This window comes from Diceros bicornis, chromosome 4, assembly GCF_020826845.1.
Source record: "Diceros bicornis minor isolate mBicDic1 chromosome 4, mDicBic1.mat.cur, whole genome shotgun sequence".
NCBI classification, from domain to species: Eukaryota; Metazoa; Chordata; class Mammalia; order Perissodactyla; family Rhinocerotidae; genus Diceros; species Diceros bicornis.
The window spans coordinates 25,699,211-25,805,619 of NC_080743.1; the positions used below are offsets into that span (position 1 = coordinate 25,699,211).

The 106,409-nt window shown below is 38.6% G+C and overlaps 2 protein-coding genes and 1 long non-coding RNA gene across 3 annotated transcripts; 1 reads left to right on the forward strand and 2 right to left on the reverse strand.

The window, feature by feature from the left end:
- Nucleotides 1–6,768: 6,768 nt before the first annotated feature.
- On the reverse strand, nucleotides 6,769–21,403 carry LOC131400966 (guanylate-binding protein 4-like; the record flags this gene model as incomplete). The annotated part of the gene is given in 8 exon segments (XM_058535838.1): nucleotides 6,769–7,017; nucleotides 7,898–8,085; nucleotides 8,422–8,524; nucleotides 9,624–9,781; nucleotides 9,784–9,835; nucleotides 12,160–12,440; nucleotides 20,472–20,732; nucleotides 21,229–21,403. Coding segments are annotated over 8 exon segments (1,380 nt in total), but the record flags the coding sequence as incomplete, so codon positions are not given.
- Nucleotides 21,404–21,504: 101 nt separating this feature from the next.
- LOC131404139 (uncharacterized) lies at nucleotides 21,505–27,117 on the forward strand. The gene is made up of 3 exons (XR_009219734.1): nucleotides 21,505–21,568; nucleotides 22,753–22,812; nucleotides 26,102–27,117. It is a non-coding gene; the product is annotated as an uncharacterized LOC131404139 (long non-coding RNA).
- Nucleotides 27,118–45,860: 18,743 nt separating this feature from the next.
- On the reverse strand, nucleotides 45,861–63,082 carry LOC131404136 (guanylate-binding protein 2-like). Its single transcript, XM_058538461.1, has 11 exons — nucleotides 63,004–63,082; nucleotides 58,848–59,056; nucleotides 58,198–58,325; nucleotides 57,131–57,240; nucleotides 54,483–54,679; nucleotides 53,900–54,142; nucleotides 51,458–51,738; nucleotides 49,919–50,131; nucleotides 47,730–47,832; nucleotides 47,235–47,428; nucleotides 45,861–46,113 (listed from the first exon to the last, which is right to left on the reverse strand). Exons 2-11 carry the CDS (start codon nucleotides 59,035–59,037, stop codon nucleotides 45,997–45,999), a joined length of 1,776 nt encoding a protein of 591 aa, XP_058394444.1. The 5' UTR covers nucleotides 59,038–59,056; nucleotides 63,004–63,082; the 3' UTR covers nucleotides 45,861–45,996.
- Nucleotides 63,083–106,409: the final 43,327 nt, after the last annotated feature.

A 106,409-nucleotide genomic window follows, 5' to 3' on the forward strand; every position in this document is an offset into this window, starting at 1 on the left:
AAGACTCAGAGCTTTTCTAAAAGGTGTACTCAGAGAAATATCCCTTCTCCTTCATCTCGCGACTCCATTCTTGCTCTACCTTTCATTCTTTTCTCTCTGTATCATTCCCACTCATGATCTGTAGGTCCTCAATCTTCACAGTTTCTAGTTTATCCCTCTTGTATTTCCTTTTCACAAATGAGCAGCTCCATGTATATTTTCTTATATACATATTATAACATGAAATTTCACATAGCATAGATACATGGAAATCACTGCATATTATGGCATAGAAAGCTTTCATGTTCTTTTTCAGCTGCGTACACCATTGTGTGGCTACACCATGGTTTATTCACACTCTCCCGTGTGTAGGTGTTTAGATTGTTTCCAATATTTTGCAATTTCAAACAATGCTGCAATGAATAACCTTGCCAATTTTGACCGTATTTATTTTCCTATTGTTACAGGTGTTTCTTTAGGGTAGATTCCTAGAAATGGGACTGCTATGTCGAGACAAGAACACATACTTTTGTTATGTATTTTCAATTCCTTTCCAGAAGTCTGTGCCAGACTGTAATCCCGGCAGTTTATTTTGTGTGTCATTTCCCAGAAAATGAAAGTTTTTTTCTAGATGCCTCACATCTTCTGACTTCAATACAAAAGTTCCCATGTAATCCTTTCACCTTCACATTTAGATCTTTGGAAAGGACAAGCACAGACACTATCTTAACTCAGGCTTGGACCTCACTTCTCCCAAGTTGCTTCTGGGCGGGATCTGGATCAGATGGAGGGATTCAGATTCACCAGTGGCTTCCTCCTCTCACACTAGAGGAAGTATGGGAGCTGCCACAGCCCATCCCGCATACCCACTCACTGATTCTTAATCTTTGCTTTGCATCTGCATTCACATATTTTTCACCCAAGATTGATATCTCAAATCTGACTCTTACTCTGTTGATTTGACATATTTGTTACTAAATTTTGACCTTCCTGTGTTTCTAGATTGCTTCTTTATTATCTCCATTATATCAGCCTGTGTATTGCTTTAAATTCTTTCAGATAATGGATCTACTGTCATGAATATTCTCTGAGGAATCATGATTGTTTTTTCTGTGTATTCTGCTTTACATAGTGTATTTATTTACACAATTGTAGGCATGGCCTCCTCAACCAGAGCTTGATGATTTGATAATTTTGGAGATTTAAAAGGAGTGAGAAGACCTCCTTTAATAATGTCTTCACTTTGTGCTTTTAACTTCAAAGTCTCAATCCCTATAACTTGAGGTCATCGCGAGGTAACATTTGTTAGCTCTTTGAGATACAAACAACACAGACCATAGGCACCCTAGTTTTCAGTCTTATCCTATAATAAAGCACAATTTGATAGCTTTAGAGCTAATTGCTTCTGACTTATTCTTGCTGAGAACTTACATCTAATAGGATGCCAGTGCTGCCCCCTACTTGGCTTCCCAATTCGCCAGAGGAAGATGGCAAAAAAACCATTTTTTTTTTCTATAGTCAGGACCCATTTCCACTTACAAGACTTTCACAGAATCTGCTGGCCAAACTGAAAGTCTGTTGGATTTTACAGCATGAGAGATACCACAATAAGATTGGAATCAATGAATGATAGACTCAGAAATTGTGGGTTAGACTACTGAATGATGAAAGTCCAGGTGAAGACAAATGTCAGAGTCTTCCAGCCATTCCCAGATAGTGGTGGAGGTTGTGCAATGTCCACCATCTCCTGTGAATTCACCAGTAGAATACAGCCACGTGAGTGAGGCCAGGCGAGACTAGGAAAAAAGCCACCTACCCGACTCTCACAACATTGAGAGTGAGAAATAAAGTAATTGTTGCTTTAAGCCAGTGGATATTGAATGTTCGTTAGGCAGCAACAGATAATGGAGTCAACCGCTTTGGAAAACTGTTGGGCAGTATGTACTAAAGTTTAATATAAGTACTCCATGACTTGGTCATTTCATTCCGAAATATATTATTACCAGAAATGTATGCACATGCACAACAAAGAGAACGGAGAATGATCGCATCAGCAATACTTATTATACTTCAACACTGAAAATAACCCAGATGTCCATCAACAGTAAATGGATAAATATATTGTGACGTATTTGTATAAAGGAAAGACTTATAACAGTGAAAATGACCAAATTACGCTTATATCCCACAACATCGATGAAATTCCCAGTCACAATGTAGAGTGAAAGGAAACAGACTCAATAGAATACGTATTGTTTAATTCCATTTATCTAAGGTTTTGATGTAAAGCAAATCTAATCTATGAGGTTAAAAGTCAGATAGTAATTATTTTTGAATTGGAGGGACGGGTTATTAATGAGAAGGGGATACAACAAAGTTTCTGGGGTATTGGGAGTGTTTTTTTTTTAGTCTTAACCTGGGTAGTAATTACAGGCCTATGTTTGGTTTGTGATATTTCATCTACTGTACACTTTTGAGCTGAGCATTTTCCTGTTCCTATGTCATATATTAATTACAAATTCATAAAACACCTTTGAGAGAAGCCCTTACACTCACAGAAGGGTCAGATGAGGCCTATAAATATCAGCGCTTTGTCTCAAAAACACAGAAAACTAAAACATCCCCTGAACTGCTGCTGCTTCTGTGTCACAGTCATTTAACAGAATTTGGACTCTTTTGCACAATCACTGAACAATTTAAGCCTGATGAAATTAAGATTCTTACCAAAGCTTTCAAGAAAATACAGTCAGAGACTAAAATGACAGGTCAGTGTGTCTGTAGAGTTCAAGGCTATATTTAACTTTAATCTGAGAGAAATTGGGCAAGAATGCGCCCATTCTGCCTATCTCCCCCCTGGATTCCCCTAACTTTCTCTGTCTGTCTGATTAATATTTTGTAAACGATAATGTCTAAATGTCACCCCCACCTTTCTTCATGAATGTAAAGTACTGATGTCAATTCAGGACTAAATCTGAAACCTATTTATGCTAAATATAAGTGAGATTGAAAGTGAAAATACAGCAGGAAGAGGATTAATGCTAAGAAATCAGCTGCTTATTATTCTGATCAATAAGGTTAATTGTTTATATCAGGGAACCAAAAAATGATTACAAGGGTCGTTGAATCTTTCCGTGATTTGTGTAAAATGTAAGGGTAAATAAAGCTGAATTCTTTATGTTGAAGTAAGCCCATTTCCCCGTCTCCTTTTTAGAGTATTTCTTTGGAGACAAGTGGGCCAGAGTCCTTTCTCTAAATTTTGAATGTCGATAAAACTCTCCAGGGGCCACAGAAAGGCAGTGGCACCTTTATACCCCAGAGATGTCTCCAAGTGTCTGGGCTCCATCCATTTTGGAATGTGAACACCCAGAAAGCCAGAGCTCCAGGCTCCCTGACACCTTGGGAGCTTAAACTGGGATCTATCTTGGCTGTAACCATTTCCTCTCAGGGAGATGAGAGAAGTTTGATTATTATTTCAGATGAGGGCAATTAACCAAACCATGGCTACCTCACTTCCCAAGTCTACCTATATGCATGTACTAGTTTCTGCTTATTCAATAATATAACAAAATTCTTGTGTTTTTTTCTATTTTTTACATTTTTACGGAGAGGACTTTCTCTGTTGACAACACTTAATTCACCACTAAGTTTAAGGAATGAATTTCCTGCCTATACTTGAAACCTCATTCCAGATGAACAAAGTCATCGTCTGCTGATAAATTTGGGCATGTTGGTTGAGGATAATTCAGTTAATTATGGTACAAATTTACTCTATTTATGAAAACACGGAGAAATCCATAATAAATAGATAGGAAGCTTGAACATTACATACTCCAATATTAACCGCATTTCTACCTCATTAATAGGATTGTAGTTTACTTTTTATTTTTATACTTTTCTGTGAATAGTGAACTATTTTAATGAATGTGGATTATTTTAAAATCATTGAAAAACAGATACACAATAAAATACTTTCTCTTTTCATAATCAAAAATCATTTATTTCAAGGTACATTTTCTGTTGGGCATTGGGTATTGCAGTTCATGGTCATTCATTTGTTGGACAGGTATTTAGTAATTAATGATGATATACAAAGTCTGTCATATGTTGGTGTTCATTTGTGTACAGATGAGTTATTATATTACGGTACATCAGATAGGAAAGGTGGCCGCAAAGGGATTTTACTAGTCCTCTTTGTATGGACAGAAACCAGGGGCAACTAATAAGTTGCAGGGTGCAATAAAATGGTATTTATCCTGATAAGCAAATAAGCAGACAAAACTTAGGACAATAGAGGTTGGAACTGGAGAAAATTAATTTATGGATGTTGTAATTATCTTTAAAATATTTCAGAATAAACAGTGTGCTGTGTTTGTTTAGATGCTGAGTCCAATATTCATCCATGGGGTGTTTAAAGAGTGTGTGAATTGCCCTAAACTAGAATAATCACCTGAAGATTTGGTAATTTAATACAGGAAGCATTCTTTTCTGAATTTACAACAAAGAGTTTGTTAATTGGCATGAGAGTCAGTAGGAATAATGGAGTGAGTGGGGTTTGAAATATGGGATGGGAGGCCGGCCCCAAGCCGTAGTGGTTAAGTGCGTGCGCTCCACTGTTGGTGGCCTGGGTTCGGATCCCGGGCGCACACTGATGCACCGCTTGTCAAGCCACGCTGTGGCGGCGTCCCATATAAAGTGGAGGAAGATGGGCACGGATGTTAGCCCAGGGCCAGTCTTCCTCGGCACAAAAACAAAAAAGAAAAAGAAAAAGAGGGAGTTTGGCATGGATGTTAGCTTAGGTCTGATCTTCCTCACAAAAACAAACAAACAAAAATATGGGATGGGTTACGAGAATCGAACAGGTCCCAGTATCCTGGTATGAACAAGACATACTGTATGGCAGGCCAGGTCACCTGCCCCTGCCAGCTGTGCGTGTTCCAGGGCTTGCACCTGTTGCCCTGCTTCTCCCCACTTCAGAGAGGACCCAGTCCTTGATATAACTTCAGGGTCAGAGAACCTGCCACAGAAGCTCCTGCAGCCACCATGGAGCGAGCCTTGCCTCACAGAGAAGGACATCTGCAGGCTGCAGACTGGTTGTTTCAACGTTCTTGCTCTTTGTTATAGTCAATGTACACATAACTGGCAGAATTTAACCTGAGTCTGAAGAGGCCAGAGGAGACCACCTGACACTGTCTTGTCAGTCTTCTTGCTTCCTTAACCTATGTCCTGTGTTCTTGGAGAGAACTCTTCTATATTTTTCTTTGCATTTCTAACAAGTTCCTGCATCCCATCCTCTCTGTACACTGAAGAGTTTCCTACATAAATAAATTCTGTGAGGACTATACAATACTAAGCTAACAGGTGAGAGAGTAACACTCATGAGAGACGCTATAGACAAATCTAAGGGAGTGGAGAAAGGGGTGCAGAGATGACCAAAGCAGCTCACTTCTTACTGTGCCAAATACTACATGAAAGAATGGTTGTGAAACTGCCTTCCTACAGTATTATTGAAAAAAGACTTGTATAAATCTTTGATTCTTATAATTTAATAATTATTTATCAATTTTCAAGGATTGGAGGAGACTTTTTCCTGGAGCCTTATCGTGAGATGTCTACAAACTTTATTCCACCAGATGACAACTTATAAGGGAACTTCAAAGTGAGATTTACTCTGCTTTTATTGTCCTTTACTCACCCTGGTCCCTTTCTTTGGTCTAAACTATGATTATTTCATGTCAACAGTCTCGTGTTCACTGTTTCTTTTCTGCATGGCTGGTCACGTGTGTTGGGGAGATTTGATGGAGTACCAGTACTCATCATTGCCCCCTCATCCCCTTTAGTAGACTATCCAGACATACAGTATTCAGAGCTCTCCTCTGGTGACACCACGGGGTCTTTGGGAACCGGGTCAGCGGCAGGACCTCTCATCCCCGTTCCCGTGGCTTTGGCTGGGAAAAATGTAAGACAACTGAGAATGAATTCACAGTCCCCAAGGAGGCAGAGCTGTGCCTATAGATTTCATCACTCTGTCAGCCTGTGGGTGTGATGTTCAATGAGAAATTGGCCCTCATATCAAAAGCATAGTTTTATTTACAGAAGCTCCTTGAATGAATAGACGAATTATGGTGGAAATGAAAGGTCTGCAAGATAATGGCTCTTTTTTCACTATTTTAAATATCACAATTTTGCTGTAAGCCAAAGATGTTCACTTCCTTGCTGGGTAACTGTCATGGGAGAGAAGCTTGAGGAACCAGAGCACATGGAGTGTCTAGCCCCCAGAGAGAACAGGGCAGCAGGTTTAGGTAAGCGTGCATGTCCTTTCTGCCTCAATGAGCCCCTTCTGCACTGGTTCCTATGACTGACTCCTGTATTATGAGAACCTAGAGAACAGTTAATATCATGAGGACATGGTAATTTATGGTCCTCTAGGATGGTAGCTCATGTATAATCAACCACATTTTTTGAACATCTGTTGTTTAAGTGGTGGACTTGGTGGTAGATGCTAAAGATAAGACGACGAAGATCAAGTAGTTGAGATCGTGAGGCTGTAGGGGAGACAGCTGTAACTGGTCATTTCAATTTTACAATTATATAAAAAGTGCTATGGTAGGAGGGACAACATGGCACACTGGCGGGACAGAGGAGGGACACCTCATCCAATCTCAGAAAGTCAGGAAATAGGAGACCGTAAGGAGGAATGGAGGTGAGCGAATCAAGGGTCCAGGGTGAGGAGCTGGGATGGTTAAAGAAGTTTGTGTCCTGTGTGCAAATACCCAGAGTCAAGAGAATATGTCCAGCTTGTGGAATCATAAGAAGCCTTTTATACTGTACTTCACAGGGATTTTCAGCATATTTAGGGGAGAAATTTCATCATTACAGTCATAATGCAAGAAGTCTCAGGCATACCATACACATCACAGTTATAGGAAGGATCACTAAAAGCACTAAAGGGCAATAGTTTGTACCATTTCCATTCTCTTTTTTTCGTCGATTTCCGTTGCTATTGAACTGAGATTTCTTTTTAAATCCTTCACTTTGGTCCTGTAAAAAGAAGAGTCTCCTTTGGAAATCCACAATTATCAGGGCTTTGTATTTAACAACCTCAGCAGCTAAGCACGTGTGTCTATTTCTCTATCTCCTTAGATGCTCTTTGATGAGTCTGTCCAATATTTCCACATGTTTGGAGCTGAATAGTGGGAGTACCCACGGTTTACACCTTCCTATGATCCCTCAGCAACACCTCACTGGAGGAGGAAAGGAGTTGGGCCTACGTCACGCCTGGCAACTCTTCTAGTAATGTGTTCCAGCTCTAAGGATGAACTTTGAGGTGTAATATAGGTTTAATTCTAATGAATTCTCAGTTCCACCGAGGTAGCGTGACCACACATTTCTAACGATGGAAATTGCTGACTCTCTATAGAACACTGGTTATCAAGCTCAATGTTGGGACAAAGAATGCATTTTACTCTGGGTGTACACAATGAGTCCAGCAGACCTGGAAGCAAGTGCATCCAGTTTTAGAGCTTTCAGCATCCCATCTTTCCTATCAGGCACAATATGATACTCTCAAGACCATATGGATCTATTTCAGGTCTCTTTGATGATTGTATCAAGCATGCTAAGGACTAGAGGACTAAGGTCCTATTCACTTCGGGACACAATGAGACCCTATCAGACAAACAGCAGTCTGGGAGCCTGGGGCATGTTATTTGTACCTCCCAAACTCTAACGCTACAGAAGGTGTTGGAGTTTTTTCAATTTAGAGCTTCAGCATAATCCAAATTTATCTGAAATTTCAGTGAATCATATGCTTTTTGGATTTCCCCCCAGGATCATGACTTTGGTTAAAATCTTTGCTCTTCCCTTCCTGAGGAACTAGGGTTTCTCCATCAGGCACTGCCCAGGCTCTGTGAAGACTTACCTTCCACTTGTTCTGCGTCCCTTCCCACTGTCTCTGATGCTTTTCTCTTTCCTTCTCCTTCTCTTTCTGTCGGGCTATACATTCTTTGAAGATTCTCTTTTGATCGTCCATTTTTTGCTGCCGTTTCCTCAGTTCCTGTCTTAGCTGCTCTAGTTCCTTCCCAGCTGCCTGATTCTTGGCACGCTCAGCTGTTCCACAACGGTTTTACAAAGGGAAGCAAATAACAGTTATGCCGAGCTGTACCCACCTGAGCTCAGAAACTAAAATTACTTTAAAATGGCAGGGTGGAATCTCTGAATTCTCCTAGGAGCCACACCAGGAAACGCACATTTCAGAATGTGATGGAAAGGCACTGATTGGCTGTAGGAGCGACCCAAACTCCCTTGGTGATTTTCAGATATAGCAGAGGGTGCGTTGCAGAGGAGAGGAAGCTCCTTGTTTCAGGAGGGTTTTGCTCTCACACCTGTCCGAGGGCACTGCAGGAACCTACCCACCCCACTGTGAGCCAAGCCCTAAACCTGTACCTGCCATGACCTTCTCTGCCTCAGTGAGGGCTCTGTCTGCCTGCAGGATGGATTCCTCTATTGCTGCCAGTGACTGCAGGAAGCTCTGGAGGACCTTATTCGCCTGAGGAAACAACAGGGAGTGAAGACTTGTCAGGCAACAAAGATCTTGTCTCTTGCTGGGGAAATTATTGTTCAATAAAATCACAAATCAAACCCTGTAAATTCTTTACCCTTCTTAGGATCCCACAGTGGTTCCTTTTCTTTAGTGGCCTAAACTAAGTCCAAGCTTTTTAGTGAGTTATGAAAACTCTCTACAGCAGCCTCTTTCCTAGCTCTCTAGCTGCCTCTCCTAATGAGGCCACCTGCCACCACCCCAGGTTACAGACAACCACATTCAAGTGCAGTTCTACCGACACATATCCTCCATCGTTTGCAAGATGTGCACATTCTTTTTCTCCTGACTAGATGCCCATCTACCCTTTCTTGACTAGAATATCATTTATTGATACTTCAACTTGTAACTCCTACCTCCTCTTCCAGGAAGCTTTTCTAAACTTTCTTCTGAGTTTTGAATGGCTGCCAAGTTCACAGAGCTGCCCTACCAGCTCTACCATTTGATGGCTGTGTGTTCTCAGGCAACTTATTTACTTCTCAGAGCATGATATACCTGAATTTTATAATGGGTAAGACAGTAGTACCTAATTAATATTATTCTGAGAATTAAATTGATAATCCACACACAGGATCTAAGAATACACTTAATTTAGGAAGTGAATGCTCTGTATACGTCAGCCATCAGCATTACAATCACCATCATCACCATCATCTTCAATGTATACCTGTATGATAACCATTATCTCACCATATCCAATTGACTATTTGTGCTTCTCAGTTAAGATCAAAAGCTTCTGGAGAACAACATTGTTTCTTTAATTACGTATCCCCTATCCTGAGCACAAAAACTATTACATTATCTGCTAAATGACAGAAATGTTATATTTCATCTGGAGTTCTATAATAAATTCTATCTTTGGGAAGAAATATTTCTGGTTCATTTAAGAGATTCTAAGTAATTGTGGATATAAAAGCTAAAAATGTAGAGATATTGCCATGCTCTACTTTCTCTCCACAAATGGTGCTGTGGTCTGAGATTTTCAAAAGAACCACCAAAGACCCTCTGACTCCCTCTGCTGTTTGTCCCCACTCCCCTTATTTCTCACCTTGACTCCTTTCCTGGGCACCAGCTCATAGTCCCGTTCAACCTTCTTCCTTGCTTTCAAGTAGAGACTGTGTCCTCCAGGCACACAGAAAGTTCCTCTGGAAATATTTTCCAGCAGGGGCTTTGAAAACTGCCTAAGCTCAGCTTGGCAATATTTACAGATGCCTCTTCATTCTGCAGCAAGAAATCTTTCTTCTTTTTCTCTATGGTACCCTGCCAGGGAAATATGGAGAAATCCAATAGAAAGAGCTGTTAGAAGGGAAAGTCCAACTGTGATCCTCTTAGAAGAAACAGTCTGATATCATCAGGGAGTACTAGGACCCAGAATAATAGACTGGAAGTCAGGAGGCTTGTTTTAGTCCTAGTTCAGACCAACTCTCTATGTGACCTGTGGAAAGTCCCTTAATTCCACTGGGCTCAGGCTATTGGTTGCTGGACAGTAACTCCATGGTTCCTTTTCTCTTTTTTTTTTTGGTGAGGAAGCTAATATCTGTTGCCAATCCTCCTCTTTTTGCTGAGGAAGACTGGCCTTGGGCTAACATCCATGCCCATCTTCCTCTACTTTATATGTGGGATGCCTGCCACAGCATGGTTTGATAAGTGGTGCTTAGGTGCGCGTCCAGGATCAAAATCTGCGAATCCCGGGCCGCCAAAGCAGAGCACGCGATCTTAACCACTACACTACTGGGCTGGCCCCACTTTTCACTTTTTTAATTGAGGTATAATTGACTCATAACATTAGATCAGTTTCAGGTGTACAACATACTGATTTGATATTTGTATTTACTGCCAAAGGATCACCATAATAAGTCTGGTTAACATGTTTCCTTACATTGTTACAAAAAATGTTTTTTCTTTTGATGAGAACTTTTAAGAACTACTCTCTTAACACCTTTCAAATATGAAATACAATATTATCCATGGTTACTCTAATAGTAGTAGGATTAACAGTGATCCATCTATCGACAATGAGCAACGGAAAGTTCAATATGACTAGAAGTTGACTTTGCTCTGCAAACTTCGGTTGCTATGGATAAAGATATATACATAGCAAATCACCAAGCCAGCCCTGGTTGTCTGTGGTTAAGGTTCGGGGTTCTCACTGCTGTGGCCTGGGTTCGTTTCCCAGTCAGGGAAACACAGCACACATCTGTTGGTTGTCATGCTGCGGCGGTTGTGTGTTGCTATGATGCTGAAAGCTATGCCACTGGTATTTCAAATACCAGCAGGGTCACCCGTGGTGGACAGGATTCAGTGGAACATCCAGACTAGACAGACTAGGAAGAAGGACCTGGCCACCACTTCTGAAGAAATTAGCCATGAAAACCCTATGAATAGCAGCGGAGCATTGTCTGATATAGCGCTGGAAGGTGAGAGGATGGTGCAAAAAAACAGGCAGAGTTCTGCTCCGCTGTACATAAGGTTGCTGGGAGTCAGAATTGACTCCACCACACTAACAACAGAGCAAATCACCTGCCGCTAATGAATTAAGTGGTCTTTCAACAGAGTTTTGAATCTTTCATGAATTTTTTCTAGTGAGGTGAGTGTGCAAAAATATAAAAGCAGAATTTTTTTGCTGTACTTGTAAATTACAAGCCAGTTGGCTTTCTTTCACACAAATGGAGAGATTTTTGTAACTTGTATGATGGTCAAAAACAGACTCAAAGACAAACTTTTGGTGAAGGTGCCTATGGTGAGTAGAGTTATGATGTCCTTCAAGAGTTCTCTCCCCTGGTGTCCACACTCTACATAGTCCCTGGGTCTGTGAATACCATGAATATTAATCCCATGATTAGATTATGTTATATGGCACAGGGTGTCTTTAAGAAATGGAGATTACCCAGGTGGGCATGACCTAATCACATGAGCCCTTTAAAGCAGTATTCTCCAGTTGGTGGCAGAGAAGGTAGTCAGAGCGATTAGAAACAAGAGAAGGATACAACACACCATTGCTGGCTTGAAGGTGAAGAGAGTGCTCCCCAGAGCCTCCATATGATAATATAAGCTCATCTGAACCTTGTTTTCAGCTTGTGGTACACTGAGCAGAGCACCCATACACCTTGTGCTGGGATATGACCTGAAGAACTGTGAGCTAATGTGTGTGTTGTTGCTTGCACTGCTTGCACTAAGGTAGACTACAAAGAAGGACCTGGCCACCCACATCCAAAAAAAAATTGGTCATCAAAACCCAAGGAATAGCAGTGGAGCATTGTCTGATGGAGCCTGGAACATGGGAGCACGGCACAGGAAGACTGGGCAGGGTTCTGACCTGTGGTACACAGGGTCACTAGGAGTGGAAATGCACTTATGGCATAACAAACAAACAAAAAGCACATGGTAGTTTGATTTTCCATATTAGAAAATAACTAACCAATCTTTTAGAAAAAGGATGGACTGTAGCCTTAAGCGCCCTGTCACTCACAAGAATCTGAGCTTCTTGTATGGTGAGGAGCAATGAATCATGGAGTGAAAAGGGGGAGTCTAGGATCATCCTGGAAGAACAGGAATCAGGAAGGACATCTGCTAAGGCACATTACCAGGAGCTTCTTCTGGAACTCCTGCTTGTCATCCTTGAAGGAGTGCTTCACGAAGATTGCAATGGCTTCCCCCTCACAGGCTACATGCACATCTAGCAGCTCCTGGAGCGTGTCTGTGGGCAACCTCACTTGCTGGGTCATCCGCTCACTGTAGTGGTCGGCTGCCTTCTGTAAGGCTGCTGAGTTCTCACGCTGGACCAGAGTGATCACTGCATTTTCCAGACAAGGAACTGTTCCACTGTTGATGGCCTTTACGTAGGTCACCACCAGAGTCCCTAGCCCTGAATAACACACGATATTAGGGAATAGAGAGAAAGTTCTCACTTACTGTTTTACAAGCCTTAGACATCAGCATTCTAAAAATCACAAAAATTTTATTGAAATGGAAATGGAAGGCTATTTTGAGGATATGCAGACAACAGATTAATGGAAGAAAAGTAGAAAACCAATGGGCTACAAACTGTAATCTGAATGACTAAACTTTAAATGAAGACTAGACTAACAAACGGTGACATTGTTAGGTAGCAGGAGTTGGTGCTCCATGAGACCTCTCATCAACAATTACTCCTTCCTTCTTTCCTTGCTTCCTCCCTCCCTTCCTTCCTTCCATCTCTCTCTGTCTGGCTCTCTCTCATCTATCTATTAATTCATTCTCTGGCTTTCTGGCACCAGAGGATAATATAAATTTTATCTCCCAGTTTCTAAGCCTTTAAGATCTAGGTGCTAAAATAGGGGACAGGTAGTGATTCTCATCCTGGGTCCCTCTTGTTTCTTTTCTTGCTATATAGCAGTAATTTTTTTCCTTAACATTTAAAATATTATTTATTTAAAATTACAGAAGCAATAAAAATGTTTTTTGTAAACAAAGCAAATGCTTTTGTAAACAAAAGCAGATAAAGTGCAGCCCATCCCCCATTATATTTCCTTCCTCAGAGGTAACTTTTATGGTAAGTTTCAATATTAATGATGTTGTGGATGAGAATAACTTTCTAGTGAAAAAACAGGTTGACAGTAAGTAGTCTGGCTGGTTCTATTAAGTCTTTCTTGATTTAAACTTATCACCACTACTCTTGATACCACTGATCAGTCTGCTTTTATCATTTGCCTAACAGCAGGAAGAATACTTATTTATCTGTGTGACTATTTAACTGCAAAGCCTCTGATAAACAGCAAAGTAGGGACTTTTCTGATGTGGTTGTTAAAGATGGAAAGGGTTGAATACTATCCCAAATAATCTGCAGATTTGAATAATACACCACAGTAGTTTTTACCTGGGATGTACATCAGAATTACCCGGAAAGATTTTTCAAAATACACTCCAAACTTATCTAATCAGATTTCTCTTAGGATGGGTCCTGGGCATGTACATTCTAACAGAGGTCTGCAGATAATAAATCTGCACACAAGCAGCCTTAATTTAGTACCATGGCCTTATGTGATCACCCTAGGTGATTGCACCCACTTCCTTGGTTTCAACCAACTTCTCTGGAGGAGGGCCTGAACACAGGTAGTAGCCTGAAAGAGGAGATACAACTCAAGATATTTAAGGGGTAGAAATCATAGTATCTACGTATAAAGGAAGAAATTGATGATGGTTTTTATGAAAATTTCAAACCTACATAAAAGTTGAGAGACTAGAATTAGGTTGAACAATTTGAAACTGCCAATATTCACCCATTTATTTGATCTACAAAAAGGACAATTTCAGATGATTCAACATAATATAAAACACTCATGTACACGTTACCCAGATTCATAATTATCAAGATTTTGCCTCTTTTGCTTAATCTCTTCCCTTTTACTTTTTATCTTTTTATTGCTGAGTAGTTTTAAAGCAAATCCGAGACCTTAAGTCATTTTACCCCTATATACTTGGCAGATAGCTCTAAAAAGTATTATGTAACTTTCATGTCATTATCACATTAATTAACAATAATTCTTTGGTATCATCTAATACCCAATCCACATTCGTATTTCTCTGGTCGTCTTTAAAAATATCTTTTTACACGTTGATTGATTGGATCAAGTCCCTCAACAAGGTCCACACATCGTGCTGGTGGTTGTGGTTCTTAGGTTTCTTTTCATCCTGGAGCAGCCCTCTGAAACACCCCCTCCCACGTTTTCCCCATGACACTGATTTGTTGAAGAAACTGGGTCAGTTACCTATCCTGTGGTTATGACCCACATTCTGAATTTGTTTCTTTTTCCACATCACATAACCTGGCCCTCAATCTGCCGTCTTTCCCATAAACTGGAAGTTACGGGGCCTGCACTTATAGCCACTGCAATATCTTTTCTTGAGTAGACAGAGCCAGCCATGACCGAACTAGACAGGGGTGAGTGTACTATTTTGGTTATGCCACTTACAAGCTGTGTCACCTTGGGCAAGCTACTAAACCTATCTAAGCTTCCACTTTCTCCTTCGTAAAACAGGAAGATAACAATTCATAACTTGAAGAGATTTGTAAAGATAAAATGAGATAATGAATACACAATGCCCAGCAGTATGCCTGATAAAGAGACAGGCAAGCAGTTGCTCAGCGAATGTCAGATCTGGCCAATGAAAGAGATGACTTCAGCTTATAAAACAGAAATATTCCCTCCAATAAAATACTTATAAAGTATCTGATAAATTGCATCTTTTTTTTGACATATCGAAGAATATGTACAATATTTAATCTGTAAGAGATTAAGCAATACCTACAGCAGAAGTAGAGAGTCCGAGGATTTTTGAAGAATAAATTGTCTTCAGGAATTTAGTTCTACTGCCAAGGGAGCAGAGTCTCCTCTGGGCCAAAAACATGCTACAGGATAAAAGAAAAATTTTTAAAGGGAGTAAACCTGTGATACTTATATCACTATCAGACACTGTAGCTAGCCGATAGATCAGAAGCTATATACACAATATATATACACAATTTTTTGTGTATATAAAATATATACACAAATTTTTGATAGCTGAGTTTTCTATGATGTAATCTCATCACTAGAATCATTCTAATCATTCTAATAGAATACTCCTTATCTTATACAAATTTATGCATATGTCATTTTAAACTAGAGCTCTGTAAGGATATTGCAAATTTAAAAAATAAGGTTCTATTTAGTCAATAGCATTAAGCTACAGTAAGTAAAAGTTCCATTTCTTGCAGCTATAAAATTCAGAATATTTCAATCTAAGAACTACTCAAATTTTAGAATCGTCTGGATAACAGTCACTAGTAAAAGCACAATTTGTAACAGCAAATTGAAGTTGTTAGAAACAGATTATTTAGAAAATTATTTGAAAAGGATTAGAGTAAGCCCTTGTGGGGCATCAGAATTGGCCACCCCAAAATGTGTCTCTGGCGTGAAGATTATTTTGGGCTGGTTACTTTTAATACAAGCAGACATAGGAAAAGCTCTGAAAACCAAGTAAAAGTAGAAGTTATTCTCTGTAAGAGACATTTACGTTTGTAAGGGAAATCTCCGTTTATAAAAGTATCTCCTTCTTTGTACCAGGAAGAAGGGGGGATGACCTTATCTCTAAAAACTCTTATCAACGTGGAAGGCAGGACTTAAATCTGCGTAACAACCTTACTCTTCTTGACTGTGCTTTTCTGGTAATCTCCCATAGCTGACTCCCCCCAACCCAACATCCTCCTTTGTCTCTAGCTGAAGATGGTATTTAAGATAAAAGCCTCCACCATTTTGGCGAGCTACTCAGTTTTTCCTGGGTCTCTCCCATGTATACATGTTATATAAAGCTTTGTTTGATTTTCTCCTGTTATTCTTTCTCATGTCAATTTAATTCGTACCCTAGCCAGAAGGACCCACTGGGTAGAGGATTTGTCTTCCAGCCCTACACCCTTGATAAATATAAAGAATATATGAATGAATCTTAGGTTATTTTCTCAAATGCTACTTCCCTCAACAATTCCATAGATAGCTAGGAAGCCATTTCAATAGATTCCAGTTACATAACAGGCATGCATTCTGAATCACTTCTCTACCTGTAAGGAAATCATCAATCATGAGTAAATGGAGGGAGATCAAAGCAAGAGAACGTATTGCTTGTACATAGAATGTACCGCCACTTAGAAGTGGAAGAAAACTCAGCTTTCAAAAAAGATTCAGGCAAACAGAAACTTCTCATAAGGTTTTACTCTGAGAATATTCTATCCATGGATCGCATTTCCTCTATCTCTAATAATCAAACTCTAGAAAAAGAGACATACTCTATGGATTCAAAGGGACCACTGAAGCTAGCTATGAATCTATTTAAGTCACCAAAATATTAAGGTTTCAGAAAGTACTGGATATGAAAAGGAATATACTGGATGTTTCTGAAAAAGTGAAATATAAAATCCTGACCTTGTCAATAAAACCTCAGCTTAAATGACAGCCTCTTAGCCATTCTACATCTCATCAGCCTATTTTAATTCTCTCCAAAGCACTTTTTTGTTTGTTTGTTTGGCTGGCCACTCATTCGTTCATTCGATAATTTATAATGTAAGTTCCACGAGCAGGGGCCTGGTGTGTTTAGTTCACCACTGTGTTCTCTGGCGCATATTAGACACTTGATAAATAGAAGTGTTAAATGACTGAATGAATACATAAACTCATTATAAATGAATGATTTAAGTGGACTGTTTATAAGAGTGCTTTTATGAAATATTGATTTCTTTTGTAAAGTAAATAATTACCCCTTATGGTTTTATGTCTTTCAAGTCAAAGCCCAGGTTTTCTTAAATCAAGACATGCCTCTTGTTATATCATTAACTGTCCTGTTCAGGAATCAAATATTAAGCTGGTTAGGCAGTAAAAATAGTTTTAAGGAAAGGTATTACCAAACACCAGGAACTATATTGAACAATCTTCATTCAGTATCATGAAGTTATTTGATTTATATATTTATAAATATCAATATGTATTTTTGACAATATATATTTTTTGACAATATATATTTTTTAGGCAAATAAATGTCCATTTATTTAAGTTCAGCCTAATTTCTTAGCTATTTTAGCAAAGTATAAGCAAACTGCTTTCTTGCAAGTAGACAAATGAGAGAAACCTCTTCTAAGAGAAACCTCTTCTTCCTTCTTGAGATAAACTAGGGGAATAAACAGGACTAGGCATCAGGATACCTGGATTCTAATCCTTATCCTTAATACTAAAAACATGTTTCTCTCCTTGGACAAGTCACTGACTCTTGTTGAGCCTCAGTTTCCCCATTTTCCAAAACAGATGAATAAATGGATCGTTGGTTTGAAGGTCATCTCAGAGGGTACTGAGTCACTGGCTGGTCATGGGTGACCTTAGACTGCAGCTCTTGGGAAATTTCACCCCAGGTTGGGTGAGCCATGCCCTCTGGCCACCAGGCCATTCTCCTTGGGGAGTTGACACTAAATCCACCTGTTTTCATCTAGAAATTCCAAAGCCTAAAGTGCACATCTTCTCCCCTGTCTTCTACAGCACACTACCTCCATAATGCAATGTACTACCTGGCAACTGACCCAGCTCTTCATTTCTCTTCCACTGTCCAAACCTTCCAGTGTCTTTTGGAACAACTGCACCATAATCAGCAAATTCCATTATACCTTTATGTTCTCAGAGTGTTCTCCTTGCTTTAACTCAAACCTTATTGTTCCCTGAAGATACCACTGCTATATCCCTCAGTGTTGGCTTTTGTTCTTATATGCCCCACCTACCTCTTTCTTGCTGTCCATTTACCATGGCCAGACTATTACTCCTCTCATCTGCCTCACTGATGTTATCTCTTGACCTGTCGATAACCCCCTGTCATTCATTAAGGATTGTGTCATTAGGCATACAGCTTTCTTCTCAACTCAGAGTACTGTGATCATCCCAGGTGATTTTAATGTCTTCAGAGATAACCCTTCCAACAACTGACACATCCCCACGTCCACTGCTCTTCTCCTCCATTCCACCTTAGTCACTCTCTCCTACAGTCATACCCTGCACCTTGCCATTACCTCAATCTGGTCTAATTCCAAAGTAATTAACTGAAGCAGTCTGCTCATTGACCAGAAACTATCTATCCTTTCAATTTACTTAATTATTCCAACTATTGCTGTTCTTCAATATCATCAAGATCTCTAGGAGGCTGCCTCTCCTTTTCCCAATCAGCCCTCACCTTCCTCTATTTTCCAGTTTAGATACCAGTTTCACCACCTCCATAACGTTTTTGACAATGCCCTAACCCGCCTTGTCTGTCTTTTCATCTGTCTGTAAAACTCTAGCTCTGGATGAACTTAACTACAGTGTCTGTGCTTCCTATGGTCCATGAAGCTGTGGACTGTCAGAGAAAGTCATGCAGGATAGGACTGGTTTCACCACAAATTCATGGTCATTAATCTCAAACTGACCCCAACACTCTCTAGCATTTCTACTATATTTCATGGGTGAAGGATGGCAGAATATGCCGTCCCAAAATATGCCACTCTGGCCTAAGGACTATTTTGAACTAAAGGCACTTGAAAAACAGCAGAAGCAAGACGGGTGATGTGATCTCCCCCTTTCTTCCTGAAAACGAGAGATGAAATTCCCACGTGAAAGACGCCCTCCCTGTACCAGGAGGAAAGAAACATTCTTAGACACGGGTCAGGGGTCGAAGCTGAGAGAATTCTGTACAAACAGACCTTGTTAAAATAATCCCTATCTTCCTTTAGCCTCCTCATATATTTTAGTTACTTTTTCATAATTGTCTCTCTTGGTTCAACCTAGTATAAAAGCATTTGGTTTGGCCACTCCTTTGGGTCTTCATTTCCTTATGAGATCTTCTGTGTCGTGTAGAATTTATATTAAACTTGTGTGCTTTTCTCCTGTTAATCTGTCTTATGTCACTATAATTCTCAGGACCGGTTGAAAACCCTAAGAGGACAGGCAATATTCTCTCTCATAGTCCACAATGAGTATTGTAACCTAAACCCCTCTTTAGTTTAAGCAGATGAGCTTGCTTCCTATCACAGAGAAAACAGAAGCCATCAGATGGGAACTCTCCCATGGTAAACACCAAACCTGAAATATCCCTTTTTCTTCGTTCCCATTACAACAAAGGAAGCAGCCCTCCTACAAAAGCATCATCCCCTCTCCCACACTCAGATCTCATTCCTCCCACCTCTGCAGGGACCTTGCTCCACTCATTATTACCTTTTCTCCTGTGTAGTCAGCTTTGCTTGCTCAAGTTTCTTCCAGTTAAAAAAACAACAAAAACAAAACAAAAATACAAATACACAAAAAATAAAATTCTTGACTCTACCTTCTCCTCCCTGTTGCTCATCTCCTCTTCAAATCAAAACTTTCCTTGTCACTTACTTTCTCTCAAAAGCAAAACTTTGAAAAAGGCATCATTTTATTAGCTGTCTCCTTGTCCTCAATCTATACTCAACCTGGGGCAATCTGACTTTTATCCCCTTTAGTCCACAGAGGCAGCTCTTGCTCAAGTCAATTTTGACCTTCACATTGTTAAATCCAGTGGACATTTTGCAATTCTCATTTTCCTTGAGCAATCTGCAGCTTTAGATACTGCTGGACAAGCCCTGTCTCCACCAAGAAATACACGTTCCCTCGGCTCTTGAAGTACCATAATCCCACAGTTTCCTCCTCTCTCTCCCCTGCCCTGCCATGAAATGACGGAATTCCTCAACACCAGGACCTAGGCTCTCTTTCCTTCCCACTCATTACTCTCTCACTAGGTAAACTCATTGTGGAAGGAACTGTGGGGGCATCAGTGGAAAAATGGCACCAAGGAAATCTCAGCAGGCTGACAGATACAGATTTAGAACCTCTGAAGCTATTTTTCTTCTGTACTTCAAATAAACACTTTTTGAGTAGCACTTTTATAAAGCAATTAACATTCCAGATGTATATTCACCAATAAATTAACTAACTAAATTTGGACGCCATTGAAAAGCTGGAGATAATCCAAAGGTATATGGCTTTTAATTCTAAACAATATTTTCACTTTTTAATTTCTCTAGTTTCTCCTTAAAAACAATGTTGTCTGAAGAAAATTAGGCAATTGTGAATCAGGGTGACCTAGTAAACCTGATTACAGCAAATATACAGAAGAAAAACTCCATATTCAAATATGTATGATCAATAGAAAAATCTGCCTATTTATTATCATCGGAGTAGACTGTTTAAAATGAAGATACAGAAGGGATGCGTGGCACATCTGGGGGTGACCTGAAGCTGAGAAGTTTGGTGAATTGATGCAGGCAGAATTCAGAGCTCACAGGTAAGCAAAGCAGTCAAAATGAGTTGTAAGAAGTTTGAACTCTCGACTTACATCCAAATGAGCAACTTACAAGCGCTTTGCGTACGGGAGGACAGGCACAAGACACTTCTCCAGAGGGAAGGAGTAGGGCTCACTGGTTGAAGCGTGCAGGAATCAGCTCTCAGCACAACGTGAGCTGAAGCTTTCCAATGGCGGACCTGCAGCCTGCTGTGGGTGAGCAAGCCGCCCCGACTCTCCCTCGCGCAGCAGCGGAGCCGGCAGGACGCAGGAATGACTGCTGTGCTCGGCGGGGCTCGCACTCCAAAGGCTGACGGCACTGCGTTTCTTTTATCTAAAAACAACGGATTCCACTAAGCTTCACTTACGTGGCAAAGTTAACAGCCTTTGTTTCCCTTTTTTAAATTAAAAATCCAGGTTATGGATGAACTGGAGTCGGTGTTGCCTTCCCACACTGTTTTCAAAATGCCAATACTGCAAAGGGGCAGACGATGACCCGGGTCCTGGGGTCCCACACTAGAAGGCCAGTCACCTAGGTGACACACTCTCCAGAGGAAACTGTCATTCCAGCGCGGACCCTCTGCAGCCACCCCCGCGGCCCGCCAGGGCGGGGGGTCAGGGGCCCAGGCCCTGGCTCGAGCATCGGCTCGAGGGCGAGTCCGAGTCCTGAAGGAAATCCGGCCCGGGCTCTTCTCCCAGCCCGCCCGGCGCGCGGCTCCAGGTACTGCCCCCAGCCGACTTCCCTCCCTCCCGGCCGCGCTCCTCGGACTCTGCTCGCCGGACCGTACCCGTCTCTCCGCTGCGGAGCGCCCGCCTCGCGCCCCACTCACCTCCCTCCCGCGACAACCGCGCCTCCCGGGGCTCGAGTCCGCGTGGGTCGAGGGCCTGGTGGGGCGGGATTCGGACGAGGGGGCGGGGCCTGGGCGGGGCTTGCCGCGGGTCTGGATTCAGAGCGCGGATTGGCTGAGGGCTCGGCCGGGATCGCGGACTGGATGGCACTGGGCGAGGGGCGGGGCAGGAGGCGGGGAAAGGTGCCGGGCTGACTAGAGTAAGGGGGCGGGATGGAGGCGGGTGCTGGGAGGGGGCCCGGGATTAGCTATGAGATCTGGGCTCAAGGCCCTATTGACTGTGAGGACAGGCGGCATCCGGGACCTGACAGGGCCCGTGGAGGTAGGGGCCAGTTAGGGCGGCGGGATAGAGACTGGCCTGGGTAAGGCCTGGGATTGGGTATGCAATTTAGGGCCAGGGCTCTAACTGGATATGTGTGACTGGGTTGGAGTAGGTTATAGGGCAAAGATTGATTTGAAGCAAAGGCAAGCTATGGGGCCACAGAGGTTAGGCAAGGAGAGGATTGTAGTTAGAACAATGTTGGAAGGTGCCGGAGAGAGGGCAAAGCTAAAGAGGATGTGCAAAAGGGTTTGTAGGTGTGTTTATCACGTGTGCTGCGGGTGGAAAAGAAAGCTGAAGAACTTTATATTCCTGAACAGTAAAATAAGTTTGATCAGAGAGCTGAGAATGAAAAGGGGAGGTCAGACTGAAGGAGGAAAATAAGTGACACTGAAAGTGAGGGAAAAAAATCAGCTAAGAGAAAAAGGAACACCATGAATTACTCCTTTGGGGAGGGTGGTGTTGACAAAGGGAGAGCTTCTGTTAAGAATCAAGTTTCATAATTAGATTTTCTTCCTCTCCTGTTTTAAGAAGATGAGAGGAGAGATGGAATGGGAATGGCAGTAGCATTGCTCTTCAGGCCTAGAGCAAAGAACAAAGAGGATCTTTTGTTGAAGGAGGTTCAGAAGAGGTTAGGTGAATGGAGAAATTATTGTGTCCGATAGAGAATCTGCCCCTAGATTGTGAGCTCTGGTGAGGGGTATTCATTTGTCAATACTATCCAGCCAGAAGACCACCAGGAGCACACCTATAGTCAGAAAGTTGGGTTTATTACTCATTGTAAAGAGGGGGAACACACACCTTGGGGAACTGTGGGTCATTTCAATGACAGAGTGTTAGAAATGGCTTCTGCTAGGATCTGGGCTTGTATTAGGTGATTTAGGGAGAGGGTTCAAGGAAATGGAGATTTGTTCTGTTTTGGATGCTGTCAGAAAGTGGGGGTAATTATAAGATTGGGTATCATAATACATCTTATGTAGGACAAGGGAGGGAAATTGCAAGGCTAAATCTGTAACTGGTAAAAAAGCAACAGTTTTACTTGTTGGTAGAGGAGGAAGTTGGATATTTTTGTTGTTTGCACAGTGGCCTTGCTTTTATCTGTGTGTAGAGAAGATTATTAAGTGATCTTGTCTGTTGTCCCACTTCATCATGATCACAGAGCGACTTTGATGTCAGTGTTCCGACAGATTGTTATGTTTCACGAGGGAACACGACGGCTAGTTCCTAACAGCACTGAAGCCTTCAGGGTAAGTGTCAGTTCAGTTCCCGATGCCAGGTGCTGCTTTTCTTTTTCTTGCATTGAACGAATACAAATTGAGGACATAGGTGCTGAGGCTACTGGGGAACACGAGGCAGAACAAGTGTGAGTCTTAAGCCTTACAGAGGGAGAAACAGACAATAGACAAGTAAATGTAAACAATGACTTCAGTGGGTGGTGAGTGTTATGAGAGAAGCAGGGAGGAGTGGAGACAGCAGACAGTTTAAACAGGATGGTCACGAAAGGCTTATTTGATGAGGTGACGTTTGAACCCAGAATGAATGAAGAAGAGGCAACCTTGCAAAAATTGATTCTGGAAAGGAAAACAGCAGTTGAAAAGGCCCTGATATGGTAACAAACTTGGCATGTTCAAGGAGTAAGAGAGAGACCAGTGTGTTTAAAACATAGTGATTTGGGGCAAAAAGTGATTCCAGGTTAGGGCAGAGAGAAAGGCAGGGGCCAGTCATGCAGAGCCTTGAAGACCACAGAAAGGAGTTTAGATTTTATTCTGAAGCAGCCATTGGAAAATCTTAAGCAGAGGAATAATGTAATCTTAATTCCATTTTTTAAAGATCCTCTAGCTGCCTTGGAGAAGGGACTCGTGGGCAGGCAAGTGTAGAAGCAGGAAGCTCTATGGGAGGTTGTTCGAGTGAGAGATGATGTTGGCGAGGACTAGGGGGATGGCAGAGGAGAGAAAGAGGGCTAAGGAGCTCCACATTCGTTATGCTGACATTCACTAATTACCGGTATTTCAGCACTGTCCCTCCACCATCAACTAGGCCCGATTTCTCCTAATTCACACTCTCTGCTTACCCTCTTCAGAGTATAAACTGCTAATCTCTTGCTGAGGTGAAGGAGGACCAATTGGTGGGCCTCTGCAGACCAGGGGTAGGGGTCTAGAGAGGTAGTTGTTTCTTAGAAAGTCATTTAAGTGGTCCTCCTGTTTTTAGTCGTGAGCCTTTGGAGAGTTCTGTTGGGGGAAATCTGGTTCCTTTTTTTGGCTTTCTTCATGACTGTCTAGGATTCAGCATGTTTGAATCTGCTGTCAGTTACTCCCTGCCCATCTGCTTTCTTACTTCTATCATTTTGTTACAACTGTCCTTCCCTTTGTTGTTTTTGTTCTTGTGGGTTTATGACTTACTTGGATCTCCCTACTGCTGTTTTAGTGGGGCTTAAGTAGAGAGAAAAGGTAAGTGCATTTGGTTTCCCATCTCTTGTTGTTGTTGTCAACAAAAATCTCTAGAATACAAGAATTTAGTTAGGAAAGTTTTATTGCTCATACAGTTTGCAAACTGGAGAGACATGCCATGTGCAGCAAATCAAAAGTATGCTCTGGGAGAACAAAGAAAAGGGGGCTGCCTTTATAGAAAATGTTTCCGCCCAGGTTCCCCGTTCCCACTCAGTCCTGTTTATGCAATGAGAGATGCAAGCCAGGTCCACTAGTACAAATGAGGGATGCAAGCCTGCTTAATCCTGTTTTGTTGACGCAGGTCACAGTTTTATTGGTTAGGTCTGAGTGGCTGTTAGGGGCTTTGTAAAATCAGGAACGCTGGCAGACTCCAAGCTTAAGAGCGCGTTCTGTGGTTTTTCCAAGAACAGACTACATGACTGCGTTCGGTCCCATTATGGCTGCTTCACTCCATTTTGTTTTAAGGTCCCCGTTAGCCACAGAGAGTCCATCTTGTTCTCAGGGGTCTTTTGTTTTTGTTTTTGTTTTTTTTGCTGAGGAAGATTTGCCCTGAGCTAACATCTGTTGCCCATCTTCCTCTTTTTTTGCTTGAGGAAGATTAGCCCTGAGCTAACATCTGTGCCCATCTTCCTCTAATTTATATGTGGGACACCACCACAGCATGACCAGTGAGGGGAGTAGGTCTGCACCTGGGATCCGAACCCGAGAACCTGGACCTCCGAAGCAGAGTATGTGGAACTTTAACCACTTGGCCATGGGCCCAGGCCCTCTCAGGGGTCTGTTTGATTTTGAAACAGCACATAAAACGTTGACCAGCTTGAATTAGTTTTGCTTCCTTAAAACAGGTTTTTGATTAATCAAACCTTGCTCAATAACAGAGACAGCGCTGCACATGTGCCAGGTGGAAACCCATAGCCTCAGGATGACCCCAGAACCAAGAATTTTCAGAAATGTTGCTACCTGAGCCCTTTATGAAGCAAGAAGTCCTTCAGTAAGGAAAACCTGACTTCCAGCAGCCCAAGTAGCTTGATTATGGACTGATTTGAGACTAGCCAGTCAGCTTCCAGGGGCCTAGATACAGCTTAGGAGCCCCTAACTCCTTAAATTTCACCCTGAACCCTGGATTGGAGAGGTAGATATGAGAGCTTTGCCTCCTGTCGCTTTGCTGGTTGACCTCACAATAAAGCTCTTCTCTTTCTTTTCTCCAAAGCTGGTGCCATAGTATTGGCTCCTATATGTGTTGGGTAGTGAACCCCCTTGCTTGGTAAGAATTTTATTTTGTTCCATATTGTTATTGGTTTACATGCTTGTTCGTTAAATGACTGACTGTCCAAATGCTGGGCATTTGAATCCTGTGTTCGTATGTTAAGCATTGTGTCATTCTTTAAACTCATGTTGGTGTTTAAAAGAGAAATGTAAGTGACTCCCTGGAATTAATAGCCAATAGGTGTATTTTCCTTATACCTTCTGCTTTTGTTTTCTAAATAAAAAGACAGTATCTTCCTTATATAGATAAAGCCTTTTCCATTGCCTTATATAGAGGACTGAAAATCTTCTGAAATATAGCAGAGAGAAGGCAGTATAGCATAGTGGGTAAGCCAAACTGTCTGGTTCTAATCCCAGCTCTGCCATTTTCTAGATGTGTAACCTTGGGCAAGTTGCTTCATTTCTATGTGCTTCAATTTCCTTATCTGTAAAATCTGGATAATTATTACTTATAGCACTATTTTGAGGATTGAATGATTTATTAGACCTAATAAAACTGAGAACAGTACTTGGTTCTTAGTAAGTACCATAACATTTTTCCCTGAGATGAAGGGAAAGAGAATCTTTAGGACTGAGCTGCTAGTTATTTCTCAATATTTAGTTTTCTCTTCCTCTGTAGTAATAGGACCCCCAAATTTCAGCAGAGTATGTGAGTGCTTGGTATGAAGACTGCATTTCCAGCCTCTGTTGTAGCTGAGTTCGCCATAAGATTAAATCCTGGCCAGTGGGATATATGTGGAAACTGTATGTGCTTCTTCCAGGAAAAGTCTTAAAGGGGTAGTATGCCCTTCTCACTCTCTTGGCTTTTTGGTTTCCCTGACAGTTGAAGCGCTGACATGATGGCTGCAGCCCTCCTGGACCAGCAGGTGGAATTTGCAAGTTGAAGATGCTGGAGCAATAGGATGGGAGAGAGGGAGCCTGAGCCCTGACGTCATGGAGCCGCCACTCCAGCCCTGGACCTACTGTACTTACGTGAGAGAGAAATCAGCTTCAGTTTTGTTTAACTCTTTTTGTGTGTGTGTGTGAGGAGATCAGCCCTGTGCTAACATCTGCCAATCCTCCTCTTTTTGCTGAGGAAGACTGGCCCTGGGCTAACATCCATGCCCATCTTCCTCTACTTTATATGGGATGCCTCCACAGCATGGCTTGCCAAGCAGTGCATTGGTGGCGCCCGGGATCCGAACCTGCGAACCCTGGGCTGCTGCAGCGGAGTGCGCGCACTTAACCACTTGCGCCACTAGGCCGGCCCCTTTAACTCTTTCACGTGGACTTTCTGATATACAATCATAGTATGGCTGTGATGGTTTACTCACTCTTCAGGTTGCTCACCAAAGGCATCCCACTCTACTTTTACATGGTCCTTCCAGTGACAACACAGGAGTGTCAGGGAGGAGAAGCGATGCCTCATTATCTGGAAATGCTTCTCAAAAGGCATCTGTCCCTTCTAGGTGCTAAGAGTGAGGCCAGCAGAACTACCTTCTTCCTTTATCTCATAGCCCTAGAACAGTACTAAGAAGGACCAGCCATAGGGGGAAAAAACCCACTTAAGGTGGATTTGTAAGTTCCTAAAGCCTTTTTCACCTTACATTCCTGCTGTAACGAGTTACGTTCTTGAAAGTTGCTGAGAGTAGATCTTAAGCATTCTCACCACATACACACACACACATACACACACACACACACACACAGAGTTAACTGTGGTATGTGAGGTGATGGATGTGGTAATTACCTTGATCTTGTAATCATTCTACAATGTATATATATATCAAATCACTACGTTGTATATTTTAAATATATACAGTTATATTTGTCAAAAAAAGAATTACGTTCAGTTTTCAACCTCATGTATCTATTTTAAATGCAATCGTTTTTGTGTGTGTGTATTATTATAGTAAATTAATGCTTTCCAGCCAGGTTATAATAGCTGTACAAACATTATTAGTTTAAATATTTCAAAAACTGTAGTAGAAATTGTACTTTACCCACAGAAAAGGCTGCCCAGGCTAACTATGTATCTATTTATTTGTCTGTCTGTCTCCCTGTCTGTCTATCTACACACACATTTGGCTGGATTTAGAGCAATTTAACTCATAGCATTGGTTACTCAAGCCGATCAGAAAGTCTTCACAGTCTTTGAACAACTTTTAAAAAGAGAAAATGAATTTTGACTTTACAAATCAGTTTGGTAGGAAGAAAGTTATCCAAAACATTGGGTCCATGTGTAAGATATAATAATAATAATAAAAATTGTTCTTAGTGAAAACTTTGGCAAGTACTGTGCCCTTCAAGGCATGGACTAGGTATGTGGCTTCTGGCTAATAGTGTTAGAGAATGTTGCTACACATGCAAGCATCAGTGCATTAGAACCTGGAAGAAATTGCTCTTCTCAGGAACATGTCGTGTTTCCTTTCTCAATCTGACTTTGGTTCTGGAATTCCTGGTTCACATTCATGATGGAGCTCTTAAGCTTTCAGAGGCCTCTGTCTTGCAGGCTATCTGTAGGTTCTCAGCTCCTGGGGAATTTCTATGGGGCTACCTTTTGCTCCCCCAATTTGTCATAGTGTGCAATGTCCTTTTGGCGCTGCCGCTCCAAAGTCAGTACTACATGCTTTATGCCAGGTAGATCCCCAGAGCAATGGCAGGAATGTAAATCAACACCAGGTTCTCTAGGTCTGTAAAGAAGGGATTATGATGAAATCCTTTGTGGAGCGAGAGCAGGAGAAGAGTCTACTCGAAATAATACAATAATATGAATAACTATCAAATTCCTGTGACATTCAATAAGATGTTAAATGATCAAATGATAAACTTTTTTATTTTTTTGTGTGAGGAAGATCAGCCCTGAGCTAACATCCATGCCAATCCTCTTCCTTTTTTATTTTTTCCCTCTTTCTCTCCAATGCCCCAGTAGATAGTTGTATGTCATAGTTGCACATCCTTCTAGTTGCTGCATGTGGGACGCGGCCTCAGCATGGCCTGGCAAGCAGTGTGTTGGTGCGCGCCCAGATCCGAGCCCAGGCTGCCAGTAGCGGAGCGCGCGCACTTAACCTCTAAGCCACGGGGCCAGCCCCAGCAAATGATAAACTTTTAAGGAGAAACATCAGGAATGGAGTTGGGATGATAAACAGTGTATATAAGATGTTCGTTCATATGTCTAAAAGTACTTATTGTATGGAGTGTTTACTGTGTGCCTGGCACCCTTCTGGACTCTGCTGATTCATGATGAACGAAGTAGACAAAGTTCCTGCCCACACGGAGCTTACATTCTAGCAGAGGGGTCTGGAGATAGGCAGTAAATATGAACAAACCAACTCAGAAGATGTAAGGTGGTGATCAAATACCGTGAAGAAAAATTAAAATGTTGGCCACTAGATGGAGCACGTTGTCTTCTTCATTTCATGCACTTCCCCATTCACTCAAAAAGATGGAGATGCTGAGTGCGTGATACACTGTTCAAGTTATGTTTGGGGGCCAGGTGATAGGCCTCTTGCTCCCTCAATTTCTCTCTCTTCCTGTCCTGCCCTCTCAATTTGCATTTCTTTTTTTCTACTAATTGGCTGATAAGGGGAAACATGGTTAAGACATACGAAGGAGCCATCTGAGGTATCTTGGTGTAGAGGAATTATATCAACTCCTTCCTAAGTCATAGAAACCCTCTCCCCTCAATTTCCTGGGTATTTAATTTTCTGTGTTTATTTGTTTAATATCTGTATTCACCACTGGATTGTTAGCTCCTTAAGAGAGGGGCTACACCTATGTTTCCCAGTCTTTGGCAGAGTACCTGGTAGGTATTGAACAAGTGACTTTTGAATGAATAAATCCCTTTAGCGCAAACAATTGCTGTTTCCCTGTGGTCTCATCTAACTCCCTAGGGGGACTGTTTTGGAAATGAGCTGGAAAAAAATCTCCATAATAAAAACTGGTTGAGTGCCTGTCTTGTGTTCTATGACTTCCTCTTTGTCAAGGAACTCCCAATGGATGGGAAGGGTGGGATATGTGTTTGTATATGGTAGGCATATGATTTGGCATTCTGAGCTCTGGGCCATATTTTTTCCTTTTTCTATTTGGATAAAAGCCTAACACAACAATGGACATATTTTCAGTGCTCAGTGGAACTTAACCAGTGTTGAGCACATGCTTTTGTTAGGGCTAACTCTAGAAAAAGGGTCTTGAACTTTCTACGCTACAGTGACTAGAAGGAACATTGTAAAAACTACTAGGGAGATGGAATCTAAGGAGATTCATGGATCATGATCTATCCTGTAATCTCTTAGTCTTAGAATGGTTTTCAACATAGAGACCCTGTACATCTTTTGTTAGATTTATACCTAAGTATTTCATTTTTTTGGTAGCTGTTGTAAATGGCATTGTTTTTTAAATTCTGGTTTCCCGTTGTTCATTGCTTGTATATAAAAATACAATTGAAGATTGATTTTTGTGTGTTGATCTTGTGTCTTATGACCCCATTAAACTCACTTATTAGTTCTAAGAGGTTTTTTTTGTAGATTCTCTGGGATTTTCTATATAGATAATCATTTTGTCAGAGAATAAAGACAGTTTTATCCTTTCTGATCTATCTGCCTTTTATTTCCTTTTCTTGCCATATAGTGCTAAGACTTTCAGTATAATGTTGAACAGAAATGGTGAGAGTAGACATCCTTGCTTTATTCCAGAGTTAGGGGCAAAACATTCAGTTTTTCATCATTAACTATGATGTTAGCTGTAGGTTTTTGTAGATGCATTTTCTTAGCTTGAAGAAATTCACTTTTACTCCTAGGTTGCTGAGAGTTTTATCATAAATAGATATCGTATTTTGTCAAGGATTTTCTGCATTTGTTTACATAATTAAGTGGTTTTTCTTCACTAGGCTTTTAGGATGGTGAATTACATTCATTGATTTTGAACTAGCCTTGCATTCACAGGATAAACCCCGCTTGATTGAGGTGCATTATTTTTATACATTGCTGGATTCAACTTGCTAATATTTCACTGAAGATTTTTGCATATATGTTCATGAGAGATAATGAGCTGTAGTTTTCTTTTTTATACTGTTCTTTTTTTGCTTGTTTGATTGTGGTATCAGGACAATGCTGCCCCTGTAAAATGATTTGGGAAATGTTCCCTCTTCTATTTTCTGGAGGAAATTATGTACAATTGGTATTGTTTCTTCTTTAAATGCTTGTTAAATCCACCAGTCAGGAGGAACCACCTGGATCTCAAGAATTGTGTTCCAGAACTTTTTTAAATGGCTTAATGAGGTATAATTGACATACAAAGAATTGTATTCATTTAATGTGTACAATTTGATGAGTTTGGACTTGTGCATAAACTCATGATATCATCACCACAACCAAGGTAATGGACATATCTGTTTTCCTAACCCCATCCCCCTTTTTGGTGGTAAGAACGCTAAACATGATTTCTACTCTCTTAACAGTTTTTTTTTTTTTTTGGTGAGGAAGATTGGCCCTGAGCTGACATCCATTGCCAATCTTCCACTTTTTGCTTGAGGAAGATTTTCCCTGAGCTAACATCTACGCCAGTCTTCCTCTACTTTGTATGCAGGACACTGCCTCAACATGACTTGATGAGCTGTATGTAGGTCTGCGCCCAGAATCTGAACCCGCTAACCCGGGACGCTGAAGCAGAGTGTGCGAACTTAACCACTACGCCACTGGGCTGGCCCCACTTAACAAATTTTGAAGTGCACAATACCATATTTTTAACTATCAAGGATGTGCTGCATAATGACATTTCAGTCAATGACAGACGGCATATACAACGGGGGTCCCATAATTTGTAACAGACCTGAAAAATTCCTATCGCCTAGTGACATCATAGCCTTTGTAATGTCATGGAACAATGTATTCCTCACGAGTTTGTGGTGATGCTGGTGTAAACAAACCTACTGTGCTGCCAATTGTGTAAAAGTATAGCACATACAATCATGTACAGTATATAATGCTTGATAACGATAATAAATGACTATGTTACTGGTTTATATATTTATTATACTGTTTATTTTATTTTAGAGTGTACTGTTTCTACTTATAGGAAAAAAAGGTTTACTGTAGAACAGTATATTGTGTTATGGCAGCAGCAGCAGCCTCATACCTCTCGTGTTTACCATGTCTCCCAATTTTATCATTTTCTCTTTTGCTTGATTTAATCTCATGTTGTTTTGCTCATCATGGCCTCTAGGCATACAAAATCCACTACTAAGAGGCCATGTTGAGTGACTGACCTGGAAACGAAATTAAAAGTGATTAAGGACTATGAAGTGGAAAATCAGCAATGGTTATTGCTCGCCCGTCAGGCATGTCCCATTCCACCATAGCTATGATCTTGAACAAGAACAAAGTGACGGAAGCTGTTAAAGGATCTGCTTCACTGAAGGTAGCAAGACTAACAAAAATTCAGGAAGGGCCTATATCAGACATGGGGAAACTTCTAATGACCTGGATTGAAGATCAGACACAGAAGCGTATCCCTGTCAGCAGCGTGATGATCACAGCAGCGCAAAAAGTTTGTTTGCAATGTTGAAAGAAAAGACTGGACCTGACTGTGATGTTGAATTTACTGCTAGCTCTGGGTGGTTTAAGCAATTCCAGAGTCGTTATTCATTACGTAATGTCAAAGTGGGTGGTGAGTCTGTGAGTGCTGATGTGAAGGCAGCTGAAGAAGTTTTTGAGACTCTAGATAAGCTGATTGTGGAGGAAGATTACTTGCCAGAGCAAATATTCAATATGGAGGAAATCTCCTTATTCTAGAAATGGACTCCTGAGAGGACTTTCATCTGTAAAGAGGCCAAGTCAATACTCAATTTCAAGGCTTTTAAGGACCTAATAACAGTTTTGCTTGGGGGCAATGTTGCAGGTTACAAATTTAAACCTTTTGTGATCTGGCACAGTGAGAACCCCCGGACTTTCAAACATATTAGTAAGGACACACTGCCAGTGTAGTACAGGAGCAAGAAGTCATGGGTGACCCAGCTCCTCTTCGAAGATGCCCTCCTGAATTGCTATGCCAGTGAAATGGAGAAGTACTGCTTGGAGAATAACATACCTTTCAAGATTTTGCTTATTGTTGGTAATGCTCCCAGACATCCTCCTTTTGTTGGCGATCTTCATCCCAGCATCAAAGCAGAGTTTTTCCATCCAAACATCAGCTCTTGGATGTAAAAAGTAGATCAAGGAGTTATAGCAACTCTTAAGGCCTGCTGTCTGAGGAGGACCTTTGTCCAGGCTATTGCTGCAACTGAGGAAGACACTGATGCAATTCTGGCAGGATTACAACATCTATAACTGCATCAAGAATTTTGCTTGGGCTTGGGGTGATGTCACCAAGGAGTGTATGAATGGCATCTGGAAGAAGACACTCGAGATTTGTCCTTGACCTCAAAGGATTTTCCCAGGATAAGGAGGAGGTTGCAAAAATCGACAAGGCTATGGTTGTGATGGCAAGCAACTTTAACCTGGGAATGGATGAGGATGACAGTGAGGAGGTCCTGGAGGTGGTTCCTGAGGAATTGACTAATGAGGAGTTGTTGAAACTGGAACAGAAATGCATAGCTGAAGAAGAGTCAAAGGAAAAGGAAATTGTGGGATAAGAAAAAGAAGAAGAACCTCCAAGAAAATTCACAGTGAAGGGTTTATCAGAAGCTTTTGCAGGCCTCGACAAGATCCTTAAAAAGTTTGAAAACATGGACCCCAACACTGAATGGTTTTCATTGATAGAGATGAGTGTTCATAGTTCATTATCTGCTTACAAAAAAATCTGTGGTAAAAGAAGAAGTAAAACACCATGGACATATTTCTGAAAAGAATGACACTTCCTCAAGAAAGACCTCAGGCAGGTTCTTCAGGAGGTATTCCAGGACAAGGTATTGTTAGCATAGGAGATGACAGCTCCCTGCACGTTGTTACCCCAAAGACCTTCCAGTGGGACAAGATGTGGAGGTGGAAGACAGTGATATTGATGTTCCTGACACTGTGTAGGCCTAGGCTGATGTGTGTGTTTGTGTCTTAGTTTTTAATGAAAAAGTTTAAAAAGTAAAAAAAAAATTTTTGAAAAATAGTAAAAAGCTTATGGAATAAGGATATAAAGAAAGAAAATGTTTTTGTATAGTTGTACAATGTGTTTGTATTTTAAGGTAAGTGTTATAGGAAGAGTCAAAAAATTAAAAAAATTTATAAAGTAAAAAAGTTACAGTAAGCTAAGGTTAATTTATAGATTTAGTGTATCCTAGGTGTACAGTATTTATAAAGTCTACAGTAGTTACAGTAATGTCCTAGGCCTTCACATTCCCTGACCACTGACTCACTCAAAGCAACTTCTAGTTCTGTAAGCTCCATTCATGGTAAGTTCACTATACACATGTACCATTTTTTAAATCTTTTAAACTGTATTTTTGCTGTACAGTCTACGTTTAGATACGTTTAGATCCACAAATACTTACTATTGTGTTACAAATGCCCATAGTATTCAGTACAGTAACGTGCTGTACAGGTTTGTAGCCTAGGAGCAATAGACTATACCATATAGCCTAGGTGTGTAGTAGGCTATACCATCTAGGTGTGTGTAAATACAGTCTATGATGTTCACACAATGACGAAATTGCCTAATGATGCATTTCTCAGAACGTATCCCTGTCGTTGTGACGCATGACTGTGTAGGCATTATGTTGTACAGCAGATATCAAGAACTGTTTCATCTAGCATAACTGAAACTTTATACCCATTGGACAGTACCTCCCCATCCCCACCCCATCCCTAGACCCCTGGCAACCACTGTTGTATTCTCTGCTCCTGTGGTTTTGATGATTTTAGATACCTCATATGAGTGGAAATGCACAATATTTGTCCTTTTGTAACTGGCTTATTTCACGTAGCATAATGTCCTCCAAGTTCGTCCATGTTGTTGCAAATGGCAGGATTTCCTTCTTTTTAAGGCTGAATAATATTCCATAGAATATATATATATAGCACATTTCCTTTATCCATTAATCTATCGATGGACACTTGGGTTGTTTCCATATCTTGGCTATTGTGAGTAATGCGGCAATGAACACAAGAGTGCAGATATCTCTTCAAGATACTGATTTCAATTCTTATGTATATATAACCAGAAGTAGGATTGTTGGATCCTATTTTGGATTGTTAGGATTGTTGGTAGTCCTATGTTTAATTTTTTGAGGAACCTCCGTATTATTTTTCACAGTTGTTGCACCATTTTACATTCCCATTAACAGTGTATAAGGGTTCCAATTTCTTCACATCCTCGCCAACATTTGTAATCCTTTTTTTTTTGATAATACCTCTCTAATAAGTATGAAGTGATATCTCACTGTAGTTTTGATTTGCATTTCCTGATTATTAGTGATGTTGAGTAGATTTTCATATGTTGGCCATTTGAATGTCTTCTTTAGAGAAATGTCTATTCAAGTCCTTTGCCCATTGTTAATCAAGTTATTTGTGTTGAGTTGCAGGAATTGCTTATATATTTTGGAAATCAACCCCTTATCAGATACATGTTTTACAAATATTTTCTCTCATTCCATAGGTTACTTTTTCATTCTGTTGATTGTTTCCTTTGCTGTGCAGAAGCTTTTTGGTTTGATGTAGTCTCACTCGTCTATTTTGCTTTTATTGCCTGTATTTTTGGTGTCATATCCAAGAAATCATTGTCAAGACCAATGTCAAGAAGGCTTTTGCCCTATTTTCTTCTAGGAGTTTACAGTTTTAGGTCTTATATTGAAGTCTTTAATCCATTTTGAGTTGATTTTTATGTATGGTGTAAAGTTGGTGTTCAATTTCATTTTCTTTTGCATATGTCTATTCAATTTTCCTAACACCATTTATTGAAGAGACTGTGCTTTCTCCATTGTGTATTCTTGGCACCATTGTCAAATATTAGTTGATATATGCCAGGAATGCAAGGATAGTTCAACATATGCAAATCAATAAATGTGATACACCACATTAACAGAATGAAGGGTGAAAATCATATGATCATCTCAATATAGGCACATAAAGCATTTGACAAAATTCAACATTCTTTCCTGATAAAAACACTCAATAAATTAAGGATAGAAGGAATGTACTTCAACAAAATACATGCCATATAAGACAAGACCACAACTAACATCACACTCAATGATGAAAAGCTGACAGCTTTTCCTCTAAGATTAGGAACAAGACAAGTATACCCATTCTTACCACTTCTATTCAACATAGTACTGGAGTCCTAGCCAGAGCAATTAGACAAGAAAGAGAAATACAAGAAATCCAAATCAGAAAGGAAGAATAAAATTATCTCTGCATAAGCCATGATCCTAAATGTAGAAAACCTTAAACTCAGTAAAAACTGTTAGAACTAATAAATGAAGTCAACAAAGTTACAGGATACAAAATCAACATACAAAAATTGCATTTCTATACACTGACAATTAACAATCTGAAAATCAAATTAAGAAAACGATCCCACATACAATGCAGGCATACCTCATTTTATTGCACTTCACTTTATTGTGCTTCACAGATATTGTGTTTTACAAGACCCTTCACCAGCAAAAGTATTACAACTTGCTGAAGGCTCAGATGATGGTTAGAATTTTTTAGCAATAAAGTATTTTTAATTAAGGTGTGTATAGTGTTTTTTTAGACATAATGTTATTGCACACTTAATAGACTGCAGTGTAGTGTAAACATAACTTTTATATGCACTGGGAAACCAAAAAATTCATGTGACTCACTTTACTGTGATATTTGCATTATTGCAGTGATCTATATGTATGTGTGTGTGTTTGTGTGTGTAATATATAAATAAATATATATTTACATCTGAAACCAAACCTGAAATATCTCTGATGGATGCCTATATTATCAAAAAGAAATAAAATCCTTAGGAATAAACTTAACCACAGAAGTGAAAGACGTGGACCCTGAAAAATACAAGACATTGGTGTAGCAAATTGAAGATTCAAATAAATGGAAAGACATTTCCTGTCTCCCAATGGCATTGTTTATAGAAATAGGAAAAACTATCCTAAAATTCATATGGAACTATAAAAGACCCAGAATAGCCAAGGCAATCTTGCAAAAGAAAAGTAAATCTGGAGCTGGAGCATTACGCTTCCTGATTTCAAAATATATTACAAAGCTACAGTAATTAAAACAGTGTGGTATTGGCATAAAGACAGACATATAGACCAATGGAACAGAACAGAGAGGCCAGAAATAAACCCATGCATGTACCATTAATTGTACTACTGTGGTCAGAAAAAGATACTTCCTATGATTTCAATCTTCTTAAATTTGTTAAGACTTGTTATGTGGCCTAACATATGACCTGTTCTGGAGAATGTTCTGTGTGCACTTGAGAAGAGTGTGTTTCTGCTGCTATTGGATGGAATGTTCTGTATATATCTGTTAGGTCCATTTGGTCTATAGTGTTCTTCAAGTCTGTTGTTTTCCTGTCTGGATGATCTTTCCATTGTTAACCTTGCAGGACATTTGGTCCTATCCAAAATATTCATCAGATATTTGGTGCATGCCAAAAGGTCCTTGACCGAATGTCTGATGGATGTTTTGGACGAGACAATTGTCTGCTAATCATTGTTAAAAGTGGGGTATTGAAGTTCCCTACTATATTGTATTGCTGTCTATTTCTCCTCTCAGATCTGTTAATATTTGCTTTATATATTTAAGTGCTCCAATGTTGGGTACATATATACTTAGAAATTATTATATTCTCTTGAAGAATTAACCCCTTTATCATCATCAATGACCTTCATTGTGTCTTGTGATTGTTTTTGAATTAAAGTATATTTTGTCTGATATATGTATAGCCACCACTGCTCTCTTTTGGTTACCATTTGCATGGAATATCTTTTTCTACCTCTTCACTTTAAGACTATGTGTGTCCTTAAAGCTAAAATGAGTCTCTTTTAGGCAGCATATTGTTGGATCTTGTTTGTTATCCATTCAGCTACTCTATATCTTTTGATTGGAGAATTTAATCCACTTACTTTTAAAGTAATAATTGATAGGTAAGGACTTACTTTTGCCATTTTACTAATTGTTTTCTGACTGTCTTGTAGTTTCTTTGTTCCTTTCTTCCTCTCTTTCTTTGTGATTTGTTGATTTTTTGTAATGGTATGCTTTGGTTCCTTTATTTATATCATTTATGTATCTAATAGAGGGTTTTTCTTTGTGGCTACTATGAGATTTACATAAACCATCTTATATTTATAACAGTCTATTTTAAGCTGATAACAACTTAACTTGAATCACACATAAAAACTCTACACTTTTACATCACCCCTCTACACATTTTATGCTATTCGTGTCATACTGAATGTCCCTTTTAATTGTGTATCTATTAAAAATTAGTGCTACCATAGTTATTTTTAATAACTTTGCCTTTGAACTTTTATACTAGAGTTAAAAGTGAAGCAACTCTTTTTTTTTTTGTGAGGAAGATCAGCCCTGAGCTAACATCCGTGCCAATCCTCCTCTTTTTTTTTTTGCTGAGGAAGACTGGCCTTGGGCTAACATCCATGCCCATCTTCCTCCACTTTGTATGGGACACCGCCACAGCATGAGCTGACAGGCGGTGCATCGGTGCGCGCCTGGGATCTGAACGCAGGCCACCAGCAACGGAGTGTGCATACTTAACCACTATACCATGGGGCTAGCCCCTAGAGTTAAAGGTGCTTTACACACTACGATTACAGTATTAGAGTATTCTGAATTTGACTATATATTTATCAGTGATATTTTTACTTTCATATGTTTTTATTTTGTTACTTAGCATTCTTTTTGTTTCAACTTGTAGAAGCCTCTGTAGCATTTCTTGTAAGATAAGTCTTTACAAGGTGAAGAATTTCCCTCAGATTTTGTTTGTCTGCAACTGTCTTTGTCTCTCCTTCATTTCTGAAAGACGGCTTTGCTGGGCATAGTATTCTTGATTGGCATACTTTTCTTTCAGCACTTTGAATCCCACTGCAAGGTTTCTGTTGAGAAATCACCAACAGCCGTATGGCAATTTCCTTGTATGTAACAAGTCAGTTTTCCCTTGCTGCATTCAAAATTCTCTTTTTGTCTTTGAATTTTGAGCATTTGACTATAATGTTTCTTGGGGTAATCTTCTACGATTGATCTTGCTTGGGGTCCTTTGAGTTTTATGACTATGGATGTCCATATTTCTCCCAAGATTTGGGGAATTTTGAGCCATTATTTCTTTAAGTAAGCTTTCTGCCCTTATTTCTGTCTCTTCTCCTTCTGGGACTCTCATAATGCATATATTTCTTCGCTTGATAATGTCCAATAGGTACCATATGCTTTCCTCACTCTTTTTCTTTTTCTTTTTGTTCCTCTAACTGGCTAATTTCAAATGACCTGTCTTCAAGGCCATTGATTCTTTCTTCTGAATGATTGAGTCTGCTATTGAAGCTCTCTATTGAATTTTTCAGTTTAGTTATTGTATTCTTCAGCTCCAGAATTTCCGTTTAGTTCTTTTTTATGGTTTCTATTTCTATTTCTTTTTCTTTTCTTTTATTTTTTTTAAATTTTTCGTTTATTGCAGTAACATTGGTTTATAAGATTGTAAAAGTTTCAGGTGTACATCATTATACTTCTATTTCTGCATAGATTACATCATATTCACCACCCAAATACTAATTACAACTCATCACCACACACATGTACCAAATTATCCCTTTCACCCTCCTCCCTCCCCCCTTCCCCTCTGGTAACCACCAATCCAATCTCTGTCCCTATGTGTTTGTTTATTGTTGTTATTATCTACTACTTAAGGAAGGAAATCATACGGTATTTGACCTTCTCCCTCTGACTTATTTCACTTTGCATTATACCCTCAATGTCCATCCATGTTGTCACAAATGGCTGGATTTCATCGTTTCTTATGGCTGAGTAGTATTCCATTGTGTATATATACCACATCTTCTTTATCCATTCGTCCCTTGATGGGCACTTAGGTTGCTTCCAAGTCTTGGCTATTGTGAGTAACGCTGCAATGAACACATGGGTGCATGTACCTTTACAAATTGGTCTTTTCAAGTTCTTTGGATAAATACCTAACAGTGGAATAGCTGGATCATATGGTAGTTCTATCGTTGATTTTTTGAGGAATCTCCATGCTGTTTTCCATAGTGGCTGCACCAGTTTGCACTCCCACCAGCAGTGTATGAGAGTTCCCTTCTCTCCACATCCTCTCCAACACATGTTGTTTCCTGTCTTGTTAATTATAGCCATTCTGACGGGCATGAGGTGATAGCTCATTGTAGTTTTGATTTGCATTTCCCTGATAGTTAGTGATTTTGAACATCTTTTCATGTGTCTGTTGGCCGTCTGTGTATCTTATTTGGAGAAATGTCTGTTCAGGTCTTTTGCCCATTTTTTAATTGGGTTGGTAGTTTTTTGTTGTTGAGATGCATGAGTTCTTTATATATTTTGGAGATTAAGCCCTTATCAGAAGTATGGTTTGCAAATATCTTCTCCCAATTGTTAGGTTGTCTTTTCGTTTTGTTGATGGTTTCCTTTGCTGTGCAGAAGCTTTTTAGTTTGATGTAGTCCCATTTGTTTATTTTTTTCTATTGTCTCTCTTGCCCGGTCAGACGTGGTGTTTGAAAAGATGTTGCTAAGACCTATGTCGAAGAGCGTACTGCCTATGTTTTCTTCTAGAAGTTTCACAGTTTCAGGTCTTACATTCAAGTCTTTAATCCATTTGGAGTTAATTTTTGTGTATGGTGTAAGGTAAGGGTCTACTTTCACTTTTTTGCATATGGCTATCCAGTTTTCCCAACACCATTTGTTGAAGAGACTTTCTTTTCCCCATTGTATGTTCTTGGCTCCTTTGTCAAAGATTAGCTGTCCATAGATGTGTGGGTTTATTTCTGGGCTTTCGATTCTATTCCATTGATCTGTGTGTCTGTTTTTGTGCCAGTACCATGCTGTTTTGGTTACTATAGCTTTGTAGTATATTTTGAAATCAGGAAGTGTGATACCTCCAGCTTTGTTCTTTTTTCTCAGGATTCCTTTAGCTGTTCGGGGTCTTTTGTTGTTCCATATAAATTTTAGGATTCTTTGTTCTATTTCTGTGAAAAATGTTGTTGGAACTTTGATAGGGATTGCATTGAATCTATAGATGGCTTTAGGAAGTAGGGACATCTTAACTATGTTAATTCTTCCAATCCAAGAGCACGGAATATCTTTCCATTTCTTTGTGTCTTCTTCAATTTCTTTCAGAAATGTTTTATAGTTTTCGGTGTACAGATCTTTCACCTCTTTGGTTAAGTTTATTCCTAGGAATTTTATTCTTTTTGTTGCAATTGTAAATGGGATGGTATTCTTAATTTCTCTTTCTGCTACTTCGTTGTTGGTGTACAGAAATGCAACTGATTTTTGTATGTTGATTTTGTATCCTGCAACTTTACCATATTTGTTTATTACTTCTAAAAGTTTTCTGGTGGATTCTTTAGGGTTTTCTATGTATAAAATCACGTCATCTGCAAATAGTGACAGTTTCACTTCTTCCTTTCCAATTTGGATCCCTTTTATTTCTTTCTCTTGCCTGATTGCTCTGGCTAGGACTTCCAGTACTATGTTAAATAGGAGTGGTGAGAGTGGGCATCCTTGTCTGGTTCCTGTTCTTAGAGAGATAGCTTTCAGTTTTTCACCATTGAGGATGATATTAGCTGTGGGTTTCTCATATATGGTCTTTATTATGTTGAGGTACTTTCCTTCTATAGCCATTTTATTCAGAGTTTTTATCATAAATGGATGCTGTATCTTGTCAAATGCTTTCTCTGCATCTATTGAGATGCTCATGTGATCTTTAGTCTTCATTTTATTAATGTGGTGTATCACAATTGATTTGTGAATGTTAAACCATCCCTGCATACCTGGAATAAATCCCACTTGATCATGGTGTATAATCTTTTTAACGTATTGTCGTATGCGATTTGCTAGTATTTTGTTGAGGATTTTTGCATCGATGTTCATCAATGATATTGGCCTGTAATTTTCTTTTTTTTGTGTGTTGTCCTTGTCTGGTTTTGGTATCAGGGTAATGTCAGCTTCGTAGAATGAGTTAGGGAGCTTCCCCCCCTCCTCAATTTTTTGGAAGAGTTTGAGAAGGATAGGTATTAAGTCTTCTTTGAATGTTTAGTAGAATTCACCAGGGAAGCCGTCTGGTCCTGGACTTTGATTTTTGGGGAGGTTTGTGATTACTGTTTCGATCTCCTTACTGGTGATTGGTCTATTCAAATTCTCTACTTCTTCTTGATCCAGTTTTGGAAGGTTGTATGAGTCTAAGAATTTATCCATTTCTTCCAGATTGTCGAATTGGTTGGCATATAACTTTTCATAGTATTCTCTTATAATCTTTTGTATTTCTGAGGTGTCTGTTGTAACCTCTCCTCTTTCATTTCTGATTTTACTTATTTGTGCCTTCTCTCTTTTTTTCTTGGTGAGTCTAGCTAAAGGTTTGTCAATTTTGTTGATCTTTTCAAAGAACCAGCTCTTGGTTTTATTAATTTTTTCTATAGTTTTTTTGGTCTCTATTTCATTTATTTCTGCTCTGATTTTTATGATTTCCCTTCTTCTACTGATTTTGGGCTTTGTTTGTTCTTCTTTTTCCAGTTCCTTTAGGTGCATTGTTAGATTGTTTATTTGAGATTTTTCTTGTTTGTTGAGATAGGCCTGTATCGCTATAAACTTCCCTCTTAGAACTGCTTTTGCTGTAGCCCATAATTCTGGCATGTCGTATTTTCATTTTCATTTGTCTCCAGGTATTTTTTTATTTCTTCTTTGATTTCTTTGTTAACCCAGTCGTTGTTCAGTAGCATTTTGTTTAATCTCCACGTATTTGTGGCTTTTCTGATTTTCTTCCTATAGTTGATTTCTAGTTTCATACCGTTGTGGTCAGAAAAGATGCTTAGTATTATTTCAATCTTCTTAAATTTATGGAGACTTGTTTTGTGGCCTAATATGTGATCAATCCTGGAGAATGTTCCATGTGCATTTGAAAAGAACGTGTATTCTTCAGTTTTTGGATTGAATGCTCTGTATATATCTACTAGGTCCATCTGTTCTAGTGTATTGTTTAAGGCCAATGTTTCCTTATTGATCTTCTGTTTGGATGACCTATCCGTTGGTGTAAGTGGAGTGTTCAAGTCCCCTACTATTATTGTGTTACTGTCTATTTCTGTTTTCATGTCTGTTAATAATTGCTTTATATATTTAGGTGCACCTACATTGGGTGCGTAGATATTTACAAGTGTTATATCCTCTTGTTGGATTGTTCCCTTGATCGTTATGTAATGCCCTTCTTTGTCTCTTTTTACAGTTTTTGTTTTAAAGTCTATTTTGTCTGATATGAGTACTGCTACCCCAGCTTTCTTTTCATTGCCATTTGCGTGGAGTATCTTTTTCCATCCCTTCACTTTCAGTTTGTGAATGTCTTTAGGTCTGAAGTGTGTCTCTTGTATGCAGCATATATATGGGTCTTGTTTTTTTATCCAGTCAGCCACCCTATGCCTTTTAATTGGAGCATTTAGTCCATTGATGTTTAAAGTAGCTATTGATAAGTATGTACTTACTGCCATTTTTTAACTTTTTTTTTTTTCTCAGTGTTTTAGTAGTCCTTCTCTGTTCCTTTCTTCTTCTATACAGAATTGATGGTCACTTTAGTTTGACCTCTGTCTGAAAGCTGTACTCTTTAACTCCCCTCCTCCCTCCTTTTATGTTTTTGATATCATATCTAACCTCTTTTTTGTGCATTTGTATCCATTACGTTCTAATCATGGAAATTTATAATTTTTCCTATTTGTGGTCTTCTCTTTTCCCCTTAAATCAGTCCCTTTAACATTTCTTGTAGCACTGGTTTCTTGGTGACAAACTCCTTTAATTTTTGCTTATCTGGGAAAATTTTGATCTTTCCTTCCATTTTGAATGATAACCTTGCTGGATAGAGTATTCTTGGCTGTAAGTTTTTTCCTTTTAGCACTTTACATATATCGTGCCATTCTCTTCTAGCCTGTAAGGTTTCTGCTGAGAAGTCAGCTGATAGCCTTATGGGGTTTCCTTTGTATGTAACTTGACATTCTCTTGCGGCTTTTAGGATTCTCTCTTTATCTTTAATTCTGGACATTTTGATTATGATGTGTCTTGGTGTGGGCCTCTTTGGGTTTATCTTGTTTGGGGCTCTCTGTGATTCCTGTACCTGGATGTCTGTTTCCTTCCTTAGGTTAGGGAAGTTTTCATCTATTATTTCTTGAAATAGATTCTCTGCCCCCTTGTCTCGCTCTACTCCTTCCGGGACACCTATAACACGGATGTTAGTGCACTTCATGTTGTCCCAGAGGTCCCTTAGACTGTCCTCAGTCTCTTTAATTCTTTTCTCTTTTACCTGTTCACCTTGGGTAATTTCTAGTCTTTCTTCCAGCTCACAGATCCATTCTTCTGTATCCTCTACTCTGCTTTTGAGTCCCTCTAATGAATTTTTCATTTCCAGTATTGTATTCTTCATTTCTGATTGGTTCTTTTTTATGTCTTCCATTTCTTTGTTGACATTCTCACTTAGTTCATCTCTTCTTCTCCCCAGATCAGTGAGCATCCTTAACACTCTTACTTTGAACTCTCTGTCAGGTAGGTTGCTCATTTCTGTTTCACTTAGTTCCTTTTCTGGGGTTTTGTCCTGTTCTCTTACTTGGAATGTATTCTTTTGCCTCCTCATTTTGCCTCTTTCCCTGTGCTTGTGTCTATGTATTAGGTAGGTCAGCTACGTCTCCTGCTCTTGGGTAGGTGACCTTATGTAAGTGATGCCTTAGGAGGCTTCCAGTGTGCTTCCCTCAGTTCTCAATGTTCCAGGGTTGACCCCTATGTGGGCTACGTGTGTCCTTCTGTTGCGGCTGTTCTGTCGTCTTTTAAGGCTTTGTTAAGTATGACTGTCAAAAGATAAGAGTAACCTAAAGAATGTTAATAAAGTGTATGACTTACAATACTGGAAAAGTTAAAAAGAATATTGAAATATCATGGTACAGAGAAAAGATGAAAGTGTTATATGTGATGTACATGAAAATACTATTAAAAATATTTTTATTTTAGTCCTAACATAAGATGTCTTTCAAGAGATCTACCCAGAAGAATTGGTTGACTTTAACACAGATGGAAATTTCTCTCATTATGAGTCTCTATTTTCCATAGTAGAAGATAAACAACTCCCATTCCTAGACTTTCCAATGGTGAGGCATGTAATTTAGATTCAGCCACACAGATGCTTCTCTGTGAGACTGAGATGGGGAAGTGAGTAACCCAAAGGTGAAACTTTTCATGGGGGAGTTTATTTACTACAAACGTGAAGGTGGAGGCGTCCATTTACCCAGAGCTGAGATTGGTGGGGCTTCTGCCATTTGATCTGGAGATCTTTGTGCCAGGTATTAATGGATGTGCTGTTTTCTCTTGAGTTACCTTCACTGTGTGTTTGCTATTGTTCCTGGTGAAATAGCAGTAGAGGTTGGCTCTCTTGCTGTCCTGGAGAATCTGTCTGCTACCTAATAGTCTTAAAAATCAATTTCTTTTTTATTTAAGTTAATGAGAAAATTCTGTTGGTTGCAATAAAGAACCCCTAAACTATACATATCCTGACACAATTGTGGTAGGTTAGTATTTTTGTGTTAATGAATTATTCTTGATTTTTCCTCTGTTTCTTGTCCTTCGAGGCTAGATGGTTACCCCAAATGACTCCCAGGACATGAGGTCATAGCAGAGGGGAAGAAAGAAACTTGGAGTCAAGTTTTAGGTTTGAAGGATTATGCATCTCAGAGGAATGAAAAGGGATGCATTGAGCTTGAGTTAAAATTCCCTTTCTGTGACTGCAGAAGTTATTCTCTGAATGAAAGTTTGGGGGAAAAACTAAGGAAAGAAGAGTAGAAGAGAGAGATATAGAGTGGCCAGGAAATGGGACAGTAATTACCTAGAGGGATGTTATAGACAGAGAAGGAGGAGCATCCACTCATAAATCCATTTCTCACAGAGGCAAGCGCTTCCCCTACCAGTGTCCAGGATTCCCATCAGTGCCCACAGACCATGCAACTCTGCCCAACTGAGTACTGTGCACCATCTGCACCCTGAAGTTAATTGTCCCAAATCTCCCTTATTGGAAGTCATCAAGTAACCCAATGTCTACTTGGCAAGAGTAATGCTCAACTGTGCCCCATAGCTTTGTTCAGTCCCATCACATTTGTCCTGTGTTCACAACGCTCCAACGCTATCCTAGGACTAAAGTAAAGCCTTGAGTAATAGCATGGGGCTGAGGATATCTAGAAGGGTGGTGTATGTGTGGGAAAAATGTCTACCCTGAGCAGAACCTGGCTGATATCTCCCCATTGTAATATGCATCCCAATTATACAATTTAACGTCTCTCTGGAGTCAATATTGCATGCTTTCAAATATATGTTCCAGTTAGGGAAGACACTAATCACTAGCACTATAATCAAGCATAAATTGAATCACTCTAAGTAACACAGTACCTTGATACTTTATTTCATCTTTGCAAATTTTATGGCTCAAGGACTATGCAAGCATCATGATTTCAAGTTTAGTTTAGGGGCAATTGTTTGGTGTTCTGAAGTTGCTCATTCAACTTATTGCTAGTGGAGGAGACCCGGTTAGGAAATTATGTTCCCAGGATTTTTAGAGTATGTTACATCCTGGAGATGATTCTATGATTCTCCTCTTCATAGCCTCTATCTCCTGCTGAAGTTTCCTGCTTTCGTTCTGGAATCCCTCGTTGAGAAGTCGTGCCTGTTCCTAAAAGAGAAAGAGGAGACTGAACTCGCACAACTTAAAACATTTCCCACACTTGCCAAATTATTTCCCCTGTCAGTACCCACATTAATCCCTCATGAGTTTTTGAAAGTTATTTTTGAAATCCTCTCCTCCCTTAACTTCCATTATATCAATCTCTACTGAGTCTCCTATGCCTGCCAATAATTTTTGTGGGCTTTCTTTAGGTGTAGAAATGTTTTTTGCTTATAGTTTCTAAAATATCAGTGATCCAGAATTATATTCTTAGCCCTCTTCACCTGCATACAGCACAGTTTTTCTGGAGATAAAATCATTTTTTCCCTTCAACTCTGATCTACATAGTGTGGACTCAAATATATATCTAAGAAGGTAAAGAAGATGAGTGAGCTCCAGTGGGAAGGTTACTACATGATTCAGAATCACGGCAGATGTTTAGTAGGGAATTTAGTACAAGTCTCCAATGTTTGGTGGCAGAGGTAATAAAAATAAGTAGAAGAGAACAGGGCCTGCATCGGTCCATACTGTATTTCTGAGTGTACATCCAGACTCGACATAGGCTAGGAGTAGGGCCTGGAGAACAGGAAGGAACTGGAGCCTGGGTATTTAATTATCTGGTTAATTGTGTAGACGGTCATGAAGTCTTCATATTTATCGAAGTGCCTCCAGAGATAGTCATAGCAGGCATGGCAGAAACAAAAATCACTCTCGATGCCACTCAGTAGGAAAGACAGGCCAGGTATTTTTCCACAAGGTAAGACCAGAAAAGTTGATTATCTCTCATGAAATTTTAATTTCCTCATTTGAAAAATGAGAATGTAATAGTATCTGTAACATAACACGAGAATTTGATCACGAATGTCTGTGAAGCCATTGTGCAGTGCCTGGCAATGAATAGCTACTGTTTATTAATGACTTAGTAATGAAGGATTCTATGAGATTCTATCCTGCAAATAAATAGCCTTTAGTAACCAGAAATTGTCAGGGGTAGAAGCTGTAAGATACCGAAATGTCTACTAGTGTTTGGGCCAGAAAAGTCTTTAATCTGATGTAACGCTCTTAACTTCGAAGCAGTGTTTTTGAGTCAGCACAGTGGAAGATAAAGTGGAGATGATACAATCGAATACCTGAAGTTTGAGAGCAAGAGTCGTCTCTTGCTCTGCTCTCAACTGGGCCCGATCGTTCTCCATCTTCTCATTCAATTGATTCACATGTTCCTGATAACTCTTTTCTTTCTCTTCCATCATCTGCTCTTTCATCTTTTGCATTTCCTCCAACAGTTTCTTTGCAGCTTCTGCAGATTCAGCCTTTATACGCTCCACTGAGGAAGAAAAATAAGCAGACAAATATGTGGATTAAATTTTTATAGCCTTATTTTACCTTTCACCTTTTTTTCTATGTTTGTTTTATTCCTATTTCTTTGGGAAAACATCTTATAGTTTTTGCACTGAGTAACCAGAAGACAGATGATCATAAATACCAATTAAGGAAAAAATCCCCTAGAACTACGAACTATATTTGCTATTTTTTGCTCTCCAATGATTATTCCATATGGACAATATGGCTAACATTAACATTTCTAGGGCTTTCCAACTATCTAGTGTGTTTTCAGCTATTCTTACCTTCAATCTCTTTTTCCTTTTCTGAGAGTGACTGATCAGTCTGTAGAATTGCGTCAGCCACATCCTCCTTGGACTCCAAGTATTTCTTCAGTGTCTCTTCTGCCTAGTGATGCAGAGGAAGTTAGAATTAGGAAACTGCGGGTTAAAGCAAATGGAGCCTATGGGTTAAAGCAAAACCCAGCAATACATCTGTTCATTCAATTTAATTTTACCGCCCATGTAATAATCATTTTAGAATTTATACAGCATTTCAAACTAAACTGGCCTAAAACCCCACTCTGCATCCTCCCCTCAAACCTGTTTCATTCCCAATCACCCCAAGTTTAGTATTGTAATTAGCAACTCTGATCTTCTAAAAAAGCCTCTACAGTCACCCTTGATATTTTTTTTTCTCACACATCCCAAATAAATCATCAGCTAATCGTGTTTGCTCTAGCTTCAAAGTAAAACCAACCAGAACCCATCGCTTGTCACCTGCTCCTCCCGAAAGCCCTGGTTGTAGAAATCGCCATTTCTGCCTGGACCACTGCATTAGCTTCATAATTGGTCTCCCTGCTTCCACTCTTGCTTCCCTACAGTCCACTCTCCTCAGAGCAGCTATTAGTATGCTATCTCCTTTTAAGAAAGATCACATCACTCTTATGTTCAAAACCCTCTGCTGATTTTCCAACGCTTTCCAAGTAAAGTTCATACCTTGCTCAGTGTCTCTAAGGTACTACCTTGTTTGGCCTCTGGCCTCTGACCACCTCTCTGACCTCATCTCCTGCCACCTTTTCGTTTGCTCACTGCCCTTCTGCCATATTTCTTGCTATTCCTAGAACAGAAATCATTAATTCTTCTGGAATTTTCCGTTGTTTTAAATTTTCTTCCCCTAGATGCCTGTTTGGCTCACTCCCTAACAGCTTTGAAGATTCTACTGAAGCATCACCTCATCAGAGAGGACTTCTTTAAAAACATACATTCAAAATAGTACATTTCTTTGCTCTTCTCTACCCTCTTTTTCTTTTGGGCACTTGTTGCTGTGATAGTGACTGCTAGAGTCATCCTAATGTTATTCTCCCCTTTGTTCTTAGCACCATAACTCTGAATTGTTTCCCCCCTGGGCACATTGGGGGCCATTATAAAATGTTGCATTTTCTACTGAACATCCCTGGTAGCTGAGATGCCCATATGATGAAATTCTGGCCAATACCACTTAAGCAGAGGTGTTATATGGTACTCTGTGCAAATCATCTTAAAAAGAGTTGACCCAGAGACCTTTCATCCTTCTGTTTTTCCCTTTTCTTTCCACCTGTAATGTGGAACTAAGGAGTGAAACTCCAGCAGCCATCTTAGACCATAAATTGACCTTGAAGATGGAGGCCTTGTGCTAAGGTGCTGCAGGAGAAAAAGGAAGGGGCCTGGGACTGAGATGCTTGTGGACTTGTCATAGCAACCTGGACTTCATCTTCCTCACTCTTGTAAACAAGAGAGAAAGAAACATTTGTTCTTTTTTCTGCCATTCTCATTTCTATTTTGCTTTTTTTTTCTAAATAATATATACCCAAACATACTTCTAACTTACATTACCAGATAGAACCTAATAGTGAAGAGCACAGAGTCTGCTGTGTGGATTTGTATTCCAGCTGTACCACTCTTTATCTGTACGTTCTTAGGTGAGTTCTTTTACTTCTCTGTGTCTAAATTTTCTTATTTATAAGATGAGGATATAAGATGAGGATGTATACTTCATAAGGTTGTTGTGAGAACTGAATGACTTAAGCCCATTCATTTCCTGAAATGTGATAAGCTCTATGTAAGTGTTAACGGTTGTTATTATTATTATTTTTGTCTGTAAGCTGTCATTTGTTTATTGCTGGTAAATAGTTTGATAGAACTTGTTTTTTAATTGCCTTAACACCAGAAACTTGACAAGACCTGGCATATAGTTAGGGCTGAATAGATAATTGCTGGATGATTGGGTGACTAAATTAATGAATGAATTCTACAAACATTTTTGAGGACTTCATCTGTGCCTCCAAGGAGGAATCTGCTCTTCATCCCATGGTTGCCTCTCTCATGGAATAAATCAGTGAATGGATGAATGAAAGGCAGAGGCACTATGTACCAAACATATTTTGCTTGTTCCCATTGTAGTTTGAAAGAGTCATCTCAGCAAGTCCCAGAAATGGTGCTCAGTAGGCAGTTACCTGTATCCCCTTCCCGGGCACCTGGTAGTACTTCTTCTTCAGCTCCTGTTTCTTCTGAATAAAGAGGCAATAACCTCCTGGTTTAGAAAATGCCCCCTGCTTCACTTCTTCTTCTAGAGGACCGAAAATATCCTTAAGTAAGCCCAGGCAGTAATCTGATGACACTTTCATGTTCTGCTTACAAAAGTCATCTCGCTTTGCTTCTAACCAGGCCTGTGAAGTGAGAAAAGAGCACAGATGGTACAGTAAGCCATGAGGAGGCTATTAATTAGACACAGATTACTAAAAAATGCTTCTCCTGCAGAGACTGTGGCATATAAACAGGGCCACACCCTTCACCTTGCTGTGAGATTCTAGAATATTCCTAAGAAGAGTGTTGATTTAAAAAAATATATCTACGTCTATGTTTGTGATGATCTGAAGCTCTTTTCCTGCTTCAGAGTATGAATCCCAAAGCACAGACACTGCTCCATATGAAACTTCTCTTTTCAAGTCTCTAATTTCGTGATAGTTTCAGGAGCACAAACGTCAAAGTAAGGCAGGCCTGTGTGGAGTTCCTGATTCCACCAGTTTGTGGCTTTGTGACACTTGACCTTTGTGAATTGTGGTTTCCTTGTTGGCAAAACAGGGAAAATTATATCCATCTCATAGATTTCATGTCAGGATTATATGCGGTGATGTAAAGTATTAAGCCCAGTGATTTTTCCATAAGTGCTCAGTAAAGGGTCAATGATTATTGGTGCATTCTTTAAAATGAGAATATTCTTGTATATTTTCTCAGTTTAAGGCTAATGAATGTTATGAAGATCGTACCCCAGGTATTTTCACTACTGAGAAAGTCTAATAGAACAGCATATTTACCTACATTGACTCATTCAAGAAAACTCATTTATCAAGCTTTTTTTTTTTAGTCTAGAAGCATATCCATTATCTGCTGAACTTGACTATCTAGTTTCATCAGAACCTCTGAACGCATCAAGATGTAATTTGTAAACTCCTGCCTTGCAGGCCAGGGTAGGGATTGTCACTTGTCAACTGACTATTTGCCATGCAACAATCCTTCCTTAATTTGGAAGGACTCAGACTTGAAAACATTTTCAAACAGCATTCTCATGATTGGTTTTTGTTTCTTGACTTTCTTAATGTTTTACTGTTGCCTTATATTAAACACAATTTAATTGTGCATTTTTAGGGTTTTCAAAAAGAATGAAATTCTCCCAGATTATTAGCAGGGAATACGAAAGCACTGTGTCTTTGATTAACTTTAAAAGAGAAAATAAATTAAAATAATCTGATATAAATGGAGTTTTACAATTTACCTATTTGTTTAAAATATGGCATCCAGAGGAGGAAAATAAACGTAGTCAGTTATGGTACCATAGTCCACAGGCCTAAGGCTAGGAGTGTTCTATTCTTTTAGCAATGATTGCAAACAAGTACACATAACTAAGTGCTATATCCTTGGGCCTAGGAAGAGCCACTCAAATCAAGGAAGGCCCGGATTTTTCTGCCTCCCACAAACTAGAACAGCAAATATACCCCTAATTCTTTCTGGAACTTTTGGTCCACATCCTTGAAAGACTTTTTCATGAAGACTTCGATGGCCTCTTTCTCACTGGCCCTATGCAGGTCCAGCAGCTCCTGGAGGGTTTCCGTGGGCAGCTGCACCTTCTGGCTCATCTGCTGGTCATAGTGGGCCATGGCCTTTTGCACTGCGGCCGAGTTCTCTATCTGGGCCAAGGTCAGGACCGCGTTCTCCATGCAGGGCAGATCCCCACTGCTGATGGCATTGATGTAGGTCAGCACCAGGTTCTCCAGACCTACCAAAGGGAATTAAAAAAAAAATAGTGAATATCTGTTGGTGAGAGAGAGGAATAAACCATATTCTGTTTAGTCCTGAGAATGTAAATTAAATTATTTTATTATTTGGAATCAACTGCTAGAGTATTTTGTATGCTTTTCAAGTGTCACAAACAATAGTTTTAAGGATTCTCTGAAGGAGAAAAGTGATGGACTATTTTGTTAACCTCTAGGTTCAGAAGTGTTTAAAGCTTCTCTTTCCTCTTCCTTCCCTCGCCCAAAAGGAAGATGTTGAAAGGAATAGATCAGAATAAGGATATTGTGGGACCAAAATACTAGGTCTTGATCTTTTCTTAGCCTTCTAATCTCTCTCTTTTTTTCTGCGTTCTTTTCCCCTCCTTCCTCACTTCTAATTCATGAAAACGGTCAAGGAGAAAACTTAGCTTGTGAGTGTGTGTGTGTGTGTGTGTGTGTGTGTGTGGTGCAGGCCACTAGTCCTGTGTCTGGCCTAGATAAATGGGTCTTCCTAGATATTCTCTCATCAGAGCTACATAAAGTGTTACCAACTCATCTAGGTTTATCCTGAAAACTGAAAATCTCACATCCCAGGAAATCTCAACCTTGGGAAAACTGGAGTGGTTGGTCACCCTACAACTAGCAGTGCTCTGGTACTCAATCCTGGGCCTTCTCTTCTCTTTCTATAATTTTTAGTACCATTTCTATGGATAGTTGTAGATTTTGTTCCTGCTTTGACTTGATTTTTAAGCCTTAGATTTGTATATTGAAATATCAACACGATATCCATGCCTGAATACATGAAAGGAAAATTAATAGTAAAGAATCTAAATCCAAACAACTTTATCTACTCTGAAAAACTATTCTTCCCTGAGACATTCCTCTCATTCCTCTCAAATAACATCCATTCAAGCAGTTTCTTAAGTTCAGAACCCTGGAGTCAGGCTTGACACTTCCTTCTAATTTCCTCCACACCTCCATATTCTCTCCATTATCAAGTTTTATGGATTTGGCATTCAAAACATGTGTGCATTTCTCCATTTGGACCATCTCCATTGCCATAATCTTAGCCTGACATAATCCCCATTTATTATTAAAATATTGCATATATCATTCATCTTCTCATTGCCTCCTTTACATCCCTCCAACACATTATCTACAAAATACTCAGAAGGATAGTTTTAGTATATATGTTAAATATATATAAATTAGATAACTTTGTAAAGTTTCTTTTTAAATTAGATAACTTTACCTCTCTGCCTAAAATTCTTCAAGATCCTCCCATTGAGCTTAAACTCTAAACTCCTACCAGTCCTTCAAGTACTGCCCCCTGCATACTCTCCAATCATGACACCACTCTTATTCACTGTACTCTTGTTCAAATCACACTGTTTTTTACTTTCCTGAATTTGCAGAGTTCTTTCTTGTCTCAGGCCTTCTCACATGATATTATCTCTGTCTGCAAAACTTTTCTGACTGGTCTTCTGGTTACCTTCTACTCATTTTTAATTATCATCTTACATGTCACTGTCAGAGACAAATATTCTTTTCATTTGAATCTAAATTATCTCCCACATGCTTACATTCCTTACTCTCTCATAGCAGTCTATTATTTTGATTTATTGTTCTTGTCACTATTTATCATTATGTTTTAAAAAAATTAAATATCTTTTGCTCCTGTTGTGCTGGAATGAGGATAGAAATAAAATATTTTTATCTCCCATTACACCCCATGTTTAGTGCATCGCAGGCATTCCTAATCAACACAAATATTTCTGAACAGATGAAGAAGAGAATTGTGCTAGGGTTAGTGGCAATGCCTCACATACATGGAGTATTTACCTTTTCATGACTTAGTCAATCTATATAGGTCTCCTGGAAGGACAGAACATAATTAGGCAGCCGAAAAGTTGATGGAGAAGGTTACTACACTGGAATTGGATTCTGCTTCTTTTTCTTTATTCATCTTGCTTGTATGAATATTAGATGATATAGATAATAGTTTTCGTTCCCATGTAAAGTTCACAATGTGATCCTTGTGGTGTGTTTTCTTTGGCATCATTAGATTATGTTTTTGTCAGAAGTAACCCTTATGTGTCCCTTTTTGTTCTCTACAATGGGCAAAAGCAAAGTCCAGGTAAGAAGCGGGGAGTGAGAGGAACTTACGAGGTCCATTGACAGTGATACCGCCCGAGAGAGTCTTGGGCGTGGAATGGTCGAGGATGTAGGAGCAGAAGTCTGCAACTTGTTCTCTGAATTCGGGGTTCAGGTCTTCCTCCTGTAGCTGCTCCAGTTGGACAAGGTACTTCCTCTGAGCAGGACGGTCAAAGATGAAGCACTTCTTCTTTGGGAAGAACTTTCGGATGCACAACCGAGGTTCATTAAAGCTTTTACTTTTTTCATCCTTACCTAGAGGAATGAAACCTAGAGGTAGTACAACTTCAGACTAACTACCTCAAATATATGACCCTTCAACTTTGCACAAACCCTGTGTAAAGAGATAAAAATTTACTAATAATGGATCACAAATTAAAAAATTAAAGGGGTAGAGAAATTAAATTTCTTTCTCCAAGAAGAAAGAGGTAGCAAAATTAGAGCTGATTGATTCAGCCAAGGAATGTTTTCATTTCCTCTAACAGACCAGCTAGGGTAACACATTATGAAATTTTAATTTTAAGCACCTACACATAAATAGTCATTCTGATATTGTTTTCTCTTTTTATGTTACCCAACTATCAGTCCCAGTAACCTGGCGTTAGCTTCAGTGACAGCTCCAGGTACTCATCAGCAGTGATGGGTTGTCCATTTGCTTCTAGCTCCAGGGAGAAATCTCTGAGAGTCCACACAAAGGTTGGAAAGAAGCTAACAAAGTCAGCTGAGTCTTCAACCTCACTGTTACCAGGTGAGGATTTTGCCTTGATTCGATCTGTCAGCTCTGTCACATAGCTGAAATGCAAACATAGGAAAACTGCAGAAAAGAAGTAGAACTTTTTATGCTGTATTTTCTCTGAATGCTTATTTAAGATAACTTTTTTCTTAATTAGCTCATGCATGCATTCATTCATTCCACAAACATTTATTAAGCACTTATTTGAACTAGGCCCTGTCCTAGAGACTAAGAATATTGCAATGAATGTGACAATGCTACCATCATAGAGCTTACATTCTAATGAGGGAGACAGACGATAAACAAGCAAACAAAAATGTAATAAAATATGATATATCAATAATAATTGTCTTGAAGAACAGTGAACCAAGCTAAAGATTAGAGAATAACTGTGTGTCTCTGCATGTTGTGCTGGTTTATGTGGTTGTTCAGGTGAATTCTCTCTGAGCTGATTGCTGAGCACTGATCTGAATGAATTGTAGGAGCCAGCCATGCACAAATCCATTGGAGGAACATTCCAGGCAGAGGAAATGGCCCTTGCAAACCCTTAGATAGGAAATCACTGAGTGTGTCTAACATATAGCAAGAAGGCCAGTGTGGCTAGGGCAGAAGTCCTAGAATGGATGGGGTCCAGACCATGTAAGCTCTGTAAGCCATAGAAAGAGTTTGAATTTTAACCTAAATTGAATGGGAAGGCTTTGATCTGAGACGAGATATGACCTGATGCTTGTTTTTAAAGCATTATTCTGGCTGGTGTTGCATCTGTGAGAGGCAAGAGTGTAAGCAGAGAGAAGGGTTAGGTAGTTAAGGAGGTAACTCAGACGAGAGAAGGCGGAAGCTTAGACTAGAGGAAGTGGTGAGAATTGGTCAGTCTGGGTAAGTACCTTTGACAGTGGAGCTGACAGGACTTGCCGACTAATAGTTTCTAGAATATGAAGAAAGGAATTATCCAGGATGAATCCTAAGTTTTTGATCCAAAAACCTGTGTGAATGCTTTGGAAGTTTATCATGATGGTGAAGGAGTACTTTTGGACAGGAAAATTAAGAGTTCTGTCATTTTACATGTTAAATTTGAGATGTCTCTTACACATCTAAATGGAGACATGTAAGTGGCTAGATATACAAGTTTGCACCTGATAGCAGTGGTCATGATTGCATACACAAATGCTACGGCAATTGACACACAGGTGCTACTGGATAAGATTGCTGGATGAGATTGCCTAGGGACTGAAAATCTAAGGAAAATAGATGTCTAAGAATTAAAGAATTATAATGTTTAGAAGCCAAGAAGAGAAAGAAGATGCAAGAAAGTAAACAGGAAAAGAATAGCCAATGAGGAATGATTAATATTCAGAAAACTGTGGTATTCTAGACACCAAAAGAACCCAGTGTTTTAGACAAGAGGTAGAGATTAACTTCATACAATGCTATGGAGGGGTCAAATAATATGAAAACTAACCATCTGACACAGGATCATGTAGGCAGTGTTGACCACAGCTAATTCAGGCTTGAAGCTAAATTTATAGAAATGTTGAAGTTGTTGGGTAATGATCAAAACTGTGTCATATAGGAGAGTGGAGGATAAAGATATGAAGATGTGATGGAACTGAGACACCAGATGTTAGATGAATTTCTTTTGGTTGTTAAAGTCGCTAAGAATACAGTGAACTAGGAGCTAAAATTTTTAACAAGTTAAGGGTGTGTTTTTAGGGAAGTTGACAGATGACTGCAAGCAAAGGATAGCATAGTCTCAGTGTATGTGCTTCAAAGAAGCTTCTCTTTCTTTTCTGTGAGGAAAGATTCACCCTGAGCTAACATCTGTTGCAAATCTGCCTCATTTATTTTCCTCCCCAAAGCTCCAGTTCATGGTTGTATATCCTAGTTGTAAGTAATTCTGCTTCCTCTGTGCGAGGGGCTGCCACAGCATGGCAACTGACTGATGGGTGGAGCGGCGCGCCAAACTTTTAACCACTAGGCCATCAGGGCTGGCCCAAAACTTCTCTTTTTAATAAGAGAAGAATGAGAAGGTATCTGGAAACTCTCATAGGGAACAAAGAGGTTATCTCACTTTTTTGGGACCTATGATATGCAAGCTATGGGAGAAAAAAAATTACCACTTAAGACCACTTGAGATGTCTATAGGGGAAACAAGGTCCGCAGAGTATAGACGGAACACAGTTAGAAGGAAATATTTAGAGAAGATGGTAAGGATATAGAGATTTGCTGAATAAGAGCATGAGTTCTAGAGGATGTTGAGGGTTTCTCAATGGAGATTAAGTCAGATAGAGAATGTGCAGAGCCTTGTACAGCTAAGTGCCTAAAGATAATGTGTGACCAGAAAGGCTTGGACTTCTGGGGGTGGTTGAAGTAAACTGAGACGTTGAGCATAATGGGATTAGTTAAGGAGGGGACATTTGAATTCTTCTGCAGTTGCCCACAGCTGTACCACGTAAAAATATGATTGTGTTATTTTCTAGATTTAATGTTGTTCTGGCCCACAAAAAGGATACTGCAGTTGGTCCATGGCCTGCTGATTGATGGTTCCCATGCTGTTGTATACAAAGGTGCTGCTCAGGAGGACAGCCAGGGCAAAGATCCAGGAATCATTCTGGTTGTCTCCCTAAAAGTCGTTGTAAAAGCCATATAGAGGAGTGACTAAGAACATGTGATTTCAATTCAGATGGACAAAGTCTGAACTCAGCTCTGTCTCTATTTAACTGTAGAAACTTCTCGAGGCAAATGTTTTCCATCTGTACAATGAATTTATGAACTTCAAATTCCTGGTGTTGTGAAATTTAAATAAGGCATTGTGTATAAATATACATGAGAGTGTAAAGCACATAAGCACTTAGTAGTAGCTATTATGATCAAGTAATAAAATTTAAACAGATCTCCCGAACTTAGATTCTGATCCTATTCCGTTCCCATGACATGTCATGCTAAGGAACTTTTCAGACAGTAGTTAAAATATGCCCCTTAATAAGAGTTTTCTAAGTCTAGTACCTTTAAGAATAATAATGTATGATCCTTTATGAACAAAGATGTTGTCATCAGATCTCATACTTTGCTTTTCTTACTTGCTTCGTGCAACTGTGTATAAGGTCACTTTTACCATCTCTCTGGGTTCCCATTGTGAAAAGTCTGACGTGTTTGTAAAATGTCTAATGAGGTGGAGAGTCACCTTTAGCAGCCTCACCGAAACATTTTCCTACAATATTAAAGAAAAATGACTAAAAATATCATAGGCCATTGTTTTGCGGGTTGCACAACCTATCATTTGGCCTTACTGTCCACTCTCAATGCTTATATGTGTGGCCAGGTGGACTTCAGCATTGAAGACAGGCAACAGCTCTTTAATTAACCTGTTACTCTCACACTTTATGCTTACTTTCCTCACATAAGGCTCCCTTTGGTTGGCTTCAAATTAGACCCAAAGTCAAACCTTGACCACTACAAGTAAATGAAAAGAATAACACATTAATATGATAAGTTTGAAGCATAAATCAAGGTGGGGAGGGATAGTGCAAGGAGGGCTACTGATATGGTATAAGTAGGATTTAAAAGATTTCTTTTTTACCTTCTCTACATCCCCCAGGCCCTCGGTGTCAAGCAGAACTAGAGTGTGGTTTGGCTTCTTGGGATGAGGCACACACCACATCCAGATTCCCTTCGTGTGAGACTGCACCGTGGACCCCAGGGAGAAGCCTGAAAGGGGGAGTGGGGATAAGAGGACGTGGAGTTTTAATATCAGGTGGATCAGGAAATTGAGATAAAAGTTAACAAAATCAAAGTTAAAAGAGATAAATGAAACCACGATCAGTATCAATCTCAACTACAACCAGAAAAATAGGGAAATTAGAATATCCAATACAAACTGAGATATTGATTTTATCTTAAAGATCATTATAAGCTTGATGTTAATACATAAACATTTTAGTAAGTATTTTCTAGTTTATTATTATGTGTATTAATTTTCTTTATTACTACCTTATTCTTTCCAGAAAGACACATTTATACTTTAAAAGGGGAAATGAAAGCAAAGTGGGAAGAGTGAGTTGACTCCTATCTTCCAGAGCAGAGTAAATGTAAGGAGCCCATCAGTGCATTGAAAGTTAGGTTTCCATACTCCTCGCCATCTCCAACTTTCTCTCCTCGCATCACTGTACTCGGTGTTGGCAGTGTATGTGGACAGAGGGGACTCGGCAGAGCTTTGCTGGTGCCACTCACCCTTGTTCTTCCCAGCCAGCTTGTTCATCAGGTAGGACTTGCCTGTGCGGTAGAGGCCCACGATAGCCACCACCACAACAGGCTGTGAAATGGCAGACAGGATCTTCAGAGCTTCCTGATTAGCCACTAGTCGCCCGTTAGTGTTCTCAATGAGGCACAGGGGTTCTGGCATGTGGATCTCTGAGGCCATGTCCAGGGTGTCGCCTTATCTGCAAGGAAGGAGATGGAATGGAAAGCAATTTCTAGTGAGTTAGCTGAGCAAGAACTTTACAGTATAGACTAATACTTTGTTTTCTGTCCTTAAACTTTGTTCCCTGTACATTTCAAAAAGTCCTGTGACTCCTTTGTGGCTGTTCTATAGACTATTCCATTGGTTCTCTTTAAAAAAAACTTTACTTAGAAATAGTTTAGACTTACAAAAAAGTTGCACAATGGATATGAAGAGTTTCCATATATACCCAGCTTTCCCTAATGTTAATATCTTGTATAACCATAGAACAATTATTGAAACAGGATTTTAACGTTGATTCAATACTGTTAGCTAATCTGCACACCTTTTTTGCATTTCACCAGTTTTCTCATTAATATCCTTTTCTGATCCACAATCCAATCCAGGATCCCTCATTGCATTTAGTCATTATGTTTCCTTAGTCTTTCATCATTGATAGTTCCTCATTTTTATTTTGTCTTTCAAGATCTAGACATTTTAGAAGAGCACTGGCCTGTAATTTTGCAGAATATACCTCAATTTGGGTTTTTCTTGTGGTTCCTCATGATTAGATTGAGGTTATGCATTTTTGGCAAGAATGCCGTGGAAGTGATGCTCTGCCAGTCTCAGCGCATCGTGTCAAGGGATTCGTGATGCACTTACTCTGGTGCTGTGATGTTAACTTTGATCCCTTAGCTCAGGGGGTGTCTGCCATAGTTCTCCACTGTAAAGTTACTGTTTATCTCTTCGTAATTAAAAAGTACCATTTGGGGAATTTTTTGAGACTATGCAAACATAATTCTCATCATAATTTCATATCATTTTTTAAGGCTAATTTTAGCATCCACTGATGATGATTCTTGCTTGTAACAATGATTACTGTGGTGTTTGCCTGTAGGTGATTTTGTATTTTCACCATTCCTTCAACATTTGTTAATTCAAGTTCTACTGTGAGCAAGTAAGTAAGAGCTATCCCTTCTCCATTTATTTATTTACTCTTTTAATTATTTAGTTGTATTGGTATAGACTCATAGATATTTATTTCATTCTATGAGGTTTAATACTTTATTATCATTGTTTATTTTGTTGCTTAATTTGTCCTGGATTTGTTTACTAAGACCTCCTTCCGGCTGGCTCCTGGATCTTTTGGCATTTCCCATCATATTCTGAGCACCTCCTTCCTTTCTGGCACCACAAGGTATTCCAGGTCCATCTTGTATTTTTCCTGATTTAGCTATAGAGTCAACCATTTCTCTCAGAAGCCTTGATTCTTTTCTTTGGGTAATAGTACTTAGATGCCAAGATATGGCACTAGGTGTGAGCATTCCTCCTAGGCCCCCTCAGGAGACAAAATTAGGAGACACATCTACATTTATATCTTTCTCTATCCACTTCTGTATATAACCTTGATTTCCTATTGATATTTCCAATTCCAATCCAACACAACAGGGATTATTCGAGCTTTCCCCTTTATTTATTTAAACTCCTTGCTCTGACTATGAGAGGCCTGGTTCTCATTATCTATAACAAATTTACTTATTTGCTCAATCCCAGTATACACATAAAGTATTTGCAAAATTTCTAATCCATACTCTATGATAAATTTACTCACTGGAGTACAATATTAGTGTACAGGTCTTTCTGTCTTTAGACTTTCTATTCGTTCAGAACACTGTATTCCAACATTGCTTAGTTCTTTCCTTTCTCAGCCTCTCCAGTGTGGTTAAATTATTCATTTGCGATACAATTAGATTCGCTTGTTACTGTTTGTTTCATTTTGGTCTCCCCCAAATCTTGGTTGATTTTAAGTATGTATTTATTTTGTGTGTATGTGAAACATTGCATGTGTTGAAGAGTGAGCCCTTACCAAAAAGCTATGCTCAAAGAAATGTCACTTCTCCATTTGACCACTCCATTCCCATTCCACCTTTCTATTTTTACTGTTCCATTATCACCTATCCTCTATAAGTACCCAGTCTTGCTAGATTCTGGTTTATATTTCCTAGATATCCTTTTCACAAATGAGCAGATATATGTATATTTTCTTACACTTTCTATCATGAAAGATCATATGGTATAGCTATATGGAAATCACTCCATATCAGTTCATAGAAAGCTTATTCTTTTTGACAGATGCCTACTCCATTATGTGCATATATCCTAGTTTATTCAACTATTTTCCTATGCATGGACATTTAGATTGCTTCCAATTTTTTTTCAATTACAAACTATGCTGCAATGAATAACCCTGCTAACCTTGTGCATATTTCTTTACATATTGGTGCAGCTGTTTTTTCAGGATAGATTCCTAGAAGTGGGATTGCTGGATCAAAAGATAAGAGCATATACTTTTGTTGTATATTGCCTTTCCAGAAGGGTGTACCAGATTGCATTCCCACCAGCTCATCTTGTATCTCATTTTCCAGAAAATGGAGATTTTTCTTTGTGTCTCACATCTTCTGACCTCATTACCAAATTTCTTTTTGAAGCTTTTCACCTTTGCATTTAGATCTTTGGAATGAGCAAAGCTGAGCTCAACGAGCTCAGGTACGTAGCAATAGGCAAACTTCCTCTGGAGAATGTTGTGTCAAACATATCTATGTACCTTGAAACACAAACACCATCCTAACCCAGGCTTGAAACTGGTTTCCCCCAAGTTTGTTCCTGGGCAGAGTCTGGGTCAGACTGAGGAACTCAGGTTCCCCAGTGGCTTGCTCCTCTCACTGTGCAGGAAGTTCCCGAGCTACCACCACCCATCCTGTTGACCCACCTGCTGGTTCTTAATCCTTGCTCTGCATCTGCATTCATTTGTTTTTCACGCAAGACTGATAGCTCAAATCTGACTCTTACTCTGTTGATTTTTTACTAAATTATGTTACCAGATTTTGACCTCCCTGTGTTTTAAAATTGATTCTTTACTGTCTCCATATATATCAGCTTGCATATTGCTTTCACTTATTTCAGGTAATAAAGCTACAATTATGAAACATTATCTTCTAAATCAAAGCTTCTTTTTTCTCTGAACTCTGCTCTATTTAGAGTTTTTATTCACACAATTTTAGGCATGACCTCTTTAACCAGGGACTGATAATTTTGTAAAGTTAAGAGGAGTGAAAAGTCTCCCTTTAGCAATGCCTTAACTTTATGTTTTTAACTTCAATGTCTCAATCCTTGTAACTTGAAGTGATCATGACAAAACATGTGTTTTTGAGATACAAATAAATACAGACCACAGGCATACGATTTTTCATTCTTATCCTATAAGAAATAGTGGTTTGCTTCCACTATAGTTGATTACTTCCGACTTGCTCTTACTGAGGGCTTATATGCCTCCTGTCTGGCTTCCCATTTCTTCAGGGGAAGATGGCAAACCAAAAGAGCCTTTTTGTTTTTTCTATGATCAGGACCCGTTTCCTCCTACAACAATAGTTCACAGGGACTGCTGGCAAGCGAATAATTGTCCCATTTTATAACAAGAGGCGTAACACTATAAAATGTGAATCAATTAATGACTGACTCAGAAAAAGTGGCTGCATCAAGATTTTATAAACTTCCAAATTACAATAACTTGTTGCCTCTTTTTGCAGACCCCAAGTTGCCTAACTTCTATTTACCTAGCACTCTAAAAGTTTGCAATAAAGAGATGGAGTATGAGCTTTGTTAAGCAGGGTTTATCAAAGATAAAGGTAATTTAAGAAAGTGTCAAGATAGAAATAACAATCTTAAAACATTCCGGACTCTTGCTTTAGATTCCACCTCTGCTGGAAACTATTCAGCACAGAGCTGGAGCAGGGGGCACTTATGGGGCACCCTGCTGCCTGATAACTTCAGAATTTCATCTGAACATGTGTGCCAGATCAGGCACAGCTGCAGCCTGTCTGGGGATGGTCATTTTAGTGAAAATTAACTGACCCTTATAAATCCCTTCCCACCCTGCCTCAATCTTACCCAAAGCAGAGATCCTTCAGAGTTGAGCAGAAAGCAGCTTCGACGAGCAAGTTAGAAGTGCTTATCCTCTTCCCTTTTTGTCTGAGTTTGACTGTGCTGGTTTCTCTTTCTTTTCTCTCTCACTGGCAACTTGGGCTTTTACTTTATCTCTCGAATGTCCTGAAACTTTCCAGATTTTCTTTAGAGACCCAGTGATTAGAAATGAAAACTAACTGGAAACCTCTTCGAAGAAATAGATGAAAACAAAACTGAAAGCACTGAGTCCAAGGGCGTCACTTAGCAAAGGAAAGGCTGAGACCTGTGCTAGTGAGAGGGTTTGACATGATTTCTCAACTAGAGTCTTCCAATTTTATTACTAGAAGATGTCTTAAAGACTGCTTGCAATAAAAATAAAAGGTCCACTGGATCAATTAAAATAACACTATTTATTTCGTGTTTGTGGGCCAGTTTGAAGAGCATAAGGATGAGAAAATCTCATATAATAATTTTCCAGGTTCAATTGCCTGGAATATTAGACTTATTCACCATGGACTTGGTTAATCATGTTTGGTTAGTGAGGACTCAGTTCTCTGAGGGAATGACCTTGTCTTACACATTTTTGAATTTTCAGTACCTAACCCAGGTACTGGCACTTAGCACTTAGAAAGTAATAAATAATAATGATGATAGCTTCTATTTTTTTTAGATTATCTTATCTTATTACAAATACTTTTATCACAACGTTACAGAGAGATTTTAATTACTTGCTAAAATCACAAGCTACTAAGATGTGACCCCCAAAAGTCTTGCTCTAGAACCCATGCAATCAACCACTTCACTTCATACCTCTGTGTCTGAGTGAACAAGAATAATAATAATGTTTCCTGTTTATTGATTTCTTTCTGGGACAAGCTCTTTACGTATCTAGTTTAAGACTCATAATAATGCTTTCTGATATGGGGTAATTATTATCCCCATTGTCCAAGGAGGAAAAAGAGTCAGAGAGAGGATAAGAAATATGCCACCTGAATCCACTGAGCTGCACAAACTAGCAAATCACTAAGCGAGACTCAAACTTTAAAATCCTCTTGATCAAAACTGCATATTTCTCTACTCCACACTGTCTCTAAAAGAAGAGAGAGAAAAAGAGAGAACAAAGGGAGAGGAAGGGTGTGTGTGTGTGTGTGAGAGAGAGAGAGAGAGAGACAATGAGAGAGAGAAAGAGAGAGAGAGAGAGAAAAGTAGAGATGGTTGCTTATTATGTTAATTTCTTATCTTTTTTTCTAATATATGCATTTATCACAATTAAAGCAAGTAAATATTGCTTTAATTGCTTCCTGCACATTTCAAAACATAGTATTTTCATTTTCATTTAGTTCAAAAGATTTTCTATTTCTATTGTGATTTCCTACTTGAACTACGGATTATTTAGAAATATAACTCTTAATTTTCAAACTCATGGTAGATTTTCTAATTACCTTGATTTCTAACATTATTTTATCTCATCAGAGAACATACTCTGTTTGATTCCATCTTTTGACTAAGACTTATTTTATTTATTTTATTATATAGTCAGTTGTTAAAAATGTTCCTTGTGCACTTTAAGGGATTATATACCCTGCAATTGTTGGGTGAAGTGTGACATTCACCTAGATATTGTGTGAAGTGCGAAGTGTGACCTAGATATTCACTAGATCATTTTTGTTGCTAGGAACTTTTTTTAGTTTTTTTGTTTTTTTTTTTCTTGTTGTAGCAATTACTGAGAAAACTGTGGTAAAATCTCCAGCGATGATTGTGGATTTCTCCTCTCTTTCTCAGTTTTTGCTTTATATAAATTTGAAGCCATATTATTGGAGATATATATATTTAAATATTTTATATATTTTGGACACATTGAAGCATCTATCATTGTGAAATGACTATCTTTATCTCTAGTAATCCTTTTGGCTTGAAAGTCTATTTTGTCTGATATCAATATAGGAACTCCAGCTTTCTTTTGGTTAGTATTCATATAATACGTTTTTTTCTCTTCTTTCATTTTTCTACAGCATAGAATTTGGTTTTACTTTTTTTATCCTATCAAACATTGTTGGTATTCTTTGAAGCATTTAGACCAGCACTGTACAGTAGAAATATAATACAAGACACATATAATTTTAAATTTTCAAGTAGCTACATCTTTTTTTTTTTTTTTTGTGAGGAAGATCAGCCCTGAGCTAACATCCATGCTAATCCTCCTCTTTTTGCTGAGGAAGACCGGCTCTGCGCTAACATCTATCGCCAATCTTCCTCCTTTTTCTCCCCCAAAGCCCCAGTAGATAGTTGTATGTCATAGTTGCACATCCTTCTAGTTGCCGTATGTGGGACGCGGCCTCAGCATGGCCGGAGAAGCAGTGCGTCGGTGCGCACCCAGGATCCGAACCTGGGCCGCCAGCAGCGGAGCACGTGCACTTAACCGCTAGGCCATGGGGCCGGCCCACATGTAGCTATATCTTTATTCCATTCTTCATCTCTGTGTTTCCATCTGGAAATATAAATACAAATAAATACAATATTATATAAATATGAATAAAAATAATCTTTAAATGGAAACTACTCTATAGTTGAAGAGAGAGTTACATCTAAACTACTAAACGGAAGATTAAAATCAGTGGGAATAAGAAGGGTGAATGTGGACTGAACAAATTGTAATGCTAAAGCTATGGTGGATGCCCATTTAAAATATTATCCCAGACTTACAGTTAAATTCAGCATTATGCCCAAATCTAGGAGCAGGAAGGCCAGCCAGGGATAATTTTAAATTGTTGCAGGCAGAAATGATGATCTTTGAAATAAATGGTCCCAGGTCAACTGGATATCCATAAGGTGAAACAATAAAATGACTCTTACCTCATGCCATACACAAAAAGCAATTTCAGGAGGATTATAGAATTAAGTATAAAAGGCAAAACAACAGGGGCCGGCCCGGTGGCGCAAGCGGTTAAGTGCGCGCGCTCCGCTGCGGCGGCCCGGGGTTCGCTGGTTCGGATCCCGGGCGCGCACCGAAGTACTGCTTGGTAAGCCATGCTGTGGCGGCGTCCCATATAAAGTGGAGGAAGATAGGCACGGATGTTAGCCCAGGGCCATCTTCCTCAGCAAAAAAAGAGGAGGATTGGCGGATGTTAGCTCAGGGCTGATCTCCTCACAAAAAAAAAATAAAAATAAAAGGCAAAACAACAAAGCCTCTAGAAAATAATATGGAAGAATATTTTCAAGTATTTGAGGATAGAAAAAGATTTTTTAGGACACAAAGGGTACTAAACATAATTACAATGATTGACAAATTTTATGATATTAAAATGAAGATATTTTGTTTATCAAAAGACACTATTAATAGAGGAAAAAGGCGAGCCACATATGTGAGAAGACATATAAATGATAAATGATCCATATACAGAATATATAAATAACTTCTACAAAGACAAGTACTCAATAGAAAAATGGATGAGAGACTTAGCCACTTCCGAAAGAAGATATTCAAATGATCATAAACATTAGAAAAGGGTCTAGTATCGTGAATCATAAGTCAAATGCAAGTTAACATTGCTACGATATTGTAGTGCACATGTGCCAAAATGGCTTAAATTAACAATACCAATAATTCCAAATGTGGATCAAGATGTGGAGCAACTAGAACTCTCAAATGTAGCTCCTGAGTAAATTAGTGCAACTACTAGGGTAGACTTTGATATTGATATTGATGGCGCCAAAAGAATTATGCCTCCTGGTATTTACGCCCTTGTGTAGTCCTTTCCACTTAACTACGGTTTGGCCATGTGACTTGCCCATAATACATCAGCATACATGACACAGGGTTAAGAAGTACTACCGCGTGGAGACCTGCCCTTTTGGAGTACAGTCTCTCCGTAAAGAAGATTAGACTAGACCACTGAATGACGAAAGTCCCATGTAAAGAGAGAGGTCCCAGTCTTCCGGCCATCCCCACCAAGGCCCTAGATGTGGGTGAGTCCACGTCTCTAGCTTATGTCCTCCATCTCCAGCTATTCACCAGTAGCATACAGCCACATGAGTGAAGCCGGGTAAGTCCAGCCAAAAAAATCCATCTAACTCACAGAATTGTGAGAAATAAAATAATTGTTGTTTTAAGCCAATAGGATTGGAGTCTTTGTTATGCAGCAATAGAAAATGGAGTCAACCACTTGGTAAAACTGGCATTATGTGCTAAAGTTTAACATAAGTACTCTATGACTTGGTCATTTCACTCCTAAGTACATTACTATCAGAAATATATGCGCGTGCATGTGAGACATATGTAGAATGGTCATTTCAGCAGTATTTATAATATTTCCAAACAGAAAATAACCCAAATGTAAATCAACAGTAAAATGGATAAGTAAATTGTGGTATGTTTGTACAATGGAATGTCTAATGCAATGAAAATGACCATTCTACACTTATACCCAATAATGTAGATGAATTTCCCAGTTGTAATGTTGAGTGAAAGGAGCTGTGCACAATAGAATACATACTGCTTGATTCCATTTCTGTGAAGTTCACAAACAAGCAAATCTAATCTCTGATGTTAAAAGTCAGAGACTAATTATCTTAGATCTAGAGGGAGGGGTTATTGATTAGACGGGGGCACAGGAAAACTTCTGGTGTATTCGTAACGCAAAATTAACAGGGTGGTTGCGTTCATTTTGTGATATTTCTCCTACTCCATACTTTTGAGCAGATCAATTTTCTCTTCCTGTATTATATATATGTGTGTGTGTGTGTGCATGTGTGTGTGTGTGTGTGTGTGTGTGTGTATAAATTTTTAAGAAATCTTCTGGGAGAAGTCTTTACACTAATACAAAAGCCAGTTGGGCCCTATAACTATAAATGTGTTCTCCCCAAAACAAAGAAAAACAAAATGAGCATGCTCTGCACTGCTTCTTCAATGCCACAATCATCTGATAATATCTGGACTCCTTTGTGAAATAATTGGAAAATTTAAGGCCTGATCCAAACTTAAGATTCTCACTTAGACTTTCAGGAAAATAGGCTCAGATCCTAAAATAACCAGTATATCAATAGAGTTTGGGATTATATTCAACTCTAATCTGAGAGAAATTGGGCAAGAATGCACCAATTCTGCCTGTGTCTCTTCTTGCCTTCTCTAACTTTATCTGTCTGATTAATATGTTACAAATGATGAGGTCTACAGTTCATCCCTATCTTTTTCATGAATGTGAAATTCTGGTGTCAATTTCAGGACAAAATTTGAAACTTTATTTCCTGTTAATAAGAGTGAGAGTGAAAGTGAAAATAGGGTAGGGTTGCTTTGAAAGAGGCTTAATGCTGAGAAATCAGCTGCTGCTACCTCTGACCAATAAAGTCTGCTGTTTATGTCAGGGAACCAACCAATAATCCCAGGAACAACTGAATCTTCGTGTGAATTGTGTATAATGCAAGGATAAAGAAAGATAAATTTCTCCTGCTTGTAAGCTGACAAAAACTCATTTCCCCATCCTTTTTAGAGTTTTTCTTTGGAGACAATGAGCCAGTGTCTTTTCTCTAAACTGAATGTCAATAAAACTCTCCAGGGACTAACTAAAACCATTGACAGCTTTACAACCCAGAGATGTCTCCAAGTTTCTGGGCTCCATCTGTTTTGCAACGTGAACACCCGGAAAGCCAGAGCTCCAGGCTCCCTGACACCTTGAGAGCTTAACCTAGGTTCTATCCTGGCTGTAACCATTTCTTCTCAGGAGATGAGTTTCATTATTCTTTCAGAAGAGGGCAATTAACCACACAATGGCTACCTCACTTTCCAAGTAAGCATAGGCTGAACTATATCAAGGAAGGTATAGAAAGTTCAGAATATAATAGCAAATTGTGCTAAGTCCTTTCATGGGAAAACAGGATACCATTAATCCAAGGAAACATGTTATATACTGGCTAAAAACAGTGCAAAAGCATCTTATCTATTCGGATATATAAATAGTGTGAAATTTCATCCTGACTTTCTAGTCACTTGCAATCCACCTATGTACATGTGCCTGGTTATGTTTACTCAATAATAAAATAGTTTCCTTCTTTTCTACATTGTTATGGAGAGGATATTCTTTGTTGGTAAAACTTTTAGTTCACCACCTATATGAAACAACTGAATTTACTGCTTACCCACCAAACCCCTTTCCAAATGAACTAAAGTTATTATCCATAGATAAGTTGGGACATGTTTGTTGGGAATAATATATGGTATGTATAAAATTATTCTATTTATGAAAAACTTATAAATCAGTAATTAATATAGAAAAACCTAGAAGCATATATACTACAACATTAACATTATTTCTCACTAATTGATGGGATTAGAGATTATTTTTTATTTTTATACTTTTCTGAGTATTGTAAATTCTTTTAATGATGATGAATTACCTTATAATTGTAGAAAAACATATACACAACAAGAAAGTAATTTCCTTTTAAAAAAGAAAATATTTATTCACAAAACGTGTTCTTCTAGGTATTGAATATCACAATCCATTAGTCATTTATTTGTTAGGCAAGCATTTAATAAGCAATGACAATGGACAAAGTTTGCCATACACTAGTGTTCAGCTGTGTACAGCTGAGTTATTATATTAAGGTATCTCATTTAAGAAAGGCGGCTTGGAGTGAGGGATTGTACTGGTCTCCTTGGTTTGGATAGAAACTGGTGTCATTTGCTTTACTTGTGGAATCCAACGTTGTATCCTGGTGGGCAAATAAGAAACCTTATTATTTTACCCTTGTGGTAATTTACTTTAAAATTTGTCTCTTAATATGAGTTTATATCCTGTCCTTCCTAGTTTTGTGTTAAAATATAGTCTTCTTTTAAGATATCATAGTGAAATTACATGATTAGTTTTTTAAATAGTCTTTATTTGGTAGTATTAAAATTGGGAAATGCTATGGTTTTCCTGCAACACGTGGGGATATATTTTACTGGTACATGTCATCCAAGGAAGGGAATAAGCAAATATATGGTGGTGGAGAGTGAAGACTAGGGGTCACCAGAATCCACTGTAGCCAGTGCAACAGCTCATGGAGAAAGAGCTTGAAAGATCAGTTGGGACCTAGGTCATGGGCTTTCTTCCATAGGCAGGTAGTCTTGAAGGTTATTAGTCATGCCCAGAGCTGTACTTGAGAACCACCTCTCTGATGGCAGGAAGAGAGAGAGAATAAAGTGGGGATACTGGAGATAGAGATCAATTAGGAGGCTATTGCCATGGTGTATAAGACATAATACAGTTCTAACACTCAAGGTTTATATGGAAGCATTTTTGCACAGGGTTTTTCAGGGATTCAGTTTCCTTCCAGCTTGGTGTTCTGTACCTACTAAGACATTTTGCTCATCTGCAGGGTCAGAACTTGACTACTGCCAAATCTGTGATCCAGGTAATATAAAGGGAAAAGAGAGACTGGCAGAGTACAGGCTCAGTTCCACAGTGACACACACGTACTTGGGCTCCTATTCCATATTCACACTTAATCACAAGGCCACACTTAGCTGCAGAGCAGCTAGAAAAATATAATCTCCGGCTGGTTTGCCATTAGCTCATCTTGTACAATAGAATCGTACAATATTTAGAGCTGAGAGGTTTGTTCTACCTCTAAAAGGATTTGCAACAATAGCAGAGAATGATTTTAAAATTCTGAAATTAAACTTGGCAGCTTTAAGTACTGAATGCAATTGGGCTAAGAATAGTGGCCCGAGACTTCTTGAACCACAAAGATTAATTTAGGAGGAAAGTTGAGCATACGATACAAATCTAAATAAAGAGAATCCTTTCTCAGCCAACTTGAATAAAAGCTTCTCTCTCTGTCTTTTCTTTTTCTTTTTCTTTATGAGGCTACAAGGATGTGATGAATCTAAAACTATTTTTTCTATTTGGCTGCAAAGCCAGATTTTTATTATTATTCAGAAAAAGAAGGAAAAAAGGAATTTGGAATATTTCTTCCAGCTTTTACGTTTTGTAATTATCTTTTAAAATTATATTCTGTTAGTCTAAGTCACAAGAGTGACACAAGAGTACAATATTGGTAAAGAGAGAATTGTTAAAACGGTTTCCTAAACTATTGGAGGTTAATAAGACTTGATTTAACTGACATGAAGTTTCAATAATTTAACTCCAGATAAGATTGTCTAGCATCTTCTTTTATAGAATGTGTTTATTTGTCACCTGGTGTTTTTTGCTGTGAAGCCTAGTGGAAATTCTCAAACAGGAACCTGTGACACAAAACTTGCTGAAAGAATGCAAAGTTGCAGGTGGATCCGCCCTTCTGGAGGCTCATAAACCTGAAGCAGTTTCAGTTCCAAAATCCGTTGGGGGAAAAAGTCATATAGACTTAGCAAATTCTAGAAGAGAGAATAGCGACTGTGACTTAACTGTAAAAACAAGCCCAAACTAAAAACATGTTGGATATTCCTGGCATAGAAATACACAGGATAAAAAGTAAGAATTCAGATTTACACAAATATAGGATAATGAAATTTGCTTGCTGAGTCGGCATAATACATGTCAGGTTGCTCACAAGTCAGAGTGAAAGTTGCATTACTAGAGTGTACACCCTTAATTCAGTCTTAGTGTACCTGGACCATGAAACTTAAAGGGAAAACTTAGTAACAGAGGCTTTTAATTTGTAGGATGGATATTTAGAGTCTCAAGTAAGACCTGGACATTGAAATTAATTATAAGTTTATGGAGGTCAAAGTTTTCTTGTATGCCACTTTCTGAGAGGCTCTGGCAAGTTCCTTGTTGTCTTTATTCATGCTGGTTAAGGCCATGGTGCCCCCCTACATTCCTCCACCCTAACATGAAGTAAGGTTAGCCTTGTCCCACATCACTGATGGTGACTGCAGGCTCTCCCTGGGTACAGCTACAGACTCCTGGTCATTCTTCCTTTTGGGGGGACCCTTCACAGACTCAGATTGCTTTGACTCCCCTAGAGAATAGTTGACTGACTTGCAAATGTGCTGAGGTGAAAAAGCTCCTCATCTTTCTTCTCAAGATTAAATCTGGAAAGGAGTCTTAATATGAGTCTGTTTATGTGGTCCCCTCCGTGGCCCATGCATTTGTTTTGGTGTGGTGAGCACATATGTAACCGCACTGCTTTTAGGTCATACGTCCCAAAGTACGACATTTACACATTTCTAACAGTTTTCAGAAATGGGCCATTACAAATTGAGGAATTTTTTAAAATTTTTGCTTGGGGGTCAGGTCTCACTGTTGAACAGACAGTGCTCACTCTAAAGCCTCTTCAGGTTTCATTTAAGAAATTATTTCTGGCTTGACAGTTCCTTTGCTTTTCATTTCTTGGGTGTGAGAGAGTTCACGAAATTCAAAGTAACAGATTTTAAGATTTGGTGGGAGTTGCAGGTATGCCCATAAATGCTCCTCCCAGAAGAGAATGCAGAATGTAACACAAAACATCAGCATCCACATGTCGGTGCTCTAGCCGGGAAAAGAGCTCAGACTATGACAGAATTAGTTTAAGTTTCATACAGTGCTGCTGGTTCCTTTAAGCCTCTTGGATACAGACAATTACATCAGCAGTGTTTACCTTCTCGCTCACCTTTACTATCTTTCAGAATATTGAGGTCTAATAATCACATTACAAATGTAAAAGTAGAATGCAGTACTTAAATGACAAAATACTGGTCTATGTACATGTCTCAACAATGAGAAGTGATTCAGAGGTCTGTCAGCTAGACCCTGCCTTCTTTTGTCTTTATTCCTATATTCAGTTGAATGTGAGGGAAACAGAAACCACAACTGTGTCCTGACAGGGACCTACTTTGATGAGGTATCAAATGGTCAGTCCTCAATTCCTGGAGTTGTTCTGATTTTTTTTCCAGTTTTTTTTTTTTTCAATTTCCTATCTCTTTAATGTGCTCAGCTGATATTGTTCCCTGCTTCACTCCCTCTGCCTATACCCTGGTCTATCACAACAAGAATTCTAAAGAAAGTTCTACTTGCTAGAGGAGCCGGTTCTTGAAGGAAAACATGTAAATCTGGCAATAGAGCTCCGCGTTCTTTGTTTAGTTCATTTTCTGCACTGGCTAATAGGATCAATGCAAGACAAACTTCTCTCTCCTAAGGTGAGCTTCTTCTCAATTCTTGGGGAGAGCCTTCTTCTTTCTTCTTTCCAGATCATTTACCCAATATGAAAAGAGTTTAAACCAAAGAAATGGAATTTAGCTTGTATTGGAAAGTTCTCTACCACCAAGGGCAATGAAGCCTCAAGAACTAAGTTCATTTAAATTATAAAGAAATAGTTGCATTTGTCTTGCTGTGACATATTATTCCCGTTCTCGTATATGTTTGGAAAAGTTCTCACCGTTACAGCCAATTGGGCATTCTGCCTGAGCTCCTGGGTTGGGGGCTTTGTGCACACCAGTACTTCAAAGTTTAGACTTGCATAAAGACTTGTCTTTCTTAGATTGTGGTGTTTCTACCGAAGCAGATCTAGGCGTGGTTAAAAACACTTCCTCTTGCGTGTAGAGATTACAGCTTGCTGGAAATAGTTTCGATTCCCAATAATAAGAGAAATTATTTCCTTAATTTATATTACCTATTGATGAGGGAAACTCTCCATCCCAGTATGGACGGATTTGCATCTGTGTAATGCTTTTCTAGGTTAGCCACTGTCTCTTCTCCTTCAAGGAATGAGACTACAGTTTTTAAAAAGACAGAGCCCTTCCTCAGGTCAGGTCTCAGTGCACCTTATCGAGATCATTAGCATGATACACCCTATGGTAAATGTCATTAGAATCACTACATTATTGGTACATTCAGTCCAAACTGCACATGTTCCCAATGATTCTATTAGCCTCTCAACTCAATCTTTGCTAGTAGGTATCCTTACCATAAAGCCAGATCGGTTGATCTCCATCCCTTTGCTCTTGTCTTCTAGTATTTTACTGTCCATCTTGAATGATGTTAAAGAAAGAAGTACGATATACTTGTCTTTAGTCTAGAGACATTACTATTCGTTTGACATAAACAAAGATATACCCAGACTAGCCAGTTAACAGGTTCCCTGATCAGCTAAAACATGTAATGAGTTGCTACTAACTGCATGCGTATGTCATTAACCATGACTAGTGCTGGCTAGGTCTGGTCCTCCGTGTAGTAGATTTCATTATTCAACATATATTCACTCTTTCTACTCCACTCTATTTATTATGAGCTTGACCATGTGACTTTCTCTGCAAATTAAATGTGGGCGAAAGGGACAGTGTGTCATTCCTGAGCAGAGATTTTAAAAGATATTACAGGTCCCCGCCAGCCCTGCTTAGCCCCATTTGTACTCCACAATGAGGACAGCAGACCCCAGAAAGGAACTGGTTTTTTCAATTGCTTTCACAAATGAAAAGGACACAAGAAACAGTCTTAAACCTAAACATGGAGGATAACTTCTATAGCCACTTTGAGTTACATGAACAATAAATATTTGTTTTTACAAACCATTCACATTTTTAGTGTTGTGTTATGCAATATTATTGCAGTAAAAGCTAAGAAAACTTCCTGCCTCTCCCCACAATCCAGGTGCAGCTTCCCGCATCATCATGATCATGCTCTGTGACCTATTTCTCATTCCCACTTTCTTTGCCTTGCCAAGTTCCCCCAATTTCATGGGGAGTGTACACGTGAAGTCAGTCAGAGGTGGATGGAGTAACTTCTCTGTGTACTAGTACTTGTCTATTGACAAGGAGGAAATCCTGACTAGATGCCAACCAAAAGGATTTCTGGAAAACCTCTGATTGCAGGGAGTGGAGAACATATCTTTGAATGAAGCATGGCTGTTGTGTATACAATAATGCCATTCTTGTTGACCCTTCCTTGTGCCATGCTTGGTCATAGGAATTACGTTGTGACTGCCATTATTTCTCTTCTTTCTTTTCTTTTCTGGGGATACAGAGTTGAATAAGATATGGTCTCTGCTTTTAAAGTGCCTTAGTAACAATAACAACTAGAGTTAGCTTCACTTGTTAATAATAGAAAAACCCAAGTAAATTATTGCATTAAGAAGATGAAAGTTGCTTTTTGTTTGCATGTTTTCTTGTTTTCATTTTTAACTCTCACAATACAAGTCTAAAAAGTCTAAAAGTAATTAATCCATAATTGGTATTGAGGCTCTGCTCAGCAAAGTCAATTGGGGCACAATACTCTTCTTGAAACATGACTAAAGGTGGATATTAGAGTCATCCACTCAGTAAACTTGAGGAAGATAGCAAAATCAAAAGTAAAAGCAATTACTGGTATTCTTACCTACTTAGGATAAATATGCTCACGTCAGTGGAATGAAGAATGTGTGTGAGAGAAGGATATTTGCAATGTCCACATATTCCTCAGGAATCCAAAAATGTCTGCTTCCCTACTTCCTCTCCAACTCCAATCTCGGAAGGATTTCACACGAACATTTCTTTAAGTAATTCTAAACATTGACTTAATGGTCCTTGGCACATGTGGTAAGTCAGTAGTGAGCTTTAATTACTTCAAGAATGTATTCCTTAGGATGTATTTCTTGGATAGCACCATAGTGAGAGAAAAGCATGCAATGTTTTTTCCTTGCTCTTTTTTAAAAAAATTATGACAGAAAATATAGAACATAAAATTTACCACCTTAACCATTTTAAGTATAGAGTTCTGTAGTGTTATTTACATTCACGTTATTGTGCAACTATTTGTCCTTTGTTTTAAAGTTTCCAATTTGCTAGGTAATCAGTGTTTTTACACAATAATTAGAAAATATAGGTGAGCAAAGAAAACCAACAAATCCTCTCAAAATTTTATGTGTCTGTTCATTGGGAGAAGTTTCCACAGAATGACTCCACGCCATACAACAACTTTTTCTCCTCCACTGCATGTATACATATGTCTGTTCCCAGACAGGTCACATTCATATCTTGATATGACCTTTGGCGTCTCTGGGGCACAGATTGAAGATACTTAAAATAGTTTCTCCTTGGAGGTTATGTGTAAGCTGAGAACAGATGGAAAAAGTTGAGTACAAGGGAAGTGAAGAGTGGAGATTATTCTAAGCAGGTGTACACAGTATCAAATTCTGGTTGTGAATGCGGGTTCAGTTATTAAGCTCTCTTTGAGGAAAGGCACTATAAGATAGAAGGATATGAAGATGGAATTGGGATGTGAAGCTTTTGCTCTCTAAATTGTAGTGATTGTGGGAATTGACCAAATCTGCCTCTAAAGTTAGCTTTCTTAACAGGGAAAGGCAGAAACATATGGCTGAATTCACTTCATGTTTCAAATGTCGCTGGATTGACATAGGTGGAGCTCCTCAGGAGTTAAGGTTTAACTATTGTCTGAGTACATAACAAAGAGCCTTATAGCTAGAAATGACTGTGGCTTGAAATCTTAGATATAATAAATGCATAACTTTTTCTTAAGTGGCCCCTTTGTATTCCCTCCCAAAATGAAGGAATAGTTCCCTGGACCCTCAATATTTCAGTAAAGAGATTTCTTTTTCTCACTCTGTCTCTCTTCGGTTTTCTACAGGAAATTTAAAATACATATTCTTTTTGATTGTCTTTGGTATTAATATGAGTAATGTCTATACTGCTTTAAAAAGAGATCCCAAAGTTCTCCTTGAAAAAGAAGCCATGGTCCTATAACTTAAAAATTCAGAATATTATTTCATAGTATAGTCCACATTTTCTAAGCTTGTGGAGCCGCTTTTCATTACACGTATCTGGATACTTCTCTGCCTGAATGACCATGCATTCAGAAACAGAGTGCTATATAAACGGTTTCTGTGTATCGGCCTTTAGGTTGTTTATTTCTTCACTGCAGACTGAGACCTATTAGCTCAAAAGTTGGCTGGCACCAAACTCAAGTTTTACACATCTAGCTGTTTTAAATGTAGCTCTAATAAGTAGATTTTTAGCCATTTACATCCTGTCTGCATTGCATACCCCATGAAACTCTGCCCAACATCTGCTAGCAATAGATAAACCCTGGGTCATAAAGACACCAAGCCACCGCTACACTTCAGAGTTCTCTGACAAAGAGACCCCAATCTGTGCTGCTGAGCACTTGCTAAGTGACATCATGATCGCCTAGACACATAAGCTTCCTCTCTGATTCCCCTCTCCTCCAGGAGTTCCCTGGCCCTCCCCCTCTTCTGAATAGTGACACACAGATTCCTGCTGTGAGGGACTTTCCCCACAGGCAAACCTGTCAAAGCATTACCCAATAAAGCTGCCACCTCATGGTTATATCTTTTTCTTTGATCAGGCTACAACTCTCTTGAACCTCGTATAAAAGGGCAAAACAGATTTTGGAGGAGGAAGGAGAAACCAGGAGTCTGCTATAACTTGTAAAATAGACGATTCAGTGGAGATGTTGACAGTAGAGGAATAGTGCAGTATGGTTCATAATAGCATAGGTTTGGCACAAAGGAGCTTGTTTTCAAATCACATAACTGCTTTCAGTGTCTCTTTGACCAATTTGCCTAACTTCTTCTGTATTAGTTTTCTCACCTATGAAATGGGAGTAATAGTAGTGTCAATCTTGCAATGTTATGAGAATTAATGAGTTAAATCCTGAAAGTACCTGGTATATAATAATCATGCCTTTGCTATTTTTTAAGAATGAGAGTGAACTCAAATTGTAATGGCCAGTCAGCTCCTTAGAGTCTTTTCATTGGCCAAGTGGGCTAACTCTCCTCACCATGCAGTTAGGAAACAAAACTCCTCTCTCATTAAAAACTGTGTTCTGAATGCAAGTTTCCATCTGCTGTCTTGATCTTGTTTCCCTGGATTATGGTGATGATGCAAGGGAAGGGCGTTTAACCCAAGCTGGGATTATCACAGATCCCCCAGTCTTCCCAGCAACAGAGATTTATTTAGGAGGAGGAATAAACAAATGACTCAAGTCAGAGTAATCAGAGCATGTCCTCTGTCCAGAGAATCCTATTTCTTTTCCTTTCTGATCATGAGGATGCAAGCATGTGAATCTCAAGATAAAACAGAAGAAGGAAAAATCAATAGAAGACTTTCTTCCAGCTCCATGGTTTGTAATTGCAGTGGGAAGTATGATTTTTAAGCATGATATTCAATAAGTCTTATTACAGAAGTATACATTGGTAAGAGAAGAATTGTAATCAAAATGTTTTCCTAAAGTAATAGAGTGTAATAAAAGTCAACTTGATTGAATTGCAGTAACCTTCTTTGATGCCCTACACATTATTTTAAGTTAAGATACTTTATTTTTTTAGATCAGTTTTAGGTTTACAGAAAAATGAGCAAAAAGTAGAGTTTCCATATATCCCTTAACTCTACTCCATCCTCCAGTTTCCCCAATTATTAACGTTTTACATTACTGCGGTACATTTGTTATAAATGACGAGTCAATACTGATAGACTATTATTAACTAAATTCCATAGTATATTAGAATTCACTCTTTGCATTGTATATTCCATGGGTTTTGACAAATACATAATGACCATTACAGTATCATACAGAGTAGTTTCATTTCCCTAAGGATCTCCTGTGCTCCACCCGTTCATCCCTCTCCCCCTCCTTCTGAACCCCTAGCAACTGCTGATATTTTACTGTCCTATAGTTTCGCCTTTTGCAGAATGCCACAAAGTTGGATGACAGTATGGGCTTTCAGATGGGTTTCTTTCAGTCAGAAAAATGCAGTTAAGTTTGTCAATGTCTTTTCATGCCTTGATAGCCCATTTCTTTTTAGCAATGAATCGCATTCTATTGACTGGATGTACCACAAATTGTTTATCCATTTGCCTACTGAAGATCATCTTGATTGCTTCTAAGTTTTGACAATTATGCATAAAGCTGCTTTGAACATCTGTGTGCACGTTTTTGTGTGGATATAAGTTTTCAATTTATTTGGGTAAATAACTAAGAGTGTGATTGCTGGACTGAACGGTAAGAATGTTTAGCTTGAGACAAACTGCAAAACTGTCTTCTAAAATGGCTGTACCATTTTTCATTCCCACCGGCAATGAATGAGAGTTATTATCACTCCACATTTTCACCAGTGTTTGGTGTTAGCAGTGTTTTGAATTTTAGCCATTTTACTAGGTATGTAGTGGTATCTTATTGTGGTTTTAATTTGCAATTCCCTAATGACATATGATGTGGAGCATCTTCTCATATGCTTATTTGACATCTGTATATCTCTTTGGTGAAGTGTTTGTTCAGATCTTTTGCCCATTTTTAAATTGGATTGTTTTCTTATTTCTGAGTTTTATGAGTTCTTTGTATACTTTGGATACCAGTCCTTTATCAGATAAGTTTTTTGCAAATATTTTCTCCTAGTATGTGGCTTATCATTTCATTCTCTGAATGGTGTCTTTTGAAGATCAGAAGTTTTAAATTTTAATGAAGTCTAATTTATCAATTTTTTCTTTCATGGATTGTGATTTTTGGTGATGTATTTACAAAGTCATCACCAAACCTAAGGTCACATAGATTTTCCTCTATGTTATCTTCTAGGAGTTTTATAGTTTTGTTTTACATTTATGTCTATGATTCATTTTGAGTTCTTTTTTGTGAAAATTGTAAGATCTGTGTCTTGATTCAATTTCTTTTTTTTTTTTGGTATGTGGGTGTCCAGTTGTTCCAGCACCATCTGTTCAAAAGATAACCCTTTATCCATGGAATTGCCTTAGCCCCATATTTGTGTGGGTCTATTCCTGGGCCCTCTATTCTATTTCATTGATCTATTTGTCTGTTCTTTCACTAATGCCACATAGTCTTGATTACTATAGCTTTATAGAAAATCTTGGCATCAGGTAGTTTCAGTTTCTGACTTTGCTCTTCTCCTTCAATATTTGTTGTTTATTCTGGGTCTTTTGCCTCTCCATATGAACTTTAGAATCAATTTGTCAATATCCACAAAATAACTTGCTGAGATTTTAATTAGGATTGTATTAAATCTATGGAACTGACATCTTAACAATATTGAGTCCTCCCATCCATGGCATGGAATATCTCTCCATTTGTTTAGACCTTCCTTGTTCTCTTTTATCAGAGTCATTGTTTTCTTCATCTAGATATTATACATATTTTTTCAGATTTATAATCTAAGTATTTCATTTTTGGGGGGTGCTAATGTAAATGGTATTGTGCTTCTAATTTCAAATCTCAATTGTTCATTGCTGATATATACGCAGGAAATTGATTTTTATATATAAACCTTGTGTCCTGCAACCTTGCTACGATCACTTATTAGTTCCAGGGTTTTTTTGTTGATTCTTTGAAGTTTTCCATGGAGATAATCATGTCAGCTGCAAAGAGAGATAGTTATATTTCTTCCTTCCCAATCTATATACCTTTTATTTCCTTTTCCTGTCTTATTTCATTAGCTAGGACTTCTAGTATAATGTTGAATAGAAGTGGTGAGAGCAGACATCCTTGCCTTGTTCCTAATCTCAGTGGGAAAGCATCTAGTTTCTCACCATTAAGTACGATGTTAGCTGTAGGTTTTTTGTAGATATTCTTTATCAAGTTGAGGAAGCACCCACTATTCCTAGTTAGTAAGAGGTTTTATCATGTGTGACAGTTGGATTTTTTTCAAATGCTTTTTCTTCATTTATTTATATGATCATATGATTTTTCTTCTTTAGTTTACTGTCTTGAGTTTAATCTAACTCTGTAAAAGCTGGTGTGGTACCTTGTTTTGGACTTGGCACATAGTATTCTCAGTTTGGGGACCTTAGTGGACATTACCAAATAGGAAGAGTCCCATTTAACATCCTGAAATGTAAGGAGAAGGAGCACAAAACTGATAATATCTTGATCCACATGGGGTTCCTGGAAAAGCAAACTTTAAGCAGTTTCAGGTCAATAATATGTTTGGTGCAATTTTTTAGCTGACATAAATCTGGGGATAAAGGAATAAATACTTTTAGAGTCAACATTTATAGCCTTACAGTATTCCTGAATGAGAGCAAGAGGCAGTAGCTATTGTGACATGAAGCTAAACAGAGCAAAACAAATACTTTGAGTATTGTTGGGACTAGGGAGATACATAAAAAAGGAAGAAGCAATTCTTACTGCACAAATTTGACTCAGTGAAGCAGCTTGGTGAATTGGCTATAATAAATACGTCATCTTGTTCATAATCAGAGGGTAGGCTAAGCCAGTAGAAAGAATGGCTGCCCTTAGTTTAGCAGTTAGTGTTCCTGACCCTGGGGAGATGGACAGAAATTAAAATTTAGGAGATTTTTATATTCATAGGACTAGTATCAAAAGGATAGAAGCTTTCTCTATGACCTGGGTTCTGGATGCTAGCATTAAGTATTTGTGAATGTAGAAAAGACAAAAGGATCTCTAATGTCACTCCCTGAACGGCCCTGATGTCCCCCTGTTCATTTCCCTCCACACAGGATCAGCTGACTGTGACCATTCCTCTATTCCACCCCCAATTGAGTATAATTTGTTTCTTGCCACATTTTTGATGGTGACTACAGACCTAGTTTCTTGGCCATTCCTCAGCTTGTCCTGATGCTATTTCTCCAAGAACTGATTCAGTGTCTTAGAGTGAGATTAATTAGAAAGAGCATCTTCACTTGTGGCCCAAGTATCCAATCTGTGAAATTAAAACAACTGTTAGCTGGTTTGGCCTCCCTTCATTGTCTGTGATATCTGATTCAAGATAGTGAATATGTATATAAGTAAATAGTTGTTAATCTCTACTTTTGAAAGTACCTCTTATACATGTCATCAAACGTTTTCGAGGATAGTTCACTTAAGATTAAGGAATTTTCAAATTTGTGACTTTGTCATCAGCCCAATCAAGCTCTGCTGTCAAAAGCTATTGCTTTACATTTTGCCTCTTTGTCATTATTATATACCTCCAAGGCCTTCAAAATTAGCCTTTCCATTGCTTCTGTATATTTAAAGATGAACAAAGAGAAGCCCTCATTCTTGGCTAATCTCTACCTTGAAGACAAATATTTTACCATTGAATGAGAAGAGATGGGTGTTAATATTACAAATAAAGTGCTTGATTATCTACGAAATAAACAATTAATTCTATTCAGAAGGATTTTATATGGTTTCACAGAGGAGGTGCCATTACTGCTGGATCTTGAAGGATGACTCACATTACAGCAAAGAGAAATTGGAAGTGTGTTTTAGATGAAAAGAAGGGAAAGAGCAAATATACAATGGTAGTGAGCAAATACTAGGAATCAACCAGAGTCAACTATAGCCATAAGCTCATTGAGGATGAAGTTGAAAGATCAGTGGGGAACTGGGTCATGGAATTTATTTCAAAGACAGAGTCTTTGAAGGTTATTAGGCATGCTCAGAACAGTACTTGAGTTCCACAGTGATGGCAGGAGGAGAAAGAATAAAGTGAGGACACTGGAGATAGAGATCACTTCAGACGTTGTTGCTATGGCTTAGAAGACATGTTACAGTCCTACCACTACAGGCTTGTGTGGTAGCACTGCTCCACAGGGTCATTCAGGGATCCAGATTCCTTCTGTTGTTCTGTATCCACTAAGTAATTGTATTCATCTGCAAGGTCAAAGCTTGGCTGCTGCTGAATACCATCCAGTAGGAGGGAAAAGAAGGACTGGCGGAGTACAGGAGCAAAATTTTATGGCCCAGACCCTCAAGTGACATACCTACACTTCTGTTCATATCTCATGTGTAAACAAAATCACATGACCACTGCTAGCTGTAAGAGCAGCCAGAAAAATGTAATGTCTAGTTAGGTTGTCATGAGGTCATTTTGATAATAGAATCTTATAGTATTTAGAACTGACATGTCTACTATTACTGTAAAAGTATATGCAACAATATCAGAGAAAGATTTTTTCTATGAATCTTGAAATTAAACGGCCATTTTGAGAGTCGAACCCAAGATGGGCTAAGTATAGTGGCCCTGTACTATCTGAGACACAGACAGTGATGTAGGAGAAGGGTGGGCATATGACTATAGCCTGAATAAAAAGAGTCCTTCCTCACCAATTGGGCCAAAGAAATCCTCCCTTTCTATATCTCTTTTGTTGTTGTTGTTTCTCATTTTATTTATGAGGCTATAAAGATGTGACTCTAGAGATGATGAATCTAAGGCTGGTTAGTTCTTTTTGGACATATAGCAAGACTTTTTATTATTATTTAGCAATGAAAAAATAAATTTGGAGTCTTTCTTCCAGCTTCCATTGTTTGTAAATGCTGCAAGGAAAAATAATTTTTTACATTATATTGTCTAAGTCTAAGTAACAAGAGTATAATATTGGTAAAGGAAGAATTGTTAAAATAATTTCCTAAACTGATGGAAATTAATGAGACTTGATTTAATAGAAATGACTTTTTTCATGTTCAATAGAACATGAATTTAACATGTTCAATAGAACAAAAATTTAACTCCAAAAAAGATAGTATAGCATGTTGTTTCAGAAATTGTGTTTATTTGGCACCTAGTGCACTCAGCTTTGGAGTACAGTGGAAATTCTCAGACAGGAAGAGTCTCATTTTATCACCCTGCTACACAAAGTTTGGTGAAAAACCACAAATATGAAAATGTACCAGCCCTTCCAGAGAAACGCAGACATGACCCAGGTTCAGTTCAGAAATATGGTGAGTGCAATTATTCAGCTGAAGAATTGAGTGTGTAAAAAAATAATGGCCTTTTAGGAACGTAATTCATAGGCTTAGAGAATTCTAGAACTGGAGAGTTTAGCCACTGTGACATAAAAGTAAAAACATCCAAAACCAAAACAACTTTGGATTTGCTAAGCTTTGAAAAACATGGGATAAAAAAACATAAATTCAGAATTACATAAAATGTAAGGCGATGGAACTTGCTTGGTGGGTTTGGCTATGATAAGTATGTCACCTTACCTACAAGCTGGAGTGAAAGCTGCATCACTAGAGAGAAAATACACCTTCAATTCAGTCTTACTGAACCTAGAATCTAGGGCTCAAAGGGAAAACTGAAATTACAGAAGACTGTAATTTGCAGGATAGATATTTAGGGAAGAAAGAGCCTCCAGTAAGACTTGAACAGTGGAATGCTAGCATAACATATTTATGAGTTTACACAAGTAAACAAGTATTTCAAGCTACTAAGAGAGTCCCTGTGCCCCTTTGTCATAGATTTTCAGGCCATGGTGCCTCCCTTCCCTCATCTATCCTTACATGAGGTAAGATTTAGCCTTGTGTTACATCTCTGATGGTGACCACAGGTAGATCCCCAGACCCTTGCCCATTATTTTTCCAGGAGGACCCTGCCCAAACTCAGATCACTCTGACTCCCCTAGAGCACAGGTTCAAATGACCTGCAAATGTACTGATGTGAAAAAACCCTCACCCTTCTTCTAGAAACCCAATCTAGAGAACATCTTAACAAGAGTCAGCTGGTATGTCCCCTCCATAGCCCATGGCTTCTGTTTTGGGGTGGTGAAGGCACACAAAAGTGCACTTGGCCCCTACCTCAAGTGTAGCCCTTTATACATTTCCAACACTTGTCAGGGATGGTCTATTTTTTTTTTTTTTTTTTTTGTGAGTAAGATTTGCCCTGAGCTAACATCTGCTGCCGATCCTCCTCTTTTCCTTTGAGGAGGACTAGCCCTGAGCTAACATCTGTGCCAATATTCCTCTATTTTGTATGTGGGATGCCTCCACAACATGGCTGATGAGTGGAGTAGGTCAGCACCCAGGATCCCGAGACTGTGAACCTGGGCCATTGAAGCAGAGTGCGTGGAACTAGAACAACTCGGCTGTGGGGCCGGTCCCAGGGATGGTCTATTTTAAGTTGAGGAATTGCTAAATTTGTGACTTAAGTGTCAGGTCTCACTGTTAAACAGACAGTGTGCATTCAAAAGTCTCTTGGAGTCCCATTTATAAAGGGGAAATCATTATTCCTCTGACTTCATATTTCCTTTTTACCTTTTTTTTTTTTTGGTATCAGAGAGTTCACACAATGAAAGTGGAAGGATTTTAATATTTGGGGGCATGTATTATCCATGCAAGCTACCCTAGAGAAGAAAGCAGGGTCTAACACAGTATCTGAATTTCTAAGCGTCTGTGCACTGATCAGTATACACCTTAAACCTAAAGCCTTTATAAGGTACTGTGTCCCCAGAGGTTAATACCTAGATTTTGGGGAAGTGAAGTGGAAGGATGAGAGGACTCACTCACCATTACTCACAGTGACATCCTTGAGAAATTTGTGCTTCCTGTCCCTGGGAACCAGCAACTTCTAACATCTATTAAGGAAATTGAATCAGTGAGAATTTTTTCTACAATGAAACCTCAAGGCTTAGATATTTCAACTGTGATTTCTACAAACATACATTTAACAATAGTTTCAGTTTTATACAAATTCTTCTAGTGCACCAAAAATAAGATACATTATTCAACTCATTATTTGAGACCTGGAAATCCTTAGTATCAAATATGACCTCAGTTGTATACAAAAAAATAAATGCTTATAACAATTATAAGTAAAGAGGCAAAAATTCTAAACCATATATTAGCAAACAAAATTCTGTTATATTTGGCAATGACAAAATATCACGATCTAGCTTTGTTTATCCCCATAATGTAACATTGATTAAACAATTTGAAAACTTACATTAAAAGGATATGATTAAAGGGAAGTAAGTCATATGATCATCTTAATAGACATACAAGAGTAGTTGAGAAATTTTAACATTCTTTGTGTTATAAAATCCATCAAAATAGGCATAAAAGGAAACTCCCATAATGCAATGATGAATTCACACATAAATAACAGAAAATATAGTTAGAGGTGAAATTCTTTTGTAATTAGGAGACAAAGATGCCTCCTCTTATTACTTACTGTATAGATGTTCTAACCATTGCAGTAAGTAGACAGAAGCAGGAAAAAAGTATAAAAATAGAAGGAATGATAGAAAACCATAATTATTTATGGATTATGTGATTTTATACATAAAAGTTGAAGATCTACTGAAAAACTAAAAATGAAAAGAATCTGTGAGATGTGTGGATATATCAGTTGTATTTTTACTTACTAATATCAAGAAGTTAAAAGTCATTTATATGAGCATATAAAATATATAACATGAATAATTCTAACAAAATTGAACAAGAATTCCTTAAAAATATAAAAGTAATTTACAGATATTAAATAAATGGTGAGATTTACCAAGTTGATCAATTGCAAGCCTCAGTGAGAGACCTATTCACTTGAAAAGATTTTTTGTTTTTCTTGAGGAATATTCACCCTGAGCTAACAACTGTTGCCAACCTTCCTCTTCTTCTTCTTTTTTTTTTTTTGCTTGAGGAAGATTAGCCCTGAGCTAACATCTGTGCCAATCTTCCTCTATTTTGTATGTGGGTCGCCACCATAGCATGGCTGACGAGTGGTGTATGTCTGCGCCCAGGATCCAAACCTGCAAACTCTGGCTGCCAAAGTGGAGTGCGCCAAACTTAAACACTACAACACAGGGCTGGCCCCCTTGAAATTTTTTTTTAGTGGATTCAATGTAATCCTAATGTGAACCCAAAGTATTGTTTCAGGGGAACAAGGTGATTCTAAAATTTATATGGACACGAAAATATTCAAGTAAAGTCAAGATGTTTTTTTTATTTAGGTAAAATATAAAGAACATAATGTTTATCATTTTAACTATTTGTAAGTATACAGTTCAATAGCTTTAAATATATTCACAGTGTTGTGTACCCATCACCACTATCTATACCCAAAACCTATTCATCATCCCCAACATACACTCTGTACTGATTAAACAATAACTGCTCATCCCATCTCCTCCCAGTCCCTGGTAACCTCTCAATTCTCTTAGATATACACCTAGGAATGGACTGTACACCTGGTTCATGTATTAGTTCTACATTTAACTTTTTGAGGAACTACCAAACTGTATTCCACAGCAGCTACACCACTTTAGATTCCCACCAGCAATGAACGAGTTGTTCTCTTTTCTCCATATCCTGGCAAACAGTTGCTATTTTCCATTTTTTATTATACCCATCCTAGTAGGTGTAAAATGGTATCTCATTGTGGTCTTGATTTGCATTACCCTAATGACTAGTGATATTGAGCATCTTTTCATGTGTGTATATTCACTATTCGTATATCTTCTTGGAGAAATGTCTGTTCAAGTCATGTACCCATTTTTAACTTGTTTTTGTTGCTGTTGTTGTTAAGGGGAAGGGGTTCTTTATATATTCTGAATGTTAATCCTTTATCAGATATATGATGTGAAAATATTTCCTCCCATTGTGTGGATTGCTGTTTTACTCTGTTGATAGTGTCCTTTGAAGCACAAAAGTTTTTAATTTTGATGAAGTCCAATTTGTTTATGTTTTATTACCTGTGCTATTCTTGTCATATCCAAGGAATAATTGCAAATTCCAATGTTATAAAGATTTTCACCTATGTTTTCTTCGAGGAGTTTTGCAGTTTTAGCTCTTACATCTAGGTCTTTTATAAATTTGGAGTTAATTTTTCTAAATGATGTAAAGTAAGGGTCCAAATAGATTCTTTTGCATGTGAATATCCAGTTTTCCCAGCACCATTTGTGGAAAAGATTGTCCTTTTCCCATTAAATAGCCTTGGAACATTTGTCAAAAATTATTTGACCATATACGGAAGAGTTTATTTCTTGCAAGTTCTCTACTCTGTTCCAAAGGTTTATCTCTCTCTTTATACCAGTGTGACATTCTTTTGAATACTACAGCTCTGTTGAAAGTTTTGAAATCAGTTTGCATGTATTCTCTGACTTTGTTCTTCTTTTTCAAGATTATTTTGGCTATTCAGAGTCCATTGGGACTTCACATGAATTTTTAGATAGATGAGTGTTCCTATTTCTGCAAGAAATGTCATTGGGATTTTGAGAGGGAATGCACTGAAACTGTAGATCACTTTGCATAGTATTGACATCTTAACAATATTAAGTCTTCCAATCCATGTACACAGGATACCTTTCCATGTATTTGGGTTTCCTTTAATTTCTTTCAGCAACATTTTGTAGTTTTCAGTATACAAGTCTTTCATCTGCTAGGTTATGTTTATTCCAAATTATTTTATTCTTTTTGCTGCTGTTGGAGATGAAATGGTTTCCTTAATTTCCTGTTTAGATTGTTCAATGTAGTGCACTGATATTTGTGTGTTGATTGTGTATGCAGCAACTTTGCTGAATTTGTTGATTAGTTCCAACAGTTTGGGCCTTTTTTGTTTTAGTGTAGAATCTTTAGGATTTTATACTATAAGATCCTGTCACCAATAACAATTGAAGAGATAATATCAATAATCAGAAACCTCCCAACAATGAAAATCCCAGGACTAAATGGTTTCACTGGTAAATTCTACCAAATATGTAAAGAAGAATTAAGACCAATCCTTTTCAAACTTTTCCAAAAAATTTTAGAGAAGAGAACATTCTCAAACTCATTTTATGAGGCCAGCATTATCCTAATACCAAAACAGATAAGTACACTAAAAGAAGAGAAAATTACAGGCCAATATCCCTGATGAATATAGATGCAAAAATTCTGAATAAAATACTAGCAAACCAAATGTAAAAGTACTTTAGAAGGATCATACACTATGATTAAGTGAGATTTGTCCCTGGCATGCAAGGATAGTTCAACATATGAAAATCAATAAATGTGATATGTCACATTAATAAAATGAAAGATAAAAATCATTTGATCATCTCAATAGATGCAGAAAAAGCATTTGACAAAAATCAGTATCCATTTATGCTAAAAACTCTCAAAAAATTGGGTATAGAATAAGCATACCTCAACATAATAAAAGACATATATGACAAACACGCAGCAAACATTATACTAAATGGTGGAAGGTTGAAAGCTTTCCTGCTAAGATCTGGAATAAAACAAGGGTTCCCACTCTCATCTCTCCTATTCAACGTAATACTGGAAGTTCTAGCCAAAGCAATCAGATAAGAAAAAGAAATAAAAGTCATCCATATCAGAAAAGAAGAAGTAAAACTGTCTCTATTTGCAGATAACATGATCCTATATGTAGAAAACCTTAAATTCCATGAAAACTGTTAGAACTAATAAACTAATTCGGTAAAGTTACAGGATAAAAAATCAACATACAAAAAATTGCTTGCATTTCTATATGCTATGAACTATCTGAAAAAGAAATAAAGAAAAAAATATCATTTACAACAGCATAAAAAATACTTAGAAATAAATTTATCCAAGGAGGTGAAAGATACGTATACTGAAAATTATAAGATATTGATGAAAGATATTGAAGAAGACACAAATAAATGGAAAAATATCCTGTGTTCGTGGATCAGAAGAATCAATGTTGTTCAAATATCCATACTACACAAAGCTATCTATGGACTCATTGAAATCCCTATCAAAATTTCAATCACATTTTTCACAAAAATAGAAAAAAACTGTCCTAAAATCTGTATGGAACCAGAAAAGACCCCAAATAACCAAAGCAATCCTGAGAAAGAAGTATAAAGCTGGAAGCCTCACACTTTCTGATTTCAAACTTTTTTACCAAGCTATAGTAATCAAAACAGTATAATACTATCAAAAAATAGACACACAGACCAGTGGAACAGAATGGAAAGCCCAGAAATAAACCCACTCATGTATGATCAACTAATATTTAACAAGGGAATAAAGAAGATGTAATGGGGAAAGGATAGTCTCTTCAATAAATGATGTTGGGAAAACTGGATAACCAGAAGAATGAAATTAGACACCTATCTTACACTACTTGCAAAATTAACTCAAAATGGATTAAAGAGTTATATGTAAGACCCAAAACTGTAAAACTACTAGAACAAAACATAGGAATAAAGCTCCTTGACATTAGTCTTGGTAAAGATTTTTTGGATATGACAGCAAAAGCTCAAGCAACAAAAGCAAAAATAAACAAATGAGACTATATCAAACTAAAAAGCTTCTGCACAGCAAAAGAAGGATCAGCAAAATAAAAAGGTAACCTATGGAATGGGAGAAAATATTTGCAAACCATCTACTGGTAAGGAGTTTATATCCAAAATGTATAAGGAACTCATACAACTCAATAGCAAAAAGACAATCTGATTAAAAAATGGGCAAAAGACTTGAACAGACATTTTTTTAAAGAAGACATACAAATGGCTAACAGGTACGTGAAAAGATGCTCAAAATCACTAATTATCAGGAAAACACAAATAAAATCCACAATGAGATATCACCTCACATCTGTTAGAATTGCTATTATCAAAAAGACAATAAACAAAAAGTGTTGGTGAAGCTGTGGGGGAAAAGGAATACTTTTGCACTGTTGTTGGGAGCATAAATTGGTACAGCCACCATGGAAAACGTGGCAATGCCTCAAAAAAATCAATAATAGAACTACCATATGATTCAGCAATCCTGCTTCTTCCACAATAGCCAAAATGTAGAAATAACCTAATTGTCCATCAATGGGTAAATGGATAAAGAAGATATAATGAAATATTATTCAGCCAGGAGAAAGAGGGAAATATTGCCATTTATGACAACATAGATGGACATTGAAGAAAGAGGGAAATATTGCCATTTATGACAACATAGATGGACATTGAAGGCATTATGCTAAATGAAATGTCAGAGAAAAACGAACGCTGTATGTTCTCACTTATATGTCAAATCTAAAAAAGTTGAAGTCTAAGAAATAGAGAGTATAATGGTGGTTGCCAGGGACTGGGGAGTAGGGGAAATGGGGAAATGTTGGTCAAAGGGGACAAACTCCCAGCTATAAGGTAAATAAGATCTGGGGGTCTAATGTATAGCATATTGACTATCACTAACAAAACTGTATTATATACTTGAAGATTGCTAAGAGAGTAGAACTTAAATGTTATCACCATACACACACAAAAGAGTAATTATATGAAGGAATGGAGGTGTTAACTAACCTTATTGTGGTAATAATTTTGCAAAATACACATGTATTTAATCATCACATCATATACCTTAAATTTACACATGGTATATGTCAATAATATCTCAATAAAGCTGGAAAAAAATCATGCCTACTGCAAACAGAGATAATTTTATTTCTTCCTTTCCAATTTGGAAGACTTTTATTTGTTTTTCTTGCTAATTGTTCTGGCCAGGACTGCCAGCACCATGTTGAATAGAACATGTCTTGTTCCCCATCTTAGGAGAAAAGCTTTCAACCTTTCACCATTAAGTATGGTGTTAGCTGAGTGTTTTTATTTTATGGCCTTTGTTTTGTGGAGGTAGTTTTCTTCCATTCCTACCTTGTTGAGGGTTTTTAACATGAAAGGGTGTTGAATTTTGTCAAATGCTTTTTCTGTATCAATTGAGACTATCGTATTTTTTTTTTCCTTCATTCTGTTAATGTCATAAACTACATTGGTTGATGTTCATCTCTTAACCATCCTTGGATCCAGGAATAAATCTCATGTGGTCATGTTACATAAACCTTTAAATATGCTACTGAATTCTCTTTGCTAATACTTTTTGAAGATTCTTGCCTCAATATTCATAAGGGTTGTTGGTCTGTAATTTTTGTGTCGTGTCTTTGTCTGGTTAAATATCAAGGTAATTCTGGCCTCATAAAATGAGTTTGGATGTGATTCCCTCCTCTTCAAATTTTGGAAGAGTTTGAGAAGGTTAGCGTTAATTCTTCTTTAAATGTTTTGTAGAATTTAACAATAAGTCATCTTGCTCCAGGGCTTTTCTTGGTTGAAAGGTTTTTAATTACTGATTCTATCTCTTTATTATTTTTATATCTGTTTAGATTTTCTATTTCTTCATGATTTAGTCTCGATATGTTTCATGTTTCTAGGAATTTGTCCATTTCATCTAGATTTTCCAATGTTGGTGTTCAATTATTCATAGTATCCTCTTATAATCTTTTTTATTTCTGCAGAATCAGTAGTAAATTCACCACTTTATTTTTGGGTTTTATTTCTTTGAGTCTTCTATCTTTTTTTCCTGGTCAATCTAGCTGAGGTTTATCAATTTGTTAATCTTTCCAAGAATTATGTCTTGGTTTTGTTAGTTTTCTCTATTGTTTTTCTATTCGCTAATCTATTTATCTCTGCTTTAATTTTTATAATTTCCTTCCTTCTGCTAGCTTTCAGTTTAGTTTATTCTTCTTTTTCTAGTTCCTTAAGTTGTAAAAGTAGGTGGTTGATTTGAGAGCTTTTTTTGTTTTTTAATGTATTTACAGCTGTAAATTTCTCTCATAGCACTGCTTTCTCTGCATCCCATAAGTTTTGGTATGTTGTTGTTTTTTTTTTTTTTTTCATTTGTCACAAGTTATTTTCTAATTTCCCTTGTTGTTTCCCATTTAATCCATCGGTTGTTTAAGAGTATGTTTAATTTCTAAACATTTATGGATTTTCCAATTTCCTTTGAATGGTTAATTTCTTGTTTCATTTTATTGTGATCAGAGGAGATACTTTTATGATGTCAATCTTTTAAAATGTTTTAAGATTTGCTTTGAGTCCTAACATAACGTTTATCTTGGAGAATGTTTCATATGCAGTGGAAAAAATGTGTATTCTGCTGTTGTTGAGTGGAGTGTTCTGTATATTTTAAGTCCAATTGGTCTTTGGTGTTGTTCAAGTCTTGTATTTTCTTACTGATCTTCTGTGTGGTTGTTCTATGAATTATTAAATGTGGAGTGTGGAAACCTGCTATGATTTTTGTAGAGCTGTCTATTTCTCCTTTCAATTCTGTCAATGTTTGCTTCACATATTTTGGAGCACTGATGTTTCCTGCTCATATGTTTATAATTCTTGGTGAATGGACCCTTTATCATTATATAATGTCCTTCTTTGTCTCTTGTAGCAGTTTTTGACTTCAAGTTTATTTTGTCTGATATTAGTACAGCCACCTCAGCTCTCTTTTGATTACTGTTTGCATGGAATATCTTTTTTCATCCTTCATTTTCAATCTAGGTGTGTCCTTAGATCTAAACTGAGTCTCTTGCAGACAGCATATAATTGGATTATTTTTTATTCATTTTTCTAATCAATGCCTTAATTCACTTGCATTTAAAGTAATTACTAACAGTGAAGGACGTACATTGGCATTTTTGTTATTAGTTTTCTCTGTGTTATATAGCTTTTTTTTGTCCCTCATTTCCTCCATTACTGTTATTCTTTGTATTTAGTTGATGTTTTTTATAGTGACACGTTTGTATTTCTTTCTCATTTCCTTTTGTGTATATATTACAGATATTTTTTGTTGTTGCCAAGAGGATATATATATACAGGTATACCTTGAACATGTTGTGGATTCAGTTCCAGATCACCACAATAAAGTGAATATTGCAATAAAGTGAGTCACATGAGTTTTTTGGTTTCCCAGTGGATATAAAAGTTATATTTACACTATACTGTAGTTTATTGTGTGCAATAGCATTATGTCTAAAAAAACAGTGTACATACTTTAATTAAAAAATACTTTATTGCTAATAAAAAGGTAACCATCATGTGAGCCTTTAGTGAGTCATAATCTTTGTGCTGGTGGAGGGTCTTGTAAAAAACACCATATCTGCGAAGCACAATAAAATGATGTATGCCTGTGTATACAATGTCTTAAAGTTATAACAATACATTTTGAATTGATACCAATTTAACTTCAATTGCATTCAAACACTGTATTCCTTTACAGCTCTGTTCCCTCCTTTTGTTACTGATGTCACAAATTATACCTTTATATATTGTGCGCCCATTAACTTAGTTTTATAATTATTTTTTATGCATTTGTATTTTAAATCCTGTAGAACACAAAAGTGGAGTTACAAATCAAAATTACAATAATAGTAGTATTTATGTCTACCCATTTATTTACTTTTACTGTGGATCTTCATAGCTTTATATGTCTTTGAGTTACTATTTAGTGTCCTTTTGTTTCAACTTTAAAGTCTCCCTTTGGCATTTCATGTCAGGCAGTTCTAGTTGTAATGAACTCCCTCAGCTTTTGTTTATTTGAGAATTGTTAATTTCTCACTTGTTTTTGAAGTACAGTTTTTCTGGATATAGAATTCTTAGTGGACAATTTTTTGAGGGGAAACACCTTAAATATCTCTTCCCACTTTTTTATGGCTTCCAAAGCAGAAGTTTGTTTCTGCTCAGATATCAACTGATAATCTTATTGAAGATCTCTGTATATGATGAGTTATTTTACTCTTGCTTCTTTGAAAATTTTTTCTTTGTCTGTTTTTGACCATATGATTATAATGTGTCCTCGTGTGCGTCTTTTTGAGTTCATCCTTTCTGGACTTTGTTGAGGTTCTTGGATTTTAACTTCATGTCTTTCCTCAAATTTGGTAAATTTCAGCTGTTATTTCTTGAAATTTTGCCTGCCCTTTTCTCTCTCTCTTCTGGGATTCCCACATGCATATATTGCTCTTCTGAATGGTGTCCTATAAATCTCTTAGGCTCTGTTCACTTTTCTGTATTCTTTTTTTCTTTCTGCTCCCCAGATTCAATAATTGTAAATATCATATCTTCAAGTTCACTGATTCTTTCTTCTGCCTGCTCAAGTCCAAGGCTGAATCTTTTTAGAAAATTTTTCAATTTGGTTATATATGTGTGTGTGTATATATAGATAAATATATATATATTTTATATAAATATATATAAAATAAATATATATATATATTTATTTATTTATTTATTTTTTGCTGAGGAAGGTTTGCCCTGAACTAACATCGATGCCAATCTTCCTCTATTTTGTATGTGGGTTGTTGCCACAGCATGACCACCAATAAGTGGTGTAGGTCCACACTGGGAACCAAACCCTGGCCGCTGAAGTGGAGCACGCTGAACTTAACCACTAGGCCCCTATTATATTTTTAAACTCCAGAATTTCTGTTTCATTCCTTCTCTAATTTCTATCTCTTTCTAGATATTCTCAAATTTTTTCATATATAATTTTCCTGATTTCCTTTAGTTCTTTGCCTCTCTTTCCTTTAGCTCTTTGGCATATTTAAAATGTGTGTTTTAAAGTCTTTGTCTAGGGCCGGCCCTGTGGCTTAGTGGTTAAGTGCACACGCTCCACTGCTGGTGGCCCGGGTTCAGACCCTGGGCGCGCACCGACATACCACTTCTCTGGCCATGCTGAGGCGGTGTCCCACATACAGCAACTAGAAGGATGTGCAACTATGACATACAACTATCTTCTGGGGCTTTGGGGGTAAAAAAAAAAAAAAATTCTTTGTCTAGTAAGTCCAATGCATGTGTTTCTTCAGGGATGGTTCCTGCCACTTTATGTTCTTTCTTTGAATGGGCCATATTTTCCTGTTTGTTTGTTTGTTTTTTTTGTATGCCTTGTGATATTTGGTTGAAAATTGGGCGTTTGAAAAAACAGCCACCTCTCTTAGTATTTGCAAACTGGTTCTATGCCAGGAAAGTCCTTCACTAATTAGCTACCCGTTTGTACTGAACCTCTGGTCATCTTGAGGAGAAAGTTTAAGGTCTTCTCTAGTCTTTTCTGAGCATATATCTTGCCGGGGCTTGTGGTTGGCTTTTTCAATTTCCCTGTATACATAATAGCTTTTACATGTTTTAGTATCCCAAAGAGTCTCCCCTTAGGGCTTTTAATAGCCTATTGCATGTCTCTACTTGTATCTGCTGCCTCAGGCACCTGCAGGTCAGTCTCCCCACAGCTTTCCTGAGCAGCGTCCACTGCTTCCCCTGCCTAAGATCCAAGTTGGACAAAACAGAGATTAGTCCTTCAAGTGCCCCCTGAAATACTAGAGTACCTTCCTCTTCTCCCTACCTGAGATCCAAGTTATACCACCTTCCCCCTGCTTGAGATTAGAGCTTGGCGAAACAGGGACTGATCCTTCAGGCAGCCCCAGACAGGATAGAATATTGTAAATCAGTCTACTCTGCTCCGGCCAGTTCAAGGGAGGGAGTTGGAAACTGAGCTGCTGCCTCCTCCAGACCAAAACAATATCACACCAAGGAGGGGATGGAAGAAAGGCAAGCAAAAGAACCGTGGATTTTCCTACTGCTTTGAATGGGGCTTTTTCTTGTGTGGGAATTCACTTGGTTATTGTGGTCCTTTAACTGTTTTATAGAGGTCCTATCAAATGATTTTAGCCAATTTATTATCATCATTTTTTAATGTCTGTATGGGGGAACAAGGGCTTGGAGCTTTCTAGTCTGCCATTTTGTGGGCGTTACTCTCAGAGTGGATCCTGTTTTCATCACACAAATTGTTTGTATTCGTGTCAGGCAAAATGTAATAAAATCTCCCTGTGCTTGTATGTCCCACCTGCTGTTGCACACTCAGACACTAGATAGGCCAGAGGAGACCACTGACACAGTTACCAGCTTTCCTGAGCTTCCTTAATCTATTTCCTACATTCCTGTAGAGAGATCTGCTCTATTTTTCTTTGAATTTCTACTCCAGCAGCCAACACTGAAGAGTTTTCTTAAGAAATAAGAGGGCTATTCAAGCCCAACTTAACAGGTGAGAATGTAGCACCAGTGAGGCAGGCTATAGACTAAGTTTGAGGAAATAGAGAAAGTAATGTAGGAATGACCAAGCAGCTGACATCTTGCTTTATCAAAACATTGTGTGCAAGAATGATTTTGAACTTGTCTTCCTACAAAATTGTCCAAGAAATGCTTGAAATAGTTTTTTGATTACTTCAATCATTCAATAATTATTTATTAATTTACTATTATGTGAGAGACCTCTACCAGGAGCCTTATCTTTGGGTATTTATAAAATTTATTACAAGAGACAACTTACGACTGAACATCAAAATGGTGACGATTCCTTTTACTCTGTTTTATTGTCCTTTACCTCACTCTTGATCCTTTCTTGATCTCTAAACTGCTATCATTTCCTGTAGAGATTGCCTTGTTGACTACTCTCATTCCTATTGCCCCCATGGCTGTCATTAATTGCAGCTAGTATGTTTCCTAATACTTAAGTTGTTACTTGATAAAAGTATGTCCTGAAGGAAGGCAGCTCAATTACACAGAAGCTAGTGTGTGTTGGGAGTGTTGGTTTTGTGTGTTGGGGAGATTTGATGGAAAGCGGGGTTTATCCCTGCTCCCTCATCCCCTTTACCAGAACATCCATAGGTACAGAATGAGAAGCATTCCTTTGAGTAATACCAATGGGTTGCTAGGGACTGACTCAGCTACTGTACTTTTCACTCCAGTGGCTTTGGTTGGGAAAACTAGAAGGTGACTAAGTACTGATTCATAATCCTTAGGAAAACAGAGCCGTGCCCTTCCGACTTTAGAGGAAATGAAGACTGATCACAGTGTTGCTGTCTGATGGCCCTATGGACACTGTGCAGATTCCACCTCTCTGTCAGCCTGTGGGTATCATGTTCAGTGAGATATTGATTCAGGGGGATATTTATATCAGTGAGATATTGATATAAAAAGCATGATTTTATTTCAGCAGAAGTAGCCTGAACTGATAAAAGAACTGTGGTGGAAGGAGAGGTTTGCAGTATTCTGGCATTTTTTAAAAACTATTTAAATGTCGTAATTGCCCTCTGAGCCAAAAGAGGTGACTTCATTCCTGGGTAATTGTCAGGGGAAGGAGTTTGAGGAACACAGAGCACATGGAGTATTCAGTCCCTCAGAGAGAACAGTGCAGCAAGTTCAGATGAGCATGCATATATTTTCTGTCTCAGGGAGTCCCTTCTGCACTAGTTCCTAAAACTGTGTCCTTTCTTTTGAGACTATAGACAGCAGCTAATATAGTGAGAACATGGTAAATTGCGGCCCTAACGGATGGCAGCTCCTGTATTTATTCCACCAACATTTTTTGAACACCTGGCATTTACGTAGTGGGCTCTGGGCTAGGAGCTAAAGATATGATGATGAAGACTGAGTGCCTGAGATCAAGAGACAGCAGGGAAGAAGGCTGTAAATAAGTCATTTCAATTTTCACAATTAAATAAAAAATGCCATGGTAGGAGTGACAATAAAGTACAGTGGCAGCACAGACAAGGAATACCTTATCTAGTCTCAGGAAGTCAGGAATAGGAGACCTTATGGAAGAACAGAGGCTAGCAATTACAGAGAATGTGGTAAGAAGCAAAGTTGTTTTAAGACGTCTGTAGGCTGTATACAATGGCTCAGAATCAAAAGACAACATGTAACAACTAGGATACACAACCATGCACTGAAGCTTAAAAAAAAAAAAAAAAAAAGGATAACACACCCAGCTTGCAGAATCACAAGTAGTTCATTCCAGCTATACCTTATTCTAAAGCACAAGGCAGCTAGAAATGAATTCCAGAAAAATTGAGTTGATCCTGAAGAAAAATGTTCCTTCTAATTCACCCGCTTTATAATTGTGGGGCTGGACCTTAGAGGCCGTTCCAGCAAACTTCTGAAGTGGCTTTGTATCAAAAGAAGTTAGAGACTAGAATATTAAATCTTTATTGAAAGGTCATAATTGAAAACAAGATTAGGATGCACAGCTTGCACTTTCCAGTTCCCTGTGGTAATAAGCAGACTCCTCCTACTGCATTGAGGTATGCTATTTCAAAGATTATAAACATTTTCATCCTGTCATTAAATGTTCCCTTTCCATGTATTATTATTTCACTTTTAATTGTAGTAATTTTCTTTATTTTTGAATATGTAAATATACATACCATACAAAATGTGAGAGACAGAGAAGAGAATGTATGGTGTAAAGTTATTATCCTCTCATGCCTCACCTCAACCACCCAGCTCCACCCTGAGTTTTGACTATAGTTACTAGTGTATTCTGTATTTTTCCTGAGATAGATAAAATAACGTGTAAATTTGTTATATTGTAAATTTGCTGGTAGTAGCTATACATACTTTGTGCATCTTCCTTTTTTCACTTTACGATAAATCTGGAGATTTTCTCATATTAGTACAAATAGAGTTTTCCCTTTCATTTTAGTGACTGTAGACTATTCCTTCATACAAATGTCCCATGATTTTTACTACCAGTACCGATCAGAGAGACAATTGTTTTGAATTTTTTGCCATAACCAATGCTACAACATATATCCAATATATATGACAATTGGCACATGGACAATTAAATCTATAAGATAAATTCCTAAATTTGAACTTGCTAGATCAAAGATATGTGCATTTAACACCTTGATATATAATTATTCCAAATTTGCACTCAGAGGATATGAGCGATTTATTGTTTCTCCAAATCCTTGCCGACTCAGTATCCCATCAAATGTGTTTTTCGTTGCTAATCTTAGAGATGAAACAGGAGCCCCATAGCTTTATTTTGCATATCTCTTATCATTAATGAGGTTGAATATATTTAATTTCTTCTAATATATTTGCCATTCTTTTGGACAGAGTTCTTTTTATCACTGCTTTAAAGGGATCTTTATGGATTAAAGAAATCATGTCATTTTTAGTGATATATATTAAAATGTATTCTTCATCTTGCCATTTGTATTTTGCTTCACTTCTGATTTTCTATGAAGAATGTCTTTTGCTAGGTAGTTGAATTTATCAATCTTTTTTTACATTCTCACTAGCAATGTATGAGGGTCACAATTTCTCCATGTCCTCATCGACACATGTTACTATCTTTTTTATTATTGCCATCCTAATGGGTGAGAAGTGGTATTGCATTGTGGTTTTAATTTACATCTTCCTAATGGTTAATGATGTGGAACACCTCATATGCTTGTAGGCCATGTGTATATCTTCTTCTTTGGAGAAATGTCTATTCAGATCCTTTGCTCATATTTTCTTTGGGTTATTTGCCATTTTATTATTTGCCTATTTATTATTTTTTATTATGAGTGGTAAGAGTTCTTTATATCTTCTAGATTCAAATTTCAAAGGCTATTTGGAAGGCAGAAATGGAGCCAATGCCGTTATTCTAGGGCAATTGTGGCTTCATTCATAGTGTTGATCAGTTGCAGCTGTTCAACAGATCTCTCCAGTCTCACGGTAGCGGTCAGATGGGCCCAGGTTTTTGGACTTGCACACAAGCTCCAGCTTTTCTATCTGCACAAATGCTCCAGGCTGGAGTGCTTAGTGACTCTCTATCCCACCAAGTTTCCCCTAAACAGGCCTTCACACCCCGACTCCCCTGAATCATTTATGTTAGTCCTATGTTCATTAATTCTCACCTGAAAAATATTCATTCTGCAATGCCTTGTGACGGCTTATTTTCCTGAATCCATACCCATGCACCAACATCGTATGAGGATAAAATTCCAATAGAGGATGATTCCAACATTTTTTAAAGTGCTCATTGCCTTGTGCCTCTACACTGACAAAAACGGGTAAGTCATTTACTAGATTATGGTGCCTATAAATCCGTGGTTCTAGTAACTATTATTTAGAACATTATTATTTTATAAAGAAGAAAACTCTGCAATAATATCTTTGTATATCCTCTCATCCTGAATAGATTTTTTACAAATGTGTATGAAATATCAAGAGAACAATTAACCAAAATATTAATAATAACAACTTGTGCTAATATTTTTTGGTAATCATTTTTTTGAACTTTTGTTAAACGAAAGTAGCATGACACACCTACTTCAAAAATGAGCCACAGTATCACGCTATTACAACAAAAGATGCCTCATTTTATAATATCCATGCCAGGAAATATAAGCCTATTTTATTGGTGAGCTGAAAATTTTCATCCCAAGACTAAAGAGCTTAGCAGCACCAGGTAGTGAAACAGTTAGAAGACTGCCAGCCACATCAATGAAGTTTGAAATCAATAACGACTTCTTTTTTTCAGTTGTTTCAATCTCCTTTTTAGTCAATGTATCTCTGCATGCAGCTCCTCAGATTTCTTTTTAACTCCTTCGCTAATCATTCTTCTGGGACCTATAAAAGGGAAAATGTCCACTTTTGAAAAGCCCTACTTATCAAGAGTCAAGGTTTTGTATTTAAAACTACAGCAACTAAGCACTCTGTCTATTTCTCTGCCACCTTAGAGTGCTCTTTGATGAGTTTGTCCAGTATTTCCATATGATTGGACTTGAATAGCGGGAATATCCATGGTTTATACCTTCCTATGATTCCTTCAGCACCATCTGAGAGTGGGGAGGAGTTGGGGCTGGGTCAGGCTCTGCTGAGGCTGTGCTCTGCTGTCCTGAGATAAGAGAAACTGAATTAAGACTGGTTGTGGAGTCTCTGAATCCACTAGGTGTGCACACCATCAAAAGCACGTATCAGAATGTGATGGGGAAGGCAGGGCCCGTCTGGCTGGACATCCAACCACAACTCCACTTGTTATTTTCAGATAAAGCAGAGTGTGTTCCACAGAAGGAAGTGAAGCTCCTTGTTACAGGAAGATCTTCCACTTGAATCTGTCAGAGGGCACTACAGGAAACTACCCACCCCGCTGTGAGCCAAGCCCTGACCCCGTACCTGCTACGGCCTTTGAGGGCTTTGTCTGACTGTAGGATGGATTCTCTATTGCAGCAAGTGACTGCAGGAAGCACTGGAGGACCTCATTCACCTGAGGAACAAGGAGCAAAGACATGTCAGGCAGGAAAGATGTAGTCTCTTGCTAGGGACATTAAAATGCCAAATCTGACTTCATAAATTTTGCATCCATCTTAAGATCTTGCATTGGTTCCTTTATTTCCCTGCCTGTAATATACATTCCAAGCTCTGTTGTGGGACCTGAAAATCCTCCATCACAGATTTTTTTCCTAGCTTTCCAGCCTCCTCTCCAAGTGATGCCTCCCACCACCAATCCAGTTTATAGCGAATCAGATTTATGTGCATTTCTACAAGCCCTAACCTCTGCTGTTTTCCTATACAGTCATGTGTCACTTAACATTGGGGACAAGTTCTGACAAATGTATCATTAGGGAATTTTGTTGTGCGAAAATCACAGAGTATACTTACACAAACCTAGATAGTACAGCCTACTACACACCTGGACTATGTGGTACTGATCTCATGGGACCACAGTTGTATATGTGGTCTGTCACTGACTGAAAGGCCACTATGCAGAACATGACTGTATTTGCACCTTATTTTTTCTTCTACCGGGATGCTCATCTACCCTTTCTCAACCAGAATAACATCAAATAATACTTCACCTTGTACCTCACATCTGTTCTTCCCCAAACATTTCCTAAGCTGCCCTCCCAGTTTGGAATGGCTGTCGAATACTCTGAGCTGTCCTATAGCTACACCATGTACAGGATGTGTGACCTTGAATAAATTATCTTCTCTGTGCATCACATTTCTCAACTGTATACTGTGGATGCCAGTAGTACCTAATTCATAATATTATTCTAAGATTACATTGGTAATCCATCAAAAGCACCTTAGACTATGCCTGGTATAAAAAGGATGTGCTCAATATGTATTAACTGTTTTCTTCTCCCCCTCCTCCTCCTCTTCCTTCTCTTCCTCCTCCTTCTTGTTCTTTTTCATCATCATCATAATCATCATCGTCTGTCTGCCAGTGTGATAACTCAAATCATATTGGACTCAATCAACTAATATAACTGTCTGTAACTTAGGTCAGATCATAACCACTTTGCAATCAGAAGTTGTGTCTTTAATATCGTATTCCCTGTGTTTAGAAAAAGTTAGTACAAGAAAGAAATCTCTTTTACCAGGATTCATTATTCTAAATTCTTTCTTTAAAAAGAAATATTTCTGGTCTCTTCAAGAATATCTAACTGTGGCTATAAAAAGATAAAAATGTCAAGATATGACTTTTTTCTGCTTTCTCTCCACAACTGGTACTGTGGTCTTAGATCTTCAGAAGGAGCAACAAAGACCATCTGACTCCATTCATTTATCCCCCACCCCCCTTCCTTATTCCCCATCTTAACTCCTTTCCTGGGCATTAGCTTATAGTCAAGTTCAACCTTTTTTGGCCTCTAAGAAGAGATTGTGTTCTCCAGGAACAGAGAAAGTTCCTCTTGAAAAACTCTCCATCAGAGGCTCTGAAAGCTGCCTAAAGTTTGCCTGGCAATATTCAATAGATGCCTCTTCACTCTGCAGCAAGAAATCTTCCTTCTTTTTCTCTATAGTATCCTGCTAGAGACATATAGAGAAATCCAATAGAAAGAAGCTGTTACCAGAGATGTTCAAATGTTGATCCTCTTGGAAGAAATAGTCTGGTGGCCTCAGAGTAAACTGGGATATGGAATGGGTAAGGTGTCTAGAAACTTGTTTTAGTCCCACTTCTGACAAATTTTCTGGGTTACCTATGAAATATCCCTTGACTCCCTTGGGGCAAAGCTCATCATCTGTAAAATAATGAGGTAAGAAGACATGAATGTCAGGGTACTTTTGGTGGTATTATGATTAACAGTGACACAACCACCAACAATGAGCAATAGAGAGTTGGATTGTGGCTGAAGGTAGAGTTTCCTCAGAGAATTTGAGTTTCTATGAATAATAAAGTATTCATAGAAAACAAGGACTCACCCGGTAATGGCTCAAGTGCACTCTGAACAGAGTTTAGAACCCTTCGTGAATTCTTTGAGTGATGATTTGAGTGTATGAATATAGAAATGAAAATTTTCCCTTGCTCTTGACAGTTACAACCCAGATATTTTTCTGACACTACATCAATATGAACTAAATTTTTTTTGTTACTAGTTGTATAGTCAAAAAAACCCCTAAAAGATGGACTTTCAGTGAATGTGTCTCTGGTAAGCAGAATTTAAAAGTCCCTGAAAATATTCTTCCCTAGAGTATATACCTTGCATAGTCCTTGGAAATTTCTTGGATTTTAATCCCATTAGGTTATATTATACAGTAAAAGTTGACTTTAAGAAATGGAGGTTACCCAGGTTGGCATTACCCAATCACATGATAATATTTCTATGAAGGCTCCCAGGTGTCTCTTTTTGGAGGATACCACAGCCAGCCCACAAGACTCCCTGGCAAGGGAGTGGAGTAACCTTGCACTTTGACTTCAAGGAGAATATTCCCCATTGGGTAGGATAGGGCTTATAATTAGTCAGATGCTTTGCTCCCCTAAGATCTTGCTCCTGTGACCCAGTGTCTCTTGAAATTTGCCCTGCCCCAGATCCCAAGCAACCCTGAACTGTGCCTCACCTGTATGCAGAGCAAATACCCCTTTAGTGGGCCTGAGGCTACAGTCATACCCCATTTGGACTGGCTGCTTGATCAGGTACTAACTTCTCTTGCAACCATGGTCCCAGGTGTCTCTTTAGGAATACTCCAGAAAGCCTGCCCCACCCATCTCTGGGAAGGCAGTCTAGTATCCTTCAGCTCCACATTCAGGAGGAATGTGCTTTTGTGTAGGCTAGGGCTTGGAATTGGGTAAATGCCTTGTCCTCCAAGATCCTCCTCCTGTGACCTGACTCTTGCCCTAATCCAAGTCCCTGGCTACCCTGACCTGTGATGCACACGAATGTATATTACACATGCACCCATTCAGCAGGCCTTGGGCAGCTTGGGCCATCCAGGCCTGTGGAGCTACAGCCTGGCCCCAACCACCTGCATAGCCCCCAGAGGGGAGGAAGTCCACCCTCCAAAAATCACCCTGAGGTGGCAGCAAATGGGCGACAGTCAGTTCTCATTTGCACGTGCTGCCTGATGGGGTCCCAGGCTTCTCCAGCAACCAGGACTCCCAGATGTCTCTTATTGGAGGATACCTTAGCCCCTCTTTGGAAAGGCAGTTTAATAATCTCTGGGTCTGCCTTCAGGGGGAATGTTCCTCATTGGATAGGTAAGGCTTGTGATTAGGCAAACACATTGTTCCCCCAAGAGCTTGCTCCTGTGACCTGGCCTCTACGGACACTTGCCCTGTGTCAGGTCTCTGGCTAACAAGACCTGCATGGCCTGTGCATGTCCAGTATTCACCTTGTCAGCTGGCCTGGGCAGCCAGGGCCCTCCATGCCTATGGAGCTACAGACTCCAGTCACCCTCCTAGCCTCCAGGGTGGAGGGAGTGCACTCCCCAAAAATCATTCTAAGGTAGCAGCTTTAAACTGGTGACAGTCCCCATGTGGACTTGCTGCCTGTGGGGTCCCGAGCTTCTCCAGGAATCAGGATGTCTCTTATTGGAGGGAACCTGGGCTAGCCCACTTGGCCTTGCCCTGGAAAGGCAGTCCAGGTTCCTACAGCTCTGCCTTCAGAGGGAATATGCACATCTGTGTAGGTTAGGGCTTGGAATTAGGTAAATGCCTTGTACCCCTAAGAGCCCACTCCTGTGACCCAGGTTCTCCCAACACTTGCCCTGTTCCAGGTCCTTGGCTACCCTGACCTGTGCGGCCCACACATACACAGTGTACTCCCAGTCAGCCGGTTTTAGGCAGCTGGGCCCTCCAGGCCTCTCGAGCTGGGCCAGTCCCCAACCACCAGCATGGCCTCCAGGGTGGAGGAAGCCCAACCCTCCAAAATCATTCTGAGGCAACCACTTTGAACTGGAAACAGTCAGTTCCCATTTGCACTTGCTACCTGATGGGGTCTGGGGCTTCTCCCAGAGTCAATGCTCCCGGGTGTCTCTTACTGAAAGTTACCTGGGTTAGTCTGTCCTGTTCCTGTTCCACCCAGGCAGAACCATCCAGATTCCACTAGCTCTACCTTCAGGGGGAATATTTGCATTGTGTAGGTTAGAGCTTGGAATTAGACAGATGTTTTTACCCCCAAGAGAATGCTCCTGTAACCCGGGCTTCAGAGGGAATATTCTCCAATGGGTAGCATTGGGGAGGAAGAAATTTCTCCCCTACCCCTCTTGAATTCTTTTGGCTGTTATAATAATTAAATTGACACAAGACAAATTAAGAGAAGAAAAAATAACAACAAATTTAATTTGTACATATGGAGGTCTCATTGAAAGGGGACCTAAGAAGTGACTAAGGCAGGCAGCTTTTATACCTTTTAGATAAAGACACAATAAATTGATGAGGAATTGACAAGGTAAAGAAACTTAATTTTGGGTGTTTAATTAGTGAAGAATCTAAGCAAAGTTTGTTCACACAGCCTTCTCGGCTCTGAATTTCCTCCCTCCAGCAATAAGGATGTCTTTCTACCTCCTGGTGCAGGGAGGGTAAATTTTCACGTTGGAGATTTATTTTCTGCTTTCAGGGGGAGACAAAAAAAGGGTCGAAGAGCCTTTTTTGCACCAGCTGTTTCTCAAGTAACTTTAATTTAAAATAATCAATATGCCACTATGGAATATCTTAGGGGGGGCAGCTCTGAGCCCCAATAGCGGGTAGGGCTTGAGATTAGGTAGACATCTTGTTCCCCTAAGAGCTTGTTCCTGTGACCCAGACTCTCCAATGCTTGCCCTGTGCCAGATCCCTGGCTACCCTAACCTTTGTAGCCCACGCATGCACAGTAAGCACTCCATCAGCTGGCCCTGGGGAGCCGGGGCCCTACAGGCCTGTGAAGCACGGGCTGTCCCCAACCACCTGCATAGCCTCCAGGGTGGAGGGGTGGGCTCCCTGAAAATTGACACA

Coding starts and splice junctions, on each gene's coding strand:
- LOC131404136 (XM_058538461.1), bottom strand. CDS start 59,037: ATGGCCTCAGAGATCCACATGCCAGAACCCCTGTGCCTCATTGAGAAC. Junction 58,326..58,847: donor GCTGGCTGGGAAGAACAAGG/GTGAGTGGCACC, acceptor TCCCCCTTTCAG/GCTTCTCCCTGGGGTCCACG. Junction 51,739..53,899: donor TATCACTGTCAATGGACCTC/GTAAGTTCCTCT, acceptor TCCCTTTGGTAG/GTCTGGAGAACCTGGTGCTG.